This window comes from Ailuropoda melanoleuca, chromosome 3, assembly GCF_002007445.2.
Source record: "Ailuropoda melanoleuca isolate Jingjing chromosome 3, ASM200744v2, whole genome shotgun sequence".
Taxonomy (NCBI): Eukaryota; Metazoa; Chordata; class Mammalia; order Carnivora; family Ursidae; genus Ailuropoda; species Ailuropoda melanoleuca.
Genome location: NC_048220.1, coordinates 105,233,545 through 105,353,533, shown reverse-complemented (window position 1 = coordinate 105,353,533; position 119,989 = coordinate 105,233,545). Strand labels below are relative to the sequence as shown.

The 119,989-nt window shown below is 50.2% G+C and overlaps 2 protein-coding genes across 6 annotated transcripts; both read right to left on the bottom strand.

The window, feature by feature from the left end:
• Window positions 1-8,782: 8,782 nt before the first annotated feature.
• On the bottom strand, window positions 8,783-53,875 carry ANXA6 (annexin A6). 2 transcript variants are annotated; one of them, XM_002920755.4, is made up of 26 exons: window positions 53,721-53,875; window positions 44,724-44,766; window positions 40,006-40,096; window positions 39,264-39,358; window positions 38,606-38,719; window positions 37,569-37,659; window positions 36,576-36,655; window positions 34,688-34,744; window positions 33,762-33,855; window positions 33,242-33,337; window positions 32,020-32,078; window positions 30,845-30,967; window positions 29,732-29,790; window positions 27,942-28,020; window positions 26,211-26,292; window positions 24,923-25,017; window positions 24,186-24,299; window positions 23,227-23,317; window positions 22,431-22,510; window positions 21,811-21,864; window positions 16,641-16,658; window positions 15,743-15,836; window positions 14,473-14,568; window positions 12,782-12,840; window positions 11,300-11,422; window positions 8,783-9,579 (listed from the first exon to the last, which is right to left on the bottom strand). In XM_002920755.4, the coding sequence occupies exons 2-26, from the start codon at window positions 44,739-44,741 to the stop codon at window positions 9,520-9,522; spliced, it is 2,022 nt and encodes a 673-aa protein (XP_002920801.1). In that variant the 5' UTR covers window positions 44,742-44,766; window positions 53,721-53,875; the 3' UTR covers window positions 8,783-9,519. The 2 variants fall into 2 exon arrangements, with proteins under 2 accessions (XP_002920801.1, XP_011225203.1); XM_011226901.3 differs by lacking the exon at window positions 16,641-16,658.
• Window positions 53,876-64,768: 10,893 nt separating this feature from the next.
• Window positions 64,769-109,313, bottom strand: CCDC69 (coiled-coil domain containing 69). Of its 4 annotated transcripts, XR_004624263.1 has the most exons (13): window positions 109,174-109,313; window positions 101,717-101,934; window positions 93,222-93,291; window positions 90,652-90,758; window positions 90,066-90,153; window positions 79,769-79,842; window positions 78,689-78,790; window positions 78,067-78,186; window positions 77,071-77,168; window positions 74,811-76,336; window positions 69,470-72,906; window positions 66,026-66,208; window positions 64,769-64,817 (listed from the first exon to the last, which is right to left on the bottom strand). XR_004624263.1 is itself a non-coding variant. In XM_019801285.2 (10 exons), exons 2-10 carry the CDS (start codon window positions 101,771-101,773, stop codon window positions 76,159-76,161), a joined length of 894 nt encoding a protein of 297 aa, XP_019656844.1. In that variant the 5' UTR covers window positions 101,774-101,934; window positions 109,174-109,313; the 3' UTR covers window positions 73,137-76,158. The 4 variants fall into 4 exon arrangements, 2 of the variants coding, with proteins under 2 accessions (XP_019656844.1, XP_034512731.1); XR_004624264.1 differs by lacking the exon at window positions 69,470-72,906; XM_019801285.2 differs by lacking the exons at window positions 64,769-64,817; window positions 66,026-66,208; window positions 69,470-72,906 and having other exon boundaries at window positions 73,137-76,336.
• Window positions 109,314-119,989: the final 10,676 nt, after the last annotated feature.

Genomic DNA, 119,989 nt, shown 5'->3' with positions numbered 1-119,989 from the left:
GTCACACTGGCTACTTTTTCAACGTTCAATAGCCACATGGGGCAAGTGCCTACCATGCCAGACTGTGCAGGTATTTCATCAACACAGAAAGTTCTATAGGGCTAGCAGCACCAATCCTTGGCTAGATCAGGTGCAAAGGATGATGCACTTCTCTGCACATAGACCCTTTTCTGCAGGGAGGAAAAACACACCTCCCGCTGACAGCGTCAGATGCTCCCCTCTCTGCCCTCTGATACCAACTTGCAGGGCCTCCCTCACCCATGTCCCCAACTGAGCAGGAACAGGCACTCAAGCTGGTGGCAGGACTCAGCATCAGGGAGAACCATCTTGTCCCTGCCTCCCTCTGGGAAGCCTCCTGGTGGCCTGTGATCAGCCATCTGGGTCAGCCAGGGCCTTCTGTGAAATTGAGGAATGTCCCTTCCTTGAGGAAACCGGGTTTCAGATTCATCATCAGTATAGCGGGTAATTCAGCCCTGATGTTCCTGGATTGCAATGTTTCCTCTAAACATGACATTTTCTCTCCACAGGCCATAGTAATCATAGGTCCTCTGTGAGTTCACAAAGCCTTGCTTGGACTGGTTCCTGCTCATGGCATCTTAGATGGTGGAAGGACCTTGATGGGCTAAGGAGGCTCAAGGAGCTGGCCCCATGTGAACTAGAATCTCCAGGCAGGAACACTTGGCTTGATGAGCACTTGGCTTACACATCCTGGGGGATGATCAGCTCTAGGCTCTCTGTGCTGAAATGCTGAGCACAATTAGCTTCTCCCACCTTCTCTCACACCTCTTCTTCCAGCCATCGATTCCCTGAAATTGCCTTCCTTGTTCAGACTGTGGGATGGACATCAAGGAGGAAGGAGTCCTTGGACTGCACATCAGAGGAGCCGAGTTTGAGTCCTGGCTCTGCTGTGTGGCCTGGGCAAGTCCCTTCCCCTCTCTGGTCCTCAGCTTCCCCTCCTATAATGTGAAGGAATCAGACTAGATGATCACTAAGGAACCTTCCATTTTGACACATAAGGAAGTCCAAAAGTTCAGAAAAAGGAGAAATCACGGCAGGCCAAGATGATCAGGAAATAATAACACTTATAGCTAATTTTTTAAAAAGATTTTATTTATTTATTTATTTATTTATTTGAGAGAGAGCAAGCGAGCAAGCATGAGCAGGGGGGAGGGGCAGAGGGAGAGGGAGAAGCAGACTCCCCACTGAGGAGGGAGCCTGATGTAGGGCTTGATCTCAGGTGGGATTATGACCAGAGCCAAAGGCGGATGCTTAACAGACTGAGCCAAAGGCGGATGCTTAACAGACTGAGCCAGCCAGGTGTCCACTAATAGCTAATATTTAAGATTGACGTGTACCAGGCATGATAGTAGGCTCTTACGCTGTTTCATGCGTTCCTCATCAGAACTCTATGAGACTGGTACCCCTGCTTCATGGATGACATGGCTTAAGCCAACAACTAATACATAGCACAGCTGGAGTTCAAACTGAGGTCATGTCTGCAGAGCTCCGGGGCGGGGCGGGGGGGGGGAGACGAGATCCACACTGGGCCTCAAAGATGGCTGAAATTTGGATACACACAGGGAACCTCTCCTTTGATACCTAATGCCCCACGCCACCTCTCCCACCCTGACATTTCTGGTCTCGCTGATGTCATGGGAACAGCACTGGGCCAATCTCATCATAGTCAATCAACATTTATTTAGCAAATGAATGGATTTGACTCCATGGGTTTCCTGATTCACCAAGTCTGTTGAATGCCCCCCAAGGATGGGAATTGCTCATGCCAGGGAGACCTAGTCTAGGACTCTGGGCAGATTTCTGGATCCCACCATAGACCCAAGAAATCACACTTTCGGGAGGTGGGAATGGGGGGTGGAGTAGGGCCCTAGAGGCCGCATTTTTAGTAAGCTCCCAGGGGTTATCTTAGTACTTAGTAGTTTGAGAGGCCCAAGCTCCCTGACTGGGTCTTCCAACTCCATAGTGAGCATTATCTGCTCGTCTAAAGGCAGCCAGAACTCACTGTCATGGACCAGTGGGAGGTACCTAGTGTTCTAGTACTCCTCTGGGTCACCCATGCACCAAATCCATGACTTTGTAAAAATGCTTTGAGTCTTCTTCCACTAGGGGCCAGGCCCACTACTCTTACTAACTCTCTGTGTGACATGAGCAGCAATTCATCTCTCTGTCCCTCACCTTCCTCATCTGCGAAAGGGGGGTCGATTCTCTTTGCCCATCTATAATCCTGGGAATACCTGTGTGCATAGAAGTGCCCATTGAGATTATTTCATAAAGAATATCATAGGTCAGGGGGTCATCAATCTGAGTGTCTGCCAGAATCATCTAATCCAGTTAGTCTGGGCTGGAGCCTGAGATCAGTGGTTCTCAATCCTGACAGTGTGTTACGATTACCAGAGGAGCTTTGCAAAAATACAGATGCTCAGGCCCCACCCCAGACTAGTTACATCAGGATCTTGGGGGGTAGGGGGTGTGGCCTGGGATTGGCATTTAAAAGCTCCCCAGGTGATTCAAAGTTGTGACTCTTGCTCTCTAGGCTGCCTTTCTAACAGTTGGTTCTGATGCAGGTGGTCCCAGAACCTCACTGTTCCCCTTTTTGTTCTAGGGAAAGTGCCTTCTCTGTACCAGCACCAGAGACCAAGAGGACAACAGATCTTAGAATCCGGAGAGAAGAGAGCTCTATTCCATGTTTAGTGGGTCACAGGACATTACACATAGTGGATATGAAAGGAAAAATTCACCCTCAAACCAAGTCACTATGAGGAGAGGAGGTACATGTAATTCTGTCAGCATCTGAAGAAAATGGGATTCAGGAATGCATTTTGCAAAATTGTGTTTTCCAAGGAAAGGAAAGGAAATGGATTCAGGGCGGTATGTTGCAAGGTTCTTGTCAAACGAAGAAGATTCAAGGACAAATGTTGCAAGATTATGCTGCTAAAGGAAGTGGTTTTTTAGCTCATTCAATCTGGAACAAAACTTAGAGATTATTTTGACCACTCCCTTGGCTGGACAGAAAGGGAAACTAAGGCCCAGGGAGGGGAAGGCACGTGCCTCAGGTCAGGCTGGGAGTTGCTGACCGAGCTAGTATTACTAGGCTTCTCAGTTACCTCCTGCCTGTTGCCTTTCCTCTAGTCCTCCAGTATCTATCATTTCTGACTTCGCACCAGACCCCCAGCCCACCTTCTACACCCACATTCTCTTGGACAGCACCCCAGATCACACGATGGTGAACCGGGATCTCCACCTGCCAGATAATAGGGGCCAAAGCCAGCAGGAGGCTGGGGCAAGCTGGAGAGGAAGGAGCTGCGTCTGATGATGTGGCCTGACCTCAGAAAGGAAGCCTGGTCACCAGGGGGAATTTCCCCGGGGGTGAGGTCTCATGTCTATGCAAATGATGCACTCCAATTAACCTGGACCCCAGGATGGGAGAGGGGCGGGGGGAGAGAGGACCAGGTGACAGGGAAACGGGGAAGGTGAGTGATAGAGCCTGACAACAGAGCCCTGGGCCAGGCTCCTTGTGCACTGCATCTCATTTTGTCCCCGAGACAGCCTCAGTAGTAGAGCTGGGAGCCTGAGGCCCAGCGAGGGGAAGGTACCTTTCGCCCAAGAGAATGCAGTACCACCCTGGGAGAGCCAAGATGAGGGTGGGGATTTGGAGCTGCTGCTGCCACTGACAAGACTGACAGTAACAAGGCTAGAGTCAGAGAACTTGAGCAAAGTTTCATTTTGGGTTTCCATCTCACTCACCTGGGGAGTTTTATCCTGGGGACAGCTAAAAGGCAGATGGGGAGGTAGTGACCCTGACTTCCCTTGGGCAAATCCCTGCACTCAGGTTTTCCAAAGCCCAAAGGTAGGGTGTGTGGCGGTGGCACTGTTAACCCTTTCACTGCCAGCTTCTAGAACACTCCTAGAAAAGGGAACCGAATGGGATGGGGGCTTTTGAAGGAAAAATCTCTCCCTCCTGCCTCTTCACATCTCACTCATGTTGAGCCTCACTACTCCAGGAAGATCTCCCAGGGATATCGTTCCTTCCGAAGGCTGATCCCACTTATGGCCTGGTTCTCTGAGACGCTGCTCCTGCCTCCTCCCAGCAGGGCTGGAAGTAGGAGCAGAGCTCACGTCAGAGCAGCTGGGTGCAAAGTCTGCTTTCCGTAGATGCCTGTGGTTCATTCTCCTGTGGAAGAACCTACATGAGAGCAGGCAAGTCACTGGTTTCTGGAGTCGTGAGCTACACACTAAGTGAGTGTGTGTGAAAGGCAAGTCTGGGTACCTGTGTGAAGAGTTTCCTGTATGGCCAGTAGTATATGAATGGACGACAATAGCTGTACTCCTGAGCAGTGTGTTTGAGGGCCAAATCATTTGATTTTTGCCCATGTGGTCCACAATGTGTGTGTTACCAGCAATGTGCTTCTTTCTGATTCTGGATATACATAGTGTGTCACCACGGGTATGACTGGCAGCGATTTGGAATTCTGCATGCGTGATAAATAGGATTTATGGGTTTTGAGTGGACACCAGCTGTGTGGGAGAACAGAAATCCCCAGCATAGGCTTGGGATCTCTAGGTCCATCCCCACCCTCCCTGCTCACCTATCAGGCCATCCTGTCTCCGCCCATGGCTGTTTGCAGGTCAAGGTCCATGGCCATCCCAATGGGGTGGCCACCAGGCGGTTCTGACTGCAGTTGGCAGCACAATAGGCAGATGGCGGTAGCTGGGAGGGAGGGGTGAGACCATCTCGCAGAAGGAAATGCATGTTCTGGAAACTGCGACAACGGCTGGGCTCAGGGAAAGGGCTTGTTCCCAGGGCTTCTTCAGTCCTTACCTGAGAGGCGGGCACCAGAAAAAAAGGCTCCATACCGGCTTTTAAAAGCACTTCCTGCCCCTGGGTTCCCAGGTGATGACATCTGACTTTGTATGTCTGCCTCCCTCTCTAACTCCCCACAAAAGATAGGGCAGCTTCCTTGGTTTCTCACACCGCCATGTCTTCCTTCTCTTTTCTCCATGTCTGCTTCTTCCCTGGCTCATGTCTCCATCCCTCTATTTCTGGGAAACACCACAAGCCTGTCCAATGGTCTTCCAGCCAGTTTCCTTCTCCACGCTGGCTGTAGAGACCTCTTTCTAAAGGACATCTCTACTCACGCTACCCCTGCCCCTGGCACCTTCGGGGCTGGCCAGGGCCTGGAGAGTAAGGTCCACACTCTAGCCTGGACTCTCTGTGACCCTCCCAGACAGTGTCTTCACACACTCGATGTGGGGTGCAAGGCCCCCAGGGGCACTTCCCATGGCCTCCGTTTCCCACCTCTGGGCCTTTGCTCCCACTGTTGCCTCTGCCTGGAGCTCCTTTCCTCCTTCGATATCTTTTACTGTCGAAGGCATCTCTCCTCATCTTTTGAGGTGCCTCTCACATGCCCCTTCTCTAAGGATCCTGTGTCAGTCCTTCTGTGGTTATCTGTGGCCTCTGCACGAGGTACCCCTTGCTCTGTGTCTTGTTTGTATTTTTCTCATTATCTTCTTTTCCCACTTAGCTCTTGAGGGGTAAGGGGCACAGTGTAGGGACTCAGTGGTCATCAGAGGTTGTTGAAACAGACTCCCCCTCTGAATCCTTCTCTAGGAAATGGAATCCAGCCTACATATTAATACCAAAGACCCAATATGGGGCCCTTATTGGGTCCCAGATAGTGTGCTCAGAGGTATCCATGCATTGCCTTATTTAATCTTCACAACACCTTGTGAGATAGAAACCTTTGTGATTCCCATTCTACAGATGGGGAAATCAAGGCACAGAGAGGCCAAGTGACTTAGCTACTTCTAAGTGGTTGGTTGGGTTTCCAATCCAGCCGGCCTGCCTGCCTCCATAGATTAACTGCTGAGTAGAGGGCTCAGTTAGGAACCAGAACTTCCTGCTTGCCTCACTCAGCTGCAAAGTGGGGAAGTCTGCCTGGGGAAACCTGAGGTCTCAGAGGCCTGCTAGAAACACCGATTTGCTGCTTTGGGGTTCTGAAATTCGGGTTGGGCAACTTGACACTTCTCCCTCCCATCCTCAGCACAGTCTGGCTTCCGTTAATCGAGAGGAGGAGGAGGAGGACAGGCTAGCAGTGAGCAGAGCGGGAGACCCAGTGTTGACCGCAGATCTGGCATTTAGCAATACCATGGTCCCTGGGCCTCAATTTCCAAACTCGTGAAACAAGAGCGTTGGTTTGGATGAGCTCTCAGACCGTTTCTGGCTCAATCCATGATGTGTCGCCTGTACCTCTCAGCAGTTTGCTTCACTACTTGGTCCCTCGGTTTCCTCGTTAGGAGAATCAAGGTGTTCACCCCTGCGCTACCGCTACCGCAGTGGCCGGCTTGGCTGCTGATAAGCTCCTCCCACGGGATTACTGGTCCTTCAGCAAAGCCGGGGCACAGTACGTGTCAGGGGGCTTCCAACAGCCAGCTGTCCCCGCACTGCTCTCCAACAGCTGGAAATGTGGCCGCGGTAGTTCCTGGCAGCCCCCTCCCAGCCAGTCACTTGAGACATTTCCTTGTGCCCCCGAAGACCAAGGTTGGAGCAGCCTGGTGTAGAGCTTCTGAGAATTGTTCCCTGCAAAGGGAAAATGCAGGGGTGAAGGCAGGAGGCAGAGCAGGGAGCTAGAGGCGGAGCAGGGGGGCAGGGCTGCGGAAGGGAGAAGCAAGGGTCCCTGGCGAGAGGGAAGGCAGTGGGATGAAGGTAGGGACCGGCAGGACTGCAGGGTTCCAGCTCGGTCCTCCGCTGAAATGCCAAGTGCCCTGGGGCCAGTTCCTTCCTCCGTGGAAGTGACAGTTGTCTGTAAGTGGGAGAGGGAGGTGAGATTTTGTGAGGGCCCCTTCCACACTGAGAACATCACCACCATCCTCCTTTTCTCCCGCTTTGAGACAGCAGTGGTTTGGGCTTCTGCTTTCTCTTTCCTTTTAGTTTTAATTTAGTCCCCACCACTTGTCTCCGTTGAACTTTGGCCACAGAAACGATCTCCGGTGTCACTCAACACCGTGTTTTGGAGAAGGCTGGGTGGGAGGGACACTCATGTGTCAGCGCTTAGGGATCAGGACACAACAGTCTAACGTGTTATGCCTTTAGCATCAGACACAAGGCAGGGCACCGAGGTGGCATTCAGTAAGGACAAGCTGCCCTCGTGAATGACCGAAGGAGGTGCCGGGGGTTCGGAATAGCGGCCACTCCCCTCTCTGCCACAGCTCCAAGAGAAAAATGTGGTCTCTTCTGCACGCACCTGGGTCGTAAATGGGATTCTTACAACCCCTCCCAGATGCCCCCCCCCTTCACACGTTGTTTTCAAGTGCGTGGCAAGCCGCATACCTTCCCTCTCAAGAACCACCTCCGAAGGCCCCCCCTGCGTTGTAAGAGAAAATCCTGACAGCCTCTGTAATTGGATGCAAACTTCCATTTCTAATCTCACCTTTTCCCTCCCCACAACCCCCGAGGGTCTCCCTCCTACTAGAGACCAATCCCAGACTGCAGCCCACCTGAACTGAGAAGTGAAAATTGCACGGTGAGAAATTAGAACAGTCTTGGACATTGCAAGCGCTCCGTTCGAGCTCTCCTCGTTGCCGTTTTATGGGAATTCTAGAAATTCCTGGTCTCTCTGCTTGTGTGTCCCCCTTGGCCTCAGGGGGCCTCCCACTTCTATTCCCTTACATTCCATCACTCTTTCCTTTCGGCTCCAGAGCTGTTTTTCCCTTGGCACGTACCTTTAAGGCACTTTCTCGTGTGTGTCTTTGGATGCCTCAGTGATCTGCTGCTCCGGACAAGAGAGCTCAGAAAACATCTCGGGATCCACTCATCAGCCCCTACAACGGGGCCTGCCTCCAGGCTGCTGGTGCTGACAGCCGACTCCCTGAGCGCTTGCAGGTGTCCCCTCCTGTCCTCCCCGAAGGCTAGCAGCTGGGTAGAACTGGAGGCTCAGAAACGCCCGGCTCACGGTCAGTTAGCGGCAAAGATCTGACTCCACAGCTCTTAACCACTTTGTTAATTTATATCTTTTGGTAACAGTTGCATCAAGTCAGGTAAATCCCCCCAAAAGCTCCCAGTGGACCCTCTTGGTGTTTGGGCTCATAGCCTGGTAGAGGGAAGGAAGTGGAGGACAGAACAAGGTAACCGTCCTGCTTTCAGCCTCATTATGGCAGGGATGAAGACGAGGCCCTTTACAACTGTGGAGTCCAACCCCTCACTGTACAAATGCCCAGTGTGGTCAGTGGCTGGTCCAAACCCCGGGTTCCCTGCACAGCCACTAACGTAGACACGCTCTGAGTTGCCAAAATAGGTCAGGCCAGTCAGGACAGGGAGCAGAGCCCTCCAGCCAGCCAAACCCTCACGCCATGGGCGCGGGCCAGCTTCACACCCATGTCTCAGAGCAGAAACGCCACACAAGGCAGGGAGACACAGAAGCTGCAGTTGGGCCTGCTGCTTATCAGTGATCTTCACAAAGCAGAAACTTTCCAGAGGCCTCCCCACATCACGATCACATCTGGTGCCCTTGAAGGGCTCAAAAGAGGAAGTTTGGGTTTGGTTGTACTGGATGAAGAATGCACAGAGAAACTTCCAGGCAGCAGAGGGAGGAGAGGGGAGCCGAGACCTGGAGGGGGCTGGGCCAGCTTGCCCAGGCTGGATGTTAGCTCACACTCTCACTCGGGATTCCCAGGCAAGAGCATGAAGCGAGGACTTCACTCCTGGGTAGGTGAATGCCTCAGGCTGCAGGTCTAAGTCAAAAACACAGATCCCCACTGGAAATGTGTGTGTGTGTCTGTAGGTCTGTTTTTATTTAGAGAGGGAAGTGGAAAGGGAATATTTGTGGGCACATCTTACAATGTCAACGTTAGAAGAGAAAGTCAACATCCTTTTGTCCAACTCTCTCATTCTGTAGATAAGAAAGTAGAGATTCAAGGAGGGAAAGAGATTGGCCAGAAGCTAGAAAGCACATGCATGGCGGATGCAAATTTGAACCCAGGTATCCAGGTTCCTGGTTCTGTCTCTTGCACAAAAACCCGGATGGGGGCGGGTGGTGAAACTGTGGGAGGCCCGGCAATTGGTGGGAAGACATTGACTGCCCCTCCCCTCCCCTTGAACACTCAGCTGGCACTGGCCACCATGCCCCACAATTCAAAGCACACACTCCACTCATTCACAGACAGAGGCTCAGTATGTTTTCAGATTTGACAAAGCCCAAACCAGGGCAGTGGCTACAGCAAGGGACGGAAGCCGGGAAGGGCTGAGAAGGAAGATGGGGAGTGGAGATGGACGGGATTAGTGGCCGCGGGTCTTCAGCTGCTCACACAGGAGCAGGAGTGACCATGCTGGGCCTTCAGTGGCCCGTGGGAGTGGGAGCCTTCCCTAAACCCCAGTTGAAGACAAGAGCCCACCCCTGAGCCCCTCCCCCCACCCCTGTCCCGTCCTTAGTCTCTGGAGCGGGAGCAATCAGGCTTGGTCATGATGGCTGGTGCTGCTGACCATTTCTTGGCAAAAAGCCAGTCGCCCTAGTCCTCGCCTCCACAGATAGCCAGCAAGGCCTTCAGGAAGTCTCCAGAGGTGTCACCCTGGCAGGAGCAGAGGGAGAGCAGTGAGTGAAAACAATCCTGATGACCTCAATGCCCCTTCCTCCCAGCTGCTGTCAGCCCAATGTATCCCAACACATCAATGTGACTGCGTCCCTTCTGTGGCTCCCCACTACCCGCAGGCAAATGTCCAAGCTCTCAGCTTGGCTTCGCAGCCTTTTGTGGTCTGGCTTCGTGTCCCCCCTCCCTCCTGGGAGCATCTTCGCTCATCTTCCTACTTTAATACCTACCACGCCTCTGACCAGCATGCCCTCCGCACCACCCCCAAATCCCGCCTGCCCTCCGATGCCCCCTTCTCTGCTCCCTGCCTTCAAGTCTTGCCTTCCTCCTCCCACAGCCATTCACACATGTGTGAACGAGACCCCTCATTCGAACAAACACTACGGAGCACTTACTGGGCACCGGGCCCTTGCAGGAATTCACGGAAACATCATTGTGTTTATGACACATCATGATGTCCGGCCTACAGCAGAGCAACGGGAGGCCAGACTCTCCTTCCTTTTATAGTGGCTCCTGTCATTTTTATGATATATGCTGTTTTTCTTCTCTTTTATAATTTTTGATTTCAAAAATCATTATTATAAACAAGGTAAGTCAAAGGAAAGATTATACAATAAAAATCTCCCATCCCTGACTCCTTTTTCCCCGAATCAAGAGAGAGGCACGGTGACTGTTTTCGTGTCTGGGTTTCCAGCAACAGTCTGTGCATGCGCTAGCAAGTATCTTTTCTACACACACAGACACACAGCATTCCCCCTCTTCTGGGCCATACTTTTTTGACTTAGAGAAGATCCTAAATCAGCAGAGAGAGCCTCCTCGTGCTTTTTCACGGATGTACTGTGTCCTATGCTATGGATGTACCACACTTTCTTTAACCAGCTCTGTAGGGAAGGCTTCTAGGCTTTTGCTCCCATAAACAATGCTGGCATAAATATTCACATCTTCAAGCACATGTGTAGTTATGTCTGCAGGATCGATTCCCATATGCGCAATCACCAAGTTCAAAGTGCATGCATTTAAAATTTTGAAAACTGCCAAGCTACCCTTCAGAGATGTGCTACCAGCATAGAGCAAGTCTGCGTGAAGCCGCTGTGAGATTTCCCACGGGCTGTCGACCAAGCACAGTATCAAACTTTAAGATCTTGGCCAACCTCAAAGACTTTTGAAAATGGGCTCTGTAAGTGAAAGAAGTCAGACCCAAAAGATCACATATCACATGATTCGGTTTCTATGAAATACCCAGAAAAGGCAAATCTATAGAGATAGAAAGTCAGCTGATGGGTGCCTACAGCAGTGCTGGAAATAAGTAAGCAGGTACAAGGGATCTTAGTGGGGTGATGGAAATGTTTTAAAAACTGCATTGTGGCCATGCTGCATGACTCCTGAAATTTACTAAAAAATATTCAATGCACCTTAAAACAGGTGCACTTCATGGGATATACATTATGCCTCAATAAAGTTGTCTTTAAAAAGCCCCCCAAAGGGCAATTTCATTTAGAAGTCCTTCATTATAAACCTTTGAGCCATGTGGAATTTATTTTTGCATACACAATGAAGTAGGTCTTTCATTTATCAACATGCTGGCTGTTGTCAGAGAGAACTCATGGAGAAAAAGACTGTGAGGATAAAGGACTTGGAATCCCATGGTCACGAAAGTGGCGCTCCCGCTCCTCCCCACGGATCTCTAGCCCCGCCCCCTTACCTCAATGGCTTGGTGCAGAGACTTGTCGTATTTCTCAATGAACTCCCGACGGATGTTGAGCAGGTCGATCTCGCTCCGGGAGACCATGATCCTGGTGAGGGTCTTCTCATCCGTCCCAGCACCCTGGTGGGGCCGGGGGAGAGGGAGACACAGGGCAGGAGGGGAAATAGGGTCAGGTCAGGCAAGAACTTATGGGTGTCCATCTGCTTCTCTTCCTTTTCCCTCCCAAACCAGGGTGGGATAGTCTGCCTCTGTCTTCCACAAATAGTCCTGACCCAGATTCCCCTGTGCCTAGAACTGGACGGACAGGCAAAACAATCTATAAGAGTTGAATGGTGTGCCCCCAAAATTCATGTCCTCCTGGAACCTTACAACGTGACCTAATTTGGAAATAGAGTCTTTGCCTATGTTATGAGTTGAGGGCACACTGGATTAGGGTGGGCCCCAAGCCAACAACTGGTGTCCTTATAAGAAGAGGACACACGGGTAACCACACAGAGAAGGCCATGTGAAAATAAAGGCAGAGCCTGAGGGACGCATCCACAAGCCAGGGAACACCAGGACTCCCGGCAACCACCAGGAGCAGCTAGGGGAGATGCGTGGGAGAGTTTTCCCCTCAGAGTCTCCAGAAGGAACCTAACACCTTCATTTTTGACGTCTGGCCTCTTGAACCATGAGAAAATAAAACTTCCATCATCACTCCATCTGTGGTACTTTGTTAAAGAAGCCCTGGGAAACTAATAGGAGGCCCAAGGAGCAGGCACAGGATATGGGATGCGTGGGCAGCCAGGGTGCCCTTCTGCCCCGAGGAAGCTCAGGAACACCAGCTTAGGAGTCAAAGCTGGCAATGGTGAGTGCTCAATAGAGGGCCGTCATGTTTGGGGACCGCAGGCAGAGACGGGTCTCTGGCTCGCTCACCCCACACAGCCTGCCCAGGCTCTGTCAGCAGCTGAGACTCTACTAGCGGGGCCGAAAAGGTGGCCAGAGCGGCCTGGGGTTCCAGGAAGCCAGGGCTAGTCCCAGCGTCCAGCCTTGGTTACCTTTGTGAGCAATTGTCACAGGAGACACGGTGTCACCTGCTCGACGGTGGGCTCCAAGAGGGCAGAGACTGAGTCCTACTCAGCCCCGTGTCCCCAGAGCAAGTCTCTCAACCTTGGCCTTTGGGGCCATATCATTCTTTGTTGAGGGATCTGTCCCCTGTGCCTTGTAGGACATTTAACAGCACCCCTGCTCTCGTCCCACCAGATGTCAGCAGTAACACCCCCCAAGCAGTGGCGACCAAAACGCATCTGAACATTGCCAAATGTTCCCCAGGGGACAAAATCACTGTCCGAGAGCCAGATACAGGGCAGATGCTAATAACCATCAAGGGGGTGGAAACAGTGGCCACCAGTCCTGATGGGGGGGGGACTGCACACATCTGTGTTTGTGGGTGAGCAGAAGGGCCTGAAGGGAAAGCAACAAACAAGCACGTTTGTTTACCTTCATGGATTTGTACAGTTTGTCGGCAAAGAAGAGAGGCTTGTTCTTGACACTTTGAACTGGTAGGAAGAGAGAGATGAGGAAACTTGATCAGAGGCAGTGTGCCCACGCTTTTGGGCTGGGCTGTCTTCTCCCACCCCCTCTCCCTCCAGCCTGGGCCTGCAGGTGATGGCCAACCCCAGGGTCATACTCAGGGCCCGACACCTTCACTCCCCCTTCCCGATGCCACCTCGTCTGGCTCGTCCCTCGACTTGGCTCTCACTGGGTTGCAACTCACTTCCTGCTGAAGGGCTTGCAGCTAACCAAGGTCAGTCGAGAACTCGAAGGGAAGAAACCCCTCATTAACCCAAGGCCCAGGGCCTCAAACTTCTAATGGCCTCCAGAATGACTGGAGAACATGTTTAAAACTTGGATTTTAGCCACCACCCTATAGACTCAGGTCCAAGAAATATTTTACACAGCAGTTTGCAAAGTGTGGTTCCTGGCTGGCTCTAGCAGCAGTATCTAGGACCTTGGTAGAAATGCAAATTCTCATGGCTCACCCCAGATGTGCTCAGACTGCAACTCTGAAGGGAGGTGACCAACCTGTCCCACTCTGCCGCAGACATTCCTGGTTTTAATACAAACCAGAACGGTCTGTCTCCCTACTGTGGTACAGCCTCATGCTGGAGAGCGACTGATTTAGAGAAAGATTACGCCAAGAATGACTGTCTGTTGGGGCGCCTGAGTGGCTCAGTCGTTAAGCGTCTGCCTTTGGCCCAGGGCGTGATCCCAGGGTCCTGGGATCAAGCCCCGCATCGGGCTCCCTGCTCTGCTGGGAGCCTGCTTCTTCCTCTCCTCCACTCCCCCTGCTTGTGTTCCCTCTCACTGTGTCTCTCTCTGTCAAATAAATAAATAAAATTAAAAAAAAAAAAAGAACGACTGTCTGTTGGTATGATTTGAGGCACTGCGCCCATCCCTGGTGCTGTGCTGCCCCAGAGTCTGTGCACTCCAGCTGCATCGGCAGCCCCTGCTCCCCATGCACGCCCACCCCAGATGAAGTCTGCCTGCCATACCAGTCCCAGCCCCTTCTCAAGGCCTCGGGGGCTCTAGCCCTGCTGCTGCTGGACTTCAAGGCTCCAGGGCCCACACAGGGGTGTCTCAGGCAGCTTAAGGAAAAGGAATCAGATACCAACACCAGAAAGCCAGCATGACTCTGGGTATAAAAGTATCTCTGTGAGGAGGGCAGGGGGCAAGAGGCCGGAGCTGCGTGCCCCAAGAACATAGTCACTCGGGATATGTGTCATGTACCACTCAGGAATCCATGGGAAAGGCCACATCGTACGTCAACCTTCCCAACTCCTCATGTAGAGAGTGTGTGTGTGTGTGTGTGTGTGTGCGTGCGCTCATCCTAGTCCAGCGAACACTGGGCCCCTCCCCTCGCTGCCATTGCCCTCACCACGACCCGTGACCTCCCCCAGGAGAGCTGTTCCGTCATCCTGCCCTGTGGCCTGGAACAAGCCTTTATGCTAACCCCGCCCCCCCCCAAGAACGCGCTGGCAGGACCCCCGCAGTGCTGGGGTTTATTCTCCAGAACTAGAAGCTCAGGAAGCTGCCAAGGCCATGCTTGTCCAGGGAATCTGGCCACGTTCCCAGTGCCCCCAGCCCTTTCCCGGGACATCCATCCCCTTCCCTTGGTCCCCATCAGTTACCGATGGCCACAAACGCGTCCCTGACATCCCCGGACATCTCCTTCTTGATGGTGTGCTCCACGTCATAGTTGGTCATCTTGACAAACTCCTGGAAGACTGGTCCCAAGAGAAGCCCCACAGGTGGGGGTGGTGAGCTTTAATTCAGAGGGGGAGGGGAGATCACCCTTTCCCTGTCCACCCAGCTCCCCTCCCAGGCTGTGCCCCAGAAAAGGGGAAAGGGATAGCAGGTTTGGCCGCAGCTCAGGCCTAAGGGCAGGATCGTGGTGGGAGGGAAATTCTGACCTCAAGGCTGCCTTGGGCTCAGAGCCAAATCTGTGTCAAGTCACACGCTGCCCCAGAGCCTTAGACGAGTTCTAGGAACCCGGGCTCAGATAGCGAAATGAGCTTGGGTCCTAGTAAAGGCTCTGCCCTGAGCTCGAGCTCGGGAGAACCCCTTGGGAGAACCCCTCCTTCCTTCTGGACCTCCCCTTCCTTCTGTGTCAAGTTGGGATAGAGATTAATGTAAGTAATCATAAGGAGGACACCGGGGAAGTTACCATGTGCCAGGCATTATGCTAAGTCCTTTCCATGCATTGTATTTTTTGTATCTTTACAACAATCATGTGAGGTAGAACTCAAATCCCAATTGACGGATAAGGGAATTAAGGCACAGATATTCACTAACTTGCCCAAGGTCACACAGCTGATAAGTGGGAGATTCAAATCAAAGCAATCTGGCTCCCAAGTCCATTCTTCCAGCCACTATGCTAAAGCACCTTCAGTATTTTACTAGAAAGTGCCAAATTCATGTCAAAATATAAATGTCCTAGTGACCAGGGCACTTCACCAGCACCTAATATCAGGTGTGCCCCGTGCATGTGGCCACCTGGGGCTCCAAGACGTGTAGGTGGTCCTGGTGCCATCAGCATGCCTCACTGCCTTGTTCCTGGCAGACATCCCCAAAGGGTCCTGACACTGAACTCTGAGCCCTCAATGCAGCACTGGAGGGAGCCCTCAATCTGCTGGAGTGGCTTTGGAGGTGACGGCCACCTGCCATCCCATATCCCAGGCATCCCACCTGCTTCTCTAAGGAGGTGAAGGGAGTTGGCCCAAAGCTGAGTGTTAGCAGTAGAGCCAGGAACAGATTCCCCACCAGCCATAATATTCCGTGGCTGGGGTAAGGAATGGGTGGCTGGACACCGAGCCCTTCTTGTCATAGAGAGCTGAGTGGCTCCCATCAGATTTGGGGACCTTTCTGCTACGTCGGGAAGGGCAGGGATTGAGACCTCACCTCTCCGGAGGTGTGGATAGCTACGAGTGCACAGGATCGTCATGAAACGGGTCTCCAGGGAAGTTTTGTCTCCACTGGGTGTGTCTGCTATTTCCTGCGGATCCCAGGTGGGGGGGGGGCAAGGATTTGGGAGGGAAGACACCAGAAAGCCTTGGTTATTATTCACTTTCATGTCTTTGCCTGAGCCAAGGGAGGTCAGAAGCTGGGCCAACCCACCTAAGAAGGCTGACACTGGCCCCTTCCTCAGCCTCCGCATCCCCTCCTCCAGTTCCCAGGAACCCTCTGGACGGACACAGGAGGGCTTAGCGTGGGGCACTTCTAATCTGGCCTCAGGACCTCGAGACTGGCGCCCAAGGGAAGGCAAACAGGCACTAGGCATGGGGACTCGGAGTTCTTCTGTTCTCAAGCCCTTCTGAAAGGCCCCCGGGGGAAGCAGGTCTGCCCGTGTGCAAGGAAAATGGCCTAGCCAAGTGTTTCCCCAAGTGTGGCAAACGGGCAAACACACTGTAACACGCCGCATATATATGTTTCCACAAGGATCTTCCAGCCAGCTACTAGCTCTGTTTATATTGACATTAAATTTCCCTTTAAAAGAATTCATTTCAGATTAAAAAGGGTCCATTTAAAGAAAAATACTCACAGCTGGTGGGATGTAGCACAAATCAAGTGGGAGGTAAGTGGTTGGAATTTGGGAAACACTTGCCTGGCCCATTTTTTTACCGTGGGGCTCCTAAGAGGCCGTGAAAGGGAGAGAGAGAACCTACGGGCCAAGCCCCCCCCCCCCCCCCCCCCCCCCCCCGACGACTGCCTGCCTGGCCACTCAGCCCGCCCAGAGGCACAGCCGCTCAGCCCTCACTCGAGAAGCCACGAAAATCACTGTGAAGAACAGGACACTCACCAAGATCTCAGCAGCCACCTGAGAGCAGGGAGGAGAGAGAGGAGGGAGAGAGGGAAGGCTTGAGTCAGAGGAGCCTGAGGAGGCCAGGAGAGGTGGCTCTGGGGCCCTGGGGGCTGGGGCAGGGGCCTGGCTGGGGGGGGCAGGGAGGAGGGAAAACACCTTTCTATGATCTTTGGGCTAGAGCCCCAGATGAGGACAGGCCTGGGAATTAATTTTAAAGTGTTCGTCTGAGGGGCAAGGGAGGACACAGAACAGGGCACTCTGCCTGTCACTCCCAGCCACCTAGGGTGACTCCAGCCCTCAGCCTGCTTGCCTCCACAGAGCCGCCCAGAAGTGAGAACAAGAGAAGTGCTGAACCCCCCACACCCTTTCCCTTTATCGCAAGGGGTCTGAGACCCGTCGTTTTACCTCCTCATGTTAACAGGCAGGAGAGAAAGGGAAGCTGAGGCTGGGAGGGGGGACTTGTGGGGGGCACATAGCCAAAATCAGGTGGGAAAATGCCAGCTGTCCAGGCATTTTACAAGGGTGACTTGACCACTGCATTATGTTGAGTCGTGAGGACGCTGTTTTGTTAAGTAGCAGTGTCCTGCAGTGCCTGGGAACGAAATCCAGCCAGCCCCGTGTGCCCCAGACTGGATTTTGCCCTTGCCTGTCTCCCTGAAACTCTGCCGACCACTTGATTCTATTCTAACAGCCTTATGCTTTAGAAAGCTCTTTTCGTTATATACCTGGGCAAAGTCTCTCAAAATTTTAAATGCATGTGACGTTCGATCAAGCAATTACATTGCTAGGAATGTGCCTTTACTGATACATTGGCCAAAGCCTTTCAAGATACGATGCAAGGGGGTTCACTGCAGCATTCTTTGTAATAGAGAAAAACTGGAAACTACTAATAGATGATTTGTTAAACAGACTACGGTTATCCAACAATGGAAATCTACGCAGCTGTCAGAAAGAATGAGACTACAGTGCTGATAAGGAGAGCTTTCCCTTAAATTAAGCAAAAACATGAAGTATAGCATATTGTTTATAACAGCGCTCCTTTTACCTAGATAAGAAAAGATAAATGCACACTCTTACATATTTGCTGGGAAGCCATGCTAGAGGCCTGGTCAAGATGCCACGGAAGTGGTCACCTTTGAGGAGAAGAACTGGGAAAGTTTTGCATTTGATTTTTCCTGAAATTTTATGTTTATATTTTCTCAACATGCAAATATGTTCTTTTGATGTTTTATTTTAATGTCAAATAGGAGTTAACAGGGTTACTGGGATCATGGGATACTTCGGGTTTTCATTCACCCCTTTCTGTCCTAAAAACCCAGTTGAAACTTGAGGACATTATGGTAAGCGAAATAAGCCAGTTTTAAATGGGTAGGACTGCAATTACACACGGGGCCTAGAGTAGTCAGATTTAGAGAGACAGAAGGCCGGACTGGTTGGTGGCTGCCAGGGGCTGGGGGAGGGGCAGTTACTGTTTAATGAGTACACAGTTTCAGTTTTACAAGATAAAAAGAGTTCTGGAGATGGATGGTGGTGATGGTTGCACAATGATGTGGATGTCCTTGACGTCACTAAACTGTACCCTTAAAAATGGTTGAGATGGCAAATTTTACTATGTGTCATGCTTTATTATGTGTTAGGTGCATTTTACCACAATTTTTAAAAAGCAATGCTAAAAAATACCTGTTCTTTCCTTTTTTTTTTTTTTTTAAGAGAGGGAGAGATTTTAAAAATCAAACAAAAGGGGCACTTGGGTGGCTGCATCGGTTAAGTGTCTCTGACTCTTGATTTCGGCTCAGGTCACAATCTCAGGGTCGTGAGATTGAGCCCTGCAAGGGCTCTGCACTGGGTGTGGAGCCAGCTTAAGATTCAATCTCTCCCTGTGCCCGCCCCCTTTTTTCTCTCTCTGTCTGAAAAAAAATCAAACAAAAAAGAATCTAATATGCCATTCTTCATGTATTTGGGTCAGAGAACCCTAGACATATTTGTTTTGTCAGAGCATCTTTAAGACAGTAATATTTGTAACATGATAAATGCAGTAGGCTACTAAAACAATTTTCCAAATACTCAACACAAAGGCTTTTGCTTATTAGCCTAGCTACTTCGCTCAAAAATTACTCCGGGAAGTTCCTCCAAAAGCTAACCACAGAGTTATCCTATGACCCGGCAGTTGCACTCCTATCTACCCAAAAGACATGAGAAAATACGTACACACAAAACATGTACACGCATGTTTACAGCAAGCAGCATTATTCTTGAGAAGTAATCCAAAAGTCAAGTAGCTGATGAATGGATAACAAAAGGTGATATAACCGTGCAACGAAATATTATTTGACACCGGAAAGGAAGGAAGGACCGATATAGGCTAAATATGAATGTTGGAAATACTAAGTGAAAGAAACCAGTCACAAAGGGCCACGTACTACAGGCCACCATTTATATGAAATAGGTGAACCTACAGAGACAGAAAGTAGATTAGTGGTTACCCAGGGCTGGAGAGCAGGGAGGAAATGAGGAACATGTACAGGGTTTCCTTGGGGGTGATGAGATGTTCTGAAATTGATTGTGGTGATGGCCTCACGCGCCTGTCACGGTGCTACAAGGCACTAGAGTGTGTGTTTTCCATGGGCTGATAACAGGTGTCTGGATTCTATTTCAACAAAACTATTAAAAAATAACAGCCTGGGGATCAAATCATCCCAAACTGGCCACAGGTCTCCACTTCCCTCTGGATTAGATTGCCTATGTTATTTGTTGCTCAAACTGGAACACGGAGGGTGGAAGGGAAGCGGTCAGCGATCCCTGTGGGATGGTAGCTGAACACCGTACACTCGTACACACTGTGGTTGCAGACCTGGACCTCCCAGAGCTCGGGGGTGTGCTGGACGGCCAGGGTAGTGGGAAGGAGGAGGCGTGACACAGACAGCGCCAAGTCCTCCCGTGCATTATCCTCCCGGGAGGAACCCGGCTCTGCAGGTCAAACGCCTCCCGTTTCTGTGTACATTCTCCTCTGGCGTTCCCATTTCACCTCTAGAAACCCATCTAAGGAAAACACTCCTGCGTACGATGGAAGAGTTGGTGACCAGGAAGAGGGCTGCTGAAATAAAGCTTGGTAGCAGCTTCTTAAGTGGAATAGGACATGGGCATTAAGTGACGTTGGTTTTTAGAAATAGTATGAACAGTATTCATGGAATATTATTTTCTAATTATTCTAAATTGTTCTAAATCAGGGATGCACTCTTATATATACACATAAAAAGACAACTAGAGTGATACATTCCAAAATATTAACAATGGCTGTCACTGGTAGGTTATGGACTGAATGATTGATTGATTTAGGCTTATCTCTACTTTCTAGAGTTTCTACAAAAGAATATGTCTTACTTTCAAAACTGAATATTCTGGCTCTAAGAAAATGAGTCCATACTAAGACTAATCAGGGTCCAGCATCTGTGAATCTGGACAGGCAGCTGAGTTGGGCAGGGCTCCCTTGTTTCCGCCGCCCAGGTTCTCTCTCACCCGTTCGCGCCTCCAGGTGTTTGCCCATGCAGCCCACCACTGCCCCCTGCTGGCAATGACCAGAAGCACAGCCTCATAGGTAGGCCCAGGGTGGAAGCATTCCCTAGGGGATGTATTTCAGGGTACAGGATGGATGGATTTGGGGTGAGCTCTAGGGAAGAAGCCAGGTTCAAAGACCCTCAAGGGTGCAATGAGACTACTACAAATATTCGTAGTAGTCCTTAATACATATACGTTGAGTAAGTGAATGAAACGTGGCCTCAACAGGTCACTGACCCTCGAGGGTGGCTTCCCAGGCTAGCCCTCATGAACACACCCACAGGCAGCTGGAAAACCGCAGTTCAATGCAGCCCTGCAGCTTCGGACAGCTGCATTCCAAACCGGGGACTGCACACTGGAAAGCAACAGCCACCTGGTCTGGATGCTGCAGGGAAACTGCTGTACTGGGTCCTGGAGGATATCAAATAGTATTAACACAGGCTTTGGAGTCAGGAGGGCCTGGGTTCAAATCACACCACAGCCACTTAGAAACTATACCCTTGGATTGGAGTTTCATTTTCCTCCAGTAAAAAAGGGGGCATAATAAAGTATAAAACAGTCTTAGCATCATGCTTAGTACTTAGTACACATTTTATAGTTTTGTAACTGTTGGGTTTCTAGCTCAGGATTCTTCCAGCTCAGATGCTGCTGTAACACTCCACTTTCCTACCAGTGGAGCAGGGCACAGAGCTGGTGCCTCCACTCCCAACCCAACGGGGCTCTTTTCAACCCAGCAACTGTAAAGGGAGGGGGCCAGATCCGCAGTCGGCGGTGTCTGTGCCCAACGCCTGGACCTGGGCCAGGCCACAGGGTGCGGGGAGCAAGGCACAGGGGAGTGGGGACAGTGCACGTGGCCTGAGGAGGGACTGCCCAACCACAAGGACCCTTAGGGGATTTGGGGTTGTTGAGCCTCCATGAGAAACCATCTCCAGGCCTCAAGCTTCCCAGCCTAAGGAGCATATCAGAAACAGAGCAGCCAAGGGACCCAAGAGAACCCCTGACTCCCTTATTCATTTAAAAACAAGTGTTTACTGAGTTCTGACCATGTGACCACTTGGGATATACATCAGTGAGCAAAACAAAGACGCCAGCCCTTGATGAACTCACTTTCTAGGCTCTCTCAGAACACTTCCTTCAATCTAGGTCCCATTTTATAGATAATAAACTGAGACCTTTAGCACCCAGGCCCCCTTTCCGGCAAGCTCCCAGACCTGCTCCCTCTGGCTCAATTCTACCTAGGCCACTGATTTGCTGTGTGACTTTCAGAAGTTATTCCCCCTCTCTGGGCCTCCATTTTCCCACTGTAACATAGGAGTTTGACCTGGCTGATCTGTAAGTCCCTTCCAGCTCTGAAGGTCTGGGGGCTCTCAGCCTACTCTTCACACAGGAAATGCCAGTAAGACCAGCACCACACTCATGAGAATCTTCCTGAAAGTTGTGAAAATACTCAAAGTTTCGCTTCTAAGGACAGAGAGGTGCAAGGGGTCCACGAATCTAAAGAGTCACCAATTAGATCGGCCATGTCCCTGCCAGGAGCCTTCCCCACTCCTGGACAGCCAGGGCCTAGCATGGACAGACACCAGCTGGAGCCACGTGAGGGGGCGGTTCTCACCTGAGCATCTTCCCGGGCCTGGTCCCGGTCTTCTCCTCCCTCCTCGCGGTTCCCCTGCAGCAAGACCAGCGAGAAAGGTCAGTCCCCAAACATCTACCCTCTTTGTCCCTCAGCAGCCACAGGACCTTGGCTCAGCCACTCTGCTGAGGGAGAGTGAACCCTCTTCCTGAGCTATAACATGGGGACAATGATCCTGCCCTCACAGGGGAGGCAGTGGCGAATATTACATTTGAAGGCACTCAGCCCAAGGTGACTCAGACACAGGGAGCTTCAATACCGTGCTCAGGGCCTAGCGTCTGGGCTGCAGGAATACAAACGATGGTGAAGGAAATTTGCGGGTAACGTGCGGGTCACCCACATGGCCTTGTCCTGTCAGCTGGGGGCCCAAAAAGCCCAGGCTGAGGGCCATCAAGGAGGGCTGCCCAGAGAAGGTGGCACCAAGCCAGCTTCGAAAAGTAAACACTGGGAGAAGGCCTTACATGAGCCAGTCACAGCCTCAGCAGTGCGACTGAGAAGGCGAGTGGGGAGGACACCCTTTTCTCATCAGGAGTGGGCTCCTAGCTCCCTGCCCTCCTCTCAGGCCCCCAGGGAGCCAGATGGGCCTGGGGCCATGAACTCACCATGGCCAGAGAAATAAGGATCCTCTTGAAGTGGCCGGACGTGTCTGAGCTCAGAGCATCCTCTAGGGACTTGTGATAGTCTGAAACAGAGAAAGGGGGTGTGGGTAGCTGCTGGCTAAGGATGTGGGGGAGGGTGCTTCTAGAAGCTTAAGACTTGAGCCAGAGCATGCTGGCAGGGCTGGTGGGGATGCAGGAGCTTGTAGCTGGTTCTTGTCAGCACCCAGGGATGCCACAGCGGGTCTTGGCACACTGACGCCCCAGTCCATCACCTCCCTATCCGTCCCAGCTGAGGGCTCCTGGGATCCTGCCTCTCCTGCTTCATGGCCACCCTGTGTTCCATCTTCTACCCTCCCTCCCGTAGGATAGGTGCCAGACCCACAAGCTCTGCCCACAGCTCTGGCCATGTCCCTCCCCCGCTCAAAATTTCTCCCATTTTAGAGCTGCTTACAAGGGGAAAAGTTTAAATGTTTTTGACTGGTACTTAAGATTCTTCAAAATAACATTCTGACCAAACACAGGCCTTCTGACTGAGGGCCCAGAGTGACTGCAGAGGCCGCCCATCCAGGAGGCCGCCCTCTTGCTCGCCAGCAGCCTGGACACACTTTCCTCTCACTCTTCCCCCCCAGGCGGGACTCTCTGCCTGGGGTACCCTTTCCGCAGACACAGGGCTGGGCATACCAAGGGGCTTATCAAAGCCTCGTGCCCGGGAGAGGGGAGATGGGCAGAGCTGTGGGGTGAGGTGGTGCTTCTCCCATCACCTCCCAGCGGTACTGGGCCCGGGGCATCCCAAACCCACCTTCCTTATAGGCCTCACAGATGGCCCGGATTTCTGCGTTGGTCCGAGTAGCGAGGATTTCGATGAGAGCCTTTTCATCTGTGCCAGCTCCCTAGAATGTCAAGACCAAGAAGACTTGAACCACAGTCCTTACCCCCATGCAGAGACCTGAGGGACCCTGGCCAAGAAGGCCCCGTTCAAGGAACCACCCAGAAGGTGAACGCTCAGACCACCAAGCCTGCCTGGACTTTCTCCTTACCCCAGACCAGAGACAGCACAATCAGGGCGGAACATGCCAGTTTGTCAAGATTCCCAGAACCTCCCATGAGAATTGCTTTGGACCAAAAATTAAAAAGAAAAGAATATAGGGTCTATAGGCATGTGTATATTAAAAGGCATACAAACATATGTATCTGAATAGAAATATTTATGTGTAAGTATATAAAAAGAACAGAGGGCATGCATCACAGTATAACAGTGATTGTGGTCTCTGGGTGGGTGAAGGATCACAGGTGAGTTCTTGTTTCTTCTTTTTTGCTCTGTGTAGATTTTCTCACATAGTATTTTGTCAGAAGAAAAAAAGGTTTTGTGCTTTAAGGGAAGAACATGCTGTATTTGTTGATATTTGCGTTTGAGGAGTGATCTAGGGACAGACATGTCAGATCCTCTGGACTGAGACAGCTCTGGGAAACAGCTACTCAAAGGTCCTCACTTTGGGGTGTGGGGGGCGGTGAAGGAGATGGAGTCCGTATAACATTATTTGAGCCCCTGGATCCAGCCATGTCTAAAACCAGATGCAGTCTTATACCTTTCAGTTATAGGAACCAACATCCCCTTTGGTGCTCATGCTGGTTTGAATTGGTCATGGGAAGGGCTCTGCCAAGGAGCTACAGCCAACCCACACCTGGGCCTGTGGGGAGCATCTATGTTCCCCCAACACCTGCAGACTGGACCCCATCCCTTTGGTGCCCCCACCATACCTCCATGGCCTTCTTCAACTGTTTGGCATCGTAATGGGCCGGTGGCATCATAAGCCCTAGAATCAGCCTCGCCAGGTCTCCGGAGATCTCAGACTTCAGGTCAGCCATCAAGTCCTACAAAGAACAGGGCTGAGGTCACGCCAACATCAGCACGTGCTCCCGTGTGACCCAGGATAGGGAGGAGACGCGGAATGAGGAAACAGGGCTCCATGTGAATGCAGGGCATAGTGGGAGCCCGTGTCTGTCTTTGCTGATGTTTACTATTTAGAAGACGTCAAAGGAGGCAGGAAAAAAAAAAACCCAAGCGGCGGGAAGACCCGTTCTCCTTGGAGGCAAGGAGACAGGACAGGAAAGGGGGCAGGGCCGAAGGACATCATTCCCACCCTGGGGTAAACTGGCCAGCTCAACACAAAGCCATAATAATCACTGACACTCAGCCTTGGGGCCTTGAAGCCTCTGGAACATCGAGATCCAGAAAACGCTGCATGAAAACGACTCATGCCCCTCATCTCAGCCCCACGCTGAGCCATTCCCACATGTGTTGATCCCAAGAAACTGGGGGACGGAGAGAATGCATTGCAGGCAGCCCAAAACCAATGAGGGAGATCCTCCAGGCACATGTGACCGCAGAGGGGCCCCAGGGCCATGAAGACTCAGGCGCCCAGCTGCGTGGAGCTGGCTGTGACAGGCCAAGCCCTGGGGAGGAAGGTGAGGGCGGGGCCCGGCTGAGGCCTCACCCTGCCGAAGTGGGACTTGAAGGTCTGGCGGATCTGCTGCCGCTGGGCATTGCTGCGGTGCGTGATGATGTCGATGATGGTGTCCTCGTCAGTTCCTGAATCACCAAAGCCGCATGGCTCAGAGGAAGGCCCGGGGCCCAGCTTCCCCGCGTTCCCTGCCCCCCACCCCGCCATGGGCTGCACTAATCTTTGCCAGGGCAGAAGCCCGGCTAGAGCTCCAAGGGCCTGCAGGAGCCCTGCCTCCGGCCCACGCCGCTGACTTGGCCCTGGTTCCTCCATGCACTGCCTTCCGTCAGGTCACTGCTGAGAAGACGACCCCCTGAGGAGCAGAGAGCCCTGCCTGTGGTGAGAGCCAGGGCCTCTGATCCAGCCCCGGTTCTGGTCGTGGCGGAGCAAGTCCTGCCCCTTCCTGAGGCTCCATTTCCACACCTACACCACAAAGAGGCCAAGCAGCTACTACGGGATCCTTCCCACCTGGCAATCTAAATCCCAATCTAAAGGACCCCGTGTCCTTTCTCTTCAACTCCCCAGGAGCTAGAACCCAAGTCCTTCTGACTGGTGCAGGTCGACTCTGGAAGACATCAGGATACCACCTCTGGCCTCTCAGATTAATGCCTTCAACCTCAGACCCGGCACAGGACTCTACCTTTCAAAAGGACTTGTCATCTCATGGTCCTAGATATGCTCAGTGGATGTTATCATTCCCAAGTGACAATGTAGATGAGGCCCAGAAGAGGGAGGATTTAAGCCAAGGCCTCATTAGATGGGGGGGGGGGGCAGGGAGGAGTGATGGAGGCCAAACCTGGGCTCTTTGTCCCCGCTGGTCTTTCTGAGAACAGGGCACCCACCCAGACTAGTTCTACCCACTAATTCTAAATGGAGGCCCTGAAGGGGGAACCAGCAGGGGGCACGCTCCCATCCCAGAATTGGGTCCTTTCTTTTCCAGTTGGGGAAACCGACACGCGGAGGCACTGAAGGACCTGCCCAAAGTCACACAGTGAGTCTAAGGCAAACCCAGGGGGAGAACCCAGGCCTTAAGACCTAGTACTTTCTTCTACACCAGGAGACTGCTCCTGAGAGGCTGGGGACACCCTGGTCTCTAGGAAGGGCTTGTGCCCAGTTCCTCATAACCCCCTCACTCCTCCCTCCCTAGACTCAGGGAGCCAGGACCCTCCTCGTTCTGTGGACCCTAGTTGGAGGCCTCAGCTCTCACTCCTGCTTGGTTCACTGCCCAACCTGCCACACCTGCTGCCCCAGAAGCCAACCCGCCCCTTTCCTGTCCCCTTACCGAGTCCCTTCATGGCCTTCCGCAGTGCCTTGGCATCAGCGTCAGGGTTGAAGTTGTCGACAGGACGCACGGTTCCCTTCAGCTGGGAGGAGCAGAAAGAGACTCAGCAGGTGTCTGGAGGCCCCCCCGGGGGCCCGGCCAAGAGAGGAGCATGCAAGGGAGGGGAAGATTTCCCCACGAGCTCCAAACCAAGCAGCTTCGGGGGAAAGAGGCAGGGGTGAAGGCACAGCAGACAGACCCCTGCCCTAGAGCTGAGAAGGGGAGAGGGAGAAGAGACAGACCCAGGTCTGGGAGCAGGGCAAGTGCTGGTCAAGCCAGCCTCCTGCCCCAGGAGTCAGCTCTGTCCTAGCTGCACTGGGGCCTCCCCAGTCCCTCAGAATCCTGCCCTGTCCCCAAGGCCCTCCTGCCTCTTCAGGAGCCCCTCCCCCTGAAAAGGCAACCAAAATATCTGAAATACCAGAACAGAATCTCCCAAATTTCAGTCACTCCTAAGTGGGGTTCTCCGTGTTTCCCTATTTGCATACACCCTGTGCTATTTCTTAATGTTTTACTTAATTCAACTTCTTTTCTGTTTTACTGAAATGCATTCATTTTTAAGCATATTTAAATACTCCTAAAGGGCAAGGAGTGTTGTTTATTTTGTTCTTGGATAGATCCCAAGTGCCTACAATGGAAGTAAGCACTCAAAAAATATTTGCTAAATGAATGAATGAATGAATGAAAATAATTTTGTATCACTCTCATAAAGAGACAATTGGTATTATGTGCCATCCACAGATGACAAGCCATGAAAATACACGTAATAAAGAGAAAAAACCGTGTTGCCAAATATCACCCAATTTAACAAGATGCAGTTGCTTGTCAAAAGCTCTGAACTTGAAGCTAGCTCTCTCAGCTGTTTGTGAAAGAGGAAAGCCAGCGAGTGTGGCAGCAAACCGGATTCGCTGACAGAATGAGGAAGGTGGATGCAATCGGAAAGGAGTCACCCTCTCACTATGTGAGGTTCTGCGTTATTGAAGGCCATGGAGGCTCCCTTCACCCAAACGGATTCATTTCTTACATAATTTAAGCTCATCTGCAATGCGAGTTCTTGCCTTGTAATTTGGGAAATGCTGTTCTAGAACATCAGAGCTCAAGAGCCCTTGGAAGGCACTGAGCTTGCTGTGTCTAACACCTCATTCGAAAGATGGAGACAGAGGTCCAGAGAGGTAGGGACCTGCCAAAAATGGCTCCGTGAGTAACAGATAGAACGCAAGGTTCCAAATATTTTCACGTGGACCAAGTGCTACTAGTTCCTGGAATGGTTTGGCCCAAGTACTTCTGTGGACCTGGGGTTTCAGAATGGTCAGAACAGCCTTGAGTCATCCAGTGCACCGAGGAGGGCCCCTCTGTTCCACGTTTTCCTGCCTCCAAAGGCCAACTGACCCAGGATGACACAGGCCCCTCCCCAGAACCAGACATGTCTCCATTCAGCGAGCCCTGTTAGTAGTTAGTGGGCCAGAGCGCTTCCCCGCGTGGTAGAGGTTAATGCCGGAATCAGAGGCCCACACCAGAGTGCCCACCCCCCAACTCATCACTCCTGGAAGACAAGGAAGCTTCAGATGTGAGAACCAACGTCTCAGGTTGGCCGCCAGGGGACAGCTGGGTGCCAACCAGAGCAGCAGGAAGGTGCGAGCAGAAGACTGGAAGCTTGTGGTCAAGAGGTCAAGCAGGAGGTGGGGAGGGTCTGACCTCTACTCGGGCCACTGCACTAAGCTCCCACATCTGATAGGCCACCTGCGCTGCCTCCGGGAAGAACTGGCCAGCAGCACTGGAATGGAGGGGGTTAGGGAGAGGATAGGAGGGAATGTCATCGTGGGCAACACTCCACACACACAACACAAAGCCACGTATGCACACGCACACGGACACACAGCCACATAAGCACACGTACCCTCGGACGCACACAGCCACGTATGCACACGCACACGGACACACAGCCACATAAGCACACGTGCACTTGGACACACACAGCCACGTATGCACACGCACACGGACACACAGCCACATAAGCATACGCACGCTTGGACACACACAGCCACGTATGCACATGCACACAGACACACAGCCACATAAGCATACGCACCCTCGGACGCACACAGCCACGTATGCACATGCACACAGACACACAGCCACATAAGCATACGCACCCTCGGACACACACAGCCACGTATACACATGCACACAGACACACACACAGCCACGTATGGACATGGACACACACAAACACACAGCCACACACTTTAAGTAAATCCATTTGGCTTTACCTTCTCTCAAGCCTCATCCATTCAGAGCCCTCCCCTCCATTTCTGAGAACCTTCTACGTTCTCTCGAGACCCCCTGCCATGCTGGCTCTGCCCAGCTGCCCTCATGGCTCCAAGTACCATGCAGGATAGGAGTTCTCGAATCCTCTGACCTCCCCTTTCTTCCTCATGATCTGAATGATTTCTCTCCACGTCTCCCCTCTCAAACAAGTCGGTGACCAGCTTACGGCCACGTCACCTCGATATCCCCTCCTGCAAAGCACCCGGGTGTACAGGATGCTGAGGAAACTTCTGTGAACTGAAGTCAGCCCCCAGGACACTTGTCAAAGGTTAGCAGGAGGCTCTCAAACCCTGACTTAACTGGATCCTTAAAAGCTCCGGGAGGGAAAATCAGAGGACCTGTCGCTCCTCTCCTCGCACACAAATCTGGTCAAGTCATGCCCAGTGTCACCGCTTCCACGGTTCCCCTCTACCCCCAGGAGAGGTTCTTCTGCCAGCAGGAGGCCCCCAGGCCCTGCCCACCTCTCAGCCTCCTCTATTCCCCGGTGTCAGGGACAGAAATGAACCAGGCTGAAACCTGCCCATCTCTCGGCCTTTCCTCCGCCGCTCTCTTTCAGACCGGGTCTTCACCTCCTCCTCTTCCTCACCGTCCTCCTCAGGCCTTTGTTTCTTTACGCCCGGGAGCCTGATCTGTGCGTTCCCAGGCACACACACTTTCCCCGTCCCAGGTCGGCCCCACAGGTAGGCCCTGGTCTGTCTGCCTCACTGAGCTGGGGGCTCCACCAGGGCTCCCCCACGAGGCCTGCTCGCAGCACGTGCCTGGGACAAACACGCTGAATAAAGGAGCAGGCAGAGCAGGCCCCTGTATTTCTTCCGTCGAGCGGACGATGACATTGAGAAGCAGCTATGAGGTAACAGGGCCTGGACCCCCCTTCTGATTCCCAGTCCACACCCTCAGACTGACTTTCCGAGTGCACGGGAGCGCACACTCCGTCTGGGAGCGCACATTCCCGTCACGCGCACATTCCCGTCACACACACACACACACACACACACACACACACACACACACACACGTTCACCTGTGCGCAGCTCCTGGCACCGAGGACTCCCCAAGTTCATCCAATCCATCCATCCGTCAGGATGAAGGCCACGAGGGCCCAGGCCTGCCACCCCCGGGGGCCACTCCCTCCAGCCTGGGGCCTGGGGGCCACTTACTCATCATCACCCCCACACAGCTTCAACAGAGCCTTCTTGTAATCGCCAGATGTGTCATTCTGGGGGGAGAGAGAGAGAAAGGTGATGTCTCACTCACCCCGAGGCTCCCCTCAAACAAGGAGGGGAGGTTCTGCAGAGCCCAAACTAGGGAAGGCCGGGAAAGGCTGCACACACTCCTAGCAGCCCGGACTCCCCTCCAGTCTGGGGGTGGCTGAGACCACCAAATGCTGGTGTGCTGGTGAGCACTTCACAACCAGCTCTTGGGGGGGGGGGTACCAGTGAAAAAGCCCTGATTTGTCACATCTAGCAATCTCTGTGATGTAAATACGTCCAACAAGGGGTACTTTCAAGCTACCAACATTTCACCGAACTAGGAGCCACTGTGAGCCGGCCCCGGCACACAATCCCAGCCCGGCCCTCCCACGTGAAACAGTCCATGAAAATAGGGCTCCATGAGCAAAAACACCGGGAAAGGCCAAACCCAAACAAACAGATGTAGTGTATTTATACCCCTCTTGGAGCTTCATGATGGATTTAACATATTAAAGGCTGTGAGAAGTTCTGAAGTAAACACACTGGCTTGTCTTTACTTATACTCGTTTTTTTCCAAATATTTCCCATGAAACATTTCTGCATGTAATACCTATAAAATTCCTCTTTGGAAACATACTTCGGGGTATGGAACATGTCTGGAACTCATAAAGCTTTATCTCACTTGCCCCCAAAAAAGAAAAAACCCCAGTTTTCTGTCTCTTCGCCAAGTGTCACGGGCTGGACACCCCAGTCATCCACAGATCACCCGGCCCGGGACCCAGAGTTCTCCTCGACTTCTGCAGCCTGACCTCTCACTGCCCTTGGGATGGAGTCCTCATCCTGAATTCAGCCTGCATGCCCTTCCTGACCCAGCCCTGCCTTCCTTATGAGCTTCATGACTCACCAGCACCACCAGGCAACTTGCTTCTCTATTGAACTGTCTCACATTCCCTGAATGTGCCACGAGGCAAGGGCTCCTGGAATTCCTACGAGACCCCTAGCTTTCTGGAACAGTTCTTCTCCCCTGGGAGTGGCTCCCAGGCCCTCTGCTCCTCCCTGCACCCTGTTAGCTCTGCTCACCTTGATCATGCTGTACAGGGACTTCTCATACTTGGTCCGGAATATCTCCCGAATGTCGAGCATGTCCAGCTCACTACGGGAGACCATGATGCGGATCAGGGTGTTGTCCCGAGTCCCCAGGCCCTGGAAGACAAGTGGGTTTGGGGGACAGGAACTTGAGAGGAGGCCGGAGTGCTGATAGCCCCCAGCTGAGTTGAAAATACAATTTTTGTGATAGAACATTAAAATTAAGAACAAAAGAAACAAAACGTTGCCATTCCCCCAGAAGCTCCCTATGTGTCCCCCTTGCTTTGATTTCCTTCCTCTCCTCATACATCAGGCCCGTCCTTGGTTTCCCTTATAATTTTATCATAACTTTGTAACTCTAAGCACAGATTGTGTACGTTTGTATATCTTGGAACGCTGTAACTATACCACTTCGCATTTCTTTCTCTTGCTACTCCTGACGGACATTGGGTTGTTTCCAATTTTTTCCTAACACAGACAATATTGCCACATTCATATGAATGCATGTACAGGCACCTTCTCTCCCAGGCTGAGCTGCCCGACCTCACTCTGAAGGACGGTGAATGGGCCATAGTTCCCTTGCCCTTGTGAGATGGTCAACCAGGGCCGGGAAGGCCTGAGCTCCCGGGCTTTGGGTCTGTGGCCTCTGCATTCATGTACCCGTTGTGCTATGGAATGATCATCAGTTTCCGTGTGTCCTATGTGCAACATAGTGGGAATCACTGTTCTCACATACACATTCAGAGTAGGATAGCTGGGTCACAGGGATAAATAGCACGAGCCTTAGCAGACAATGATAAATATCTTCCAAAGTGATCTAATCTACATGCACTGTACAGAAACATTCTGGTCAATTAATATTTTTGAAATGTATGGGTTTCTAGCCCATCTGGATGGATGAATCAAGTGCAGGCTGTCCTAACACCCTGTGATCAACCGTGAGGTCAGGGCAGGGATTTGGGTGGGTGGGTGTGCGACCGGACAGCGTCCCAGTCCCAGGCTCGGGGATGCTCACCTGGGGAAAAGGCCATCACTCTCTACTGCGGCCAATCCCGAGGGCTCTCTTTGGCCAGGGGGCCCTACAGACTCCTGGGAGAGTATCTACAGTCCCCTGGGGATGGGCAGAGAACCCCTCCCACAAGCTCATTCCCAGAGACCCCACCACACACCTTCATGGCTTTGAAGAGCCTTTCCGCAAAATACTCTGGGGTACTCCGGATACACTTCACTGAGGAGAGGGAAGGAGAGGTAGAGTTATTCTGGCTGCCTCAGAATGCGTTGGGCTGGCCTGACCCAGGCTTTTTTTTTTTTTTTAACCCCTTGGGGACCACCAAATGCAAACCCAGGAAGAACCCAGGTTCCTGATACCCCGAGGCCACCCCGCCACCGCCCCCAGCTTGTGAGGCACACCCAGAGCATGAAGAAATCAGGAACTGGGCTGCTGAAATGTGGACTGTGCATCTGAAAGACCCACTTCATCTTTCTAGTCCTCTGGGGGGTTTGCAGGGAACGGAGCCGGGTGGGGGTAGTGCTGGGGGTGGAGCTGGGAGAGGTGTTTCTTTAGATCCTGCTGTAGCAGAAAGGTACAGGCAGCAACATCACTTTGGATCCTGCCAGCAGAGCAGGCAAAACCTGACTGCTTGAAACAGAGTTGGGAGGGGCCGGTTCTGGGCAGGAGGATGAGGCTGGGGATTGAGCTTTCCCCCAGACAACACGCATACAACCCAGCCCAGTCTCGGACACACCGACTCTCACAATGTCCAGCTTGTAAGGGCCTCTGGGTCAGGCAGTCCCTCCCCCCTGCCCCGTTTATCAGATGAGGGAACTGAAGCCCAGCCAGGACAGGGACTGCTCCACGGCAACAGCAGATTTGGGAGAAGCCCTGGGTTTGAATCTTGACTCCACCACTGACTACTCTGCTCCTGGCATGCCCCGTGCCTGGAAGACCCCCAAGTCATGACAAAACTACCCCTTGGCAAGTGGCCCAGCCTCTGTGAAATGTGGTTTCCTCATCTGTGAAATGGAGATCATGTCCACCCCCGGGTGTTTTTTTAGAGATCAAACACCCCGCACAGCACCCAGCACACAGTACACACTCCACACCAGTCTGCTCTCCTGCTGGTTCTTTCCCCAGCCGAGCCCGGGGGCTCTATCTCGTCCCGCCACACACAAGGGGGAGGGAGCAGCAGGAAGTCAGTGCCTGAGGCTCCATTCCCTGCCTCCCTGACTTCATGCCTGCCCTGGCCAACCCACAGAATTCACTGCCCGTCTGATTTTTCTCCTTCCTGCCTCCAGACCATATAATCCCCCTTTTCCACTCTTGGCCTTTTGTTCCTGGGCCAGAATCCCAGAATCCCTTGAAGCCCCTGGGAATGCAAGGTCAGGACGTACCCACAGCCAGCATCAGCTTCTCAAAGTCCCCGGACAGCTCCCCTCGGATGCTGGCCTCGATCGGCTTCCCTGTGGTCTTCAGATACTCATCAAACACTGAGTCAGAGAGACAGGGATGTTGAGAGTGCCCCAGCACGCAGAAGAAACCAGGACCTCAGAAGGGGAGGCCAGGACCCGAGCGCCCCCAATGAAGGTAGGGCCGGTATTTGAGGGGCTAGCTGGCAGCGAGGTCACACATGCCACGAGCCACCGTGCCGTCATGCCGCATATGATGTGAGGGACCGTGTGTACCTCACACTCCAACATGAAGACAGGACTGGCACTCAGATGGGAAGGTTGAACACCCTGTTAATGACTTTGCCGAGGGACTACACAAACCATCATCTAATAAAATCAGGACTAGTACTTGCGTTGTAGATGAAGTAACTATCCTGCTCCATGAGCAGAGAAGGAAAAAAGAATGGAGTTCTTGGCATAACCCCAAGGGAGCAGCCGTAGGTCTTTCTTCTCTGGAACTTACCCAACCGGAGATGCTGCTTGCTACGATTTCCCAAAATGTAAATGAACTGGGCTTCATCTGTTCCCCATTTCAGTTCCCCTGCCTCGTACAGGTCCTGAAGGGGAAGAGGAAGGACTTCATTGAAAGGAGACAGAACTCGCTGGCCACACTTATCAACTGCTGCTGGATCCCTGAACATACCAGTAATTGGTAGCCTCAGGACCTTTGCACATACCTGTATACCTTCCTTTCTTTCTGGGGAAACTCCTACTCAACCTTCAAGGCCCAGATTAAATGTCCACTTGTTCTCAAAGCACTTCCTGATGTCCCCAAGGCAGAATTCTCTTTCTTCCTCTCCTTCCCTCTTCTCAGTTCCTGTAGTTTTTTGTTTCTTTACTGCTTTGCTCTACTGTATATTATAATGACTTCTTTATATGCCTGTTTCCCCACTATGGCATGGGCTCCTCAAAGACAGAGATTATGTCTTAGCAGTCTCTGTATCTACCCCTGCAGTGTCTCATGCACATAGTGGGGCCCAAAACACCTGGAATGTAATGCTATATCCCTAGAGGAGGTGTCTGTATGATCAATACAGGCCTATTTCTCCCAGCACTGTCTGATTTTATTCATTAGTGATTCCCAGCGCTTGGCAGAGTGCCTGGCACATAGCAGGTGTTCAACACACATTAATTAACTGAATAAACAAAGGAACAAATGGTAAAAGCTCCCAAATAGATCTCACCAACTTTATACGTGTTGTGTACCTTTGAAAGACAACTTAAGTCCTTTTTTCAACAAAGCACTGTATAAAATGTTGGCTGTGAGTCAGTTATTTCTGATATTTGATGCAAATTACTTGGTGCCCAGCCCTTCCCGGGATCCCCAAGCTCCCCGCTCTTGGGGGTCCCTTGCTGTGCCCCAAGGGGCCCCGGTCTGTGCTGGTTTACCTGGACGTCCTGTTGTACCAAGTCCTCGCTCACCACATCGTCCTCCTCCCTGGTTCCCTGGGCAGAGACACAGGGACACGGGGTTCAAATACCAGAGCTGGGGTGGGGGTTGGGACAGAGGTGTGGATACCAGGGGTGGAGACCGGGAGGGTAGAGAAAGCGTGGTGGCCCAGATGTGCCCTGGAGCAGTGACCCCAGCTGCCCCTGCATCAAGACCAAAGCATCTATTTTGCGGGGAATCATAGGGTCCCTCCTATTGGCTTTTCCTCTCATCCTCGGAGTTGGGACCAAAGAGGGGAGTCCTGGGAATGACCCGGGTCCCACCAGGTGCCCCATACCAGAGCAAGCCAGAGCCTGTCCTGAGAACAGGACCCTGCTCAAGTCCCGGTAGGGCTCACGATGCCCACCAACAATGACAGTGCAGGGCTAGGGTCTGCACATCTGCCTTCTACGGGGGGCTCCCAGACCTTAACCAGACAACTCACAAGGGAGGATCTGAGACTTGGGCCCTGCGATCCGAGCTCACGAGCAGGGAAGGCTCCAAATCCTACTGGTGTTTCTGCTGCTCCACTCACGCCCGGTGCCCCATGTGACAAAGGACGGAACTCGTAGGGGATGGGGCCAGCCCTAGCTGGCATCGTGCTTCTGCGGGCACGGGTCAGGCCTATGCTTCTCTCCTCCTCTCCCTGGAGTGTGCATCTCAGGATCTCACAGCCCCTGGTTCCCCTGGGGACTGAGCTTCAACAGACAGAGCCCGCACATTGACAATGCATGCTACGGCACTGCCCACCTGGTGCTAGATGTTGAGAAAGAGCTGGAACTCTCCAGAACAAATGGCTTTGAACATGGGGGCAAAGGTCACACTTTCCCATTCCTGATGTTTCTGGTAATCCCCCATCTGCTTAATATGCGACAGGGATTGCTATGGCAATGGAGAAAAAGACCAGGGAGCAGCTGGGGTAAACAGTGTATGGGAGGGGAGGAAGTGAAGAAACAAAGAAGGGGCCTAATGTCTATATAAAGCTTCCGACAAGCGTGGTCCTCGGAGCTGGGGCTTGAAACTGCTCAATGCCTGAGCTCAATGCTAGAGATTTCCGGGGAGCCTGGCAGGTGAAGGGGAAGCGGTGGGGTGGGGCATGTTTTCCAGCCCCCTGTAGCCATACAAAATGCAGGCCTGCCAGTACCAGAACTTTCCATTATTCAGAAGAACCTAGAAACTGGCTTTCGAGCAAAACTCCCCACTTTTAAATGTTAGCAACTAACTCAAAGTATTTTTTTAAAAAAAACACATTGTGTAGGAAAACCAAGGGGGAAAAAAAACAACTTGGCAGATGGAAGCCAGTCTACAGTCTCTTCATGGTCCTTTTTTATGTCTCTGGGGGTGGGAGACAGGAGCGGCAGGGCTTGGCTGTGGGAGAGGCAGTGCAGGCAGCCCCAGAAATGCCATATCCCTGCTGGTGACTCGCAGACGTGCCAGACGTGCCAGCCACAGCTGGGGAAGCAATGGCAGGAGGGAGGCCTGGAGAGGAGGGGGAGGGCTGGGTGTGAAGAGAGGACGGAGGTCACAGGGGAGGAATTTTCCTGGGCACAAAAGAGGAGGGATGTGTGCAAAGGGAAATGCGGGTGACTGCCTGTGCAAACCAGGGGTGACCCAGCAGACCCCTGGGTGTTCGGATTCCACACCCAGGTGAGAGAGAGAGAGCATCTCAAGTTCAAGGATAAATGGACAACTGGGGAATGGCCACAGATAATGAGTACTTTACACCTAAGGAGCCACCAAGGAACCCCTCACAGGCCACCCTGTCTGGGGCAAGAGGCGGAAGGTGCCCACAGCCCTCTGCCCGCACTCCGGTAGAGAGCTTCCAGGAGGACCCCAGTGTGGACCAACCTGGAGCAGGACCACGAGCATCTTCTGGAAGTGGCCAGAGGTGTCACCGATGATGTCGGCCTCTAGGTCTCGCTCATAGGCTGCAGGGAAGGAACGCAAGCTCTAGTCCCATCCCCAGGAGATCTTGGGGATCCAGGATAAAGGTCCCTGCTGCCTCCAATATGATCCCAGCACCCAGTCTCCGGGCTGGTCATGGAAAGACCCAGGGTGTATCTTCACAGGTTTCTGCACTGACCCCTGACACACCGAGACGGAATCTGTCCACGTTCTCTATCCCCACCTGTCCTATCCTACTCCAGGTACTGTGGTCGCCCACCTGGATGATGGCTACGGCCTTCTAACTATTTCCCCTCCTTACGCTCCCCTCCTTCTCCAATCCACAGCAACAAGGGTGACTCTTAAAGCCCTCTCCAATCACGGGCTCCTCTGCTTCCTGCTGAACTTGGAATCAAACATCACCTCTTTCTCTTGGCCTGCAAGGCACTGTGTGATCCTGCCCTGCCCTCTACACTCTCGCCTCACACTAGCTACCACGCTCATTTCTGCCCCAGGGCCTTTGGGCTTGCCATTCCCTCTGCCTGCCAGGATCTTCTCCCCACCCCTTACACAACTGGCTCCTTCTTATTCCCTCCCAAGGCATGCTTTCCCTGACCACTTGTCTGGACCAGGTCCTTCCAAATTAAAGTCTGACTCTTGTTACTTCATTGTATAACAATGTGTCATCATCGTGTTTACCTGTGTATTGCCTGTATCCCTTGTTACCTCATTAGTCTGTAAATTCTAGGAGGCAGGGAATACATGGGTTCTGCCCACCACCATATCCTGAGAACCTAGAACCCTGCTGCACAGAGCAGCTATTTCTGACAAGGAGAAATGATGGATAGATCAGAGGGCAAGAGGAAAGAAAGTGGATGGACAGTCTTAGGGTCCCCACCCTTGCAATTACCCTCATTTCATATCTAAGTCCTGAACGGCCCCTCCTGCCCATCTCACCATCTTTGTACGCTGCCACCAGCTGGTGGATCTGCTCATTGGTCCGAGAAGCCAAGATCTCAATGAGACACTTCTCATCAGTGCCGATGCCCTGGGAGAACAGAAGGGACATCAGAGTCAGGCTGGGATGAGAGGCCACCACCAGCCATGGGCTGAGCTCCTGAAGTGGCCAGAGCTATGGAACCCCCAACACTCAGGGAGCTCCTACCACAGCTCTTACGCGCCAGACTGGAGCCACTGCCCTGATAATCAAAACACATAGGTTCTAGTCCCGCCTCTGCCAGCAGCTCTCTTTGTGACCTCTCATTAAGAAACATCGTCTTTCTGGGCCTGTTTTCTCATCTGTAAAATGGAAATGATGCCAGTGGCTCTGCCGAACTCACAAGGACATTGAGAAGGCAATCTCTCCCATCGCTAAACTTCCCAATACATCAAGTAAATTCATGTTGAACACCTCATCTGAGGCAAAGCTCACAGCACTTTACAGACTGTCCTGTGCCAGGTACACTGAAGGGCTTTGATCCCTCCCTGCTTGCTAGCGAGCCACCCTCTCCTTCAACCAGACCGAGCCGCACTTCCTGTCCCGGACACACACCTCCACCCCCTCTCCTGACATCTTACCCAAACTGAAATGACCTTCCCACTCTGATCAACCAAATCCTCCCCAGGGCTTCTGGGCCCAACTTGATCCCTCATCTTTTGCGATGCCCTCTCAAGCCACCCTGGGCCTGCCCTCCTGCCCTCCTTTACTACGCCCTTGGCCTTGGAGCATTGGGCACAACTTGTCTTTACGCCCCTGGATCCTGCTTCCTCAGGGCTGTAAGCTGCTGTGTTGGGGTCTGGGCCCAGGACCCCCCTTATGAGATCTGTCTCACACCAACATCTGTCCCCCGGGACAGGGTTTGTGCAAGCTGCCTCTCACAGCAGGCCACACTGCTGGTGGGCGCAGGGCCCAGCGAGTACCTGTGGCAGAGACCAGAATCTTCCCATTCAGCACACCCCCACTCGCAACACACACGCAGACCCGTGCTTCTTACCGCGATGGCGTCTTTAATTTCTTTGGCATCACAATAGGCAAGTGGCCTCATGAGACCCACAATCAGTCGTTCAAACTTTCCTGTCAGCTCATACTTCAAGTCAGCAATGAGGTCCTGGGTCGGGGTCGGGGAGGGAGGAGGAGATGGAGGAAGAAGGGGAGGAGCATTTATGGTAAGAGTTACATGTAATGAGCCCCTACTCTGTAAGGCACCAGGCTCAGTAAGCCCGTGGACCTGCCACTCTGGGAGGTATGGGCTCTCATCAACCCTAAGAAATGGGCGTAGAGACATCAGGGAACTTGCCCAAAGCCACGCAGCGAACAATGGCGGTGCAGGATTGGAGCCCGTGGCACCGTGCCTCTCCCTCCAGCACTGTTCGTTCGCTTGTTGACTGGGTGTCTCTCCCACTATCTGTGGGTCCACAGGGCTGACACCTCACAGGTCTTGTTCACCTGCGTGCACCAACCCCTAGCCCGGTGCCCAAGCATATAGCAAGTATCATAGATGTATCTGTGGCCGAATGGGGCCTGACTGAAGGGAAGAGCAGAGGAGGGCAGAACTGTCAGCACGGAGGCTGAGCTGGAATACAACAGGAGACCAGGTGAATGAGATCAGCTCCCCAGCCCCACCCCACGGGCCCTGCGGTTGCCATGGTTACCTTGCCATAGAGGGACTTGTAGCTCTGGCAGATCTCCTGCCTCTGCCTGTTGCTTCGAGAAGTGATGAGCTCCAGGATGGCCTCCTTGTCACTGCCTGGAAGATAGGAGGGCTCCGGTGACCCTCCCCCATCTGCCTCCAGGAAGCCCACCAGGGGCTTCTGTTCATCAGGTGGTGGTGTCGGTGGGGGAGGATCTATGGGGACTGTCAAGCCCCCACTGAGAAGGATCCTAGCACCCACAGTATTTGAGGTCAGAGGGCCTGTGATCCAGCCCCTCATCAGACACATAAGGAAACTGAGGCCCAGAGAGGAGCAAGGACTCATCCAAGCTTTCACAATGAGACCTGGTTTAGAAAAACACAGGTATCCTAACACCCAAGACAGGGTTCTTTCAAAAACAAGAAAAATAAAAGAGAATAAGCAGCAACAAGTTCGGGGTAGCAGTGACTCCCAAGAGGAAAGGTAGCGGTGATGCTTCAGGAGGGGACCCACCGAAGACGTTTCGACTCTATGAGGAAGCAAGTGCTATTTCTCAAGTTGGGTGGCAGGTCTGTGGGTGAAGCTTCTATTATTACTTAGACCTTTTGGTTGGTCTGGAATATTTCATTATAAAATAATGAAAAATAATCAAAAGAGGAGACAAAAGAACGAGTGAGCACATCTCAACACCTCACCCCCACTGGGAATATCCCCACTCCCCTGCTCTTTCCTAGGGCCCCACTGCTGGTGGCTGAGCACCCACCAAAGCCCTTCATGGCGGTATACAGGGCCTCGGCATCCTGGCTGGGGTCAAAGCCTGGGAAGTCATGAATGGAGCCACGGTACTTGGCACCCTGTGGAGAGAAAAAACAGAAGATAAACTGCTGACCTTAACTTAAACGGGGCTCCCAGCCCAAACCCCAGATCACACTCTCAACCCTGGCCGTAGGCAGAGTCTAGGCTGAATTCCCTTCCCCTAAAATTAAGCCCTGACTACAGAAAGCCCAGGCAAGGGTAGGGAGGACTCTCCCTGTACCGCCTGCCAGAGCCTGCCCCAAGGACTGTGCCCTTTCCCCGCAGGATGGTGGCTCCGTCCAGCCCACAGCACCACACAACCTTGCCAGAACCCAGGAGAGAGGAAAAAGCCAGGCTGAGTGCAAGGGGTAGAAATGATGCCTGTAAGAGTAACGAAAGCTCCTCATACCTTTATGACACTTCACAGTTTACAAAGCCCTTTGGCCTCCATTAACCTGATTCCAACTTGTAGAAGCCCTAAGATGATCCGTATCACAGAAACAAAGAAACGGAGCCCAAAGAAGGAAAGCCTCCAGCCGAGGGTCCCACAGAGCCCAGATCTCTGGCCTCTTCCCCTCTGCTCTCCAGCTCCAGAAACCTTGCAGCTTCCAGCTTCTGAGGGTGAGGTGGTGGCCCAAGGGAAGCCCAGAGCAATCCTCGCAATCAATGCCAAGATAAGATGCCACCCTTTGGGCCCAGTAAACTGAGCTAGCAGCTGGCATCTGAGGACAAGCTGGCTGGGTCCTTGAGGTGAAAGGGAGGAGGCCGAGCCAGAGGATCTTAGACACTGAATCTGAATGCACAATGGGCTGCCTCACAGAGAAATCAGATGTGGGTCAGCTACACGGCCCCAGAGAAGTATGGCACCAGGTGAGTGGCCGAGAGCTGGGAGGGCCGGGGCTGCTGGAGCCCATGAGCACACGGCACAGTACGAGGGTGCTTAGCCCGGGCCAGGCCCAGTGCTAAGTGCTGAAGATTCAGGAAGAAGGAAGACCTGCCCATGTCTTTCATGAGCTTCGGACCCAGAGGAAAGAGACGAACACACAAATTAGCATAGAACTCATCATAAATACCTAAGACAGAGGCTGGGTAATTTGGGAAACAGTGGAGGCCGATTCCAGCTCGGGGAGGGAACCAGCAAAGGCTCTGTGCAAGGACTGGGGGTGGCCCACATACGCCGTGCCTTAAAGGAGTAAGAAGCAAATGCAAAAATGAGCCTCCAAACAACTCCTGCGTCGCCCCGTGCCCACCGTGAAGGACCTGGCCAGACATCTGGATGCTCCCTGGTTTATGTTTGCAGTTCTGTTCCTCTGAGGAATGCATGCGTGGGCGCAGGGTTGCTATTTAAAGTTCTGACAGGGCGGGTGACCAGAAAGGGACACGGCCCTCTTCCCGCCATCCGTGAGTCCCCTGCAACCTGATCACACCCCTGGGCAGAGACGGAGGAACACATGCCAAATACCTGGACCAGAAAAGAGATGGTCCCTTGAGAAAGCCCTAGGAGTGCCTGCCTTCCCCGGCCCCCCACCCCCACCATGCATCCCAGCACCCAGCACAGAGCTTGGCACAACCAAGCACCCACTGAGTATCTGTTTCCTGGATGGCCAGACACATGCGTGGATGAAGGACTGAATATATTCTGAGCAGATCAAAGACTTCCTGGAGGGGAATTCTATGCTGAGTCCCCAGGGATGAGTGACAGCGGGCCCCAAGGGCTGGGGGCAGGGGACAGAAGAGCAGAGGGGGGAAGGCTTCAGGCAGGAAACAGCACAGTCAAGTCCTGGAGGCAAGAGCAAGCGAGAACTTTCGGGGAGGCAGCCCAGATTCTTCAGCGCTCAGTGCAGATGACGAAAGTCGCCAAGACCATGGGACTCCAAGTTGCCAGGAAGGAACGAGAAGAGAAGGTGGAAGGGCAGAGGTCTCCTCCACCTCAGCCCGCCCCTCCTCCCCAGCGTGGCTGATCACAGGGCTGCAACTGAAAGATGAGGCAATGTCCTCCCGGGGGGGAGGGGCAGTCTAATGACTGGCAGCGAGCTGGATCCAAATGTCCCTTTCGAGACCGGTTCAGTGAGAAGTGAGGCCAGCTTCCCAGGTGTATCTTTGCATAAAGATAATAAACTCTCCCAGGGGCCCTCGGGATCACGGCCACTAGAAGAGGCGGACATGGGGGGTCCTAGCACTGGTCACCTTTAGAGGCACAGAGACAGTCCTTCCAATCACCCAGGCCTGGTTTCCCACCATCGGTCACCCTCACGCCAACCTGACGAAGTCTGCATCTCTGCTTCTCCTCCTCACCTAGACGGCCCGTCGCTCCTCTGGCGGACAGGCTCCTGGCCTCAGGCACCTGTGGCCCAGGGGAGGGGACAGCAGAGAAGGGACTTTCCACCCTGAAATATTCAGCAGGTCCTGCAGCCAGCTGGTGAGCGCCTGGCCCAGCTGCTGCTAGAACAGGAGCCTGCGGCCTCTCCCGAGAGACGGCTGCCAGGCCAGGACTCCACCTCAGAGCTGCTGTGACCACACCTGACCAGGGCCTCATCTCTGCAGCTGCTGGAGTTCCAGGCACCAGCCTGCCCCTCCTGCCCTGTCCTCAGTGTTCTCATGCCCATCAGCAAGTTCCAATCCAGAACATCCCTGGAAAATGAACACCACAGAGCCATGCGTCTGGGACCTTTCTGATACCACACTATTTCTTCACATCTTTGGGCCCCAAGTTCCCCTCTTCTAGAAGGAAAGACAGGGAGAATAGCACAATTAACACAGCAGAAATAAATGGGGGTGATCTGGAACAGAGAAAAGAGTGGCTTGTTCTGTGCGTGTGTGCGTGTATGTGTGTGGGGAAGGGGGCGCACGAGATGCAGAATGGGGGTGTTAATCACTGGAAGCAAGAGAATCAAACTTCAGCTCAAGAATGGAAGGAAGACCTTGCTCAAACTCTCTGGTTTTGTCTTCTGCAACCCCCTCCCTCACCCAAACCCTTGCACTCCACGTGTGCCAAATTACCTTTGCTGCCCCACCCCCACCCCCACTGAGCCTCTCCTCTCTGGTCTTCTGTTCCAGCATCCCCGCCCCCTGCAGCACATCACCCCCCTCACTCTCCCCCAGGAGCTCTCTCCAGGCACCTTTCCCAGTTTCCTCAACCTGTGTGCCCACCAAGCTCCTTCACTGCCTCCACCGGACATTAGTGCCGTGCATGGGGGTTCCAGCTCCTCTCACGGGACAAGGGACCCCCCAAGCTCTGCCACCCTGGGACTCTTGCTTGCAGACTGTCTACTGGCCCCTGGTCTATGGCAACAAGAAACCACAGGCCAGCCAGGCAGAAGCATGGCCTGGGAGCACTGGAGCAGGATTCCAAAGATCTGTGCCTGAGGTCCTGGCCCTTCTGACCTCCCACGATCTGCTCTGTGCACTTTGGTCATGCAGAACCCTGCAATGTGACTGCCTCCCTGGAAGGAGCTCTGGTAGGACTACATACAGAAAATGGGGAACAGCAACTTATACCTTGGACCTTTGCCCATGACCACTAACACTTTCTCCTCCTGGTCAGAGAGGCCACTTGTGCAAAGTACGCTACTCAGAGGCGGATAGGGAGGCCACAGCTGGGACTCTCTTGAATACTGATCCTGTATCGTGTAACACACCTTGCTCTTCAAAAATTGTGAACAGGTATCCTTAAGGCCCTCGTTCACTGGGTGGCAAGTCATGAACACTGAGGCCCAGAGAGGGTAAAGAACTCCCCCAAGATCACACAGCACTTGTGTTATGTCTGTGGCCAGTAGCTCTGTGACCGAAGTGAGGAGCAAAAGGGGCCTAGTCAGGTGTCCCTTGGTTTCATTCTCCCTTCCCCATCTCATCACTGCAGCAGCCCTATCTCCTTTTCTAATGCTAGCCAACAGGGGTCACTCTTGGGTGAAGGCTGGCACAGAAGGACACCTCGCTCTGCCCAAGGACAGAACCCGATCCTGGTCACACCCAGGAGAAGCTCCGCCACACCTCAACTTCCACTGCCCAGCAAAATGGTCGCACAGCATGAAAGACGGGGGTCTCCCAAGCCAGGGAAACGTAATCCCAGATGCATGTGACAAGGGATACTCCCACCTCCACGGCAGAGAGAACCCTCTCATGCTTTTGCCTGTCCGACAGTCTTCTCCCGCGGAACCACTTCTGGGCCGCATAGTTCAGGCTGGACCAACTCTACCACCTGAATCCAAATCACCATTGGCCCAGCCAATAAGAACCAAACCGAGGCCTTTCCCTGGAATCACTGCGAATAAATTATATTGCTTCCCCCAGGCCGCCCAGGAGGCAGAACGGAAACTTGGGGCAGCTGGTGGCTAGAGCGCCACATCAGGGAAGAAACGCCCACGAGTGAAGCCACCCACAGGAAGTTCAACTCACAGAGGCAGAATCCTGACAACATCATTTGGGTCCCTGGAACCAGCCAAGCCTGAAGCCCTGGGCTGTTCAGTCACAGAAGCCAATACATAGCCCTTCTGCTTAGGATGTGGTGTGCTGTCATGCGCACTTGCAACGAAGAAGGACGTGACTTGGAAGGAGAGCAAGCAAAGTCTGAGAACCTCTCCTGCTCCTTTCTAGATGAAGGTACCAGGGATCTGCAGAGCGGGCCTACTGACCCTGGGAGCCCAGGAAAGGCAGAGCACAGCCTTCAGGAGGGGAGAGGCTCCTTACCTGTGCTGGTTTGGCCATGGTCTCAGGTTCTGCAGCGGTAACACTGTGGAGAAGAAAGAGACCCATGAGATGTGGTCCCCTCCATGCTTTCCCCCAGTTTCCTCAGCCTTCTTGCCTCCTGAGGGAAGCTATGCTCCTCCTGTTGCTTTCCAGCTGCCGCCAGCCCTTTAGGTTCAAGTCCACCCAGACCTGCCTCAAGACAACGGATAGACTGGCCTGGGTCCAGACTCTCCCACCAGGATGGGAGAGGAACTTGGAACTGAGCGGGAGACAGGGCATGACCCCTGAACACACGCCGCCTCTGGGCCATGCCGGGCACTTTCCCACATGTCCCACTCAATCCTCACGGCCATCCTTCCCAGCATCCGATTCTTCCTTCCCCCCAGAGGACAAAATGGAGGATGGGGAGTCAGGGAGGTTGCATCATTTACCCAAAGTCACACAGCTTAAAACTGAATTCAACAAAGTCCAGATTCCAGAGTCCAAGCTATCTGCACCACGCATGCTCTATGTCGAAGTCACCAAGAATGGTTCCAGAAGCCAGGGCTTAACATTCTGCAGATGAGAACGCTCAAAGGGCTCTGGGCCACCTGCTCCAAATATCTGTAGGGCTAGTGTTCCCGTGTTAAGTCAGTGAGGATTTCTTGAGCGCCTGCTCTGATTAGGCATGGCTCTAGGCACTGCAGATACAGCAATCAGTAAAAGAGATTTTTAAAACCCTGCTTTTCTGCAGCTAACTCTATAATGGGGAAGAATAGCAAGTGCATATGGCAAAAAGTAAGGAGAAAAGATAACGCTTGGTCAGGAGTAGAAGCCCAGGCCGCGTGGTCAGAAGATCAGGAACCACGTGGGTACGTGGGGGTGTGCGGTCAAGGGACTCAGGGTGGCTAAAGCCACAGCGGGGGACCAGGGCCTGAGGCCACAGTAAAGGCTCTGGATTCTTCCCCATCAGGACAAACAGGACACAAGATCTTATCAAAGGGGGTGTAGGGGGGGCGCCTGGGTGGCACAGCGCTTAAGCGTCTGCCTTCGGCTCAGGGCATGATCCCAGTGTTATGGGATCGAGCCCCGCATCAGGCNTATCCGCTATGAGCCTGCTTCTTCCTCTCCCACTCCCCCTGCTTGTGTTCCCTCTCTCGCTGGCTGTCTCTATCTCTGTCAAATAAATAAATAAATAAAATCTTTAAAAAAAAAAAAAAACCAAAGGGGGTGTAGGAGACAGGGTCTAGAGGGAAGAAATAAACAAAAACGTCTTACACCAAAAAAGAAACGGAGAAAGGGCTGTCCCCGGCTTGGAAAGGGGAAGAGAAAGGGGCGCAGGCCAGTGAGCCCTGTCAGCAGGAAGGCAAAGGTGGAAGTGAAGCCATTTTCCCGGGACAAGAGGAGAAAGGGCCGCTGCTTTCCATTTCGGTCAGGACTGTATCATTTGATCTTTTTAAGCCATGTCTGTGTAGTACTTTTTAAAAGTAAGAATAATAAACTATCTGGCTTATTCAGTAAGACCTACACGGAGCTGAACTAGAAGAGGAGAAACCGGGGCGGCATTCTGGCTCAGTGCTTTCCAGTTCCCCACGTACCCCACCACCAAACAACAACAAAACACACGACGACTTAGGGGAAATTGGCCCTTCTTGACCTCAGCCCATAATCGCACTGGAGACGGTGCGACACAGCAGGGAAAACACAGGTTTTGGAGTCAGATGGACAGAACTGGATTCAAATACATGTTGTCACTTAGCTCCGTGACCTTGGGCACATTGCTCATCTCTGAGTTCAAGGTCACCTCACGTACAAAGCTGGGGATTTCCCTTTCCTGCCTTGTAGGGCTGTTGGAGGATGAGACCGTAGCTTGTGTCAAGGACAGAGCCCAGGACGCCAGGCATTCACTGTACTGCTGGGGGTTCTGATGGGGCTTTGTCGTGTTTGCCTGTATCCCCAGTGCCTGAGCATGAACCCCCCAAATTGCAGTCAGCAGACAGACAGGAGGTGGGGCTGGGGGTGAAGAGCAGAGGAGACAGATCCGTCTGCAACCCCAGCAGAGCTGGAGGAAACCCTGCTGTTTGCCTGACAACCAGGGGCCCCTCTGTACAAATGTGCGACTTTCATCAGAAAGTGGAAATTCCCCCCCGCAGGGGACGGGAAACCACATCTACCCCAGGGTCTGGCCAGGAGCCAGCTCCAGCTTTTCCAGCCAGGGGCATGGTGTGGGCAGGGGGTGAAGGACCCCCAAGGCCAGCACAGCAACAGGGACCAAAGGAGGCCCGGAAAGTCCTCTGGGTAGGGAGGGCTGAGGCCTGTCACCTGCACCTCCAGTCTGGAAGCATTTTCCTTTGGTCTTGTTGCTGGAAACTTCAGCGGCTGGCTGCAGCCCAGGCCCATCTGGACAAGAGCCTCTTTCCAAGGAGAGATGGCTTAGAGGAAGGGCCTCTGAGTCTTCGGGAAAATATTTTCAGCTCGGAGAGTGGTTTATATGTGCTTCATGCGAATGTAGGTCTTGTGTATACACAGAAAGCAAGCTTCTTCCAGAACTAGATGTGGAGACTGCAGTTCAGGGGTGGGGGAGGAGGGAGGGCATCTCCAACAGCCCCTCCTCTGTGGGCTCAGGGGAGCTCTGGAGCTAATCACACCGGTGCCATTAACCTGGCTTTACAAGGGTCTCTGCTCCCTTCCAGAGCAACCCAGCCCTACCTCTCCATTTGGCTGAATAAATGTTTTAGGCACAATGTTTCAGAATCCCAGAGGGCTCTTAACCATCCACTACTTCAGGCCCTTCATCTTCTGGGTGCAGTGAAGACATCTCAGGGAGGATAAGTGACTTGCCAAGGCCCAGACCATGGCCAATATCTGTGCCTCCAAACCCCAGGTCGAAAGCCCCCACACAACTGTGGACCCTGGCTGCAACAGGACATTAGGAAGGGGCCAAAGAAAAAGACCTAGGTCTGGTTCCCAATCTATCTGTAACCTTAGACAAGTCAGGTTCCCTCTCTGGACCTCAGTTTCTTCCTCTATAAAATGGGGCTATATCACTCTCTCTTTGGGAAAATCCAGAGTGGATGAGAAAGGCCTTTATAGATTCCAATCACAGATTTTCACAGTAGAATCTCAGTATATCAGTCCCAGGAGGGTTCTTCCACAAACCTCCCCCTTATCCAATATGCAAGTTTTATCATCCTGGCTGAAACAGCTTCTCAAGACTGGCAGGGGTGGCCACTCTAAACCTGTGTCTCTCTCCTCCCAGGACCTGGATATCCAGGAGGGCTCATTGTGGCTGATCATTCCAGAAATCCATTTTAGGGTAGGGTCTCCTTCTGGCTTTGTGCTACTGTGGCCAGCCCCTGCCTTAGTTCTTCAGCCCATAAGCAATCATGTTTCCTTCCTCCCCCTTTGGGAGCTCCAGACTGATTCCAGCAGGAATGCTCTGGGGCAGAGAACACACCAGAACTGGCAGGATTCGTGGCCTGCCGCTGGCCCCAAAGTGCAAGAGTTGGGGAAACCAAGAACGGGACAGGGGAAGGGTCTTGTCCAACTCATGAGAGAGGCATGGGCTTTGAGGTCGGACCTAGCTGTGAGTCACAGCTCTGCCCCCGGTTTGTGATTTAGATAAATTACCTTCATTGAATCTCAATTTCCACATCTGCAAAATGCATATAAAAACTATCTCCAAGTACTGAGAAACAAATGAAACAACAGATGAAGAGCCCTAAGCCCAGTGCCTATTACAGAGTAAAGGCTCAAGAAATGATAGCTTTTATTATGATATACCCAAACATTTACAACGGAGGCAGTGTGGCCTCATAATAAAGAATGCAGGCTTTGCAGTCCTGGCCTGAGTTCAAATTCAGGCATTCCAGAAAATTCCTAGTTCATGACTTAGGGCAAGTTCTGTTATTTCGCTCTGACTCAGTTTCTTCATCTAGGAAATGCTAACCTCATAAGGTTTTTTTGTGAAAATTCAATGGGCTAAGGCAGGTAAAATGCTCAGCATGGCCAGCAACACATTAAATGTTTAATAAGTGGTGGTTTCTGTCATCCCAGTCACCATCTGTGGGGTACCGGGCACAATGAGCTATCGGAGTGCAGGACAAAAATACTACAACTTTCTAAATGGTTTTTTTTTTTTTTTTTTTACCTTGTCCTTTTCTGTTGCATGTGTGTTGTGTATATCAAGTTAAAGGCACAGCTTAGGGGTTCAGGCACAACCAGGAGTCTGGATGTCATGGAATGAAGTGGACGGAGGAGAGAGGGGATGTCAGAACAGAAACACGGGCCTAAGAAAAAGCATTTCTGTCTTCCAAAGGTACATTGCATGCTTTGGAGGAACAGAGCATGATTCAGGGTGGGAGGAGATGCTGAGTTTTAGGGGGTGAAACCAGATATGTGTGGGGCAAGGCAATTTGAGAAAAATCAAAAAGTAACATGGAAGGTCACACAAAAACTCACCCAGACCGCTGTGCCCCAGGAGAACCTGGGGGACTCTTAACTTGAGCTGTGTCACTGCTTGCCCACGTGGCCCCAGTGACCCCCTTCAATGCGGGCCCTCGCAGCTCAGCATTCAAGGCCCACGACATCCTTCCTGATTCATCTGCCATCCCCTCTTTCCTCTTCACCCACCACCATTCCCCTTCCCCTCCTCCCACCAGCCCAAGCCAAGAACCTCTTTCACCAGCATTTTCTACCTAGCCAAGGAGCATCAAAACCATTGCTTTTCAGTTCCGGCTTCATGAATCCCACCTGGGTAGTTTTTCCAATTTACCAAAGCCTAAGGTCAACCCCCTGAGATTCTGATTCATCAGTTCTGGGGTGAGGCCTGGGCTTTGGTAATTTTTAAAAATTTTCCTAGGTGATTATTCCAACTCTTCCAGGAAGCCAACATGGATTTCTCTCTCCTTTGAACCCCCGCAGTACTCAGAAGCCATCTACATTCGACTGACTTGGATTCAACCATTGTGGATTTACCATTCCTCAAGCAGATGGAGGCCGCCTGCCTCCAAGGTATTCTAGGAAAAAAAATCCCTACTTCAAACTCTCCAGGTTATGATTCCAGTCTGTCTGAGCAATTTTACCGCTCAGTCATCTGTAGGTAAATGGTGGTAATGCAAAATAATTCTTAACAGACATGCTCATACTGTTCTATTTGGTGAAGGTCCAATTAATCTCCCTCCCCTTCGACCAGAAAAACCAGTTTGCCTCCATTTATACATTCCTTTTAATAAAAGTGTCTACTGAGTCTCTTTCAAGCCGGCCATAATATCTGCCTGTCCAGTCATTAGTCAGTGAGTAGAAAAAAATCTTTGGCACATGATCTTTTTCTATCTTTTGAATATTGACTTTATTGTTTCTTAAAAATTATTGTGCTTCTTTGCTGCACCCCTTACCACAGGGTGTGGCTCCTAAGGATTGCTGGGTGAAAGGCACTGAGTTGTTTTACTGCTTCCTTAGGAACCCCCGTGGGGGGGGGCGGAAATCACACAACAAAAGGACATCCAGCCTAGGGGTCTTCAAACTGTGCTTTATTCCTCATCATATAGCCAGGACAGGAAATAACTTGAGGGGTTAAGTATAATTTGCCCAATGTGATAAAGAAAATTAGTGATTAAGCAGGAGCTCATTTTTCAAAAAAATATTTACTGAGCATGTCCCTTGGTAGGAGATGGGGATAGAACAAAAACTGAGACAGAGGAGTCTCCCACCCACACATAGCTGGCAATCTACTGCTGTCATCTGTCATTGTTTTGATCCTATGTACCCCCAGTTACCAAAGGAACAAAAATTGAGTATTTATCATGATAAAAATAAATTTTATAAGCATGAGATTAAAAACATATGTAGTAAAAGGCCTCATAGTTTCTTTCTGTACCCCAGAAAATCATCTTAGCACCTCCCAGGATGTGTGCACCAGACTTCAGAGGCCCAAGGCCTGTAAGATCACGATCTTTCCCCTCCCCTTTTGCAGATGGCTCCTCCCCCAGGCTGCAGGAAGACATCAGGACCAGCCCCACCGTCCTCCAGGAGCTAGCCTCTGACGAAGCCTGGGGAAATGCCACTCCTGGCCCTGGGCCTGGGCACAACCCCCTCCAGCTTGAGACACTCGGGTTTCTTAGAAAGCAGTGTCTTTCCCTCTCCTGACTCAGAACCATTGATCTCAGGGCTGGGCAAGGCCCCAGGAGATCATCAGGCTGCCCAGGCTTGGAAATGGATGGGCTGGGGTTTGAATCCCAGCTCAGGTCACTTTTGTGAGAGTAGGAATTGTAGAGTCCAACAGGACACAGGCTGGAGCCATACTGCCTGAGACTGAAGCCTGACCTGCCCTTCAGGAGCTGCATGGCCTTGGGCGAGTACTTAGCCTCATATGTAAAACAGGATAAAAATAGTGCCGATCTCAGAGAAGTCGTGGTGAGGATGAAACGAAGACACATCTAGAGCTTAGAGGTGGCCTTGACGCATAGGAAACACATGTGCGTTTAGTAGTATTTCTCCCCTAACTTCTGAGGGCTGACTTTTCACATCTGCAAAATGGGCAGGGAAGCAGCATCCAATATACCAAGGGTTCAGCCAGGGCCTGGCAAGTTGGAAGGTTCAATAAGTAACAGAAGTTATGATTTAATTACGGTTTTAAGAGGTACCGGGACACCCGTTTTACAGATGAGGAAACTGAGGCTCAGGTCACCTGCCTTCTCAAGCACCACACCCTTCCGAGATTACAACAGGAGCACTTGCTTCTCTGTGCACCGCACTCTACAGTTCACAAGGCACTCTCACATCTGCCATCTTATAATCTCAGGCAGTGAGCACCAGTCTCATCCTCTTTTTACAGATGGGGAATCTGAGGCTCAAAGAACGGGAGCTTCTCGATCCCAGGAGGAAAGGAAATGCAGTGTGGCTGGGTTCCAAGCCAAGAAGTTTCTAAGCATAAAGGTCCCCCCCCTCCCCGAGTCTTCCTCTCCTCCATTGTGGGAGTGGCAGGGGTGCGGATAAGCCCCGGACTTGCATGCTCAGAAATCAGGGTACAGACCACATCCTGCACCTTGTCCCCACCCAGGAAGTATCTTGGAGAAGCTGGGTGGGGTGAGGCTAAGTGATACCCCCGGGCCTCCCCAGAAAATCCTAGAATAATGCAACATGAAGAGTCATGCAGCCCCAACCCATTTTACCAGCTGGGTGCCCTGGGCACATCTCTTGCCCCTCTAGGGAGAAAGGAACAAAGGCCTGGAGGGCTAGGTGTGCCCAGGGCCCGGCTGCTCAGAGGCAGGGCAGCGGCTGGGGCCGGGGCGGGAGCCTGGTGGCCCAGGGCTCCTGCTGGGTGCTGCAGTGCAGTGGCTCCAGGGCTCCAGACGCTGGCAGCTCCCCAACACTGCAGAGCGTCCCCCACCCCTTCCCGGGGTCAGCTCCAGGCAAGGTCCCACACTTCCCAAGGACAGCCCCCTACTCTACACACTGGTATCCACATTCTGCCCCAGCAAGACCTATGGCCCTTACCCAGAAACCGCAAATATTTTCTGAATCCAAGCAGCCAGTGCCTTGGGAACAAAGGGTGGAAGGCAAAGGAAGATGGATGAGTGACTGTCACAGCTGCAGAGGGGGATGCAGACCTGGGCCTCCCTCCCCAACCCCACCCAACTCCCAGAATCCTAAGTCTTAGGACAGCTGAACCCTAGAATACCAGCGTGGGAAGCAGCAGCCGGCTCAGCAGCCTTTGCTACAGCCAGTTAATGAAGGCCCATGCGGGGAAGGACCTTGCCCAAGGAGCCCTCCAGCGCCGGGTAACTGTAACCCTGCTTTCCACGGACTCCCAGGCCAGTGCCCTTTGGGTGGCACTGGGCCTGCCAGCCAGAAGGGCAGGGTCTGTGGGAGCAGCAGCTGGAACGGTCATTCACCTGGAAGGGCAAAGCACGACAGGATATCCTTTCTGGGTCAGTGGGGCCAGCAATTTCAGGTGTGCTTTGGGTGGGGCAGGAGGGGGAAGTGAGTGAAAAGGGCAGACTGAGGAAACCAGAGTCCTTTGGCCAACCCCGGAGCCATATGTCCAAATTTGGAATTGTCAAAGAAGACCCGAGGGGGTTTAGAGAAAAGGAGGGGTAGGAAGGAAGCAAAGGCTGGATTCTCTTCCCAAAGGACCCCACCCCTCCCCTTACAAGGCCTACAAGGGTAGCCCAGGCTTCCCAAGGCTGGAATCAAGACTTCCCAAACTTGTGATCATTCCTTGCAGCTGACAAGTTAATCAATTTTAACAATAGCCATCATTTCCACGGAGAGGGGCTGGGTTTATCAGCTCTGGACTAGGAGTAGTTTGAGACTCGGAGAGGGAAAGCTACCGATTCAAGGTCACACTGCAAGTCGGTGGTGGAGCTGGGATTGGATTCAGGGTATTTCAGTCCCATGCTGGTATTCCGGGAGTTATCTGAAGACCTAAGCTTTGGTAGGGCCTAAACTAGGCTTCCGGAGGGGTGGCAGAAGGGTGGGGCATCTGGCCTTAGGGCCCAGTTGCAAGTCTCCTTCAGGCCATGGGTGGTCCCAAGGGGACGGGAGGGTCCCTGGGGTGTGAACATGTCAGTTCCCCACGGGTCTGCACACCGAGAGCCCTCGCCCCAACAACACACAGAAACCACTTCACAAGCGCCTGGAGGGTCTGCCTCTTCCGGCAGCCCGTCTTTGGCCTCCTCAGCCACACCCTTCCCTGCGGGTCCTTAGGACCGCCCGAAAAAAAAAAAAAAAAAAAAAAAAAAAAAAAAAAAAAAAAAACCCTCCCATCCCCCAGCCTCCGCTTCTGCGCCCGCAGTCCTAGATTGTTCCACTGCGCTCCCCCAGACACATCGAGCCCAAGACCCTCTCGGGTTCCCGCCCCCGCGGCCCCCCACCTGCCCGCGCCCCTCCCAGGAGCCCTGCGGGAGGCACAGGTCAGCAATGACAGGGCGTTTATCGCTCGTCCCCGCGTCTCTGCAGTCCCCGGGAGGGGGGGGTCCCCTGATGCGATCCCCTCTCCGGCCTCAACCCACTCACCGCGCGGCGGAGGCTTCCTGTCGCGAACGGGCGGACGGACACAGAGCTCGCAGGGTGGGAGCCCGTTAGCCGAGCAGTAGCAGCAGCCGCAGCGCGGGGCGGGCCGGGAGGACAGCCGGAGGCTCGCGGGCCGGACACGTGGCGCGCGGAGGCCAATCCGGCTCGCCCCGCCTTCCCTCCTCCATCCCCACCCCCAAGTTCTTTCGCTCCTAGAATCTTAGAATGTCACCGGCCGAGAAGGGCCCCGTCAGCACCTACGTCAGTTCTCAGACCCCAACCGAGACCTAGAGAAGATAGAGGGATTTGGCCAAGGTCACAGGGCCACTCAGGACCAGAAGTCAGGGCTTCCGATTTCCTGAACTAGACATTTCCCCCCAAATTCCTACCACTCGCCAAAGCTTTGTTGAGAAACAGAACATTGAGACTTGACAAAATTGAGGCCAAGCACTTTATCTGCCTGATCAGATAACATTCCTCAATAGCCCCACTAGGCTAGTGACATTACTTACCCACTTGCTGAGTAGGAGAGCCCAGAGACGTCCAGTTATTTGACCAATGTGGCACAGTTAGTAAGTTGTGGAGCTGCGGGTGGAACCTGGGTCTAGTGACTCCAGAGGGACACTTACTTGAGCTTGGCTCTGGGGAGTGCATAGTTCAGAGGAAAGGCAAAGAGACAGTTAAAACCCAGGGCTGTGTGGCAAATGCTAGAACACAGAAAATGATCATCTATTTGGGAATCCAGAAGAAACAGAATGATTGTCCCCCAGGATATTTGTTAAGACTTCCTGGAAGAGGTGGTCCTGCAGCAAAGGTCAGTAGTATCTCCCATCCCCTACACCTCCTTAGAAGTTCTGCTTTGGTGAAAAGATAGACAGATGGCAACCTGGGCTGCCACTCACCTGCTGAGTTCGCATGGGCAAGACACTTAACTGCTTTGATTATAAATTTGTTCATCCAAAAGATAGTGATATTCAAAGCTTTTTCCAATGGCTGTCCTCAATCTCTCACTAGTTCAGAATCCTCTATGCCTCCCACAAGGAGACCTGGTTGGAAACTATGTCCTTTCATCTATTTATAGGGGCCAAGAGCAGGCTGCTCCAAGATGGACCACTTTGGCATGAAGATTATTTTGAGTTAAAACCAGAGTCAGGAAAAGCTCTTTACCTCCCCATCGACTGCCTAAATTTACATTGGCAAGAGCCTGTACCAATAACAGAACTTTTTAAAAAAGATATATTTATTTATTTGAGGGGGAGAGAGCAAGCTCACTTGCACGAGTTGGGGGAAGAGTAGAAGCAGAGGGAGAGAATACTCAAGCAGACTCCCCACTGAGCATGGAGACCAAGAGGGGGCTAATCCCAAGAACCCTGAGATCAGGATCTGAGCCAAAACCAAGAGTTGGATGCTCAGGGGCACTTGGGTGCCTCAGTCAGTTAAACTTCTGCCTTTGGCTCAGGTCATGATCCTGCTGTTCCCCCTGCTTGTGTGCTCTCTCTCTCTGTCAAATAAATAAATAAAATATTAAAAAAAAAAGAGTTGGATACTCAACCAACTGAGCCACCCAGGTGCCCAAGAAGAGAACTTTTAACAAGACATTCCAATTTACCTAAGAAACTTATCTTCATAACAGGGCAAACTTTATTTTCCAGACATCTCTCACCTTCCTGCTAATGGTCTTCCTCAGACCCCTACCCCTCTGCCTAGCTCATATAAGTGTAATGTTGCCTCAGTGTCTTTGGGATTTCCATGTCTGTGTGGATTCCCCTTACGTATGAAACTAAATTTGATTTTCTCCTGTTAATCTGTCTCATGCCAATTTGATTCTTAATCCAGCTAGGAGGATCTTGGAAGGGCTGAGGAATTGTTTCCTCCCCAACATATTCATTCCCCCAACAAAATGTATTGAGTCCCTGTTGCATGCTAGGCACTGAGCCTGGAGACTGAAGTGAACACATAGGAAGTGGGGCCCTGACCTACCCACATGGAGTGTTCACTCTCACAGAAGACAGATGGTTAGGTCATTGTTACAATAAAGTTTGTACAGCTGTAATCTCTAAAGTGCAATGCTGGCCCACAGCAGATGAACCAAGCCCAACCTGGGTATCCAAATGAGAGTGATGTTAAATTGTGACCAGAAAGGTGAATGGAATCTAGTAGGAGACTAAGAAGAAATGAACATAATTACCTTATGATGAAATCTGTTAAAAATAAAACCACTGGGCCAAAGTCTTTGAGACTGAATTCACAAACCGTGGCTTGGGGATTAATACCTAATCTGTTTCAACCTCCCCCAGAAATGTAGTCTTAATTGGTCAATCAGGGATTTTTCAATCAGTGCCAATGAATCTGCCATTGGGACCCCCACAGAAAGATGAGGTAATCTGCAGGATAAGACCCCTTGTTCAATGAGAGGGGGAGATTTGAAAAACAATGTGGAAGAGGCAAGGAAGGTAGCCAAGCTGTAGGAAGAGTGTCTCAGCCAGAGGAAACAGCTGGAGCAAATGCTTGGAAGCTGGAGTAGGCCTGGAATGTTCCAGGAACAGCAAGAAGACCAGTGTGGCTGGAGTGGAGTGAGGGGGAGGGAAAGTACCGGGAGAACAGAGATAAGGAGGGACCAAATCAAATGGGGGTGGAGGAGAGGGCTTGTGGGTCCTTGTAAGGACTTAGTCTTTTACTCTGAGGCATTTGGGGAATTGTTACAGGGTGCTGAGTAGAGGAGGGACATGACATTTTTTTTTCTTCTTTCTTTGGGAGTAAAATTCACGTAACATAAAATTAACCATTTTAATGTGAACAATTCAGTGACATTTAGTACATTCACATTCTTATCTAACCACCACCTCTGCATAGTTCCAAACCGGTTTCCTCCCCCTAAAAGAAAACCCGAACCCATTAAGTGATTTTTTTCCATTCTCCCCTCCCCCAGCCCCTGGAAACCACCAATTGCTTTCTGCCTCTATGGATTTGCCTATTCTGAATGTGTCATATAAATGAAATGGTTTCGTGTCTGGCTCCTCTCACTTAGCATAATTGTATTAGGGTTCTCCGGAGAAACAGAACGAACAAGGTATATAGAAATAGATAGATATAGGAGGAGATTTATTATGGGAATTGGCTCAGGCAGTTTATGGAGGCTGAGAAGTCCCATAATCTGCTGTCTGCACATTGGAGAATCAGGAGAGCCAGTGGTGTGATTCTGCTAGAATATGCAGGCCTGAGAATGGCGGGGGGGGGGGGGGGGGGGTCTAAGAGAAGGAAGAAAANAGGAAGATAGACATCCCAGCTCAAGAAGAGAGAGAGCTGAATTCACCCTTTCTTTGCTATTTGTTCCATTTGGCCCTCAATAGATTGCATGATGCCTGACCAAATGGGTGAGGGCAGGTCCTTAGTCTACTGTACCAAATGCTAATCTCTCAGTGAATCAAATGCTAACCATCACAGACGCACCCAGAAATGATGTTTTATCAGCTCTCTGGGCATCCCTTAGCCCAGTCAAGATGACATGGAAGATTAACCATCATGACAACGGTCTTGAAGTTCCTCCATGTTACTGCATGCGTCTGTATTTCATTCTTTTTACGGCTGAATAATATTTTATTGTACGCATATGTCACCTTTTGCTTATCCATTCATCAGCTGATGGGCATTTAGGTTGTTTCCTCTTTTTGGCCATTGTGAACAGAGCTGCTATCAACATTTGTGTACAAATACTGGTGTGAGGGCTTGTTTTCAATTCTCTTCCATATTTGCCAAGAGTGGAATTGCTAGTCTGAATGGTAATTCTATATTTAACCACTTGAGGAACTGCTGAGCTGTTTCCACCAGCAATACACAGGGTTCTCCATGTCCTTGACAACACTTGTTATTTTCCATTTTTTATTTTTTGTTTTAAATGCCATCCTAGTCAGTGTGAAATGGTATTTTGTGGTTTTGTGTTCTGTTTTTATAACTGAAGTATAGCTGAGTGTTTTCTTTTCTTTTCTCTTTTTGGTATCTCCGGGTAATGACTAATGATGTTGAACACCTTTTCATATGCTTATTGGCCATTTGTACATACATCCTCTCTGCAGAATTGTCCTTTGCCCATTCAAATTATTCAAGTCCTTCACCCATTTTAATTTTTTTTCCCTGTGCCATTCTTTAAATTGGGTTGTGCTTTTGTTGTTGAGTTGTAAGAGCTCTTTATATATTCTGGAGATGATATATTTCTGTGTCAAGAATATTGAATACTAATGGGGGGCAAGAGTAGGAGCTAGAGATCTGGTAGGAGGCTTTCGGAGTAATCTGGGTCAGAGATACTGGTGGCTCAGCCAGAGTGGCATAAATGGAGTTGGTGAGAAGTGGTTAGAGACTGGATGGACTTCAAGGTAAAATGAACATGATTTCCTGAAGGATTGGATAAAAGGTGAGAGACAGAGAGAGGAGCCAAGAATGACTTCAAGGATCTTGGCCTGACCCACTAGAAGGATGGAGTTACTATGAACAGCAATGAACAAAACTGCAGGAGGAGAAATTTGGGTGGTTGAAGTGGTGGAAAAAATGACTTGTTTTTGATCAGTTTGTTTAAGATTTCTATTAGATATCCAAGAGGAGATGTCAAAGAGGCAGTTGTATAGACACATCTGGCATTCAAGAAAGAGGTCAGGGCTGGGGATACAGATTTGAAAGTCACATGCATAGGACTACTGTTCAAGGCCAGAGAAAGTGATGAGCTCATCAAAGGAGAAGAGAACCACGGGTCACTCCTACATTAAGAATCAGAAAGAGGGTACCTGGGTGGCTCAGTCATTTAGGTGTCTGACTCTTGGTCTCAGCTCAGGTCTTGATTTCAGAGTCTTGATCTCAGGATCATGAGTTCAAGCCCCGCATTGGGCTCTGTGCTGGGCAAGGAGCCTACTTAAAAAAAAAAAAAAAAAAGAATCAGAAAGAAAAGTGGTGCTCGGCTGATTCAGTTGGAAGAACCTGCAGCCCTTGATCTTGGGGTCGTGAGTTCAAGTCCCATGTTGGGTGTGGAGATTACTTAAATAAGTGTAAAACTTAAAAAAAAAAAAAAAGAATCAGAAAGAGAAGAACTCAGCAGAGGTGACTGGGAAAGAGCTTGCAGTGAGGTGCAAGGAAACCCAGGAGCGTGTGGTGTTTTGGAAAGCAAGCGGAAGAAAACGTTTGAAGGAGGAGGGAGCGGTCTGTTGTGCCAATGCTGCTCTTAGGTCCAGTAGGACAAGACCCAAGAATCTGTCATTGTGTTTAGCAATATGAAGGTTGACGTTTCCTGTGAAGAGCAGGCCCGGTGGAGTGTTGGGGGCAAGGGCCTTACGGGAATGGGCTTAGGAAAACAAGTGCCAACTGCTTGTTTCAGGAGTTTCGCTGCAAAGGCCAGCAAAGAAAATGGGGCGTCCCTGGTTGGGGATGGGGATCAAGAGGAGGGTTTTGGTTTATTTGTTTAGGATTGGTGACATCACAGCATATTTGTGAGCTGATGGGAATGATCAGATCAAGTGAAGAAATGGAAGAGAGGGAGCAATATTTGGAGAGAGAACGGGCTCTAATGTACAAGTGTAGGGGCTGTTAGTGTCCTTCACTTGCAGTAAAGATGACTGACATTCAGAGAAAATACAGCGTTTGCCCCCAGTCAGCCCCAATGACTGAAGCAGGATTGAAAGCCTGGTCCCCTTGACTGCTGAGCCCAGGGCCTTATCCCCTGAGCTGCAGAAAAAAGGTTAATAGACTGCTCGTTTTCTTTGACTGATCATGTCATTTCTGGGAATCAGTTCTAAGAAAATAATTTGAAATACAGAGAAAGCTTTTTAGGTCCCATATCATATATATTTTTTAAAGATTTTATTTATTTATGTGACAGAGATAGACAGCCAGCGAGAGAGGGAACACAGCAGGGGAGTGGGAGAGGAAGAAGCAGGCTCCCAGCGGAGGAGCCCAATGTGGGACTCGAGCCCGAAACGAAACGCCGGGATCACGCCCTGAGCCGAAGGCAGACGCTTAACCACTGCGCTACCCAGGCGCCCCCCCATATCATATTTTTACCCACAGAAAGGAGACAACGTAAACATCCAGGGACTGTGGAATAGCAAATAAGCATATGTCACATAACCTCACTGGCTGGTGGACACAAAGCCTGGAAGGAGGCAAATGTGGGACGGAAGCACGCTAAGATGACTTCATCTTTTTAGTGCTGTTCCAAGCCCCTTCCTACATAGAGCGGCCCTTCTGAAGTGTTTGTAAGAGAGACAATGTGGTGTGGAGATGTGAGCAGAACAATGGATTGTGATTGCAGACTCTCTCCCCTCCTTTCTCTGGACTGTAGTTTCTCTGTCTTCAGGGGAGAAACGTTGGCGATCTCGGGGTTGTTCCCTGGAGAAGCTGCAAATGGTCACATACTGCCGCCTGCTGGCAGATTCCAGTTCTGCCGGCCTCCATCAGGGGACTGTGCCTGGCCTGGCGCATTCCCATTTTCACCTTCACTAAAGGAAGGAGCCCCCAGGAGTACTGTTCACAGGGCCACCAGGAAGACCCTCTTCTTCCACATTCTCAGTGCCTGGTATTCCTCTGAAAGACTTGGGGATTGCTCCTCTCTGTGGGGAAGAACAGAAGGAGTTTCTAACCACTTGGCATGAAGCAGATTATTTTCAGCCATAGGGTCTCAGGGACGGGGGGACAGTGAGTTTTGGACAGGTGGGTCACTTGGACGGTGGAAAGATGGAGAAACAGTCTGCAAACAAAAAATAGGCTTAAAAATCGCAGAACCACTTTTCTAATGATTTTTGTTTCTCTTATTGTGAAAATATTGGGTACTCATTATAGATAATCAAAAGAGGAAAATAATTTAAAACCATAATCCTACAATCCAAAGATACCCTACAGCAATGCAACGATAACATTGTTCCTTTACTATACAACAACAACAGTAACAATGAGTTTAACAACAGCGCTGCTGGAGAACTTCTGTGCCACACACGTATACTTTTATTTGCAAAAACCTGAAACTTACCGTAAATATTATTTTCCTTGATACACCTTAATTTGTTGTGAACACTATTTTGTGTGATTAAATATTCTCCAAAACATTGAAAATAACTCTATCAAATTCCCTTCTATGGTAATATAATTTATTTATCTACTAATCCCCCATTGTTGGACATTTAGGTTGATTCTGAATTTTTCAGCACGGCTTCAAGATGTTTCCTAAAACTTGAATTCCAGATAAAAGGGTAATGAATATGTTTTGAGGCTCCTCATATTTCCAAACTGCCCTCCCCCCACCCCGCATTGAGAGGAGATCCATCCATACTCTCAGGCACAAGGTAGAAGAGAAACCACTGAACCTTAGAAGGCTTACATGTATTTCGTAAATCATGAAGCATGTTTGCATGCATTATCTCTCCACAACCGAGGTGAGCAGAGCAGGCACAATCATTTCACCTCAAAGACATGGAACCTGGGACCCAGGGAGGCTCATTCACTGAGCGGGCATAACGTAGCTATCTAGTGCCTACCCTAAGATGCTGTTTCTTGGATTCCATAAGCAGACTCGCTTCTTTTGGGTTTAACAGCACATTTAAGTTTCAGAAGTCTCCTTTGACGGTGAGAGTGAGCTACAGACCTTCCAGGTCCCCCAATAAAGTCGGGCCAAGAAGTTACCTTGACCCCTAAGGAGGGAGTTACAAGAAGGCTGGGGTCACTGTGAAAAGGCCTGAAAGCCACTGTAATAAGGAAAAACTGTGTGACACCATGCTTTAGAGCACAGTGTTTAAATTAAAAAGCAAATAAGCAAAAAAAAAAAAAAAAAAAGCCCTAGCGTTCTGGTTCCATGACATTCTAGCAGAGTGACCACTAACCATTTTCTTTCCCCCTTGAGATTCTGTTTTCTTAGTTATAGTACATGGGTATTACAAAACATCTGCCTCACGAGTTTGGTGTTGGAATTCACTGATATAATGATATAAATCACTTAGCAGCAATTAGCTTCTAATAATGAGATAATAAATATAAGCATTGTTGCTATTATTATTATTTATTAAATGGATAGAGTCCAATCTATGAATAATAAGAGGTGAGAGTTCTGGCTGGGTTCTATGACTGTGCACTTTTGTTTTGTTCTATTGCTGTCTGTACAATAGTAGAGAAAGGGATGGGAATAAATTATCTCAACGATTCCCTTTGCTCTCACATGTGAAGACTTTGAATCTCTAGCATTCAATTCTAAGGTTCCATTTGCTGTTGAAGAGTCTTTAAGTGTTTGTTTCAGGATTCTGCAGGATTAAGATTCTATAACTCTGAGATTATCTGTCTGGGATTCTGAGATCCCATGACTCACTCAAAATTCTATTGAAACATTCCATTTCCATGGAATGAAAGCTCTTCTTGTAAGCCTGGTAGAAGCTTAACTATTCTTGTGGGTTTCTCCTTAAATAGCACTTCTTCAGAAATTCCTTCCTAATCCTTTCTCCAGTGCACTTTATACACCCCTCCCCATCGTCTCTCCTAGGATCCTGTTCTTTCCCATCATAGCACTGTCCTCGTTGCTGATTCGATATTTATTTGTGTGATTTTGGCTAATACCTGTCTTCATGTCTCCATTGCTTGGTAGAGTCTGTAAATATTTGGTGAATGAAATAAATGAATAAATGAATGGATACTACAATTCAAAGCTTCAGTGAGTATTTTTTCCCACCGAGGTCTACTATTCCAGACACTCCCACCCGAGGGCTGACACCCAGGAAGGGAGTGACCTTTCTAATTGTGAGATGTTGTCTGGACTGTTTTTACCGCGCCCCCTCTGCTCTCCACACCTCCTTATTTGTCTCCTTGGGAGCCCTTGGGTTAGAGAGAAGGCTATGTCTCTGTTGTTGAAACCAGGCTGGAGCAGCTCATTTGTTCATTCAGCAGAGGCTTGTCTAGAGCTCACAGAGTATTAGGCACTGTGTTAGGAGACTGGGATAAAGGGTGGAGCAGTATAGACCAGGCCCCCGCTTTCACAGAACTCACGCCCTAGAGGGTAGGAGATGGACGTTCATGACACAATCACACAAATTCCCGTGAACAACAAACTGTGGTAAGTGCTGTAGGATGGAGGGGAACAGGGTGCTCCAGATCCTGGACCCTGGGCTCAAGACCGCAATGGACGTTCTCCAGGGCCTTGGGCTGGGCAGCATGGATACTCTCTTCCTGCAATCTCTCCCCTGGGGAACGATCAGTGAGAACGTGGGTTCAGCGTGGTGCCCCACCTATCTCCCAGCACCTCCCTTGGGAGCACTGTGCCTGTGTGGCTGGCACCCACACCGTCACCGAGATCTCAGAGCCCTTCCGCTCCTTGAAGGACTGGGTCACTGAAAAGAGGATGTCAGGGCTCTGAAAGACCAGAGCTCTAAGTGTCCCATACTCTCCTTAAACAGCTGGGGAAACTGAAGCCCAAAGGGGATGTTCAAGGTCACACAGCAAGTGGGCGGGTGAGAACAGGCCCCAGGTTCCCAGCCTCCCCATTCTCTGCGACTTCTCACCCCTGCACACTACCTTCCAAGAATAAACATTGAGTTTGTATAGAGGGAATCCTGTTTCAACCGGAAGCCAGGAGGCTTTCTACCTGCTTACAACAAATAGTTGGCAGGTACACAAAACTCTGCAGGAGAGCAGGAGGCTTCCAGCTGCACTGAGAGGGACTTGCCTGGTGGTGTGTCCCGAGTCACACAGATGAGTGAGAATACATCTGCCCACATATCTGTACGGAACACCATTCCCTCATTTAACAAGCTTTAAATCTTCAAGGACATGTAGCTAGTTGAACCTTGAAATGCTCCTTGCTCTTTGCAGCATTATTTCCAATAGCAAAAAGGAAACATGCTCTGTGTCCTTCCGGGAGGGAATAATAAACCTAGAGCCAAGTCATGGAATATTATGTAGCGAAATGTATCAAGGTGGGTCTCCACACAGGGCCAAGGAACATGGCCGAGTTAAAAAAAAAAAAAAGCAAGTTTAATGAAACCACACAGAGTCTAAAAGCATTTACAGAAAGAAAAATTCACAAAACAACCCTTTACTTCTCTAGGGATAGGTACATAGGCTGATGGAAATGCAGGAGGAGGTCTAGAACGGTCACCCAGGCTGTGACCTTGGAGGAAATTGGAAAGCGCAGGGAGTAGAGAGGGGGAGTCAAAGGGAACTTAAGCTTCATCTGTCATCTTTTTTGAGCATGAATTTTATTTACATATTATTTACTTCAGTAAAATTATTTTTTGGAAATACCAACCTTTGGGGCACCTGGGTGACTCGTCAGTCAAGTGTTTGCCTTTGGTTCAGGTCATGATCTCCGGGTCTTGGAATCGAGCCCCACGTCAGGCTTCCTGATCAGTGGACTCTGCTCCCCCCCCCCGCCCCCCCAGATCGTGTTCTCTCTCTCAAATAAATAAAATCTTAAAAAGAGAGAGAGAGAGAGAGAGAAATACCAAGCTTTTGAGCAAGAGTTGACAAACTTTCTGCAGAGGGCCAGATGGTAAATATTTTGGGTGTTGGGGGCCCCCCCGACTCTGGGACTCTGGCAGCTGCCCCATCCTGCGGCTGTGGTGTAAAAGCCGCCCCAGACAGTACGTACTCCAACGAGTGTGGCCGTTCTCCAATTCTGCTTTATTTATGGACACCGAAATTTGAATTTTATATCATTTTCATGTGTCGCCAAATGTAGATTTTTTTTGACCATTTAGAAATGGTTAAGTGCACCCTTTGGCAGCACACCCACTAAAATTGGAGCCAGACAGAGAAGTCTAGTGTGGCGCAGGGATGACAAGGACATTCACGAAGGGTTTCATGTATTTTTTTAAAAAATGTGAAGCCTTTCTTAGCTCAGCGCTATGCGGAAGTGGGCTGCCGCCTGCAGATTTAGCCACCCCCTGCTTGAAGTCCAATTCAAGCTGCACTCCCTCCCAGCCACACTCACCTGCTTGGTCCTCAAGTAGTCCTGTCCTTCAGGCCCCCTCATGACCCTCCTGTGACCTTCTGTGCCCTGGGGGACACTCCTCTCCTGGCTGCAGGACTGTTTTTTCCTGAGCAGGGAGAGCTCTGAATAGCTCCATTCACCTTGGCAGGGGGAACCTAGAGAAAAGCATTTTGTTTGGAGTCCTAAAGAAGCCAGGACTCAGGATTTGGATTTGCCTTTGAACTGGGGCAGGCCCCTCCCCTCCCATTCCCAGGGGTCCCTTGCCACTTCCCTGCTCCCACCCTTCGGTCCCCATCCGTCTCTCCCCTGCAGCCCCTACTGCCACACCTTCTGAGGTCTGAGCTGCGGGTCCTCCACAACGAACCCGAGCGCTCTGCTGGCTGTCCTGTTGCCTGCTCCTCTGTGTCATTTCAGGCATGGACATCTATCTCGAATATTTTACTGCCCTGGGGCATCCTGAGACCCCTTGTTTCTGCCTTTCCCAGGAGTATCCTGTGGACGGCATGGTGGGGGGTGTGGAGGGAGTGAGCTCAGCTCTCCCACGGATTGTCTGCGCCCTCTTGGCAGAGTCCCCCCCCTCTGAGCTCAGCTTCCTCATCAGCACAATGACGGGGTTGGACTGCGTGATCTTCGAAACCCTTTCCAGACCCCTTTGTGAGCGTTTAATAATATAATGCATGCAAAGCACTTTGCACAGAGCCTGCGTGCCCACGAGTTCTTAGTTAAGATCATTCTCATCTTCCTCAGATCCAGAGAGCAGACTTGGCATCTTCTGTCAGTTTTCCTACGCGACTTGTTGGCTGGGCAAACCCAGAGGCTCCGAAGCTGAGCACCTGAGGGCTCGCAGAGTCACTTCCGCCACAGCGCAGCGGCCCGCGTGCTGGGCAGTGGAGCCCCTGCTCAGAAAGATGTATTTACAGCACGCTCCCCCAAAACAGAGGTCCTCGTGGGCCCTGTCGGAATCCAGCCAGCACAGCCCCAACTCTGGGGGCCACTCTAGCCCAGCCCTCAGTTGAATTTCAATCCCGGATCAAACAGGATTCCAGACCCAGGACCCAAAGATACCTCCAGCCAGAGGCTGTAACAACAGCTGCCCAGTCCAGGCAGTCAAAGACCCAGCAGGTACCCCTAACCCTCTCTTATCCTGCCCTGTGACTGGCTTGCTTCTGCTTCATGGAAGGCCTCTATCTATGGAAGTTTGCCTATGAAAGCATTAGCTTTATATCTGCATTTCAAAAAATATACTATTTGCGGTAGGCTGAATAACAGTCTTCCAAAGATATCTACGTCCTAATCCCCAGAACCTTACATGGCAAAGAAGCATTAGGGCTAGAGATGGAATCGAGGTTGCTAATCAACTGACCTTAAAGTAGGGAAGTGGTCTTGATTATTCATTCATTCAGGTGGGCCCAATGTAATCACCAGGGTCCTTGAAAGCAAAAGAGGGGCCAGATGGCAGATCCCGGGAGGTGGTGGCATCCAACAGTGGTGGCTTCGAGGGTGGATAAATGGGGCATAACCAAGGTATCTGGGCAGCCTCCAGATGCTGGAAAAGACAAGGGAAAAGGTTTTCTAAGAGCCTCCAGAAGGATTGCAACCCTGCTGACACTTTGATTTTAGCCCAGTGAGACACAATTTAGACTTCTGACCTCCAGAACCATAAGATTATAAATTTATGTTGTTTCAAGCCACCAAGTCTGGTAATTGTTACAGTGACAATTGGAAAAGAATACAGTATTCTTGATGACAAGGATTTATTGAGCTTCTGTTATAAGCTAGGCACTGCCCTCACTGCTTCATGGATATTATCTCATTTAATACACAAAACAGTCCTGCAAGGCAGGTATTTTCATTCCCATTTTCTAAATGAAGAAAATGGGCCGCAGAGAAATGAAATGGCTTGGCCAAGGTCACACAGCTAGCTGTGTATAGTGGAGCAAAGATTCAAAGTCTAGCACCATTGGCTCTAAAGTCCACGTTCCATCAGCTCACCCGGGCTCCCCACCCCTTCTCTGGAGTGGCCTAGATAACTCCTTAGAGAATCTTTGTTTTTAGATGCTAGACTGCACTGTTCTAGGTCACCTCATTAATATACTGAGCCCAGCTGTTCTCTCTGATGCTTAGTTTCTCAACCTGTAAAAAGGGAATAATACTGCTTGTTTGGTGCTCTTTCCAGGCTATGGAAAGGATTAAACCAGACTGGTGTTGGAAAAATTCTCTGGAAACTAAGTGCTCTTCCCATGCAAGAAATTCACAATAAACCTACTCCCCAACTACCCAAACTTCCCCAAACTATTGAGTTCCCTATCCCTCCAAGGCCAGGCAAGGCCTTGTTCCCACTAGGGAGACCTTTTACATTGTTGTGAAATAATAGAAACTAAATATATTGGTCTCTGCCCAGGTCCTGACACAGGATCCTAAAACCTTTGCGATTTCCTAAGTGTTAAGAGTACTAGGGGCATCATTTGTTCTAATATTTGGTTCCTGACGTGGAGTTCCTAAATCTCCTGGAATTTCCTGGGTGATAAGAGTGTCTTTTGTTCTAATGAGGCGGCTCTGGGTGGGCTCCTGGAGGGCTTCAGGATGGGGGCGATCACCAGCAAGACCAAGCCATGATTAGAAGCTTGGAACTTTCAGCCCCACCTCCCATCCTCCAGGAGGGGGAGAGGCAGGGGCTGGAGACTGAGGTAATGACGGATCCTGTCTGTGTGAAGAAGCCTCCATAAAGGTCCCCAGAGGATGGGGTCTGGAGAGCTTCCGGGTTGCTGAAGCCCTGGAGATTCTGGGAGAGCGGTGCGCCGGGAGGGTGCCTGGAGCTCCGAGCCCCTTCCCACATCCCTTGTCCTACGAATCTCCTCCATCCGGATACTCACCTCTGTCTTTTCTCCTAGGTAAAGGTAAGTGTTTCCCTGAGTTCTGCGAGCTATTCTAGCGAATTATCGAACCCAGCTTGGGGGTCATGGGAGCCCCAGTTTATAGCCAGTCGGTCAGAAGCACAGGTGACAACCTGGGACTTGGGATTGGCATCCGAAGTGGGGGAGGGAAGCCTTGTGAGACCTGGCCCTTAACCCGTGGGGTCTGACGCTTGTTCCAGGTAAATAGTGTCAGAACTGAGTTAAGTGTGGGACACTCTGCTGGTGTTTCAGAGAATTGCTTGGTGTGGAAATCCCCTTCCCCTAATCTGGTGTCGGAAGTGTTGTGAGTGGTAGTTGTGTGCAAGTAAATGACACACACACAGAAGGTGTGTAGTTTTTTCTTAACAACTCCGAGAAATTAGAGGACTCAGGCTTGAAAGTGGTGGTTTGGGTCCCTTCATTGTTTTGCTGTTTTGTTGGTTTTTTGCCCATTGGTATCTGTGTGTGTTGGTGCTGGTGGTTTGGGGCCATAACAAGAGATAATTGCTAAACTCCATTGGGATCTTTTCCGTTGCTGCTGCCCAAACAAGATGGCCTTCCCTTGCCCCTGCCCCCCGCCACGCTCCCCATGACGGGTGGGGTGGCCCGAGCCTTTTGTAACTGGTCTTAACATGACGGTCTTAACATGACAGTTTAAGAAGAGGTGGGTGATGCATGTCAGATCGGAAGCAAGAAGACCCGTTGGGAGCTACTGCGGTCGACTAGATGTGATCTGACCAGGGTTTGGACCGAGTTGTGGTAACAGTGGGGACGAAGAGGGAAGGATGTATCCAGGAACTCTCAGGACAGAAAAGAGCCTCAGAAGCTGGTACAAATTGCACAACCTTCTCCGCGTGAAGAGAAAATTGGGGGCTGAGGTGGCAGGCAGGCATGTGAAATGGCTGTGTCCTCTTCCACAGAGAAGAAAAATTCAATCAGTGGTCAAAGGTAAAGATAGTGGGTCTGCATCTGAAAGGTCTTTCTAGCAGTTAGAGCCATTTGGCCTGAAGATACACTCCTGGGGGAGCCGCTATGGGCTCTGGAGCCTGGCTGACCTGGGTCTGAGCTCAGGGTCTCCTGCTCCCTGGTGCAGTGCCTGGGGAGGCTGAGCCTCTGTAAACCTCAAGACCCTCAGTCGTAAAATAAGAATAACACTTACTTTGCAGCCATTAGGAGGATGAAATAAGAAAATGCATAGAAAGGAGCTAGTACTCTTCCAGAAACACAGCAGGCACCATCAATGGTCGCTATTAGTATTGTTAAATACTGAGCTCCGCATTGCTAGACATATCTCAGTGCAGGTTAAGTGACCTCTTTTGGAGCATGTTCTAGAAGGTTTTGAAATACTGGTGGCCACTCGGATAAGAAAGTGTGTAAGTTCCCTTCCATAGCCCACCAGCAGCTCCACTGCTAAGGAATGCATTCTAAGGAAGCAATCTGATCAAAGGTGCATGCATGAGATGATAATGGCACAGCTGATTATTTTGGCAAAGAATTTGAAAAAACCCAAACACCCAACAGTGAAGAAATGTTACCATGAAATACCATGCCAATCGTTCAGAACGTTTTGGTGCACGTGTGTTTATTGACATGGAATAGTAATCACAACATATTACTAAGTGAAAGGCAGATTATTAAAAATATGTGTTCTATTGTTTTATTTTATTTTTTTTAACAATGTCTTAAAAATATTTGCATTAAAAAGCCTTGGAAAAGTATGCTTCAAATAGTCATGGTGGTTATCTCTGGATGGTAAGTTTGGGGGCAAATTTAATCCTTTGTCTTGGCTTGTCTGTATTTTAAAATTTTACAGACTGAGGGTTCCTTACAGAGCTCTGAGGTTCTGCCAGCTGCTGGGGGGAGGAGAGGACCCCATGTGAGATGAATGGCAAAGGCTGTGGCCCCACACCCACCGGTCTCTCTGCAGCTGAAGTCCAGGAGCGGGCCAGAACTCCGAAGGCTCCAAGAAAGAGAGGCCTCAAAGCCGCCATCCCTGGAGAGGTGAAGGCCTCCGGAGCCACAGGCAGGAGGAAACCCAAATCAGACCTGAGCCAGAAGTCCCTGCGGGTGAAGACTCCCACAGAGGGGGCAGCCCCACACCGCCCAGCCGCCTCCATCCTGACCCAGGTGTTGGGGAGGGGCCGCTTCCAGAAGGCGGGACTCACTGAGACTGCGGTCTGGGGATGCCCTGGAGCTGAGCTGCTGGGGGAGGGAGGTGAGGGACACCTGAGGTGCGAGCTGGGGGATCTCCTGTGACAGCATGAATGGGTCCTAGGAGTGCGGCAGCAGTGCACAATTTGAGGGCAGTTTTTATGATGATTTGAGTGTTCCAGAACCCACAATGGGCTTCCATTAGGTAGAACTACAGGCATCTAAAAGAACCAGGGAGCACCTGGGTGGCTCAGTCAGTTAAGCGTCAGACTTCGGCTCAGGTCATGATCCAGGAGTCCTGGGATCGAGCCCTGTGAAGGGCTCCGGGCTTGGTGGTGTCTGCTTGTCCCTCTCCCCCATACACCCTCTCCCTGCTCCTTCTCTCCCTCTCTCCAATAAATACAATCTTTAAAAAAAATGTAAAAAAAAAAAAAAAAAGAAACAGTAAGATGGGTTCACAAGACCCATCAGATGCATAGTGGTTTAACAGAAGGGGAGACGTGGCTTCCCACGGTACGGGATGTCAGCTCTGGGGGCAGCAAATAGTGCCTGTAGGGAAAAAGGTGGCAATGGGAAGGGAAGGAGGCTGACTGTCCCGCCTGTCTGTGCCTGAATGTCAGGCCGAGATACCCTTACGTCGGGGACGCCAACATTGGGAAGGCAGAAATAGAAGCAAAGTTTACCCCACCAGCATTGCTCACCCCAGAAGAAGGCAGAGTCTGGGATATAAAACTGGGTCAGGGGATTTGTCTACCGTCTCTCAGTTCAGCCTCTCAAAGTGAGATTTGCTGGGCCTCCGCCTCTGTTAGGGGGTGGAGTTGCTTAGAGGGCTCTGCTGTTCTGAACAGAGGGACACATGGAAGGAGCCGAGGAAGGAGCACAGAGGAGTTTGGGGGATGCCATTTGCAATGTAAGGACAAGCTCTGGGATGAGTAGATGGACCCAGTAGAAGATGTGCATGGGGCCAGTGAGAGGCGAGCCATCAGAAACCAGGTGGGGCCGCTGCAAATCCTCCTGCTGTCAGTGGGGAACAGAGAAGACTGGGTGGGCAGCATGCTGAACACGGGGGAGGGGGACGGTCAGGCTGCTAAACACTGCTCACCAGGTGTCTCAGGCCACCCCCATCTCCTGCCCGCCTCACCCTGGACCAGCCCCACGACTGTCTTTCAGAATCAAGCACTTTGGCCAGCATGGCCAGCTGCAGCTGGTCAAGTCCACGGGTGCGGACACCGGGGAATACAGCTGCTGGTCAGCACTGCCAGGACAGCGAGTGCGCAGACGGCGAGGCCCGCCAGGGGAAGACCTTCATCCTCATCACAGGTGCCCTGAAGTCCAGGTCTCCAAGAACGTCAATCGAAATGACGAAGCTGGAACTAGCAGGCCGGCCTTCAGCTCTCAGTCTAGGACTGAGAAGGGGCAGGGAAAGTGGGATTTTAAGACCATGCCCGAGGGTGGTGGAGCATCAGGAAATAACTAATCTAGGCCACGTTCATTCTTCTCTCTCCCTCCTTCCTTCCCAGACCCAGAGGAGCTCTTTGTCCCCACTGAGGATTATTATGAGGTGGTCCAGTGGCGCAGCCATCAGCCGGTCCTGCTTCCCTGCCAGGTGACCAACCCTCTGGCGAGGTGACACTGCGGCGGGAGGTCCCCCCAGAGGAAGTCCCAGTGGATGGGATCGACATGTCCTTCTACATGAAGAAGGCCTTCACCGTCCACTGGCCCTGGGCTTCCTTGGCTGGCTCCCTCTTCTGCTTGGCCAGCCTGGGTGTCTGGAGACAAATCTCTACCAAGTACATGCTGATCCACGTCAGCTGTGCGTGGGCCTGGGGCCTGGGTGGGCAGGGCATGGGGAGTGATGTCTCCTTTAGGGACCTCAGATTTGGGTTCTGTGGATTATGGAACTCTATCCAACCAACCAGCTTTCAACAACACCCCATGTAGTCAACTACCTTGTCTAGACAGCCAGCAAATCAGCTATTGAGTGACCTTGCACCCAGCAACCTTTCTGTCCATCCAGTCATTCTCAATCATGTCACACCATTCCATTCACCCATCTTCCATCAGATCACCTGTTCCATCAACTACCCATCCTCTATCAATTCAACCAACCCAACCATTCATCCTCTATGAACTTAACCATTCTGCCGTTCATTCAATCGTTCTAACAATCAGTTCAACATGTTTGTCCCCATTTCTCGCCCATCTTCTCCATGGCAGACCCATCTTCCTCCCCCAAACCCACTGTCCAAGCTTCAGCCACATCAGTCCAACTAGGAGAGAACTTCAGTGTGACTTGTAGGTCTCTGGGTGAGTCGGAGATGGCTGTGGACTTTATCTGGGAATATCCAGGGCAGAAGGTAAGCAGAAGGGAAGAAAAGGCTGTGTATGTGTGTCTGTGGTGACAGTGTGTTGGCCAAGAGCCCAGGAGTGAGGAATTAGGGTGAAGGTCAGGAGCGATAGTGGCAGAGTGGAACCACTGCTGGACTGCTACTCTGAGTGACCTTGGGCAAGTCACTTCCCTTGTCTGGGCCTCTGTTTCCTTGTTTAGTTCCTGTATAAAATGTGTAATGTGTTTTTTTGTTAATTTGTCCAATAATAGTTACTGAGCACCCACCATGTGCTAGACACCGTACTTAATGTGGAGACCACAAGGATGAGGCCAAGAGAACTCTGGCTTCTGCTGTCTGCAAGCTCACAATCTAAACGGGGAGGAAGACGTGGGAAATGAACATGATCATGGAGAGCATACTAAGCGCTACATCGAAGTCTCATACAACAGGGCAACCTGATAGGGTCTTCTTAAGACAGAGTGGTCAGTCTTCTCTGAGGTGACATTCAAGCAGAGACCAGACCGGCCCAGATCTCGCAAACACGGGGCTGGGGCAAGTGCTCAGGCCTTCCGGCTGGTGTGTAAGAAGAGACGGACAAAATCCATTAGCAAGTGTTTCCCGGGCACCTGCGTGGGCCAGACCTTCCTAAGGTGTTACTCGACGGGTGGTAGTGATGTTCCTTCCTCTCAAAGAACTTAGCCCCAGAGCCCTCAAACACCTGGAGAGCAGCTGGGTCACACAGGAGATCCACCAGCACAGACAACTTCAGGAATTCTTAAAAGGGCTTCTTGGAAGAGCTGGAATTTGACAGGAGCCTTGGCGGGAGGGTGGACCAGCAAAGACATGGTGAAGGTGAGCTCCCCAGAGGCCTTAGGAGGGAAAGAGTGGGGGATCATTCTCCCGCTTGTCCAAAATGGAAATGGAAACCCAATAAGGGGAAAAGAACACACAGATGGTTGGGAGACATGGCTTTGCTGTGCTAGCCTTTCCCCAAATATGTTCCTTGGAATGGTAGGATACCAAAAATTCCAGTCCCAAACCCTGAAAAAAAGTGTTTTTTTTTTTCCCTCCCACCTTGGAGATTCACAACTCACAAGGACACGTGATAGACTCAGTGGTCTGAGTCTCTCCAATTTAATTTTGCTTGACTCAAGTGTTTCCCAAACAATTGTCATAATAGAACCCCCCCCCCCCCGAAGGTAGCACCCATCAACAGCCACACAAAACCAGAGTGCCGCACTGCGGGGTGCTGCTCCCAGCCAAGTTACTTCCTGCTTCCCCTCGAGTCAGGGAGGAGACCCCAGCTTCTCCCCAGGGTCTTGAGAAGCTCACATTTGCCACAAAGAACCTGGCCTTCCAGGTGCTCTGATCTGCAGGTGTGACCTTGGCCCAGCCCCTATCCCTGCAGGAGCACACAGTGCCTCTCACTTGCCTCCTGGTGCCTGAGTCAGAGAGGACGCCTGGGCTGGCTGAGGACAGTTATTTTTTTGTCCCTGCAGTTGGGCTGACCCCCCTATGTCAGCAAGTGGGCCAGTGTCGATCGCCAAGAGGGCAGGTACAGCAGGAGGCAGGGAGAACCCTGGAAGAGGCCCGGCCCGGGGACTCTGGCATCTACACCTGTTGGGCCACCAACCTTCAGGCTACGGGGACCGCCACCACCCGTGTCTACATGACCAGAGGACCTCATGTCTCCCCTGCCCCTTCCTAGCTTCCTCCCTCGCTGCAGGTATCCTGGTGTGGAGCAATGGGCAGAAACGGGGTGGGTAACTGTGTGAACCTTGGTGTTTTTGATGCCAAGGACTTGTCACTCCCGAAAGAGTGCAAAAAGAACCTTCGCACTCACCCCTTGCACTCTGCCCGCCCATCGCAGCTTCCACGCCTTCATCAACCTCACAGCTTCCCTCCAAGCCCTGACCTGTTCTGATGGCCAACCTTCACTCCAGCATCAGTCCCCACTCCAAGGCTGGGCAAAGCCAGAGTCAGTGGGGCACCAACAACCGAGGAGGGAGCCCAGAGCCCCTGACAAGTCGCTCAGGTCCAGGACATATTCCTCAATGATCCCTGCCACTAGCAGGGGTCCTCAGTAAGGAACCACCTCCTCTCTCTCCCAGGAAAACACAGGGGCCAAATAAACACAGCGCCATAGTTCCCACAGCTTGTCTGCCCAGGGTGAGGGCGTGGCCACAGTTTATGTCCTCACATTTGCCATAGGCTGCATAAGGGAAACCCTGCTCCCCACAATTTGCCCCTTCTCCAGCCCAGCCCCTCTCAATTAAGATGATGCTTTCTAAAGTGCATTCTGCAGCCTGAAGTGCTTAGGTTGGGGTAGGAAGCTGGTCAAAGGAGTTTAGAAAATGCAGGACACTCTGCTTCCTTCTTGGAAATTTGCAGTTCACGTCAGCATATACTAAAGGTTCTGAGAAGTCCTGCGTTTTGCAGATCTGTTTAACTTGACTGAATCTAGAGTTTCTCAAATTACTTGGTTATCAATTCTTTTCTTGGTCATGCCTATTAATGTGCAATGAACTAGTGTATCCCAGACAAACTCTGGGAAAAGTCACATGAAGAAGTACGTGTGTACTTCACTCCAGAGCTGTTCCCAAGGCTCCCAGACAGATAACCTCCCCTAGCCCTACTAGGGGAGAAATGGAGAAATGGAGTCACATCTGAACTCCTAGAATAAGAAATGGCTGAAGACCAGATCCAGGGGAATGAAGAAGGCAGTCTGGGATGATGGAGCAAACCTCAGTTCTACTGGATTGACCTTTCTTACCCGCTGGTCTGGTGCCTGGGGCTGGAGCTGGGGAATCTCAGGCAAGGCCCTCCGGCTCCTGTGATCTCAGTTTGCTCTGCTGCTGAAGAGGGCTAAGAACTGGCCTCGAGAATCTTAGGTAGCTGACAGGAGGGGGGTGTATGTGAGAGCATTGAATTAAAATGCTCTGTGCAGGGGAGGGGTTCTCATTACAGTGTCCAGCTGACCCAAAGCTTCCTGAGAAGAATATTGAATCCACAGACAGTCTGGGCTGGACAGGCCTGCTGAGGTTGGTGACTATGGCCACCCCTCTGCACTGATGGGGAAGCTGAGGGCCAGGCTCTGGGGTCCTGGCGCCTGGCATCAGGGGTGGTAGAAGGAGTAAAGGTAGGGAGCAAGAGGAAGAGAGAGCCTGGAAGTGGCTGGGGACAGCTGGAGGAAGGAGGAGGAAGACTAAGTCCCACATCTGATCTTTCCAGAGCCTGTGGAGAAAAAAGAGCTGGATGACAGATGAGGTCCTAGTCCTGGCTTTGTGGGTCCCACTCCCCACCTTGGTTTCCTCACCTGTGCAGGGATAAGGTTCCAACTCTGGCGGTCAGGTGTATCCAGACCCACGAGGTGGCCCATGCACCAAGACTGAGAGACCCAGAGGGCTGAGGGAGTGATCCTGGCCTGGTCAGGTAGGAGGAGCTCTGGCTTAGCCCCTGGGCTGACTGGACTCTGCGACCAGGAGCAGTAGCATGCCCCAGGTCCTGCCCAGCCCCTGTGTCGGCTGGGTTGGGCCATGGCACTGTCAGCCCCGAGGGCCTCTAGTGACCCCCTTTACAGCTGCTTACTTTTCCCTGTTGATTCCCAGGGTTTGGCCCACTTTCTCTTTTGTCCCCCAGCCCCTAATCTGACCTTCAGACGATCCTAGAATGGGACACTGTAGAGACTCAAGTATCATTCGTTCAGTCCCCCTGGCTCTTTTAGAGGAGAGGTAAACTGAGGCTAAGGGATGGTCTGAGCAGAGGCGAGAACATCTGGGGGAAGCTAACAAGTCAGGACCAGGGGGGTTGTCTCTTTGTCAGATGGCCTCAGCCGCACTGGCTGCCCCTGGGAAAAGCTCAGGACTTCCCTGATTTGAACAGAGAGAACAGGGAGGGACGGAAGGACTCCTCTTGCTTGCTCCCTGGGCCAACTCAATGGAAGCCCCATGGGTGATCCTTCATGGCCCAAGCCCCCAGGGCTCACTGGGCACACACCCTGGCTCCCATCTCACGCCTGCCCTCCGCCCTTCCTGGGAAAAGGAGAGGCTCCTGCTGTCTTCTCTGGTAAGTCCTCAAGAGGGAGCTGTGACCACAGGCGTCATGGGCCCAGGCCCTGGGCCCTAGCTGGCGAGGAAGGAGACCTCGGTGGGGGTGACAGAGGCCAGGGGGAAGGTAGGGGAGGCATCGGTCCCGAGCACCCGGTACAGCAGCTCCTCCTTCTCCTGCTGAAGCTGGCGCCGCAACTGGGACTCCTTCTCCAGGGCCTCGCGGGCGAGAAGCAGGTCCTCGGAGAGCTGCCTGTGGATGTAGACAGGGCCCCCATAGCCAGTAGGGAGTGGCCTGTCAGCGGCTGCACCGACCAACCCGTTCCTCTAGGAGGACAGGCCCACCAGCCTGCATCAGGGCCCCCACCACCCTGTCGCCCTGTCCTCCGCCTGGATGCAAGAGGTCATTCGATCCCTTGTTGGAGGAGCGTGGCCCTCACAGGCAGACAGCCCTGGGCTCCGATCTGCCCCACCGCTTAGCTGTGTAACCTTGAGCAAGTTCTTTACTCCTGCCAAATTTCAGTTTCCTCATTTGTAAAATGGGAGTGATAATAGGAGGACCAGCTCTTAGAGTAATTACGAGGATTAGGTGAGATAATATGTAAAGAATTCAATGAATTATGTCTGACACATGATCCTGGCTCTCATTTCCTAAGCCTTCAGAACGGGTTCATTCATTCACGTACATTCATTCATTCAATAGGTCACCCAAGCTAGAAATTTCCTGTCCCCTCTTCCTGTATGGGGCTTTGCCACGGAGCCTACTCAGCCAGGATGGGGACAGATACCAATCAGGACACCGAGACCTAGGTTTCTGGGCAGAGCTGGTCCAATGGTATTCTTGACTTTCAAGGAGAGGGAGCCATATTCCCCAGAAAAGGCCTGGACCCACCTGCCAACCCATTCCCCTGGTTCTCTGAGACCCTCCCAACTGGCAGTGTTGACCAAATGGTGGCGATGGGAGGAGAGGAGGCAGGGGACAGCTACCTTGACATAACCATCTGGTTGCGGGCCCGGACATGGAGGTCCTCATTCTCCTGCTGCAGGGTGCTGATTTTTTCCTCCAGCATCAGATTTTTTTCTTTCTGTAACAAATCAGAAGGAGCTCAGAAAGCCACCGACCTCACATGGCACAACGTATGCCATCACCTCCCTCTTATCTGTGGTCGCTGAAAACACTGACTCATTCTGGACTCGATGTTACATTTCATGAAGCAGTAAGATTACTTTAAAAAACATAACCAAGGAGTGAACACTAAGGGCTGCCAATTTTTAATTTTGCCACATGAGACGTAGCAAAAGAATACAGCCACTCCCATCTAACGTCTCCATCAGTGCGTAAGGGAGAGGATATTTTTGGTTCTCCAAAGTCAGAAGGATATAATCTATATAAATAAAATTACATGGGTCTGTTAGGCTATTCCACAAAAATGGTTGAACAAAATTCACAGGGGGCATCTGAGATGGTCTGATTAGAATATAGGTTGTGTGGCAGATTTCTTCTGGAGTAACATAATCTCTGTTTGGAGTCCACCCTCAGTTCCCAAGGCCTCCCTTCTCCTGGAGACAAAGCCATCAGTGTGCTCAATGGCCACCACTCCCCAGGCCTGTCCTTGAAGATTCTGACCTCCTTTCTGTCTGATTTTTCAGCCTTGCCTTCTTCCCCAGCCCCTGCCTGACATAAAACACCTGCTAATCCCTCCTGGTCAGCCAGGGTATCTACGCTGGTGTCACCCAAGTTAGAGCCACAGGAATAGCCGAGAAAAGCACAGGGGCCATATGGGAAGGGGCCCCTGCTTGACCCAGACTGGCCACAGACCAGCCTCTGCTATCTCAAGGGCCAGCCCGGGTGTCAGGTCAAAGCTGGTGTGGCCCAGGCCGGAGCCTCCTCAAAGCGCCTTCCCTCCACACGCTTTACATAGAAAATGCCCAGAAAGGAGAAGCCTGAGGCTATGTCCCCCCCAGCTGCTTCCAAGCACAGACCACTGTTTCCATGAGGATCAGCCGCTTGTCCAGCTCGTGAATACGTTCATTCTTCATCTCGATGACAAAGTGTAGGCTCTCCAGTTCCTGCTCCCAGAACTGGCTGGGGCTCCCGTAATCCTAGACGGGGACACAGAATGATCTCATCAGACCAGCAGGCAGGGAGAGAGGGGCACGGGCTACCTGCCTCTTTCGCATTCTGCCTCCAAATCCCTGTTTGCCTCTCATAAGTCATCTTCCTCCCTTGGCTCACGGGAAGTGCCTAATATGCTTGATCTCCTTCTAGCCTAATCATCCCTCTGTGGTAAGCCCTATTAGCACCACAGGTGGGGAACTGTAGTTCAGAGAGGTTAAGTTGTTTATGCCAAGTGGTGTGTTAGCTCTTTGCATCTAGTTTCTTCTGAATCCAGAGCCCAAGCACTTTACTATCCCCTATGCTTCTCTCTCAGCCTTACTTTCCCCCTCAGTGACACGGGGACCCTGTTTCTTCCAGGCCCTCATGAAAGTAAGAGAGTCAGGTCTGAGCCCTGGCCTTGAAGAGGGCCTGGCCTTTCCCGTTGCCCAGACCCTGACCTCCCCGGAGATTCGAGAAGGAAAAGCGGCCAGGTGTCCTGCCACCTGCCTGGATGTGCTTCTTACAGTCTCGGCTCAGAATGGACTCTTCTACCCTCTTCATCTTGGCCTGGAAGACCTCCAGCTGTGAGGACAGTCCATCAATGGTCTCCTGGAGAAGGGAGTGGGAGAGAGATGGTCAAAGCGTGGTTCAGAAAGGCTGGGGGTGGACTTCTGCTCATCCCAGAGAGGGGGCAGTTTGCGTTCTTGCATCTATCTTCACTCTGCTCTACTCACCAGTGCGGCTTTGATTAGCTTTAACCACTGCCTGAAACATACCAGCCCCATCTCTGGTCATAAAGCCTTTACTGACTCCCAAACCCCACAGGGACAATGTCCAGGTGTTCAAGGCTGGTAGTGCTAGCTTGGCATTCAAAGCCCACCCAAGCCGGTCTCTGCACTTTCCCAGCCTTCCCTCTCAGTCCTTCCACTGCCAGGTGCATTCTTGCTTCCTACATTACCCTGCCAAGAGCTTCCCCCACCCAAACCTTGCTCAATACCTTCAGGATAGAGCATGCCTTTCATATGGCTCATGGGCCCCACCACTGGGCGCTCATCTCCTCTCCAGCCTCAGTTCCCTACCACTCCTACTCTTCATCCCGGGGCATCTTGGACTTTTTTAAGTTCCACAGGTAATCCATATTTTCCCCTCTTCTCTATGTCTTTAAGCACAGTTGTTTTTATTTTTCTACCTAGGACACCCCTCTTATCCTTCTTCATCAGAAGAATTCTAACCCATCCTCCAAGTTCCAGCTAAGGTTTTCTCCCTCTGGGAAGTCCCTGACCTGATAAATTGGCTCAGATGCCTTCCTTAGTGCTTCTGCAGCTCCCGTGCACCCACCTGCCAGCCTGGTCACACCGTGGGACCTGGCCCATGGGGTCTCCAAGATCCTCCAGCCACAGTCCTCAGAGAAGTAGGCCAACCCTGATCTCACACCAAGTCCTCTTGAGCTAATAGCCCAGTCACCACATCGAGGGGCTGGCTACACAGAAGACACTCACCTCTCTCCCTCATACCTAAGTAGAGGCCAGGCGGCTTTCCCACAGGTCCTCCCCTCCCCCGCAGAGACGGCCATGACACTCCTCTCACCTGCAGGGTTGCCTTGGCCTCCTGGAAGGAGTGGGTAAGGGTTTCCTTCTCCTGCTCATGTGAGGCCCGGAGGACTGGAGGGAAAGGAGACCTCTGTGAGCTCAGACACCCAGGCGCTTCACCCTAAAGCCTTCTGGCAGGCCCCATGAGGCCTGGAGAACCTGGGCGATCAGCTGGGGTCCAAGGTGACCGGGGGGGGGGTGTGGCTAGGGATGGTCTTATTCATCTTTCATTTAGTAGGCTTGCAGCTGTGCTAGAAATATAGTAGATATTTAAGAAAAGCTCATGGAAATGGAAACAAATTCTATCCTGGGAGGAACTGTGAACCCTACCAGATTATGGGAGCCACCCATGCCTCACTGAGGCTAAGACCCAAAGATCGTGCAGCAAGCTCATTTGTCTGGCTCACCTGCCGTGAAAATGCATAGGGCCAATGTTTTGCAAGCTGGCTTACCCAAACTTCGAAACCATTAAATCATTATTTCTCAAACCATGGCACAAAACTGCAGTCAGTATGTTCCATCTGAGGCCAGGAAATCTACCTTGTCCTCATTCTGCTTCTTCCACAACAGAAGAACCTTGAGGAGATCGCTTCAAATATTGAAATGTTCTACTGCCTCAATTGTGAAATGAGTTGTGCTAAGGGATGATCCATGAATGACGTGAGAAAAGGACACACAAGGGCCTTCCAGACCGGGCTGTGCTTGCAGATTTGCTATCATTCCCTCAAATCAATATAGTTCTATTTCTTATCCCGCCTCCCCTCAGAACTCCTCTTGGAAAATTCCAACCTTGTCTCAGCTGAAAGAAGACAACGGGGAAGTGACCAATCAATGGGTAGGATGGGAAATAGGACAGAGAGGATAGGGAAAAAAAAAGTTTCATACGACCAAAGGACCAAGCATATAGCGGGCCCGTGTCACAGACAAGAAAACGCTCAGTAATAGAAATGTGACAGAGCTGTCAAAAATTAAAGAGAGCGGCTGTATAAAAATTACAGGCTGATTTTTTCCAATTCTGGGCCAAATTTGTTAATTTGCCTCTCAAGACAGGTTCTGATTCCAAGTAAGCTAGGGGATGTGCACTCCATACAGACTGTCCTACGAACGGAGCTATAAAACCTAGACAGAATGAATGGAATAGCTATTTGCAGACTCTGAAAAGTAAACGTTAGCAGGGAGGCTGGGCAAGAAGACCAGAATTTGAAGTACCATGAAACCAAAAGTTTTAAACAAGACTCAGAATCTCATGTTTCCAAATATTTCAGGATATAATACAAAATTGCTCAGCATATGAATCCAAATGGCTCAGCATACAAATCTGAAATGGCTCAGCATACAAAGAAGCAGGAAAACCTTAACTTGGCTGAGAAAGACGTTCGGCAGATGCCAACGCTGAGATGCTACAGATGTCGGAATTATTAACGGAGACTTTAAGACAGCTGATATAAAAATGCCTCACGAAGTAAGGGAGTACTCTTGAAAAGCATGGAAAAATAGAAAGCCTTAGCAAATATATAGAAGCTATTAAAAAGAACCAAAAGGATATTTTAGAACTAAAAAATGTCATAAATGAAATTTTAAAAACTCACTAGGTGGGCTCAGTAACTGAATAGAGACGACACAGATGAATAGCCAGTGAACTTGAATATGGATCAATAGGGATTATCCAGTCTGAACAATTGAGAGAAGAATGATTGGGAAAAAGCGAAGAAAGCCTCAGGGACCTATAAAACAATCCAAAAAATGTCTAACATTTGTGCATCAGCGTCTCAGAAAGAAAAGAGAGAGAGTGCAGTACGGAAACTGTATTGGAAGAGAGAATGGTTGAATGCTTCCCAAATCTGGCAAAATATAAACCTACGACTGAAGACACTCACTGCACCCCACGCAGGGGAAACCCAAAGAAATCCACACCCAGACACATCAGTTTTGAAAACTAATGACAAAGAAAAAATCTGGAACTGACTCAGGGAAAAACGGTGCATTACTTAGAGGAAACAATAGTTTGAATGACTGTGGATTTCTTATTAGAAACCTTGGAGACTAGAGAAACTAAGAACATAAATCAGGAATAAAAACTGCCAAAATAAAAGAACTGTAAATCTAGAATCCTATAGCCAGTGAAAATATCCTCAGGAAAGGTGAAACTAAGACATTCTCAGATGAAGAGACACTAAAATAATTCCTCATCTGCAGACCTACTAAAAGAATGGCTTAAGGAAATACTGTAGGCAGAAAGCAAAAGATGCCAGAAGGAAACTCGGAACTTCAGGAGTGTAGGAAGAGCAACAGAACTGGGAAGTGCCTGGGTAATATAATGGACTCTTCTTCTTCTTCTCCCCTTGTGCTCTTTAAAATATGTTCGATGGTAAATCAATGTTCTAAGTAGCGTAACATTGTCAGATGGGGCATTCAATGTATGTGGATGTATTATCTAAGACGAGTACAACAAAAAGGAGAGAGGATAGGGACCTACATGACGGTAGGCTTGCTACATCCCCCTGGAAGTGGCAAAATGTGAATTCTAAACAGATTCTTAAGTATTTTGTAATTCTTAGAGCAATCGCTAAAAACAAAAACAAAAACAAAAAAACCCAAAAAACAAAAAACTATACAAAGAGATATAGTAAAAGAGACCAGAGACAAGTTAAAATGGAATATTAAAAAATGTTCAAGTATTCCAAAAGAAAGCATGGAAGGAGAGGTTAAAAAAACAGAACCACCAGAAAACAAATACAAAAATGACAGACCTACATCCAACCACATCTATAAGAACACTAAACCGGGCGCCTGGGTGGCTCAGTTGGTTAAGCATCTGCCTTCGGCTCAGGTCATGATCCTAGGGTCCTGGGATTCAGTCCCACATTGGGCTCCCAGCTTGGCGGGGAGTCTGCTTCTCCCTCTCGCTGTGACTCTCCCCCTGCTTGTGCTCTCTCTGTATCTCTCTCTCAAATGAATAAATAAAATCTTAAAAAAAAAAAAAAAGAACACTAAACTATATGGTCTAAACATCCTAAAGAAAAGACAGAGATTGTCAGGATGGATCTTTAAAAAAAATACCCAACTATGTGCTACTTACAGGAAACCCACTTTATTTATTTATTTTTTTTAAAAGATTTTATTTATTTATTTGACAGAGATAGAGACAGCCAGTGAGAGAGGGAACACAAGCAGGGGGAGTGGGAGAGGAAGAAGCAGGCTCATAGCAGAGGAGCCTGATGTGGGGCTCGATCCCACAATGCCGGGATCACGCCCTGAGCAGAAGGCAGACGCTTAACCGCTGTGCCACCCAGGCGCCCCAGGAAACCCACTTTAAATATATGTCACAGATAGGTTCAAAGTAAAAAGGTAGAAAAAACAACATGAATCAAAGGAAAGCTGTAGTGGCTATATTCATTTCAGATGACGTGCACTTAAGAATAAGGAATATTATCAGGGATAAAGACATTGACATTATATAATGATGAAGAGGTCAGTTCTCTAAGAAAACATAACAATCCTAAATGTTTATATACCTAACAAAGGAGCTTTGAAATACATGAAGCAAAAACTAACAGAACCGAAATGCAAAATAAATAAATATACACAATTATAGTAGGGGATTCCAACACTCGTCAGCATTTGGTAGAAAAAGGAGGCATAAAATCAGTAAGAATACAGAAGAACTGAACACTGTCAACACGCTGATTTAACTGATTTATAAACTACATCTTACAATAGCAGAATACACATTTTTTTCAAGTGCACATGAAACATTCACAGGACAGACCATATTCCGAATCATAAAACGGGCCTTAACAAATTATAAAAGGAGCAAAATACAAACTATGTTCTCTGACCATAATGAAATCAAACTGGAAATCAGTCACAGAAAGAGAACTATAAATCTCCAAACACTTACACGTGTTCAATGAGCCAAAGAGGAAGTCTTTGGGAAACTAGAAAATATTTTGAACTGAACAAGAATGAAAATACAAAACATCAGTCTGTGGGAGGCAGATAATGCAGTGCTCAGGGGGACATTTATGACACTAAATGTTTCTGTTAGGAAAGGAGAAAGGTCTCAAATCAGTAATCTAAGCTCCCAGTGTAAGAAATAATAAAAAAGAAGAGTTAACTAAATATAAAGCAAGCAAGCAGAAGGAAATAAAAATAACAGAAATCAAAGAGATTGAAAATGGAAAAATCAGGAAAATCATAAGTGAAACCAAAAGTTAGAAAGGATTTGGAAAGCATTAATAAGGTTGAAAAACCTTAAGCAAGACTAACAAAGCAAAAAGAGAATGCACAAACTACCAATATCAAGAATTTAAGAGGGAATATCACCACAGACACGGAAGATATTTAAAACAATAGTAAGAGATTACTACGAGCAACTCTATGCATATAAACTCTGCAACTTAGATAAAATGTACCAATTCCTGAAAAACCACAGACTACTAAAACTCACCCAAGTAAAACACATAACCTGGGCATTCCTATAACTACTAAAGAATTTGAATTTGTACTTAAATACTTTCTGGACAAGAAATGTTTGAGAACAGATGGTTTCATTCACAAATTCTACTGAACATTTTAAAAAATGACACAATACCAGTTCTATATAATCTCTTCCAGAAATGGAAGAGGAAGGGACAGTTCTCACCTCATTCCATGAGGCAAGCTATACCTTGAAACTAAAACGAGTCAGACGGTACAGAACAGCCCTCGTGAACGCAGACACAAACATCTTCAGTAAAATATTAGCACATCAAGTTCAGCGATACATAAAAAAAATAATATAACGTGATCGAGTAGGGTTTATACCAGGAATAGAAGGCTAGTTCAAAATTCGAAACTCAAATCCATGTAATCCACAATATTAACAGTCCCCAGAAGAAAAATCACACAATTATATGGATCATAGATGTAAACGTAAAACTTAAAACCATACAGATTTTGGAAGACAACACAGAAGATCTTTGTTACCTGGGGTTCAGCATCGAATTTTTAAGATATGACACCAAAAGTATAATGAATAAAAGAAACAATAAATCGGAATTTATCAAAATTAAAAGCTTTGCTTTATAATATACACTGTTAAGAGAATGAGAAAAAAAAGAAGAAACCCTATCGCCTAGGAGAAGATATTTGCAAATACAAAGGACTTGTATCCAAAATATATAAAGATCTCTCGAAACTCAACAGTAGGAACAAGCAAGCTAGTTAACAGCTAAGAGGTTTGAATGGACGTTTGACCAGGTGATATACAGACAGCAAGTAAGCACAAGAAACGGCCAACATCATGAGTCATTACTGAAATGCAGATCAAACCCATGATGAGATTTCCACACACACCAATCAGAACAGCTAAAATTAAATAAAAAAAATTGGCAAGTGTTTAGTGAGAAGGAACAGTGGAACTCGTATTTCACTCATGGGAATGCAAAATGATGGCCCCTAAGGAAACCAGTTTCCCATTTCTCATAAAGCCAAACATACCCCTGCATTATTTACCCAAGAGAAATGGAAATTTATGAACACACAGAAATCCATACGTGAATGTTCAGAAGAGGCTTTATTCATATTTGCCTCAAACTGGAAACAACCCAAATGTCGTACAAGTAGATGAGTAAATAATGGAATACAACTCAGCAATGAAAAAAACCTGAACTATTAATATACACAACTTGGAGGAATCTCAAAGACATCATGATGAGGGGTGCCTGGGGGGCTCGGTCAGTTAAGCATCTGACTTCGGTTCCGGTCATGATCTCAGGGTCCTGCGATGGAGCCCCAGGTCTGGTTCCCTGCTCAGCAGGGAGCCTGTTTCTCCCTCTGCCCCTCCCCCTGTTCTCTCTCTTTTGCTCTCTCTTTCTCCCCCCTCGTAAACAAGTAAATAAATAAATAAAATCTTTTAAAAAATGCCATGATGAGTGAAAGAGGCCACTACCAAAAATCAGGTATTATTTTGTTTATAAAACAGCCTTGAAAAGACAAAACTAAAGTGATGGGGAACAAATCAGTGGGTGCCAGGAACTGGATTAGGGTGGAGGCAAGTACAGAAGGATATAGCCTGAGGGGAGCCTGGGTGCTTCAGTCGCTTAAGCATCTGGCTCTTGTTTTCCGCTGGGGTCATGACCTTGGGCTTGTGGGATCGAGCCGGTCAGGCTTCTTGCTCAGTGCAGAATCTACTTGGGATTCTCTCTCTTCCTCTCCCTCTGTCCCTTCTCCTGCTTGTGTGCTTTCTTTCTCTTTCTAATGAAATAAAATAAAATCTTAAAAAAAAAGAAGGAAACCTGAGAGAATTTGGGGGGAGTGGAACTGTTTTGTATCAGATTAGGGTGATGATTATGTGAATGTACACCTGTGTTAGGATTTATGGAACTATACACCAAAAAAGTCAACTTTACTATATGATCATTTAAAAAATAAAAACAAAAAGAGAAAATAAAAGACAGCAAAGGGTCATCAAAGGTGAAAAAACAACACTAGCTTCTCCCAGTTATCTATGTACCATCCCCCAGACACATAACATCTTATATTTTCCTTCCCACTATGCTTTTATTCATTCATTTAACACACACTTATGTACCACCTAATATAAGCCAAGTGATTTAGAAATAAGTAAGAAGGAATTCTGAGTGATGGGAAGAACTCAAGATAGGCAGTCCCTTCTCCTCTGGGGTTTTTACAACAGAAAAATTTTCTTATCGATATAGTTATAATCCTAAAAATAGTATCAAAACAATGCATGGAGGGGCGCCTGGGTGGCGCAGTCGTTAAGCGTCTGCCTTCGGCTCAGGGCATGATCCCAGCATTCTGGGATCGAGCCCTACATCAGGCTCCTCCACTAGGAGCCTGCTTCTTCCTCTCCCACTCCCCCGCTTGTGCTCCCTCTCTCGCTGTCTCTGTCAAATAAATAAATAAAATCTTAAAAAAAAAAAAAAACAATGCATGGAGAACAGAGCTGTTTTCCTAATGACAAGTGGAAGGTAGATTTTAGAGATATGGAAAGTGACCTGAGAGTCAAGGTAGATTCTAAAATTGTAGAAAGTGAGCTGAGGTTGAGTGACAGGCTCAACATTGCACAGCACGCTAGAATTAAAACACAGCTCTTCAAATTCCCAGGGCGAGGGCTTCAAATCCATTCCAGAACATTTTGTGCTAATGTTGCAATATGTTTCAAGAATCTTAAAATTGTTCAGACCTCTGTTCTAGTTATTCCATTTCTGGGAATCTAAGGACATATCGTGAAATGTGGGCACATCTTTATGCAAAAGACGTTTAGTGCGGTGTTATTTACAGCAGTTAAAATCTGGAAGTCTAGACTCACAGGATATAAGGAAAACCATGTATGCAATAGTCTAACCTAACATTTACAAGCAGCATAATTATTTGGAAACATGTTGGAAACAATGTTAAATGAAAAGAACAGGATCTAAATTTTTACATATAAAATAATCCTAACTGGGAGCGCCTGGGTGGCTCAGTGAGTTAAGGGTCTGACTCTTGGTTTCAGCTCAGGGCATGATCTCAGGGTCATGAGATTGAGCCCTGAGTTGGGCTCCGCAAGGAGTCTCCTTGAGATTCTTTCCCCTTCCCTCTCCCTCCTTCCTGCTCCTCCCCCTGCTTGTGCTGTCTCTCTCAAACCTATCTATCTATCTATCTATCTATCTATCTATCTATCTATCTATCCTTTTTTTAATTTTTTATTTATTTTTTTAAAAGATTTTATTTATTTATTTGACAGAGAGAGACAGCCAGCGAGAGAGCGAACACAGCAGGGGGAGTGGGAGAGGAAGAAGCAGGCTCCCAGCGGAGGAGCCTGATGTGGGGCTTGATCCCAGAACCCCGGGATCATGCCCTGAGCCCAAGGCAGACGCTTAACGACTGTGCCACCCAGGCGCCCCACTATCTATCTATCTTTAAAAAAGTAATCCTACCTGTATTTTTAAAAGATAGTTCTCAGAAAAGATCATGCAAATACCAATGATTAAAGGAAACACTGGTATAACATTTTCTAGGTCTGTTTCAATAACATAAAAAATCTACATAATCTTCTCCAAAGAAGATATACAAATGGACAAAAAGCACATGAAAAGATGCTCAGCACAATTACGCATTAGGGAAATGCAAATCAAAACCACCATGAGATACCCCTCCAACTTCACAGGATGGCAACAATGGCAACAACAACAACGGAAAATGAGAAGTGTTGGCGGGGATGTGGTGCGATTGGAACCCTTGGGCGTCGCTGCTGGGGATGCAGAGAGGCGCAGCTGCTGTGGCAGACCGTTCGGCCGTTTGATCCCCACAGTGCTACTGCTGGGTGTGCACGCGGGGGAACCGGAAGTGGGCGGACGAGCAGGTGCTCGTAGAGCGGCACTGTTCGTGGTCGCCATAGGGTGGAGGCAGCCCAGGTGTTCATCAACTAACGAATGGGTAACAAAGTGTGGTGTGTCCCTGCCAGTGATAATGGAATAGGGTTCAGCCATAAAAAGGAATGGAGCAGCTTTTAAAATGGGAGAGAAAAACAGCAACAGTGCAAATGTACAGTGCAGCAAGGATGCGCCCTGCAAACCTCATGCTGGGTGAAGAAGCCAGACGTGGGGTCACAAATGGCATGATTCCATTACTGAGTGTCCGCAATGGACAGAACCATGACCCGAGAGTGGGCTGGTGGCTGCCAGGGGCTAGGAGGTTGGGGAGGGGCAGGGAGTGACTGCATGGTGGGGATGGGACTTCCTCTCGGGGTGATGAGCGTGTACTGGAACGGGATGGGGTGACGGGTGCAGGACACCCTGAATGTATGAAATGTCACTAATGGTAATGGTTTTACATGTATTTTAAAAGAAAAAAAATACATAAACCTTGTCACACCAACTCTACTGAAGGTTATTCTAAAGATAAAATCATGAATGTGTCCAAGATTTTACAAAACAGGGTTCACTGTGTAAGTATCATTGCTATTATAAACAATGGCAGAAGTTTGAAATCACCTACATGCCTAACCAATGGGGCTCAGTTAGATGAACAAGGGCTGACATTGGAATGCTGTGTAATTACTAAAACTTACGTTACAGAAGTTTAATGACAAGATGTTAATAGAATTCAGAGTGAGAACAATTTATCTCCTCCCCCCAAAGTCTGTGTGTTTATGTGTATAGATGAATATCCCAGGTAGACACAGACACACACACACACACACACACACACACACACACAGAATGAAAGGGATCTATATCAAAGGGGTAACAGCGACTAGTTCTGGGTGGAATTACACAATTTTAATTTTCTCAATAAGAAAATAATAAGTACTAATAATTGCTTGCTAAGTATCTTGTGAAATATTAGGCACCGTTCTAAATTTTATGTATCTGTACATCAAATCATTTAATTCTCATAAAGACCCAATAAATGAAGTCAACCCAATTCTTCAAGGTTACACAGCCAGTAAGAGGAAGAGGTGAAGCTGGGATCCAAACCCAGGAACTGTGGCTGCAGAGCCTGAGGTCCTAACAATGATGCTATAAGATCATTTTGTCTAACCCATAGATTCTAATTTTTTGTGATGGTCACCATATCAAAGGGAAAAAAATTATTTGAAAAAAATAACCTAACTATAAGTTGTAAAAGCTTTCATTGTTTTTGTTCTTGTTTTAAGCTTTTGTTTATTTGATAGAGAGAGAGAGAGAGAGAGAGCACAAGCAGGGGAAGAGGCAGAGGGAGAAGCAGGCTCCTGGTTGAGCAGGGAGCTGGGTACGGGGCTTGATCCCAGGACCCTGGGGTCATGACCTGAGCTGAAGGCAGCCGCTTAACCGACTGAGCCACCCAGGTGCCCAGAAAGCTGTCATTGTTGTAGGGAAGGAATATGGATCTTTAAAAATTCTATTTGTCTAGATTTTTCAAATTTCCTTTAAGGAATATGAATTGCTTTTAAGTGGAAAGGGGAAAAAACCCTCTCAACTAAGGTTAGACAAAGCATGGTGTCAGTTTTAAAGTCATGTCCAAAAGGACAAGTCCGAGGACCCCAAGACTCCCGCCCTAAAGCAGCCAACTATTTGTGGATCAGAGGCAGGAGGGAGCAGCCAGAGGCAGGGGGAGGGGCCAGTGGTAGGAGGGAGGGGCCAGAGGCAGGGGGAGGGGCCAGTGGTAGGAGGGAGGGGCCAGAGGCAGGGGGAAGGGCCAGTGGTAGGAGGGAGGGGCCAGAGGCAGGAAGTGGGGGCCAGTGGGAGTCCCCCTGTGAACTCCAGAGGGGAGGACAAAAGGAGGACGCTTCCACACCCTTGCTAGTGAAGCATCTCCATCCTTACCTTGCAGGGTCTCCTCATGCTCTCCCTTCAGGACTCTTCGCTGTTCATCCAGTTTCTCTCGAAGCTCTAGCTCCCTCTCCTTCTCCACCTGGGGGCGGGAGGTGGCCAGCAGTATGATATCGGACAGCGTCAGTGCAGCTCAGCCTCACTCACACACCAACGCCTGGAGCCTTGCAGAGGTTCGTGATCAGAATCCCACCCCATCGCCTGAGTGACGGGACGACCTGAGCTCAGTGTGGGCACAAGTCACAGCAGGTGTGGCTGACTCTGCCTTCTTTAGATCTTAGAAGGGGGCTCCCAGAGACTTGTCTAGGTGGAAGGGCTGTAGAAGTCTTCAAATCCTGATGCCCGCTCCAGGCAGGAAGTCTTTCTACTGTGTTAGTGTTTTCTGATCTTTCACTGCATACAATGAATATAATGAATTACATGCAAGCAGTTACAAATATTCATTCAAAAGATGAAGGACTTCCTTCTTGGTAAAGGAGTAAGAGAAACAACACCAAAATCGAAAGGTGGTCCTCATTCTGGCATTGAGCAAGGTTAGCTGAGCAGGAAAAGAGAAGGGCTGTGTGTCCCCTGGACTTACCTGTTCTGCCCATTTCTTCCTGTCCTCTTCGTGTTGCTGGAGAACTCTGGTTATCTCCTTCTGGCACTGCTCAGCTTCCTCAGATGCACAGAGCTGGACAGCTGTGGCTACAGGCGAGGAAGCAAAAAATTCACACAGAGCAGAGGGGAGGCCAGGGCCTGGCGAAGAGGATGTGGGAGGCCAGGGTCAAGGGGTGAGAAGTCCAGTCTCCACCTCAAGAATGGTTTCAGTCGGGAGATCAACCTCCGGCAGCACCCCTCACATTGCTCCGGCTTTGGAGACACTCTTTAGACCACTTAGGAGCCAGTGTCATTCTGCCCCCTACGATCTACAGCAGAGCTGGTAGCTCACAGGACGGACTCAGCCCATACAGGTGGTGCTATTTGCCCTAATAGTTAAAGTAAAAAAAAGGGGGGGCGCCTGGGTGGCTCAGTCAGTTAAGCATCTGCCTTCAGCTCAGGTCATGATCCCAGAGTCCTGGGATCAAGTCCCGCATCGGGCTCCTTGCTCAGCAGGGAGTCTGCTTCTCCTTCCCCCCCAGCCCTGCTCATGCTTTCTCTCCCTCTCTCAAATAAACAAATAAAATCTTTAAAAAAAAAAAAGTAAAAAAAAAAGTTGCTGAGATTTAATAACTGGGCGAGTTTTACTTCATATACAGATTAACAAGTTTTCTTGACGAAGCCACAGAACTGGCAGTGTGTACCTTCGGGCCAGCCAGGAGCTGAAGCCGACGCACAGCTGTCTCCCACTTCCTCCAGGACGTGGCTCTGCCATTTGCCACCTGCTTTACCTGCTGGGGCCTGTGTCTGACTGTGTGACCCCTGACCTTTAGCATCCCCCCCCCAGCTGGAGGCAGAGGGGCTGCTGTGAGTGGGAAGGAGACACACACAGGAGTCTAGCCCCTGCTTAGGGAAACCCCAAAACAGGCCCTGCCCATGCCACTCTGAGTCCAACAGGCTCTGGGTGGGACCTAAGGCATGACCTGCCCTCTCCGTGCCTCAGTTACCCAGTATGGGAAATCGGGATAATAATAATAATACCCAGATCACAGGGCTATGGAGATGACTCAATCAGGAAACGAGGGTGACAGAAATAATACCAGCAAGGTAAGGAGGACTGAGAGCTGACAGTGCCCGGGAACATGCCAGCCCTGTTCCAGGTGCCTCACGGGGAATGCACAGTCCTCACAACAACCCAGTGTGATGGGTACTATGTTTATCCCCACTTCACAGATGAGGAAACTGAGGGACAGCGAAGTTACGCAACGGGCCCAGGATCACAAGTCGGGGGAAGGGCTATGAACTTGCACAGTCTGATCCCGTGGCGAGCCCTCCTAACTGCCCCCTTACTCTGCCTGCTGACGCACATGAAGCCGTAAGCGCCATGCCAGGCACTTAGAGACAGCTCCATGAATATGCTCTCCCGTTGACTGAACGCTCTCTGGAGAGTCATCACTGCTCCTGACGAGCACTAGAGGGGCTGGCGTTGCTGGTGTAGTTGGCATTATTATTGCTGGTATTATTATTACAGAGCGCTACGGACAGGCTTGGCAAAGGGCATGAGGAGAAAGGCGAGGAGTGGGGCTGCTAGCCAGGACGCCTGCCCTGGGCTGCCTGTCAGGACGGGGGCTGGGGGGAGTGAGTCAGTGCCCTGGGTCCTGGGGGACGGCAGTGGTCCAGTTCAGAGAACCCCAGACTCTCACAAACCACTTGGCTCAAGGTCCCACACGATGGTCCACAAGACCAGTACCCGGACTAGCCCAGACCAGGGAGAAGCTTATAGAAAAGATACATCAACTACCAACACCGGGTCTTCAGCCCCGTTCCCAGAGATTGTTGCATGGTAGGGTCCCAGAACGTGTATCTTTGAAGTTCCCCCAGGTAATTCCATGCACAGGCAGATTACAGGACCTCTGAATTCTGGTCCAATTGCTTATCTGGTACCTAAACGTCGTCTACAATGGCCCTGCCAGTCTCCAGTCTGTAACTGAACACTTTCAGAGATGGAGAGTTCATTTCATTACTAGGTAGCTCTGATGGTTTTAAACCAACAATCACACAAAAAATCCTTTGAGATTGAACTGAATTCTGCCTGCCTGGTTCTGCCACCTTGAGGCCCTTGTACTGACCTCTGGATCACACTGAACAAGGCTTATCTTTCTTCTCTATGGGGGCACTTCAGACACTTGGAGAGAACTGTTGTGTTTTATTGCAACATCTTCTTTCCAGGGAGAATATCCTCTGCTCCTTTAACTGTTCCTTACAGGACTTGGTTTCCAGATTCCTCACCAGCCTGATCTGTCTCTACTGTACTTCCTCCAATTTTTCTGGATTCCCCTGAAAATGTACTTTCCAGAAATAAACTCAGCACTCCAGGCATGGCATCAGTAGCCAGGGACAGTCAAGTACAGGTCAGGAGAATCACCTCCCTGATTTTAGATATGATACGCCTATTAATGAAACCTACCTAAGGTCTCATGAGATAATTAAATAGCTATATCAGCTTTGTTGATTATAAAGTAGGAAACATCCTGGATGGTGGGGAGGGCATTTATAGGGCTGGCTACTCACCTGTGTCCCCATTGAGGGGACCTAGTTCCTGTGGCTCTGGTCTGGGTGGCTGATCTGGTTTTTGGTGCCTCTGGAAGAAATGAGACAACAATGAGGTAAAGGTAGAGGGTAGGAGGTCAATGTGAGGATGGGTGCTGTAGTAGGAACCTTCCAAAGCCCAGACACGACTGATGTCCAGTTATGCCAGACCTGGCCCTGGATCCAGTTACTTAGGCTGCCTCCCTCACTAGCCAAAGGCAGCACTCCCTCTGTGGGGAAGGGGTTCCCAGAGCAGAGTTTCTCATCATCTCCAGGGAAACCCTCAGTGGGGAGTTTGATGCTGGTTGACCTCTCCTTAGATTCTTGTGGTTTGTGCCACCATCCATGCGGCCCTCCCTGCCCACCTTTCCTTCTTCCAGCTCTTGGCCAGACCTTTCGCTATTACCCTCTCCCCGGTTATAGCTGAAACTTCCCAACCGCTAGTTCAGAGACAATTACCCTTTCCTCTCAGGTACCCTATGGTCACCACAACTTCCTTCCAAGTTCCCTGTACTCAGGGCAAAACATCAGAAGTCCGAGCCCTGGGGGGGGCGCCTGGGTGGCTCAGTTGGTTAAGCATTTGACTCTTGGTTTCGGCTGGGGTCATGATCTCAGGGTTCGTGTTGGACTCCATGCTCAGTGCAGAGTCCGCTTGACCCTCTTCCTCCCCCTCTGCTCTTCCGCCTGCTTGCGCTCTCCATCTCTCTCAAACAAATAAATAAATTCTAGAAGAAGGGGGAGGCGGAGGAGGAGGAGGAGGAGAAGAAGAAGTCGTCATCATCAAGCCATGGTTTTACCAGGCTTATTCTTTGTTAGAGGGGGTGTTTCACCAGTGATAAGGAGGCAGTGGTACTTACCTTGACAGACAGGGTAAGACACCGTACTCAGGATGTACTGGGCACTATGAAGTCTTATCTACACTACTTAGCTAATCTTCAGAACGATCCTGGGAAATCTGAATATCCCGAATTACAGAAGAGGAGGCTGAGGCTGAGTGAGGTCAGGACTCAATCAAGGTAGATTAGTGAATAATTGGCAGAGTCAAGGATTTGAGCCATACTTGGCCAGTGTCGGTTGAATCTGATCAAAGGAGGGAACAGAAGCCAAAGGGCTGAATCCCGAAGCAGTGTCAGCAGCTCCCAGATTTTCAAGTTTCGTAAATAATATTTTCTAATAGGAGAGTTGATATGGGTTGACAAGCAAGGATGCTGAAAAAATTATTTTCAGACTAACACTATCATTTCATAAAATAGATGACATTATAACCTTCCAAAATATAGTAAGGAAAGCTCAAGACACTTTTTCCAGGAAAGGGGGACTGACATCCTTACTCAATGTTTTACACACACTTACACCTTTAATTTTCTCATTTCACCCCAGATAGGTGGAAAGTCAGCCAAGGCCTGGCAGTAGCCACTGGACCAGAATCTGGGGTAGAAAAAATAAATTAAGCCATTCTGTTACTTTTTAAGATGTAACTAGACTTATTGTGGTGATCATTTCACAATATGTGCAAACATCGAATCATTGCTGTATACCTGAAACTAATACAATGTTTATATGTCAACTAGCCCTTTAAAAAAAAAAGATGCTCTTAAAAAAATGGAAAAAAAATTTAGATCCCATTTTAAGAAACGCTTAAGAGGTGTGTCTGGACGGCTCAGTCAGTTAAGCATCTGAGTCTTTTTTTTTTTTTTAAGATTTTATTTATTCATTTGACAGAGAGAGAGACAGCCAGTGAGAGAGGGAACACAAGCAGGAGGAGTGGGAGAGAAAGAAGCAGGCTCCCAGCGGAAGAGCCTGATGTGGGGCTCGATCCCAGAACTCCAGGATCACGCCCTGAGCCGAAGGCAGATGCTCAATGACTGAGCCACCCAGGTGCCCCAGCATCTGAGTCTTGATTTCAGCTCAGGTCATGATCTCAGGGTAGTGAGATGGAGCCTGCATCCGGCTCCACGCTGGGTGTGGAGTCTGCTTAAGATCCTCTCTCTCCCTCTGCCCCTCCTCCCTCTCACCCTCTCTAAAAAAAAAAAAAAAAAAAAAAAAAAGAAAAGAAAAGAAAAAAGAGAGAGATACTTAAATAATGTCAGCCTATGGAAAGGCTATAAAAATGTTCAATTAACTGTACTTTTTACTATGGTCACAGATTTTAAAAGTAAATTATGGCATCAAATTATTAACAATTTCCTGAACTCAGGAATGATTGAAATGCTGCTAGAAAGCATACTTCTGGCTGGGGAAGAAAGGTAGGTCAAGGGAGGGCTTCTACAACCTTCTGCTCCTGCCCCATAGACAGAGCCTGGGGCAGCATGAGCCCCCGGCAAACTGAACAAGACATGGCACCTCTCCCCGGCCCTCAGTGGCTGGGCATGCCTGACAACTGAGTTCTTCCACCCTGCAAAGACTCGGCTCTCCCTGCCCAGGGGAGAGGGGAGGCCTGGCCCAGGCACAAGCAGGGAAGCTGTCAAAGCAAGAATCTGGGGAAGTGACAGGAGCCAGCCTCTCTACCCCTCTGTAGGAAGGAGGGAGATCAATGGTTGTCTCATCCCCATTGCCACCACTGGTTATGCTAATCTGGGGATGTTTTTGTGGGACTGAGAATTCCTGAATTCCAGCCCCGGCTCTGCTACAAACCTGGACAAATCCCTTCCCTCCTCTGGGCTCCTGCTCCCTCCTTTGCTAAGAGTAGAGTCAAGAAGGTCTTAGTGGGTTCCCGTGGTGTTCCAACCCTGAGCCTCTGACCTCGGCTCCTCTCAGTAGCACTCACAGGCAAGGTAATTACAGCGAGGAAACCCAGGGAGGTAAGACACGGTCACACTGTGCCTCGATGGCAAACTCAACATTAGAACCAGGTCTCAGCACATTAGAGACTGGAGCAGTGTGGCTTAGGAACGCCAGGATTCTAGGGGCACCTGGCTGGCTCAGTCAGTTAAGTGTCCAGCTCTTGGTTTCAGCTCAGGTCATGATCTCAGGGTTGTGGGATCAAGCCCCTCGTCAGGCTCTGGGCTCAGCATGGAGTCTGCTTTGCTCCCTCTGCCCCTCCACCCTGCCAATCTCTATCTCTAAAATAAATAAATAAATAAATGAACAAACAAACAAATAAATAAAATCTTAAAAAAAAAAAAAAAACAAAACACCAAAACAGAACTCTGGGATTCTAGAATTACCCAGACCTGGATTCAAATCTTAAAGCTTATGCTGTGTGACTGCGTGGCCTCTCCAAGCCTTGGTTTCCTCATGAGATTGTTTAAGGATTAGATGGGATAATGCACCTATAATGTCAGCATATTCTGAGAGCTCAAACATTGCCTGAGTTTATTACTTTCTGCTTGAAAAGCAGGGCAAGAACAAGGACCCGCAGTGCTGTGGTAGCTCTCCCTCAGACCGGCCCGGCGTAAGATCATAAAGCTCGTGAAAAACTGTCTTCTGCCAAACAACCAGCACAGAAAGCTGAAAAACTCTCCTCCACTAACAGCTTCCGACCACAGGCAGGACGGGAGCCTGCACTCGAGTCCCCAGGATGCTGGTAGCATCCTGACAAAACCACTCCCAGGATTGCGGCCTCCAGTGACAATCAAGACTTATCACCGGGGCGCCTGGGTGTCTCAGTCGGTTAAGCGTCTGCCTTCGGCTCAGGTCATGATCCCAGGATCCTGGGCTTGAGCCCCGCAATGGGGGGGAGGGTCCCTGCTCAGCAGGGGACGTCTGCTTCTCCCTCTCCCTATGCTGCTCCCCCTGCTTGTGCTCTCTCACTCTGTCAAATAAATAAATAAATAAACTTAAAAAAAAAAACAGACTCATCGCTGTCTGTGCTCAGGCAAGCATCCTCCTCTTCCTCTGTTTCCTTAATAAATATTTGTAACCCTCTTCCTCCAATTATAGTAGCAGTAATAATAGATCTATTTATTCATTATTGGAACGCTACACATACTCCCCGTGTTTTACTTCTTCAAATACACTATGAGCATTTACTACGTGCATTAAATACTCTGTAGATATATTAATTTTAATGACTCAAATATTACATCCCTGTGAATGCAGTCAGTCATTTAATAATCTGCATGAATACTTCGATTATTTCCATTTCTTAATTTCCAAATTACGCTTTCACTAATCACTTACTGATTTATACGATTTTTTTACGCACCCGAAGCTACTGGCTCTACCCTCCAGAAAGAGTCTACTGACGAACGTACCCACTACGGGCACACGAGAAGGCCAGCTTCGCGGCAACCTTGCCAACGTGGAATAGTATCACTTTTTAAAAAACAATTGGCAGATTGGCTAGGCCCAACCCAATCCTGGCCCCAACAGGTGCATCCCCGTGTTCGAGACCATCCCCAGGCGCTCGTCCCCGTGTTCGAGACCATCCCCAGGCGCTCCGCAGATCCTCCAGCTTCCAGGATGAGCTCACGTCATGTTTCCCCTCCGTCTCCCCCCAGCGCTGAGTTGGTCCCTGGCAGCTCTGTGCCCCAGTGCCTGTTCGGACACCCATGTGAGTACCTAGCTGGTTACTTGGGTTTCTCCAGCTAGGCCAAGGGGCTCCTTGAGGACGGGGACCATGTTTGAAGCCTGCTTTGGATTTGTCCTAGCATCTGTTATGATGCCCACAGCACTATTTCTAGGAAGGTGGTCTCTGGGTCTCCTGTATTAGAACCACCTGGAATGCTTGCTTAACACAGCCCCCAGGCCCAGCTCTAGACCCACAGAATCCGAGGGTGGTAGGTGTGCCTGGAAGCCCCAGTCTGCCAATCCCTGCAGGTGCTTCTGATGCTTGCAAAAGCCTGAGGACACGCAGCCCAGAGCTGAGTAGGAACTGACAAGCAACTGCTACGTGGAAAATCCCCAGGTTGGAGCTGTCGCAGCCCCCTCCTCAGAGGCCACGGAGCAGAGCTTATGCTGCAAGGGCAGAGGACGGGAGCTGAGAGGGAGACACAAGAATTTCCCCTTCCAAAAGCAGAGTGGGGCCCCAGGGCTGAGGTGGGGCATCCGGATTGAGCTCTGGAAGAGGGATAGCAGGGTCAACAGAAACTGGGAGAAGAGAGTGAGGGGGGCAGCTGGCAGTGCCGGATGGAGGGAGAACCCAGGACTGGGGGAGACACCAGGAGACCCAGATTCCAGCTTTCCTATGAGACTTGAGGCAAGTCCCTTGCCTGCACTGGACCTTAGTTTCTCAATCTGCCACACGTCAGGATTGGGACAGGTGTTCTGTTCAGTTCTTCTGAACTCCAGGACAGCCGTTCCACCACGGAGGCTGGAAAGTGGGCCCTTGTGTCTTGGTAGCACACACAGTTCTGGGGCCCAGCTCCTTGCTGTCAAGTAGACCGGAGCCCCACTTTGGGTTCAACCTGAAGCAAGCCTGGTCTGCAGCAGGATGTGGCTTCCAAATACAGGCACAGAGTCCGGGTTTGGTGGGAGGACAGTGGCCAGAGCTGTGGACACTGTCCGCAGGGAGGACAGAAGCCCGATGAGCTCACATCGGGTCCAGTGAGAACCCCTAGAATGTGCTTGCATTTTGAAGGGTAAATTGGCAAACTAAAAGGCACCAAAAGGAGCTGACGCGAAGTGGAAGGAGACCCCAAACCAAATTATAGGAGGTACTGTTAACAACAGTTGGTCAGCCTCAAGAACAGGCAAGAAAACCTGTCCACTGCCTTCAAACCTCTGCGGGACTGTCATGAAGTAGCTGCTAGTGTGGGGCCCACAGCCTTCGAGGGCAGGCTTGTGGCTAAAGACTAGAAGTTTTAAGAAGTTTCAGTTCAACATGAAGAAGAATTTCAGAACTGTCCCAGAGATAAGCTTCCTTACTAGAGGTGGGGGCTTGGTGGTGGTAGTGAGTTCTCTGTCACTGGTAGCATGCAAGAAAAGGCAAACTTCATTCTGCAGGAGGGATCACAGAGGACCTTCAACTCCCACAGTCTATAATTCTATAAAGTATCCTTGATGTTGAGCAAGTTAAGCCCTCTGGTAAGCCTAAAGTGCAGGAGGTCTGTGAAAGCTACCAGCATGAACACGGTCTTGGAGGGCTCTGTTGAGTACTCCCCAGGTTGAAGGTAAATTTCTTTCTTCCCCCTTTTTTTTTTTAAGGTTATTTATTTATTTATTTGACAGAGAGAGAGAGACAGTCAGAGGGAGAGGGAACACAAGCAGAGGGAGTGGGAGAGGAAGAAACAGGCTCCCAGTGGAGCAGGGAGCCTGATGCGGGGCTCGATCCCAGAACCCTGGGATCATGCCCTGGGCTGAAGGCCGATGCTTAACAACTGAGCCACCCAGGCGCCCCATGGGGTGAATTTCTGTAGTCCTGTACTAAAGCCTTTGGGGCAGACTCCTCTATTTCCCTCAAATTGTGAGCCGTATCAGGCAAGGGCGAGTAAGGCAGAAGCAGCCCAGATGGAAGGTGCTCAGCTCTTCCTTACGCTGGGGCTCCCGCTAGGATCGGAGCCAAGAGCAGCCCTGAGGATGGCTCAGCCTTTCCTGACCACACTTGGTCTCACCTTGCTGTAGGGACCATCACTCCATGCCTTCCACGGGCCTTTGGGCTTTGTGTATTTCTTTTTTTTTTTTTTTTTTTTTAAGATCTTATTATTTATTCGACAGAGATAGAGACAGCCAGCGAGAGAGGGAACACAAGCAGGGGGAGAGGGAGAGGAAGAAGCAGGCTCATAGCAGAGGAGCCTGATGTGGCTCGATCCCATAACGCTGGGATCACGCCCTGAGCCGAAGGCAGACGCTTAACCGCTGTGCCACCCAGGCGCCCCTGGGCTTTGTGTATTTCTGATCGAGTGGTATCATTTGTGTCCTCATTATTCCTGCTTCACTTTGAGAATTTAGTAATCAAAGGACCTTAAGAGTCACCTAGCTCCTGAGCACCTGAGTGGCTCAGTTGTTTAAGCATCTGTCTTTGGCTCAGGTCATGATCCCAGGGTCCTAGGATCGAGCCCCATGTGGGGCTCCCTGCTCCGTGGGGAGACTGCTTCTCCCTCTGCCCCTCCTCCTATTCATTCTCTGAATCTCTCTCTCAAATAATAAATAAATACAATCTTAGAAAAAAAAAAGTTACCTAGTTCCTTTCCTGTTCCCTGGCTTCCCTTGGCCACAGAGTTCTATCATACCCGTTCTGGCTCAGGAATGCTTCTTGGGACCCAGCAGGCAGGGTTAGAAGGGCCCCTGGAGACAGTTTATTCCAATCCCCACCTCCTATTTCCAGATGGAGAAACTGAGGCCCAGAGGTGGAATGGACAACACTTGTCAGAGGCCAGAGGGCAGGGGAGCAGAGCCCTAATGAGAATCCAGATTCAAGGTGGCGCCTGGAGGCCCGTTTCCTTTCCTTTCTGCATACACCAGATTGATCCCAGTAGCCGAAGTGTAGGGGACACTGATTCTGGGCCTCCCGGGACTCAGGTCACACCCCTCGGCAGTATCAGAGCTGTCTTTCCAGTGTCTGGACTCCGCACGGGTGGGGCCCCATACTAGTAGTTTCAGAATCTTAACAACCACGGGCAGAGCCTATTGGCTGACGGTAGAGGCAGGAAGGAGGTGGGGGTGGAGGCCCAAAGGGCCCCTCCAGAAGGGGGAGGAAAGGCAGGGCCTAAATGTTCAGGGCTGTTGAGAAATCGGAGCGTTCACACCCAAATCACAGAGGGTCCAAAGGAAGAGTGCTGTGACACCGGGCTCCACTGGCCTAGCTCTACGATGGACGGACAGAAGGATTCTGGCCACGTAATGCCTGAATTTGATTGCATTTTCACCATGCCAAGGACCCTGAAGATTCAGCTCATCTCATTCATATTACGGAGTGCGGCGTCGGCATCGCCCACTGCCTTCCGGGGAAAGATCCGCGTGGCTATGAGATCAGTGTGGCCTCACGGTGGGAGGGCCAGCCGGCACCACTGGGCTGTGCTGGGGGGCGTGGGCCCTTCTCAGAACACCGGTGATGCCCCCCCCACCCAGCGCCACAGTCAGGGGCGGATGTGGCCTCTAGGGTTGCTATCTGATCGACTGAGGAATGACATCTCAGAGGACAGAACCACTTCCCTCTTCAGCACCCACCGAGCCGGGCCGTGGCAGACCGTGGGGGAGGCCCTGAGCACGGGGCCTGGCCTCGCGCACAGACAGAGAGGCTGAGGCCTAGAGAAAGGCTTTCCAGTGCGCAATATTCCTTGCCTCTCCCCAGAACCCACGTTTTCCTGTCCCCTTCCAGCTTCCCAGCGTGTCTGCAGTTCTGGTCAACTTCGAGGGCCTGGAGCTGGCAAAAGCACTCAGCACCACCTCGGCATTTGGGTCAGCCCGAGACCCTGAAGCAGTGGGACAGAAAATGAGGTCGGTGGCTGGGGCAGAGGAAGAGACATGCTGAGGGCACAGATAATATGCCAGACACCCACCAGTCTCCCCACCCCAATGGCAAACTCCCCAGTGGGGGTCTAGAGTCAAAATCCCGGCTTGCCACTTGCTGTGTGACCTTGGGATAGTACCCGAACCTCTCTGGGCTTCTGTTTCCTCTTCTCTATGGCCTGGAGTTGGGCAATGCCATACATCAGAGTCCTTCTAGTGTTGAAATGCTTCGATGTAGAAGGGGCAGAGTGAGGTCATCCGGCCACCTCATCCTGTGTCAATCCTGTCATGCTCACTTGCGCCGGGCAGAGCAGGGTGGGCGATCTGACACACTCAGCTGTCAACCCCTGCGTGAAGAGGGCTTCTCCAGAGGAGAAGAAAAGACACGCCCTTGCTCAGGAGGGCCCAGGTAGGTGTCCTGAGCCCTTCATACCACCCTCTGTTCTCCAGCGGCCCCTAAGGGGAGGCAGTAGTTGCTTGGAACAGAGGGTGACTGAGAGTCAGCAACTACCCCCCCAGGTTATAGGCAGTGTGCCCCACCACCCCACAGTCGCACCGTTAGCAGAGAGACACCTGTTAGTGAGGACAGCGGCACCTCCCCAGGGGGCTCAGGGCAGAGTCGTTTATAATAGCGAGACACTGGAAACTAGTCTCAGGTCTGACTGGGGCCTGGCTCGATACACTAAGGTACATAATAACATGCAAGGTCACTCATCGTCTAAAAAATGAAGTACATTTTACATGCAAAGTTGGAAAGGCATGTGGTAGGAGGCCAATATGCAAAATTAACTATTTTTCTTGGTACATAAATGCACACAAACGAACAGAGAAAAGTACCTAGAAAAGCACAGACTGATGGCACTTGTCACTTCTAGAGAAAGGACTGAGATTGTTGCAGCCAAGGAGGGAGAGCTTTAGTGTTACCTGAATTCTTAGAATTTCTTCAACAGTGATGTATTCAAGTTTTACTTGTGTGCAAAGAAATTAACAACAACAAGAATAAATACCTCTCTTGAAATCTAAAAGCAGCCAAGGCAGTCATTCTACAGATGGGGACATCAAGGCCCAGAGAGAGACCCTCAGACCCCCAACAAGTTAATGGAAGAGGCAGGAGTCAGACCATGGTTGACTCCCAGGGTGGTGCTTTCTTCCACGGATGCCAAGGCTGGTGGCCAAAAGCCTCTGGGCCTTGTCCACGCACCTCCTTGCTTGCCATGCTCCCTACTGTCCTGGGGAGCCATGGGTCCAAACGAGAGGCCCTGGGTTCTTGCTGCCCACCTTGACTGATGGTGGAGGATGAGAGCGGGGGTGGGAGTCATTAACCTGAAGACCTAGAAGTTTCCCAGGGCTGCTGTAACAAATTACCATAGAGTTGGAGCCCCAAAACAGAAATGTATTCTCTCACAATTCTGGAGGCTAGAAGTCCAAAATCAAGGTGTTGGGAGAGATGGTTTGTTCTGGAGGTTCTGAGGGAGAATCTGTTCAATCCCTCTCTCCTAGCTTCTGGCAGGTGCCACAATCCTTGGTGTTTTTTGGCTCATGTGTCTGCAGTCCACCGATCTCTGCTTTTGTTATCACATGGCCTTCTCCCTGTCGAAACTGTCCTGTTCTTATAAGGACAACAGTCATTGGATTAAGGCCCACCCTAATCCAGTAGGACCTCATCTTAACTGGATTCCATCTCCAAAAAACCTATTTCAAATAAGGTCACATTCATAGGTTCTGGCTGTATGTGAGTTTGGGGGGGGTGCATGCACTATTCACCCCAGTACAGATCCCTTTCCTCATCTAATGTCAGGGCTTCATCCTTAAGGAGTGAGCAGCGGGTAGGGTTGTGTGGAGCCGTGGAGAAATGGCAAGCAGGTCTTCAAGTTCCCTCGTATCCTCAGTGAGAGAAGAATTCCACCACTGGGGAGAGGGCGAAGTGGAAGTAGGTCTGGTTGTACATCACTTATCTGGGGGAAAGCATGTACACAGGATGGATGTTTTATGTATTGTAAGGTGTTTGGCCTAGATGTTCTGGAAGATTCAGGTTGAAAATAAAGTGACAAGATAAACGATTTTTAGGGATTAAAATTCACCTGGCAAGAGAAGCAGGATGACTTGTCTTCAGGTGACGGACAGATTTAGATCTATACGTGCTAAAGATGGATGGATTTTTTTTTTCTTGCTCCTAGTCTCTGCCCACGGCAGACTCACAGGCGCTCCTCATCCCCCACCTATGGGTCCTGCTCTCCCTGGTCATCCAGCAGGGCTCACAGCGCTCTGAGGGTGGAGGACACTGAGGGGACAAAGATGGGAATGCAAGTGCCCTAGAGATGTTGGAGCCAGAACTTGGGCCAGCGCCCCCACCCCCAGGACTGTCACCAACTTGACTTACATAGCAGCCTGCTTCTGGGCAACTCATTTGAAGTTCTATCTTTTCTGCCCTCTTTACAACAAAAAAGACGTGAAGCGTGGGCCCCAAATGCAACGCCCAATGGAGGCAAAGATGGAAGTCTTCAGGTGGCTGGGGGCATATCCTGCCCTTGAGGGATCTACACTAACGGCCTGGGAGCTGGACTACAAAGGAAAAGAACAGAACTAAAACCACATACATGTGCAGAAAATGTGTTGCCAAAGATTGTGTCTCTAAGGCAAGGGTTATTAGAAAGTTTTCTAATGGTCTTAGGTCACTGGGTACAGATGCCCCTTTATAAAATAGAAATCTGGCTTTCAACCTCACAAGATTGGCTTTAGCTGTGATGATTTTATGGGCTGGGCAAAAATCACCAGAGGCTGCATACACACCCATGTCTCCACAGTGCTTGGGGCAGAGGGCTCAGTGCCCAGAAAGCCAGCTTCCTCTCAGGTTCCGCAACCATCCCACCCTCGGCAAACCAGGCTAAAAGGTCAGAAGCCCGGACTTTCCTATATCCCACTCCCCCCAACACAACTTTCTAGCCCCACCCCACCCCACCAACCTTCAAAACCCAGCCAAGAGGCCAGCTGTCTCCAGAGGCTTTCCCTCAGCCCCTCCGCTCCTCTCTGAGCTCAAAGCCACCCCTCCTGCACCCATTAGGCTGAAAACACGAGGATGCTCATGAAAAATGAGGGTAGGAGTGGGGAATGCAAACAACCAAGCGTCCAAATTGGTTACATAAGCCATGGAGCATGCACAGAATATTAGGTGGCCATTAAAAATTGTGTTTCCATGAACTATGGAAGAGGAATGCCCCTAGCAAAATATTAACTAGAACATAACCACTTTAAAATATAGTCCCAATCACGTAAAAATAGTCACCCTCATGTATGTTATATATGTAGGAAAAATAGGACACTGAAATGTGCACAGAGGCTATGTCTTAATGGTGATTTTTAAACTTCTTTATATTTTTCCAGGGCGCCTGGGTGGTGCAGTCGTTAAGCGTCTGCCTTCGGCTCAGGGTGTGATCCCGGAGTTCTGGGATCGAGCCCCACATCAGGCTCCTCTGCTAGGAGCCTGCTTCTTCCTCTCACACTCCCCCTGCTGTGTCCCCTCTCTCACTGGCTGTCTGTCAAATAAATAAATAAAATCTTTAAAAAAAAATAAACTTCTTTATATTTTTCCAAGTTCTGAAATTTTGCCTCAAACATTATAATAATCAGAATTAGATTTCTTAAGTGGAATCCTAATATTTACTAGTCCTAGGGTCACATCCCCTCTTCTATTCTTGCCAAAATGTCACCTGACCTCTGCTTGAACTCTTCCAGAGACGGGGAACTTGCTACCTTTCTTCCTCATGAGAAGTAGAATCTGGCTTCCTTTAGCTTCCCCTCACAGGCCACAATTTTGCCTTCTGGAACAACAGAGAACAAGGCTGCTTCCCACGTCCCCTTGGCAACACTTCAGAAGTTTGGAGGCAATGGCCAGGCCCCAGGCTTCATGTCCCTAACCCCAACAGCCTTCAGAGGACATTAGTGTTCCCCTGTCTCCCGCATCACTGTTTGCTTTCCTTGGGTACAACCCAGGCAGTGATGTCTGGGAAGTATAATTACGTCTCCCTGGCATTACCCACATTACATCTTATCGAGGGCAGGCACTTGCCAGTGTATCGGGGCAATGCTGCATGACTTCTTTCAACTAATCTTTAAAACAGCCCTATGACCCAGGAGCTAATCTCACACCTATCTCACAGATGAGGAAACTGAAGCATGGAGAAGCCAAGTCCTTTCCACAGTCACTTAACGGAAGTGCGATCAAGCCAGGACTGAAGTGGCACCGAGCCCTCTGTGCCCCGTGAGTAAATGAATGCAGGACTCCAGCTCCAAGGCCCACACCTGCAGTGTCCATGGCTTGTTTCGGAATTCTGCACGCCTATGCCGGGCTCTTCCGGGTCATTCACTTCTGCATCCCTCCGTCTCTCTCCCCTGGCCTGCTACCTGGAAGTGCTCATGCAGGGCTCCCCGAAAGACGGACCCATTGAGAACTCGTCGCCTGAGGCCAGCTGTGGGAGCAGTGCTGTGTGGGTTCTGACTCTCTGCTCAGGGCTATGGTGTCGTGGCCAGAGCCAAAGTCCTGGGGACTGGGGAGTTCGGACGTCATACCAGGCGCACACACAGGGGGCTGACCGTGAGGCACTAGTTGCCCCTCCCCACCCCTGCCCAGGGGAGCCTAGTAAGCTACGGGAGATGGAAGGCCCCTCTGGACTCTCATGTCACTCCTGCAGGCAAATTCATGGCAAGTTTGTTTCCTTGGCCCCTCCCCTATCTGTCCATCCTCCTCCCAGGTCCTCCTGGGAACATGAGCACATCACCCATGGTCTCAGTCAAGACGGGGTTAGGACGGACCAGACAGTGCAGATGGCTTCCTGAGCTGACCCAGCTGCCAGGGACCCCACTCAAGCACCCCTCAGGATTTCAACTCATCCCAATAAGGCGGTGACTGAACCTCAGGTTGGGTCTCTTTGCTAAGGCCACCAGGCACAGTAGACTACAGAACTCAGCAAACCCTCTAATCCTTGAACTTGGAAGGACTGAGAGGTCCTACTGGTCAAGCCTCTGTCCGTAGCCAGGGCAGTCCCTGCTGAAAACTCCGGGCTCATTCCTTGCTGCCTGCCACCTCCCCTTTCCACAACGAGCCCCCAAATCCCGTACTTTCTCTGACTCAGCCTCCCCTCAGGCTCTTCTCTCTGCCTTGACTGTAACTCCCCCCAGACCTTCAACATTCAGTCAAGACATCCCCACAGTCCCCCCTCCCCCATCCAAGGAGTCTTCCTGTATCTCTTGAGGCTGGGTGAGGTACTGCTGTCGCACCCCACCCCGGGCTCACCCCTAGCCTGGCTGTTTGGCCCTCATTTGCTCACTCAAATAGTTCTGCAGCACCTGGTCTCTAGGAGGCGATGAGCACCAGACGGGGGTGCAGAAAACCAGGCTACATTGAACAGCTTTGTCATCAACTGGCTTTATGACTTTGGACACGTCACTCCTCCCTGAACCTCCGTGTCCTCACCTGTGGAGTGGCGAAGATTCAGCAGCCCAGCCTAGCTTCCAGGGCTTTTGTAAGGCCCGTGGGATGTGAAAGCTCTCTGTACACGGCCACTCAGGGTGAGTCACTGTTGCCATGACCTAACCCTTCCGTGGTGTGAGCTCATTTCTGTACATCCCATCCTTACAGCCCTGTGTCCCCTGGGGGACTGACAGCTGGTGGGGTTGGCCTTGGGAGCTTAGGCCTTCCGGGGTTTGGCACCTGGATGAGAAACTGGGCAGAAGCACAGCCTGGAGGGATGGAAACAGGCGTGAACTTTAAATGAACTGGCTTATAAATCCTGCCACACGGGGCAGGGGCCTGGCATTGCTGGGGCAGGGAAGACATGCCAGACTGCCCTGAGGCAACAGACTGAAGGCTTTAATGCCAAAGGGCTTTGGAATCAATAAGAAGCCACTAGAAGCACAGAGTAGAGGTAGAGACAAGAGCGCTGGACTAGGGGGCTGGATAGCTGGGTTCCACTCTAAGTTACTTTGTGACCTCAGTCAAGACACTTCCCATCTCCAGGCCTTACCCTCTGATTTGTGCATCAGCCCACGTGGTACCCGGGGCCCTTTCCCACTGGGAGAGTCTGTGTGGGCTTTACTGGCCTTTCACAGCTTGGGGGGGGGTCGTCCAGTTCAGGCTGTGCCAAGAACAGACAGGGACAGCTGGTAAGGCTCGTGGAAGGGCAAGGAGGCAGGGGAACCCATGCTCACTGTGGAACGGTCAGGCCCGGAATTCACTCTTGGCCCACTTTGCAGAAAGAGACGTTGACACAGGGACAGAGAACACAGACTCTCAGACCCTTAGAAATCATCACTGGCTCCATTCTGGGTCTCAAGCCAGGCTCAGCTTTCTCTGCCCACCATCCCTATCAGCCAGCCCCCTGCTCCCACTGCTGCAGGCAAGCCTCAGTTTCCCTATTGGAGTAAGGGAAGACAGAAGGGTTTCCTAGTCAGAGCTTGGTGAGGTTTTTGGAACTAGGAATAAAGGAGGAGCAAGAGGCATTGTACTTGGGGTGAAAACGCTCCCTGAACTGGCACAGGGTGGGGAAAGCTTGCCTTGGCCCCAGTAAAGCAAGAGAGAGAGAGAGGGAAAGAGTTAGAGAGAGAGATTCAAGTTTTATGAAAAATAACTACATTTGGTTGCAGTGTGGCACCTCTCAGGGTCTCTAGAGGACTGCTCATCAAGTTGACGGGACCACCTACTCCCACCTGGCTGAAAAGCAGGGAGTAGTAGGAAGAAGGGTTAGAACTGGAGGGTCCTCCCTTCCCCCTCTGCGCCTCGGGTGTCCCCCGAGGAAGCTGTCCTTTGGCTCAAGCTCTGACCTTCTGTGCTGGTCAGAACCCAAGGGGCACCTGGTCCCACTGTCAGAAACCCGAGTAGAGTCCCCTGGGCCCTAACCCAGCTCCGAGGCCCCTCGGGGGAGGGACAGGAAGGAAAGGAGGGGCAGCGGCAGGCGGCAGAACTCCTCCCTCTTTGGCCCCTCCCAGCTACCCCCAGGACAGCCCACAGGCACCGGCTCTGGGGCCTGAAGAGGCTCGAGACCCGACGGTCGCAAACTTTAGAGCCTGTTGTAATCACCTGGACATCTCGTTAAAAGGCAGGTTTTATTTTAGCATGTCCGGGGCAGAGCCTGAGATTCTGCATTTCAAACAGGTCCCGGGTGGTGCCGCTGCCGTAAATCCGTGGACCACTCCGCGAGTAGCCACCTCCGAGATTGTGTGCCTCAGAGCGGTGGGAAAAGCGGAAGGCCCAGAGAGGTCAAGTCACTCATCCGTGGCCACACAGCGAGCAGCCCCAGACGGAAGGAAAAGGGCACCTGCCATAGCACTAGACATTTCCCCGTTCAGGCAGCCGGAATGAGCTGCGCTCCCCGGGCCCCGGGGCCGTGTCGGTAAACTCGGCTGACCCGCACCGCTCAGCCCGGGGCCGGGGCTAAGAGCGCCGCCCGGCCGAGCTTTCCCCGCCTCCCTCCGCGCCGGCCTCTCGCCGTCCTCCGCCCGGCACCCCGGGACGACCGGAGGGGGCCCGCGGCGCCCAGAGTCCCTGCGGCGAAGAGGTTCCGCACCCTCCTCCCCTCCCGACGCAAACTTCGCCGCCCGAGCCCTTTACCTTTTTGGGGGCTTTGCAGCAGCTCAGCCGGCTGTGTCCGCAGCCCATCCTCCTCCGGGGACTCCCGGACGCCGCCTCCCAACTCCGGGGACGCCCCCAGAGGACCCAGCCGTCCCGGCCCCGCTGAACGCTGCCCGCCCGCCGGCCGGGGCTGCCGGCGAGACCCTGAAACTGAACCTGGAAGCGCAGACTTGAGCCGGAGCTGGGGCGGCCGCGCGCCGTAAATACCCGAAGAGCAGGGCCTCCGCGAAGCCCGCAGGGTTCGCGGTGCCGCCGCCTGAGGCAGGTGACCAGAATCTCTGTAAATGATAACAACCTTGGGCCGGGGCAGAAGAGATCCCTAGAAACAATGGCTGCTTTTCCAGGCCCTTGGCAGAGGAAAGGCCAGGAAAAAAAATTAAAAGTTACTTGGAAAACACAACAGTTACCATTTCTTTAGAGCTGTTTTTGTGCCGGCTACATTGTACATATTAATTTATCTTTTTCCATCTCCTTGCAACAAAGGTATTATTCCTTCCACATTACAAGTCAGGAAAATGAGGCTCAGAGAAGTGATTTGCCTAAGTTCGCATTGCTAGTGAGTACCAGTGCCCAAATAAATTCCAATTCTCACTCCAGAAACGAAGCTTTGAACCACTTCCCTACAAATACATAATGATACTTAGTTTAATTGTAATGCCTCTTCACTTCTGGGTGAGTAGTTCTTTCCAGCTCACAAGCATCTGTAACACTCTGTCCACCTTGGATAGATGTTACCCATTACAACACCTTGCGAAGCAGACAACAGATGCCCTGGGAATAAGGGACATGTCACTGACTGGGGAAGAGAACTTTTATTTACCCTCACTGCCTTACTAGCTGAGGTTTCTGAGAGTGGCAATGCAGCAAAAACACACCTATCTTTGAAAATCAGTGTGCATGTGTATCTGTGGGTCTATTAGCAAATGATACCAGGCCAGAGACACTTGGGAAGGTATGCTAATTCGAGAGGGACTTATGGTCATGAATGAGGAAAGAGTATGAGACTTCCTCCTCCACAGAGTGTAAGACCAATTGTAGCACTTTCTAAGGTAGGAAACTAAGGACACAGATGGTAAGAGGTCCTTGGAAGGAAGAATAATATAGGACAGTGGCTCACAACGTGGTCCCCAAATCAGCAGCATCTGCACCACGGGGACAGCTCTGTTAGAAATACAGATTATTAGGCCCCACCCAAACCTACAGATCCCAGACTCTGGGGATGGAGCTCAGGAATCTTGTTTCGCAAGCCTGGCGGTGATTCTGACCCCTGTTTGAAAACCACTGCTGTAGGATGTGCTAAACAGATAATGAGGAAAGAGTGTTCCCTTAAATTTACAATGTTTATTGAAATAGTGCTCAGGATTTAAAAACAAATTAAATGAACTAAAAAACAGGCAAAACCCAAAATAATCTATCCAAGAAAAAGGAGCTTGTTTAAATAAATTAGGACATATCTATAAAAACAAAGTCATGTAACCAGTAAAAATACTGATGAGGATGAATTTTCCTTTAATTAAAAGAAATAACAAATCCACTCTTATTTTTAAAAAGTATTAATAGTGATTACCTCTGTAGAGGTGAGATTTTAGATATTTTAAAAAATGAGTATATACTTACGACTATTGTTGTAAGATCACTATTGTGAGAAGAAAAGTTTTAAAAAAAGGTCTCTAAATCCATTCATGAGACTGAGACTAGTTTTTCAGCATCAAGTGAATACATTGGTTAATATATGAAATCCTAAAGAAAGGGACAACGGCCGTTGTAAAATTAACTGGGTAGAAAAGAAAAAAAATAAATAAGGGGCAAAATGGCCAAAAATGTGTGGGGAGATCATAATCACGAGTGCCCTGTTTGATCCTCAACCAGTTGCCTCCCCTTTTGGAGAGTTTCCCATCTGAACACTGAAGAGTTGCACTTTCCAAAATGGATCTGAAATTTTAGTGCGAACAATTGAAATTTGAAATCAGTGGCTTGGGCTGGTGGGTAAGAACTAGGAAGGCAAATTCTATTCCTGGAGCCTCTGTTCTCAAGAGCTCCTGCCTCCAGCTTCTTTGAGCTTCCTGGGAGACCTGGGCTCAGATTTCCCACTTTCATACAACAACTGGCTTTTTGGTGATATGCTTTAAAGCTCCTGCCTAAGAAAAAAACTCTAAAGAGTTTTTTGTTTTGTTTTGTTTTTTAATTTTTTTTTAATTAACTTGAGTTTGAGTAGGTGGCTAATGACATGTTCAGTGGTTGATGTACCAGTCAGGTTAGGTTAGGTTTTGCTGAGGTAACGTAACATCAAATATGCAGTGACTTATTATGAGTGAAGCTAAGCTTTGCTCCCACTGCATGTCCAGCATGGGGAGGCAGGGGACTCTGCTGCACACAGACATTCTACACCAGCCTGTGAAGCACGCATCTCAACACTAGGCCTCCAAGTTTTGCCAGGGCACCAGAAGAGCGTATACAGAGAATGATGCACATCGTCTTAAATGTGTCCACTCAGAGGTGACACACATTAAGTCCACTCACATTTATTGGCCAGAGCAAGTCACATGGTCATGCTCAACCTAAGGGGGATGGGAAAGGACAATGTGTACCCAGAAGGAGAGGAGAATGAGAAATACTGGTGAACAGCAGCCATGTCTACCATAGTGAGCCATCAACAAGCAGGTACAATGTGCCCATTTCTTGGGCAGGGAGGGTGACTGACTCATCCTGGTTTGCTCAGGATTTCTGCACTTTTAGCTCTGAAAGTCCCATGTCTCCTCAGTCCTGGGTCCACTGGGATGATTGGTCACCCTTTGGGCAAGGCATGGTGAAAGTACAAGGGAAAGAGACTCAGTTATTGCCCTTGAATTAGTTATAATCTGCTTTTTTTTTTCTTACATTAGACCTATACATAGAAAAAGAGGGGGAATAATACAAAACAGATTATAAAGCTAATGTTAAGTTATGGAAAGTATTAGTATTAAAAGAAGAAAAGAAACCACGGTGGATAGGGTTAGGGAAGGAGGACTTCCTGGAGGAATACCAGTGCCAAAGGATGTTCATGCTGAAAGGAATCCCACAATCACAGGTTGGCTTCTGTTGCTTGTAACTAAGACAAATTCCTATAATAATTTCCCTTCTAGGTGTTTTTGCAGTCTATGTTTTTGTCTTTCCAGAAATGGGGAGATCACTACCCATCTTCCCATATCTAGGGGAAGAGGAGAAGCAGAAAGGAGCAATTACAAGGGGGAGGAAGAGCATGAGTCCAGTCAGGGTAGAGGGTGGAGGTTGGGGAGCTGGGGGATGAGGAATTAGAGTTGGTGGCTAGGTTGTGTGTAAGGGGACAAAAGTCGGGGATGGGGCGGGATCTGTGCCACCCTTCTCTGTGGTTATAGTTCCACTTAACACCAAGCAGCAGCTCAAACACCCTCTCCTCCCAAAAGCCTGTGGCACCTGTTCCACAGGTCTCTTGGCACACGCATGGTTTTCCTCCAAGTTATACTTGTTTGCGGGCTCTGTGTGTCCTCCCTCGTAGACTAAGGGTGACACAGCTCCTCCCTCCTTACCCACCCGGTACTTAGTAGATTGTGGCAGAGACTTCCATTCTTCCCTCTTCCTTAGTTATAGAATCATCCTATTTTCCGGGGCAGCAATGTGTGAACTAACGGGGTACTTGCCCAGTTTCCCTTGCATCTAGGGTCTAGGGTGGCTGGTGATATGTAAAGGGAAATTACTGGCGGGGGCTTCCAGGAAAACTTATTTTTTTTTAAGTGAGAGAGAGAGAGGAGAAGCAGAAGGAGAGGTAGAGTAGAGAGAGAATCCCAAGCAGGCTCCATGCCCAGCACAGAGCCCAACACGGGGCGGATCCCAGGATCCCAAGATCACAACCAGAGCTGAAATCAAGATTTAGAGGCTCAACCCACTGAGCCACCCAGGCGCCCCTCCAGGAAAATTTCTAATAAGGAAATGACTCAGCTGGGAAGAGGGCTCCCCCTTTTCCTTGACCCCACCCCTTTTTCCTGCCTGGAATACAGACATGATGGCTGACTTCCAGCAGCCATGTTATTACCCTGAGCAAAAAGATAGGAGCCTGGATCTCTGATGAATTTATCGAGCCCCCATACCAGCCTTGATCAGTTATTTCCTAATTTTTTCACACAGTAGAATAAAAAACAAATTTGTTTAAGCCCCTGCCACTGAGATTCTGTCACTAGCAGCAGAAGGCAAATTCACAGGTCACTAATTAAGGTTTATTATATGGAACTTAATTAGAATATTTTCCTTTTGGAGACCCCAACTTCAGTTCTGGAGGTAGGAAGTGAGACTCTGATGAGGAAGGTATGCCAGAACTTTGATGGAAATATTGGTTTTGATAGCTTCCTCTTAAAATTATATATGAGAAAAAAATGAGAGAAAACCTAAAATTTTTGAGCCTTTAGCTTTTTGTTGTTGTTAAGTAAACTCTACCCCAAGGTGGGCTTGAACTCATTACTCTGAGATCCTGAGTAGCATCTTCTACTGACTGAGTCTACCAGGCACCCTGAGTCTTTAGGCTTCTACTGGAGTATTTCTCAAAGCATGGGCAAGCTCATGCACTTTGGAATCCTCTGGAGTCCTCCCTCTGTTCCTCCCTCTTTTTATGTATCAGGAACTGGCAAATTGAGTCTAAGGAATTTTCATACTAAAGCTTCAGCCTTATGGCTCCAGTGGTTGTGGTGGGTCATCATCTCACCAGGGAGTCGAGTTGCTACCTTAATTATATTGAATTGTGTTGAACTGAATTAATGGGGAAGTTTTTGGAAAGGAGAATGGAGCCTGAGTAATGCTAATTAGCGAGAAGCCACCTCTGCGCGTTTTCCCAAGAGCCATGTGGCTTGGGATTTGGGGCTGTCTTGGGAGAGCAGGCAGGTAAGAGTCACTTTACCATTTTCTTTATCAAGAGTTGATGCATATCAGTAATCTGGTTAGTGTTCTCTCTGTTGGATAAAGTTCAGATGGAAGTTCTCAAGGATCTTAGATGTAACAGAGTAGCACAGGCATAACATCACGCAGGGATTTTCTCCAAGGAAAAGTGCCCAGCACTTTGAGTGGGTTCTAGAGTCTGCAAACTACTAGTAATGAACAGGAGTGGACATTTTTTCACATCAGTGGTTCTTAAATGTGGTTCAGGGATTGGTGGCACCCCCATCTCCTGGGAAATTGTTAGAACTTCTTGTCCCCACCCCCAACCAGCTGATTCAGAAACGCTGGGTGTGGCGCCCAGGCATCTGTGTTGTACAAGTCCTTCAGGTCATTTGGATGTGGGCTTATGTTTGACCTTTATGTCCTCTTCATGTCTGACGGAGATTTTTTTTTTAATGTGTAGAGAGATGAGATAGAGAGCAAGGTCCAGGGCTCAGTGAGTCTATGTGTGAGCCCCATTTTCCACGTTTGGGACATCCTTGGTTGGCCTGGTGTCTAGGTCTCCCCTTCCTATAACCTCCATGTGAAACCCAGGGGACTGTGCTGTGGGTTCTGAGCCAGGCCCTGAGTCATCTCACCTCTGGAACCAAGAGTGAGTCCTTCTGGAGACAGTACTCTGATGACCAGTTTGTTGATTTAAATGTAACTGAAATGAGCAGGACTGCAGCCCTAGCTGGGGGCTTTCCGGATCAGAGATGGATATTCACATGTCTGGCCACGCCTAAGTCTGAAATGGACATTCCCTCCCACGTGCCCCCTTTGTCCCCCTTATCAGAGGATGGCTCGTACCTTCTGCATGTTTCTACCCGATATCATGCTCTTGATTCCATTCCGTTTCAGACATATTTACTGTATATCCTTGTTCGGTGGAATCACAGTTTCTCACAGCCCACCTCATTCTTCAGTTTGGAAAACGAATACTTGTCCACCTATGTCAATTGCTATGTATTCACAACTTAAGCCTCCCTTTCCCAACAGACGACTGCCCCATCTCCCACCTCCCAATCCTCCTAGCCCCGATGCCACCCTCCTTGCTCCATCCCAATGAAAGCATCTTACCTGTGGGAAAGTAACCGGAATGAGAGTCAGAAGATGGTGAAGACGACACTCTGCTTCCCAAGACCAAAACTGGAACACGTGTTTTGACAAATGAATTTGTGACATTTATATATTTTTTATCGACCGGATTCTATTCATTCATTTACTCTTTAGCAACATACTGGAATTTCTGGGATACCTAAACAGTTTACCGGGACAAGGAAATCAAATATTGGTAAATGGGATGGGCCCAGAACACATGTGAGAAATGATGCAGGGCCAAGGCTTAAAACCGAAATGTCTACAGGGCGGGATAGGTACATTAATGAGGAGGGGGCCAGAAGGAGATGGGGGTGGGGTGCAAACTGCGGATAGCCATCTAAAAGGAGCACCAGTGGGTGTGCTGCAGTGGATGGGGGTTAGAAGGCTGTGAAGGCCCAGGCTGGCCTGGCTTTCCAATTGTTCCAGAGAAACTAGAAATCTGTGTTTGTTTTATTTTGGTTTTTAATGTAAAATCTGCCCCCTCAGGCCATCATGCAAGCTAAACAAAATACTCGCAGAAGGTTACGTTACAGGGGCGCCTGGTGGCTCAGTTGGTTAAGCGGCTGCCTTTGGGTCAGGTCATGATCCCAGGGGCGGGATTGAGCCCGGCGTCGGGCTCCCTGCTCAGCAGAGAGCCTGCTTCTCTCTCTGTTCCTCACCCACTTGTGCTCTCTCTCTCTCTTTCAAATAAATAAATAAAATCTTAAAAAAAATAAAAAGGTTACCCTGCTCCAGGTAGACAAGTAATGTAACAAGCAGTATGAAAAAATACCATGAAGCAAGAGGAGTAACAAATTCCGTCTGGGAGAGAGCAGCGTAGGACCGGCTTCCCCAACGGTGTGATGTCTGAGCGGGCTGGGCAGATTAAGTAGGGGTTCTTCTTGTCAAGAAAGTGGTGGATGTAGCTAACCTTATTGTGGTGGTAATTTTGCGATATATACATGTATAGAATTAAAATTAAAAAAAAGAAAGAGAGTAGGGAAGAGCTTTCAGGCCTGGTGCTATGTGGGTTTTCAGGGGGGCTCAGTGGCTCAGTGTGGCTGGAGGGCAGGCGAATGCGGGGAGCGGGGAGTGAGGGAGGTGCAGATAGGTAGGAGAGACCTTGAAGGCCCAGCTTTTACTTTGCCCTGTGGGCAGTGGGAGTGGCATGATGAGGCTGGTGTTATAAATGGTCACTGGGGGCTCTGGCAGAGGGTGGACAGAGCAATCTGGCCTAGAGTCGTCAAATATCTATCGGAATGGTTCAAGAGAGAACTGGTGCAGGTCCAACAGGCACTTCAGTCCAGGAGGACCGCAGCCCCCAGGTCCAGCTCAGGCCCTGCCCTCACTGAGCTCCCAGCCTGATATAATATGGTAACTACGGTGGGCGGGCGCTGCAGAGTATGGGGCACCCCGGGTAGGTGGAGAGCAGTTTCCTCCCCTCTTAGCCTGGGAGGTGGCAGCCAGCAGCCGCAGGCAGCCAGCAGCCAGCAGTGTTGTGGTTACCAGGGCCTTGGGTTACAACACATGTTTGTTTTTAAAAAAACGTTGCAATACCTTTTAAATCAGGGCCCTGGACAGGATCCAAGGACAGTAGCAAGGACCAGCCCCTTGGTACTCCTTAAAGAAGCAGCACAGAGGTTGTAGCTCAGGAACCTGGATTTCTGGAAGAGCCTGAATCCAGGCAGGACTTGGAAGCTGGGGCAAGGCTGGAAGCAGATCATATCTCCAGCTCATCCCATTCCCCCTCTTCCTTCCTCAAGGCACTTTTGCATCTGCAAGGCATTTGAAGATGATTGGTCTCCCAAGCTGTCTTGAAAAACCAGAGGCAGTGGGTGGAGGCATCCAGGAATGTAAAGTCCATCTCTTTGGGAGGAAAGACCTTCCCACTGGTCCAAGATTCAGGGGTCTAGTTTTTTTTAAAGATTTTATTTATTTGACAGAGAGAGAGAGAGAGACAGCCAGCAAGAGAAGGAACACAAGCAGGGGGAGTGGGAGAGGAAGAAGCAGGCTCATAGCGGAGGAGCCTGATGTGGGGCTCAATCCCATAATGCCGGGATCACGCCCTGAGCCGAAGGCAGACACTTAACAACTGAGACACCCAGGTGCCCCTCAGGGGTCTAGTTTGACAGGGAGTGAGTGTCCATGGCAAGAGGTATGCAAACAGAAGCGACCATTGGTAGGGCATGTTAGAGAAAGCATGCAAGGATCTGCTGGGGTAGAGATCCTGAAACAAGGGATGCTCCGATCCATTTTCATTGCCACGGGAAGAGATCTTTGTTGCGGTCCCTTTTCAGAGACAGAACTTATTCCTCAAACGAGTCAATACTGGGATTCAAGACACTTTCATTCTGGTGCACTGTTGGTGGGAACGCAAATGGTGCAATCACTATGGAAAACAGTGTAGAGGTTCCTTTCAAAATTAAAATACAGTAATATGATCCAGTAATCCCACTTCTGGATATATATCCAAAAGAATTGAAATCAGGTGTCTGATGTCTGCACACCCATGTTTATTGCAACATTATTTACAATAGTTAAGATATGGAAACAACCCAAATGTCCACCGACAGAACAGGTAAAGAAAATGTGGTATGTGCATACAGTGGAGGATGAGCCTAGAAAAAGAAGGACATTCTGCCACTTGTGCCAACACGGATGGCCCTGAAGGACATCATGCTGAGTGAAATAAACCAGTCACAGAGGGACAGATACTGCAGGATTCTGCTTCTCTGTGGAACCTCAGCAGGCAAACGCAGAAGCAGAGAGTAGCGAGGTGGTTCTAGAGATCTGTGGTACAACACTGTGCCTAGAGTTAGCAACTCTCAATGGTGCACTTCAGCGTTTGTTAACAGCGTGGCTCTTACATTAAGTGTTCTCACCACAAAAACAAAAGGAAAAATAAACGAACACAAGGAAACTTTGGGAAGTGATGGATATGTTTCTCACCTTGATTGTGGTGATGGTTTCAGGAGTATATGCATATGCCCAAACTCATGGACTTGTATACATTAAATATGTGCAGTTCTTTCTGCATGGATTATACCTCAAGAAAGTTGTTTTTATTTATTTTTTTAAAGATTTTATTTATTTATTAGAGAGAGAGCACAAACGTCAGTCAGAGGGAGAAGCCAGCTCCCCCCTGAGCAAGGAGCCCAGTGCAGGACTCTATCCCAGGACCCTGGGATCATGACCTGAGCTGAAGACAGATGCTTAACCGACTGAGCCACCCAGGCGTCCCAAGAAAGTTTTTTTGTTTTTTTTTTTTAAAGAGACTTTCATTCTGATCCTTGGCTTGCTACTGATTTGCATTTTGACCCTGGATTAATTCACATGCATTCACTTCTCTGGCCTCACATCCCTGCCCCATGTTTGACCCAGTGCCTGGCATGGAGTGAACTCAAGCAAAGATTTGTTGAACACATGATGAATGGATTAATTGATTGGATTGGGTCTGAAGTTGGATCGGGATCCATGGGCTTCAGAGGTTACGTGAACCTCTTGAAATTTCATTCACAATTGTGTATGTATGAATGGTCCCATTTTTTCCTGGATAGGGTCAATCGCTTTAATCACCATTACTATCATTTATTGATGATTTATGATGATATGCTAAAGTCTACATCCTTTATCACATGTAATTGTCAGGAACCACCCACTGTATGAAAGTAAAAACCCAAGTTTGAGGAGTGTTAAGGACTTGCTTAGGGTCATACGCTGGATCAGACGGTTGTCAACCAGACTTCCCAACCTGAGCTCTAAACCACTGTGAAGAATTACTCCAGCTTCTCAAAGAAATATGTGACCCAGAAGGCAAAGAGAAAACATTCTAAGACCCCAAGAGCTTTATTTCTTTGCAGGACTGTGGGGAATGGGGGACAAAGGGCGGAGGTGGAGGACAGAGCCAACCAGCCGGAGCAGGACAGCGCCCACGCCAGCAAGGCTGCTATTTAGAGCAGCCCCAGAGCCCCCAGAAAGGATGATAAGGGGGCAGGCAGGGGAGAGCAGTTGTAAAAGGAGCCCGAGGAGGGGGAGGGGGCTATCTCCTCCCCCGCCCCTGCGGCCTCCAGCTCACTCTGTCGCCTGATGTCTAAATAAGGCTTACAGGCACATTCTAGGCAGCTAAAAATAAACTCCTGCTCCCCCTCCTGCCCTTGGGCTCTGGCGACCTCCCCAGCCCCGTCAGGGTTCCCCTGGGCAGGACGAGCTCTCCGGAGCACGCCCTCTGAGCTATAGAATCGCGCTCTGCTGGGGACCCTGGGGTTCTGATGGGTGTTCTTGCTGCAAGAGAGATCCTAGATGTCGGGATTCCTGAGTCCTACTCTTGGCTCTGCCCTAACAAACCTGGACAAGTCCCTCTTTTTTCTGAACTCAGTCTTCACTCAGATAAAATGCGGGCATTGGAATAATGATATAAAACCCTGGCATTTTTTAATGAAGTCGGGATCCCACACTCTGGGGTAAAAGTTCAGTTTGTCCACGGAGGTTCTTTAGGGTACATCTGTCTGGCAGACTTATTTTTAGCTCACGCGGTCTTTTATAACGATCTTAATTAGCTGCCCACACTTAACGATTTGAAGAATTCACATAAAATTTTGTATTTCCAGCTTCCCTTGAAAAATCAGATCTGTCCACACTGGGCTGGCTCATTGGCCAACAAAAGCTCAAATTGGGTAACGGCCGCCGCCTGCCGGCGGGATGGATGTACTACAGGTGGCCGCCGACAGGCTCACCCAGGTTTCCGCCTGGCCCTGCAAGCAAGACTGTGTGAGGAGCCCTGGAGCGCTGGCGGTGA

Coding starts and splice junctions, on each gene's coding strand:
- ANXA6 (XM_002920755.4), bottom strand. Junction 33,338..33,761: donor CAAGCAGCATCTCCGGTTGG/GTAAGTTCCAGA, acceptor TCTCTGACTCAG/TGTTTGATGAGTATCTGAAG. Junction 32,079..33,241: donor GAAGCTGATGCTGGCTGTGG/GTACGTCCTGAC, acceptor CCCTCTCCTCAG/TGAAGTGTATCCGGAGTACC.
- CCDC69 (XM_019801285.2), bottom strand. CDS start 101,773: ATGTATGGCATTGCCCAACTCCAGGCCATAGAGAAGAGGAAACAGAAG. Junction 93,292..101,716: donor GGAAACAGAAGCCCAGAGAG/GTTCGGGTACTA, acceptor CATTTCTTCCAG/AGGCACCAAAAACCAGATCA. Junction 78,791..79,768: donor AGGCCAAGGCAACCCTGCAG/GTGAGAGGAGTG, acceptor TCCCTTCTCCAG/GAGACCATTGATGGACTGTC.